We start from the raw sequence: 121,896 nt of genomic DNA, 5'->3' as shown, positions 1-121,896 counted from the left end.
TACAATATAACTTTATTTACGTTACTACCTTGCTTCCATGGAAACGGAAAGGACGCCTGATTTATCCATATTCAGAGATTTCGTTCAAATTTGGTATTTACATAAAATATTTTCAGGGCTCAGCCGAATGGGTTTTCTTACCATCATGGCAATATAACTGCGGTATCTGATAGTTAGTTGTTCGATTTCATTAAAAGGGATAAAAAGATATATTTTTGCACACAAAGCGCATTTTATTACAATACCAACGGAGCTAACCCTATTTAAGACTATTTTACCATACTAATAAGTGCTCTTTATGAAACTAGGTGTGGATGATCAGCCCAACATACAGTAATATAACCTCATTCAGAAATCCAAGATGGTCTCACAGTCGCCATATTGTAACTTACAGATCTCAAACATCTAAATGAGTAAATATCTATTTATGAAGTCCTTTGGAAAACCCTTGTGAATATCATTTTATTAGATTATTCGTTCATTGTACCCCCGCAACGAAGTTAGGGGGTGTAATGGAATCAGCGTGTCCGCCCGTCTGTCGATCTGTCCGCAGAAAATAACTTTCCGAATAATTCCTTCCAAACTAGTCGACTGATTTCAATTAAACTTTGTACACGTGGTCACTTCAACATGTTGTTGGACACACCAATTTGTTTTTTTCATTTGGGCGGAGTTATTGCCTTTTATTACTTCGTCATTTCAATTTGTCTGGACAACTTGTAAACTACTACATCGATTTCTTTCAGATGTGTACGTAGGTGTAGCTACGGACACTGTACGACATGCCTTCATTAATTCCCCATAGGACAGTTCTAGTCAGTTCCATGTTTATCTATACACGCAAGATGTCCGAAAGGCTTATGTGACGTATTGCCATCCGTCTTTGTACGGCGTGCGTTATCCGTCATGCGAAATCTATTCACAATCCAATACGATTTATTCATAAAATATGTCGAAAAATAGCATTTACAGCTCATCTGCTACGAGGTTATGTGGTGAGCTTATGTCTGCTCCCCAAGAACATCGAATGGTCGGTTCCTAACTGACATGAAGTACTCTACAGGCCGTATGCCTAATGTTCTTTTTCGCTATTTTCAATCAACAACTACAAGATATGCTAAACTGCTATAGAAACTTCATGTCCGAAAAATATAACTTGTATGTGGCTATATATGACTCGGCACAGTACTTGGGAAAACCTACGGTTTGTTATTTTAAACAAACACCATTGCATTGGAATTCCTGTTGTTTGTAATAACATTTGATTCTGGTGTATGCTTAACTGTCATATCCGTAATACTGCAACAAAACGTCCATTATTTTATGCCTAAAACTCTGTTAATGGACAACCCACCATCATCTACAACTTGGTCTGATCTGCTTGGGCTGGGTCCTCCTTTCCGTCGTTACGGTATTAGGATAGTAACGAGGTTACCTTGCAGAGTAGCGAAAGATAACCTTTGTAAAACAGTAAGTTTGATAAAAATCGGTTACGAAGCCTGAATATAACAACCAGGTGGTCGTTGTAGAGTAGGAATCGAAAAATGATTAGTCATTTGCTCATCTAGACAAAGAAACGATCAATTAAATCTGCGAAGTTTCATGAAAGTTCGATAAGTATTATTTCATAGTGATAGCCCTTAATGTAAAAAAAATATTATCTACCACTTCAACCCTTAATGTAAAATTTTTTACATAAAGAGTAATTTTTCCTTTAAAGGTTGTAACAGAGCATGCATGTGATAAACATTGATAAATAGATTTAACGTGACAAAAGAAATGTGTTTTCATAATTTGTATTGTGAGATGAAGACAGGCTGATTGATATGTAAATAGAAAATTGATATAAGAAATGTGATATTTTGGTTTTAAATAGATAACAATAGTTTATAAACCCAATCTATCTTGTTTAAATAATAACTCACATGTAGCCTGACTAAATATGTCAGGAAAAAATATTTAAACACAGCTTATGATAATACATGGAAATAACTTGCTTGCATTACGGGATATTAACATGTAACATAACACTGGTATTCTATTGGCTAACTTTATCTGGAGCGTTTTTGTGTGCTATAGAACATATGCGGTCTACTTTGCGGAACCCATGTTCTGATGTGTTCAATAAAATGTATTTCCTTATAATTACGATGTGTGTTTAACATAATAAAGTCAGAAATAGAGATATGAAATCAAACTTTGTTCTTTCACACTTGAGGAGCATGATAACTGTGATTTAACTGCTATTCTTGTAAGGGACATTTACATAAATCAACCGAAATGACCGGACATTTCCACTTGTAAAATAATAAATATATTTTCATAACAATGTCTTTAATTTTATGCTCAAAAAGCAATGCCTCACTCATGTTAAACCCCCGAAGCGCCGGCTCAGTACAATTCGAAAAAAACCCAGTTACATCTTTCTCTTTGTTACTTTTGTCGTACACGTTGCAATCTTAATCGCCTGTAAGTGATGTTTGAAGGAAAAGTGAAGTTTCGTCTGTCATTGTACATACTGAATAAAATTATCGCCCTTCTGAATACTTATTTTGACACACGAGTTATTGCATCTTTCGATTCACACTGACAGCAAAATGCGCATTCCAGTGTATAACAGGCATATTTTAGTTGGACCTCAGGATTAAATGTGCAATATCTTCTGTATAAGATGCCATTTTTTGTTGGAAAAGTACAGCTCTCTGTTCCCTATCAGCTGATGCGACTCACACTGCATGGAGCTATGCTCTTCAAGCCTTGTTTTCGATCCAAGATGGCGAAAGTGTGAAAATGGTCAATAGGCAGTCTGAAACTTATTGCCGCACGCCCTTTGCAATAGTCACTCAAGCGTACGTAAAATATGGCCAGGAAAGGTGAGGTGAAATGGCGTATAACGTCGCGTCAAAAATTATTCCACTTCTATAGCAACGTGCATGCACGTGTGTGGCTGCTTATACTTGTCAGAACCGATGCCGATTTATAGTGCTAGCCCACTGAGATACCATGCCGCAGTTTAACATGAATACCCGAATACTGACTCCGAGCCGACCAATGCTTGTTTTGCCCCTTATTGCCGAGCGCCAGACAAGGTAAAAACAAATACCATGTTTTAACGTCCTCTGGTATGACGCGGTCGATGATCGTACCCCGGACCTTGTGCCCTCCGGGTAGACGCTCTACCACTAGACCACAGAGGCAGTCTGGTCGGGAAAGAAGTCACCTTAACGTAAATATGTTTCCCTCTCATTATTGTAGCGAAACGTATTATTGATATTCTGGAATTCGTGAGAACAAAATTATTATTTTTCCTAAATAAACTCCAAAAATACAACACATTTCACGTTAATCCAAAAGAATGAAAGAAAAACATTGTTAAATGGCAAATATTCGAACATGCGCTCGCAACTTGTTGAGGTCGAAGATTGGACGGCGTAATTTTTGGGAGGGAAGTGTCCAGTGAATTGTTCCCCATAGATGTAGCTGGGCTACGCAGATAAACGCGATGGTCGAATGATCGCATCCAAAAGCGGGGAAGATATGACACTCGGGTCTGGGAGAACTGGTACAGGTAAGTTACGTGAGGATTGTGAGAATATGCGGTACATGCCACCTGCGCATAAAATGGACTTGTCCGACATTGCCGATGTCAGATTCTGTTGAGGAAGCCATCATTATTTAAAAACGGATAAATGTGTTTAAAGCTTGTACATCTTATCTTCATCCAAAAGAGACGATACATCAGGTTGAAATCTCATGTGAGAATTACTAGAAAACAATTCGTGGCGTTGTTAATCGTACAATAAAACAACTGCAGTGTTTTATTATACGATAAACAACTCCCACTCGTCGTTTATTTTTTAATTAAACATAGTTTAGTTTTTGAAAAGCAGAAGTGATACACATTAGGAAAAGAATTTATGGAAACAGTTTGCAGGGTTGGAAACTCAGTGTATGGGGTACAAACGTTAGGTCAAAATCATTGGGACACGCTTACTGTACGTTACCGACGCCAGAAGGTACACCTAAATATAACTTTTGACGGTATATATCGTACAAAGCCAGTGATAAATGTACTCTCACACAAGCACACTGTTCAAACACATGGTAAACACGCTTGTTATTTATCTCATCGATGTCCGTGTTCAATCGAAGGTATTCGTCTTCTTGACGATCTTACATTCCGAACGACACACCATGTCTCCCTGAAACTCTTGAAAACGAAAACATCTCCATGCACGGTATACTTACCCATGTTTCCTACGGGAGGCAGTAGCTGTTTAACAGTCGGGAGCTTTCTCTTTGACTGTTTTCTGATTGACAAATAAGACTTTAAGTTGACCAGTGTGCATTCCTGTCATCCTATCTTTGTTTATACAATATGTCGTACATATTGCAACTTGTTTGAGTGCCGTAAAATGCGGCTATGCTTGTCGCAAGAGGCGACAATCGGGGTCGGGTGGTCAGGCTCGTTGACTTGGTTGATGCATGTCATCGTATCCCGTGGATCGATGCTCATGATGTCAATCACTGGATTGTCTGGTTCAGACTCGATTATTTACAGACCGCCGTCATATAGCTGGAATATTGCTGAGAGCAGCTTTAAACAACAAACAAACAAACACAAAATATTTTAATACTAAAACTGAATAGATTACTTTAACAAAATTGAAAATCCTTTTTGTTAAATATATATGCACACATTTTAGGAGAATTGTCTTGGTTTGGGAAATGTTTTTATGTCACTTGATAAACAGAACGGTGACGTCTCGTGATGCGCCAGGTGCGCGTTAGTCACAAACGACTTACGAATGATTCTTCTCGTTTTGTATTATATAATCAATGGGTTCACCCTTTATAAATTATTGTGATCACAAGATATAATATATAATTATTTCTTATGTTTTCTTTTATACCTTAAGAATACAGTTTCAATATCGATATGTTTGTTGAAATAGTTTGACTCCTCGTTAACAGATCATCACGAAAATATATTGTCCTTATCCACAGCAAATTCTCACCAAGTTACCTGCGATACAATGAACTAATGCTAAGCATAGCAGAGTTATGTCCCCTTTTCTTTGTACGTGCGTTAACTCTCTGTCGTCTTGTGGCGTCATGGAGGGGGAAAAATCAGTTTTCATCATTTGCGACAAGCTATTTTTTGTTTTGAATGTATTCCGTTATACATGAGCATACAAATACATTTGATATATATTTATGTTGTTCAGATATTAGGCAGTATTTTGTTCACTCACAACCTCCGTTGCTAAATAAACAAATCGTCGCACATTACTTGTATCGATGTACAAAGCAGAACAAAATCTCGCACAACACTTAGCAGTGTCTTTTTTCAGACCGGTTTAACATTTTCAGTTAAATTTAAACCATCAGATAGGAAAGGGTACCCATGCATTATACCGGACACCTATCCGCCATGTTTGTTTGATTTTACTAACAATGCTGCACTCTACAGCATATCGAGACATCCGAGGTTCGAGACAACCAAAAATGATGAATAAAGGAATATGCAGGGATCAAACTTTTACTTCGAGACAAACGTAGGTTCGACACAAAGAAACTTGACTGTAGTTGTAACAATAATTATCATTCATCACTTTAACCCACTGGATGCCGATTTTGGTTTTCTGACGCACAGTTTCATAAGTTCTGAAAAGTGAATGTTGTGCGAAAATTGCGCTATTAAATTACGCAGGGATGTAGAATTTCCTATCTGGTGGTGTAAATTTAATTTTAAATATCAAACCGGGTTGAAAAAGGACACTGCTATGTGTTGTCCGAGAATTTATTCTTCTTTGAAAAACAGCAAATTTCGCCGCTTTTTATGGTACATCGATGAAAGTACTGTGCGACGATGTTTTTATTTGGCAGCTTTACTGACACTGTGAGCGAACAAAATACTGACATTAACAACGTTGGAAATTGGCACTTGTCCTGTAGTCCTTGCCAAACTGGCCAATAGTAAAGGTATCATAAGGACTAGTAGAAATTTGCCATTTTTAAAGGGTTTTGCTATAAGTCATCATTATAAGGACTAGCTAGTGGACGAAAATTGTTAGTTTCTATCGCTGCATAAATGTATATCAAATGGGTTTATATGCTTATGTATAACGTACAATACAAAAAATAGCTTGCCTTAAATGTCGAAAACTGATTTCCCTCTATGACGTCAAAAGACGACAGAACGGTTGCACACGTACAATAGAAAAGGGGGTCAGCTCCGCTATGCTTAGCTCTAGTTTATTGTAACTCGGGTCACTTGGTTAGAATGGATAAGACCACCCGATCCCGTAAGTCGCCTCTTGCGACAAGCATATGTAAGCATGAAGATGCATTATAATAAGTTGATTAGTTTAAAACTGCTTTGAAACAGTATGTCATCTGCAATGTACATCACGATGTGATGCGGGTCTCATACGTTTTGTATGCAGACTGTATATTTGTTTTTAGCTACAGCTGCAAAACCAGTCATATTTCAATGAAACAAGATGAGCCTAAATACTTGTCACAAATTGTTTTTGCTTTTTTGTGCGGCTGACAATCTATCTTTTAAAAAAATAATAATGTGTGAAATGTTTAAAATAAGTTAAAATGAAGCTTAAAATAAATAAAGATAAATACTGCATGAAATAGAAGAAATATAGAAGAAATATTTGATAGAAGAATTGATACAAACAACAACTTCTCGAACACCCTGACCTAATCCTGTATGATGATAGGGAATTGTATACCAAAAGGAGGCTACTAATACAACTATCCTGAATAGTATGAAAATATCTTGATCAGATATGAGAACAGATAAAATAACAAAATATGAAAAGGAATGAAATTGTTAATCAAACCAAGATAAAATAAAATGGACAACAAATTATGTTGATGGAATTAGACAAAATACAAAAATAAACTAATCTGCATATTTCAATCACTGTAGAGAGTTTAAAATATGTGATGTGTCATTTATGACATCAAATTGAAAGCCAAATATAAGTTTGCTGTTCCTATTTAGTCATAGCAGGACAATAATTAGTTATTTGTTTGATTTCAGAATGACAATAGAAACCATGTCAGCAGATCAATCACAGAATTAAGGTTGCAATCTTGGCCTGTAGATATAGATTTTGTTACACTTCAGTTCAGAGTGACAAGAATAAATATAACTTGTCTTCTTTCAAACGTTTGTATATATTCTTTCTATGGCACTCATCATGCAACCACTGGCTACCAAACATTCCTACACCAAATCTACTAAACAACATTACACAAGTATCGTGCAACATAAAAAATACATTTGGCAATCTCCAGGATAAGAGTTAGTAAACAGGTTTTCAAATGTACTAGTAAGTGTGTCTGGTCAAAATGATGACGGTCATGCAGATAAATGTATGATTTGATAATACTTGATAAGACCAAACAAAAATATCAAAGTATTCTTTTCAAAAAGTTTCCAAAATGAATATACAAATATATATTTACAGTCTATCTACACTATATCTTTATATCTTGAAATTATGTCATCGCAGTATTATTTCAATTATTAAATCATTGAGATATCTCACAAAAAGTTCAGCATGCTTAAAATATATCCATCATGTTCATGTTGTTTAGTTTTATTTCAGATATTACCAAAATCTGATAATATTGTCTTCCATCAAACATGTGAATGGTGTTTTATGGTACCTATCAACATACTAACCTCACATTGTAACCAAAAAATGCAATGGAATAAAATTTCATCTTGGAGAATTACTTATATTCCCACAGTCTGTTCAGTCGGTAATAAAATGTCAAAGTGGGTCGGGGAAAAAACTATCTGACATAGCATCCCCAAACATTGTTATTTTTTCTATGTTTCCAAAACCTGAAAATACATTTAAGGAATCACTGTTATTCTTATTTGGACAACCTGGAAACCAAATAATTAAAATCAATTCTTATATATAGAACAGGCAAATAGAATGTGTGATGGTTCAATTAAAAAATTCTGAATCTTATAGTTGTTTATAAGGGAGTGCCTGATATGCAGCTATCTAAAATCATCTGGATTACTCATATTTAACCATCTGGATTCCTCATATTTAACAATCTAGATTTCTCATATTTAACAAAGAAAAACAAATATAAATGTTATGTCTTTATTTCTCACAATATAAGGTTGTTTACCGTCGACTTCAGTTAATCAGGCTTTTCAAAACTTAACATGGCCCGGGTGTCTTAATCAGTCAAAAGCACATAATTGAATTTCAGAAGAAAATAATTTTCTTGCTTGTAAACAAATGGTACAATGTGTTTTTTTTAGAATAGTTTTATTCAAACATCACGAGTCTGATAAATATTAGCCATGTTGTTGAGTGAGTGAATAAGGCTTTTCACTTCGTCGTACTATTTATGTGAAATGTAACAGGAAGCACATTTGTCAATTGAGTCAATGTGGTTTTCCACTTCCTCGTCCTATTTATGTGAAATGTGTCAGTAAGCACATTTGTCGATTGAGTCAATGTAGTTTTTCACTTCCTCATCCTATTTATGTGAAATGTGTCAGGAAGCACATTTGTCGATTGAGTCAATAAGGTTTTTCACTTCCTCGTCCTATTTAAGTGAAATGTGTCAGGGAGCGCATTGTAACCATTGGGTTACCATCAGCAGAAAGCTCCTCCAGATATCCATCACCGGACATGGTTTCAGTTTCAGCAGATATCTTCTCCATGAAGGAAGGATATCAACAGAGTGGACTCTGTAGACTGTGTAGATATTCATTGTGTTGACTCTCTGGACAAAGGGGGGATGGGGGAATTCCAGGGTTTAGATCTTGTCGTTCATGCCTTGCGGGTGGAGAGTTTTCAGATAAAAAGTCCATTTAAGTTAAATGGATCGGCGCCTAGCCGTGCTCTGGTCTGACTCGGGTCTGTTTTAAGCTGTAGTATGTCAGATAGTGTAGGTGTCTGGTTGAGTGTCCTACAGTATTAAGTGTTCAGCGACTGGTTTGTCCCTTTGATGGTTGATGTCGGCAAAGTGTTTGCAGAAGTGTCGTTTCGTTTCTCCTACGTATTGTTTATCACATATGGATTAGGATAAAGAATAGATTATGTTTCTACTTTTACAAGTGCGAATGGCATTTATATTTTTTGCCTGTTGTGTGGCTACTGAAGGTGTTGAGTGGCTTCATGTTCACGCAGATTTTACGATTGTTTGTGACGGCTGTCATCTAGGTTGGTCACAGTTCGGCCACTGATTTGTGGTTTGAGTGGTGGATATGTCATTGCTGCTTTCATGCGAATGTCTCTAAGTGGTTGGTTCTTTCTGTATGCCGTGATGTGTGGGACTCGAAAAGAGTCTTTGCAGGTATCTGACCCTATAAAGTAGGTGCCAAGAGTTTTTGGAACTGACCTTGAGTGCAGTGGGGTTGTAATCTGTGATAAAGATCACTGGTGTGGTGTCTTTGAGGGTGTTTGTTTTTGTAATAAGAGGTATGTTCTCTCTTTAGCATTTCCTCTCATTTTATTATCCATTAGGATTTTCTTAGGGTATCCTCTACTAAGATCGCACTTTACTAGATTATTACTTTTGGAACTCACGTTGTGATTGCGAGCTGCATATCTTTTTGAGTTGGAGGAATTGGCTGTATGGTCCTTTGCCTTTAATGTGATGCGGATGACAGGAAGTATATATAGCAGATACAAATGTGTATCCCTGGGTTTACAATATAGTTCAAAGTCCAATTTACTTGTTTTCCGGTTGAAGATGACCCATGTGTCTAAGAAAGCCACTTTTTCCCTAGACAATTCGGCAGTGAATTTAATGGTTAGATTTAATTAATTGATTTCTTTGATGAAAAATTCTAATCTGATGTAACCCAAAGTTCTGGTGAGGAAAATGTCGTCCACAAATCTGACGCGTAGGTTTGGGGTATCAGTGGTTCTTTTGAGAAGGTTTTTTTTTGTTCTAGTTCTCCCATGAATATGTTTGTGTAGGATGGGGCTAGTTTAGTGCCCATAGCTGTTCCTCTTATTTGTACAAAGTGTTCATTGTTAAAAACGAAAATGTTCTTAGTAAAGATAGTAACTATTGGGCTGATAGACCAGTTGTGTTTGAAACGCCTAATTGCCTGGGCTACCGATCGAAGGCCTTCCGTATTTGATATGTTGGTGTAAAGGGATGTGACATCCATAGTGACAAGGCTGATGTTGCTGATTGGTGGGAGGTTGAAGTTACCTGGAGTCTGGATAAAGTGCGGGGTGTCCCTAATGTAGCTAGGATGATTTTTGACGAACTCTTTTATGTGTTCATCAATGAAGCTGCTAATAAGTTCAGTGGCGGTGCCATTTCCGCTTATTATTGGGCGGCCCGGCACTTTGCCAGGTTTTAGGCTTTTGTGAATTTTACGCAGGAGGTAGAACTGACCGGGTTTGGGGTCTTTGGGTTACAGCCCATTCAATATGTCATATGTAACTTCTTCTTTTGTGAAGGTTTTAGTGAGAAGTTGTGGGATTTCGTTAGCAAAATCAATGGTGGGATAATGGTTTATTATTATTTTTTTTATAAAAGTTGAAATGTGGCCTCTGTTATATACTAGTAATCAGTGGTGTTGAGAATAACAACTGCTGATGTTTTGTCAGCTTTCTTAATCACGATTTCAGAGTTGTTTTAAAGACTATTCATGGCTGTTCTTTGTGCATGCGTAAGATTGTTGCGTGAGAAGGTTATGGTGTTCATTTTGAGGAACTGGTGTTTAACTGATTTGATAAATGCATCAAGCGTCGAGCCTGTGCCCGGATTTATGGTCCAGGTACTTCGTGGACCAAATTTCCGATCTAGATCATTGAAATTATCATATGTGTCCGTTTTGTTGGCCTAATAAAAAAGCCTTTAGATCGGTGTATATTTTGCTAAGCTCCTTTTCTAACGGTGGTTGGCTAAAAGTGAGGCCCTTAAAATTACTAAGAACGTTAAGTTCTGTCTCATTAAATTGATTATCAGACAGATTTATAACAAAACCAGTTTGGAAACGTTCAGAATTTTTATTTGAACTGTTATCATTAAGATTCAAATTGGAAAATTCATGGCTAATGTCAGTGTTATTATTGCCACTCACATTGAGAGCATTAGCAAGCTGCCTGAGGACTTTTTCCAGCTGGATGTGTCCCGACTGGTCTGAAGTTGATGTTGAAGCGGTTAAAGGGCGGTGAGTTTCTTGGCTCTTGGCGGCGTGGTCTGTTGCGAGGGGTTTTTGTGGGTTCCATAAACAATTTGGGGTCACATGGGTTCTTTCCATTAAACTCTAGTTTCAGTTCGTTGAAACGTTTTATCCTATTTTGTGTGCCAGTTGATGGATTCCCGAGTTGAAATTGTTTGGCACGCAGCAAAGGTTGTATCCAGGGAAGTCTTGTCAGCATCCCTTTGGAGTTTAGTTTTCTTCATAGTGGCTATAGGTCTCTGAGTTCACATATGTTCAATTGTAGTTGGAAAATATGTGTCCATGAGTTATATGGTGCATGATTTTACAGCTTCATTTCTGGTTCTGGACAACTCTTGATTGTTGTTTGATAATGTTGGATGAATGGTCTAAAAGGCCGTGGGATCAAACTTTTCTCTTTACATGCAATCATATACCCTATTTGCATGTTATTACAAGCAATTTTGCTCGTGCGCTTTCCGTATGTTTTATAGGACCCGACTAGGTTATCAGGTAAATCCACCGCTTTTGCGATATTCTCAGCTGATTTGGACTGAATAGTTCCTAATTCAACTCTCTTCCTTTTGCTCGACGGTTCTACTTGAACCACCGCGGTGATGGAGCGGCTTTCCAGGCTGCTGAAAGAGGAAGACGATTATATATCAGCCATTACACTCAGGTGATAGAGAGGTGTGATAGATCAGTATTGGGTTTGGGCTAAGACTCAAGAGTAATCTCAGGTGACTAGTTTCGAGCTTAGGGGCTCTCATCAGAATGTTTGTGAGCAGGTAGGGGAGCTCCTGATATAAATCACCATAGTAGACGATGACGGGCCATCAGCCATGTTGTTTGTAACGGTGGCGTTGCTGGTGGCTAGTGGTGGCTAGAATGTCCGTGTCGTTTTAGATGGTTTTTGTAGTCATCATGCCGTTTATATGACTTTTGGCATATAGTGCAGATGGGTGAGTGAGTGAGTATGGTTTTACGCCGCTTTTAGCAATATTCCTGGAATATCACGGCGGGGGACACCAGAAATGGTCTTCACACATTGTACCCATGTCAGGAATCGAACCCGGGTCTTCGGCGTGACGAGCGAACGCTTTAACCACTAGGCTACCCGACCGCCCTCTGAAATAGAGACATTTTAGGAAAATTAATCACAGTGAATAACAGTACATGTTACTTTAGAACAATTTTGAAGGTATCAATTCATCTGATATATGTCTAAAGCTCAAACAGCATATTCTGTGTAAACACAACAGATGCATCAATTTAATGACAGAGTGTATACCAAATTTATTAATGTCAATGTCACTCAGAAATTTTAATGAAACAGTTTTTAATATTTGTAGTATGTATTTAATCATGAAATACTTTGTTTAGTCTGGCCATCCTCAAGACATACTTTCGCTAGAGTGAAATTTATAAGATTATTAAAGTCAGGTGAAATATCACGTTTTGTCACACCTACAGTCGGTCATTGACACTATGGTTTTCTGAGTAGGGTCATGAAGATCACTAAGAAAATATAATATGAAAAAGACTTGTATTTTTGTTTTGTCAAATGAAATGTTTATCTCATCTTGTGGTTTACTTAAGTTAATATTTTGACTTGCGGTTGTGCCACGCATGAAAATATTAACTTTTTCAGATCACAAGATGAGATAAATTCATTCTATCATCGTTATTTGACATGAAGAACAAATTTCTTTTATGTATTTATACTTTTTTATATTTCTCGTCTTGTTATGATGTGATAATTTTGATAATTTTATCAATAAAATTATTGCACACTATCATCTAATATATAAATTAATATGATTAATAATCAATAAAACATAACGTGTGGAGCCAATTTCTGGTGTCCCTCGCCGTGATATTGCTGGAATATTCCTAAAAGCGGCATAAAACCATACTCACTCACTCTTAATAAGTTACAATAAGATAAATTATATCAACATATCAATTGAGTTAGTTTCGGACATTTATCTAGATATAGTCAAAAGGTCAATATTGTCTACTCAACTTCAAATACAACTCGCAACTTGACACGATCCCAGTAGGATTTGTATTAAGTCTGGTCAGCTACCATAAACTGCACTGGGGGTTTACCAGGTGGTCATGGATATTTGAAATTGAAATCACAACAGAACGGCCTGACTCACTTGATAAATTTATATCAGTAAGGAGACCAGATAACAGTAGAATATTTTGTCAGTGATAAGAATAAGAATAATGTTCAATACTTACGATAAATGTACCGGGATGGTTAAATTGTCACAGTTTGTCCCGATTGCATGCCTTGTTGACATCTCCATGTGTATCATGTGCTATCCAGCCTTCCCCTTCTGCTCTCCAAGCCTCGCTTTCAAACCGGATGTAGCAAAGTGTGAAAAAGGTCTATACAAACTGATTACGGAAGCCTTTTAGGGCCATTTGATTTAAAAAAAAAAAAAATTAAAAAGAAATCGATACTGTCTTGTAATTTCAAGATACTAAGTTGAAATTTCAAGATACTTGGTTGAAATTTCAAGATACTATCTTGATATTTCAGACCCGTGAAGATCCGGGGTAGAATAGGTCTTCAGCAACCTATGCATGCTTTTCGTAAGAGGCGACTAACGGGATCGTGTGGTCAGACCGCCGTCATATAGCTGGAATACTGCTGAGTGCGGTGTTAACCTACCAACCAACTTGAAATTTCAAGATACTAAGTTGAATTTTCAAGATACTAATTTAGTTGACTTTTCAAGATATTAATTAAGTTGAATTTTCAAGATACTAATTAAGTTGAATTTTCAAGATGATTATCTTGAATGTATCTCAAAAATTCAAGATACTAGGTTGAAACTTCAACTTATTATCTTGCAACTTCAACTTAGTATCTTGAAAATTTCAACCTAACATCTAATTTCAAGAATTTTTTTTATAAAAAACAAGTGGTCCCAAGAGGCTTCCGTATTGATAACATTCACGAGACTTTGTATATCTGGAGATCAGTATTGTCACAAGTGGGATACATTGTGTAAAGTCTTTCCCCTGCTACTGCCATGTCGTGTTCCACCAACCAGCGCAGACATCGGCGAGACGTGTACCACATTGTTGAACCGACCACTCAAAGCGTTTACCGTAGTTTAGGCACAAAGTGATATCTTATGTAGTAGATACCGCCATGGGGCGGGGTTGATAGCTTACTTAATATTCCTCGCTGTGTCAGCTTCGTTTCTGAAGTGGCGCCTCGTCTCCATCTTTCTCATCAGAATCACGCTATTTGGCGCAGTGACGCAGTGATCGCGGATGCACTGTCATGCATGATAATATGCATTCTTGTATGTGATCCTGGCCAGATGAGTTGCATGTATTGCCAACAGATATACGTGCACACACATTACCAATACGGTGCGTATTAATGCAGTACATTGGTCACGTGGTATGCATGCGCGGCCTGTCGGCATAATCGTTTTAAACCCGGGTCAAACTTTGCCTTGATTATAACGCAGATCGTCCATTGTGGTCTTGGTGCTTATCTCAGTGTTATTAATAAAGACATTTCTGCACAGTGTACAGTGTGTAATCAGCTTGACAATGTGGCTCATTATTTACTTAATTGCCAAAAATATGTCAATCAGCATAAGGCACTTGTGGAGTCTCTAACAGTTCTCAATATTGACTAGACTTTTATGTTCTGGAAATATAGTTCCCCATGACGTTCAGAATGTCATTCTTGCTTATATTAAAGCGTGTTGCAGTTTCACTACTCTATGAACTATCTAGGTAATTAGCAAAGATTTGTTATGGGCAAGGTGTAAATGGGCCTAGTTGCCCGAACACCTATAAAACTTTTGAATAATCAGTCAATCAATCAAACGCAGATCGTTCACACCATTCCTAACTGCAGAACTTATTGTTAAAGACATGCATCATTATATTTGTATCACAAATACTCGAAAGATCAAATCAGTCTCTTGGGTGATGTGTTGTCCATGCTTCCCCAGACCAGCCACCTTGCACCTTGAGTTCCACACGAATATGTCCCCACGCGCAATAAAGGCGGTAAATTTAAACATGGAACAATGGCCACAGAATACAAAACTAACTCGCGTACGTCGGAACCTGTCAATCCCGGGGTGGAGATACGGCATGCCGTGTCCATTCCCCCACCGATTCGCAGCCCTGGTCAGCAAAGGTGAGAACACCCTACCCTCCCGAGCCATGCATGTAGAATATTGTCGCTTGGTCGCAAGTCTCACGGAGGATGAAGACTTGCTGGAGATCTCCAGAAGGTACCGTCTGTTTGTGACTCTTTGGCGCCCCCTGGCCAGAGTGAAGGACATAAGGAAAAGCTATTACGGCTTTCACGTGGACATTTGCCGCTTGACCAGATTCAGATCAACACCCGCTCCCAGCTGTGTCCTCATGTCTCAGCCGATGGTGGCGAGAATTGACGACTACATCGGTTACGGATGCTTCGCAACCCAGGATATCATGCAAGGGCAGACTGTGTGCGAGTATATTGGTGAAGTCATCGGTCAAAAGGTCAAGAACGAGAGGTCAGATATGTATACCCAATGTGGGGTAGCCAACAGGGTTATCCATCTGCCGAACGGAATGTATTTGGACGGGAATCGCAACATGGATGGCGAACCAGTAGATGGGCAAAAGAACGTGGCAGTGTTCATCAACCACTCTCCCAGCAGGCCAAACTGTGCCCTGAAGATCATAAAGAATGGCGGTAGGACGCGGTACGCTCTTGTCGCGCGAACTGCCATTTCTAAGGGTGGCCAGTTGAAGATGTTTTACGGAGATACCAGGCCTGGCCTAGAGGGCTGGTACTATGAGCGGACAATGTACAGGGAGGAGGAAGTAGCAGCGAACAGGGAACTCCGCTTAATGGGGAAGATATCAAAAGCTAAGAGCAAACACCCCACTGACGAGACGGTACACGCACAGAACAGCGAATACCCCTCAGGGGAGATGGTACAAGCATGGAACAGCGAGCACCGCACTGTGCATATTGTACAAGCACCGAACAGCGAGCACCGCACTGTGGAGATGGTACAATCACGGAACAGCGAACATACCATGCATTGTGGAAACAGTACAAGCACCGAACAGAGAACAACCCACTTTGGAGACGGTAAAAGCACCAAACAGCAAACAGCAAAGCCCAACTGTGAACACGACACTTTCAGAGAACAGCGAACACAACACTGTGGACAGGGCACCAAACGGGAACAGCGAACATCCACAGCAAACACCTCAGTGGACAGGGCACCAAACGGGAACAGCGAACATCCTCAGTGGACAGGGCACCAAACGGGAACAGCGAACATCCTCAGTGGACAGGGCACCAAACGGGAACAGCGAACATCCTCAGTGGACAGGGCACCAAACGGGAACAGCGAACATCCTCAGTGGACAGGGCACCAACAGAAAACTGAGAACACTCCATTGTGGACAGGGCACCAACAGATGACAGCAAACACCCCATTGTGGACAGAGCACCAACAGAGAACACCCCATTCCGGACAGGGCACCACCAGAGAACAGCGAACATCCTCAGTGGATAGGGCACCATCAGAGAACAGCGAACATCCTCAGTGGATAGGGCACCACCAGATGACCGCAAACACCCCATTGTGGACAGGGCACCAACAGAGATCTGAGAACACCCCATTGTGGACAGGGCACCACCAGAAAACTGAGAACACCCCATTGTGGACAGGGCACCAACAGATGACAGCAAACACCCCATTGTGGACAGGGCACCAACAGAGAACACCCCATTCCGGACAGGGCACCACCAGAGAACAGCGAAAATCCTCAGTGGATAGGGCACCATCAGAGAACAGCGAACATCCTCAGTGGATAGGGCACCACCAGATGACCGCAAACACCCCATTGTGGACAGGGCACCAACAGAGATCTGAGAACACCCCATTGTGGACAGGGCACCACCAGAGAACTGAGAACACCCCATTGTGGACAGGGCACCACCAGAGAACTGAGAACACCCCATTGTGGACAGGGCACCAACAGATGACAGCAAACACCCCATTGTGGACAGGGCACCAACAGAGAACACCCCATTCCGGACAGGGCACCACCAGAGAACAGCGAACATCCTCAGTGGATAGGGCACCATCAGAGAACAGCGAACATCCTCAGTGGATAGGGCACCACCAGATGACCGCAAACACCCCATTGTGGACAGGGCACCAACAGAGATCTGAAAACACCCCATGGTGGACAGGGCACCACCAGAGAACACCCCATTGTGGACAGGGCACCACCAGAGAACTGAGAACACCCCATTGTGGACAGGGCACCACCAGAGAACTGAGGACACCCCATATTGTGGACAGGGCACCAACAGAGATCTGAGAACACCCCATTGTGGACAGGGCACCACCAGAGAACTGAGAACACCCCATTGTGGACAGGGCACCACCAGATGACCGCAAACACCCCATGGTGGACAGGGCACTACCAGAGAACACCCCATTGTGGACAGGGCACCACCAGAGAACTGAGAACACCCCATTGTGGACAGGGCACCACCAGAGAACTGAGAACACCCCATTGTGGACAGGGCACCAACAGAGATCTGAGAACACCCCATTGTGGACAGGGCACCACCAGAGAACTGAGAACACCCCATTGTGGACAGGGCACTAACAGAGAACTGCGAACACCCCATTGTGGACAGGGCACCAACAGAGAACTGCGAACACCCCATTGTGGACAGGGCACCAACAGAGATCTGAGAACACCCCATTGTGGACAGGGCACCAACAGAGAACTGCGAACACCCCATTGTGGACAGGGCACCACCAGATGACCGCAAAAACCCCATTGTGGGCAGGGCACCACCAGATGACCGCAAACACCCCATTGTGGGTATGGCACCACCAGATGATCGCAAACACCCCATTGTGAGTATGGCACCACCAGATGACCGCAAACACCCCATTGTGGGAAGGGCACCACCAGATGACCGCAAACACTCCATTGTGAGCATGGCACCACCAGAAAACCGCAAACAGCCCATTGTGGGCATGGCACCACCAGAGAACCGCGAACACCCCATTTTGGGCATGGCACCACCAGAGAACCGCAAACACCCCATTGTGGGCATGGCACCACCAGAGGACCGCAAACACCCCATTGTGGGCATGGCACCACCAGATGACCGCAAACATCCCATAGTGGGCATGGCACCACCAGTGAGCGCGAAACAGACTAGAGAAGATGAGAACAGCGAAACACTTAACAGAACTGGGATGAAAACTCCAGAAGTTGGCATCTTTTCAGTTTAAAGGGAGTTATTTGTTTCAATCAAAATTATATATTTTCAGAGACAAAGCAATTGTCTTGTGTGCTCCAACACAACCAGGTCACTTCACTGTACAACCAATCAGATGTGTTATTAAACATATTTCATTAGTGAAGTTGTATATATTGTATTATAATCCCCTGGCAAGTCCCAACAGACGGTCAGGGTATACAGGTCTCATTGCACCAGGTGAGAGTGACTTCCACTGCATCAGCAGTATTGCGTCCCTAGGGCGCAAAAAGGATGAAATACTTATCTCCCCCGCCAATACGACATGTCCCTTTGTGTGCCAGACAAGAAATAGTGTACTGCCATTTTCAGTCCAAGTCAAAGTCATTTGCTATGGAATCTTGAAAAAATAATGTTTTTAAAAATACCAAACTATCAAACGGTACCAGTTCACCACTGGAACTATCTATGTGCCAAGTTGGTTAAGATATTGTTTATGGTTTTTGTGTTATGCTCCGAAAACAAAATGTGATGGGTGGGATGGACAGCTCCCATTCCTATATCCCCCTTCCACTTCTTGGCAGGTGATAACTAACACTAACGTTCCAAGTTCACAAATCAGGCCCACACCTCGCGCCGGGATTCCTGGTCAGAACAGGTACCCTGCACCCTGTCCTTGTTCTAAGAGTGAAGTAACATGGGTAGCATGTGGGTCTGTGGCTTGACTGACAAGGGTACAAGGCTTCAATTAAAACTCTCGACAATAAGCTGTATAATAAACTAAAAGCCTTTATATACGTTAGCAACCACCTCCAGGGTGATATGGATTTCGACCTGTGAAAGTCTGGGGTACAATGGGTCTTCAGCAGCCCATGCTTGCCATAAAACAACTATGCTTGTTGGTTTGGTTAGTTTGTTGTTTAACGCCGCACTCAGCAATATTCCAGCTATAAGATGGCGGTATGTAGATAATCGAGTATGGACCAGACAATCTAGCGATCAATATGATGATCGATCCACGCAATCAACATGCATCAACCCAGTCAACGAGCCTGACCACCTGATCCCATTCCCCAAACAACACACTGTCACCAATTAATCACTTGATTACTTTACTAACAAGAGATCGCAAGCAGTGTCCCAACACAGGCCCCAGTTTCACACCATCCACACGACTACACCACACACAAGTTCCACCCGGCGGAGCACAACTCGCAACATGAGATGAAGAATTTATTTCAGGCAGAATGAATTTACAAAATTGTACAAGTTCAAAACTAGTCTCCTCTTAATAGAGAAGTTGTTTCGTGATGACGATAATACCAGGTAATGATTCTACAGACATGATATATACAGTGAGGTGATACTATGTACACAGCACTCGCCACAGGAGCACTCCAGTCAGACAACTCATAAAATACAAATAGTAAAGTTACATTAAAACTGCTTCCTTGAAATCATGACCTTATGATAGTATGCATGAGATTGACAATGTCAGATGAACAATATATGTTCTCTACACCCCAGAGCCAGGGGAGACATGTTCCAAGCTGTTACTTTCCTGCTTCGGCAGTGATTTGAATTTCTTGTCCAAGACGTCCATGAAATGATGGTTGTTTCTCATCAATGACTTGATTAACCAAGAACTATGTTAATTGCTAGTGTTTCAGTCAGTCCCAAGAATCGCCAGTTTTACACAAATGTGAGTCTTGTCCTGGCGTTGTTGACCTGCCATACGTTCAGTTCCTCGTACTCGTCTATGCAGGCGTCGACCCGGTCCGGTTTGAATCCTTTAGACGTACACTGCTCCAGAATGTCGCTCACTTTCACTGACTTCACACCCTTGGCCGGGGCCATTTCACGGATCACAGCAAAGATCTGGTCAGTCACATTTTGTACCCTGCAAATATAATTTATATTTAGCACTCTCAAATAGAAATCTGAAAACTATCTAAGACAAAAATTATGGCCAACTTTGTGTCATTGATCTTTGGCTAGATGGGTGTTTAAAACTTGAATTACGAATCTGACGAATACCTAAAGTTTAAATGTGAAAAATAACCTAAAACAGTATGTTTTTCAATCATGCCAACTACAAATAAAATCTAAAATAAAAAATACTTGCTGTTGCTATCAATATATATAACTTGTCTAAAAAGTTTCAAATACTTTTGAAAATTATCTGAAAATCTACCACCAGCAGTTTATTTTATACATAATCTTTTCCCCAACCAACTTAACATTTTTGCCACAAATACTGAAACAAAACCAGATTTCTTGTTTCCCTGTGCTATTGATTCCTAAATGATATTGAAGCAGGCAGGACAAGTTCAGAAGTGTACTTGAGGCAGTCAGTGGAATAGTACGACCAATACTGACAGATCAGTACCTCATCTTGTAAAACAATTCACCCTCGTTTGTCTTAGTTTGCTAATTATATCATTTGAATAGGTTACCTTTTTTTCAAAATGTCATTTGTGAGAATTTCTGAAACTCAAAACTCGGACTTCCATTTTTGTGGAAGCCTCGGTGGCTGAGTGGGTTAGATCGCTGACTTTGTGTACTGGCGACTAGGTGCCTCACTCTGGCAATGTGGGTTCGATTCCCTGACAGGACTTAACCCCCAAAAGTATGAGAATCTGTACCTTTACTCAGAAAGTGTTTTCCCAAATATGACATTTGACCACTTTCTAAATGGCATTGTGTGTTCAAATCTTCAAGTTTTTAAAAAGTATTTCCCAGTGGTACAAAATGAAGACTGCACCATTATGTCCTTGTGGATACTTAATACACCCTATTGATTCTGAGCTCCGTGGGAGAACCCGAGAAGGCAGAGTTGGTGGTGAAAGAGAAATGAAGCCAAATGCTGTGTCCTGAGTCCTCAAGGCAGGTGTTGTATCAGTGTACAAGATCAGATTGTAATGAGATCAAGCAGCTGGACTGAATCAGACAACATGTCAGACTAGTCGCAGTAAGTCACTCACCTGGTGTGCATGTCGTGGTGCGGGTTGAGCGAGTCTCGGCACATCTCCATCAACCGCATCGCCTCGTTCACATCCTCCTTCTCCACGGTGTCGGCTAGTCGGAGACGGGCCTGTAGAACAAAACAGCATGTCAAACAACACAACCCAGTGATCTGCAGAACTTCTATCTATCTCCAGATATTGCTAATAATATTGTGTAATTTGGATCAATACTATAGGAAGCTATGCAGTATTGTTTCTGTTATGCGTACTGAAGATACACATTCGTTTCATAGCAGCAACTTGAACTATGGACTTAAGAACCCATCTTAGTGTATTCCATCAAGCTGTGGACATTTAACAGAACTACATCAGGGTCTGTTGGGCACCTACACATCAAGGTCCCCTGGTACATGCGAATGACAGTCACCAGGGAATAACGGAGTATGTACTGGGAGTGTCCCAGGAGGGTGTATGTCACTTGTAGCAATATTCCAGCAATATCCCGACGGGGGAGATCAAATATGGACTTCACACATTGTACCCATGTATGGAATCAAACCCTGGCCTTGAGCACAACGAGTGAACGCCACCACTGGGCTGCCTCACAAGAGTTTAGAACGTAGAGCTGTCAACAGTACAATCTGAGGATGTCTCACCAGTGCAGTCGAGAGGCGGAGGATGGCGAGGAGCGTCCTGGCGCTGGTGAAGGTCATGTCCTTGTTGTTACGAGCCTCCTTCCTCATCTCCACGTAGGCGCCGGTGATGAATTCGGCCAAGCCTTCCGGCACAGCTGGGTTCTTTTTCTTGCAGAGAGCTATGTAACGTCTACACAAAACGCCAACATATATTAAATCCCAACAATCAAAGCTTATTGGAATTTTTCCTACCGAAAATTTACCAACAAAACAGATTCAAACAATTCTAACAATAATTGAAGACTTTTTTAGACTCTACTCTTTTTTAAATGTTTAGTAGTCATTCTCCATGTGTCCTTATCAAAGAAAAAACGTACATCTTAATGCACAACAACTTCTGGTTTATTGCATATAGCAAAGTTTGAATGTAGACTATCACACCGTTATCAACCAGAAGTTGTTATCCATAAAGTTGTACTTCTCTGCCAACTTCTTGAATGGCAGTTATTTCCTCATCTATCTGCAATGTTTCAGGACTTACCTCATCAGCTTCATGTCCAGGGGCGTGAACTGACAGGGCGGGTGGATGTTGTGCTGGTGGACGTATGTGATGTGCTGGGCCAGTCTGAAACAGAAACAATATACCTCAATAACCGCTTCCTGTTTCACAAGTGACAACACTCAATACACTAAACATCCAAGACGTGTAAGAAGTCCGCCCAGCTTGCCTCACCTGAGATCGTTCTCTCGGTCAGCCTTGTCCTGGATGAGCCACAGCAGGTCAAACCTGGACAGCAGAGCGGCCGGGAGCTGGATGTTCTGCTCGATGGTCTTCTTGGGGTTGTAGCGGCCGTAGGCGGGGTTGGCTGCGGCCAGGATCGACACACGGGCGTTCAGACTTGTCATGATCCCTGCCTGTAACGAGGAACACAGACATGCAAGTAACAAACTCACGATACACTTCACAACAAGCCTGGAAGCTTCATCAGGAAGTACCCCCTTAGTTTACAGTTCATCTCAACAATCCAAATGTTCATAATACTTATCTTACTGTCAGATAGCAACAAAGTTGACTTGAAGGGACAGGTCTTCTCACATGTCTTCAGTTGGTGCTTATAAAAGTGTCCTAACAAATGTTTGATAAGCACATACTGATCTTTATATTTGAGAAAAAAATCCAAAAACAAAAAAAATAGTAAAATAAAATCATGGCAAAAGCAGTAGTGGTATCACTTCCTGCTGAGTGCAAGGAGAGTGAGTTGGAGTTGAATGCAGCTTTGAAGAGATTTAAAGTTTAATCACAGGCTGTAATCTGGACTGGTGATGTCTTGTGCAAAGTTATGCATGGCTCACATTTACCAGGGAAACCCATGGGCCAGGTATGGTGCTGACAACCCTCGGGAATGATCATAATCAAATGATTCAAATCCATGATGAATGTCATGTACTGATTTATTAGGTGTGTTACCTTGGCGATGGAGATGGTCTGCTGTTCCATGACCTCATGGATGGCCGTTCTGTCGCCGTCCATCATCTTGTCGAACTCGTCAATACAGCACACACCCTGGTCTGCCAGGACAAGTGCCCCGCCCTCCAGCGTCATCTCCCCTGTCAGGGGGTCCTTCATCACCGCCGCCGTCAGACCGACGCCCGACGAGCCCCGCCCCGTCGTGTACTGACCTGAAGCAAACAAACCACTGTAACGACCGCTGCAACGACACTGTAACAACCACAGTAACCACTGTAACAAACCACTATATCTTCTAGCCCTTCATATCATCCTTGTGCTTCCAGTGGACAACGGCAATGTTTGTTCCAATAAACTAGCCACCAGCCAAGTGTGTAGCCCAATACTTCAATGGAGGACAATGGCGCAGTCCTTTAGTTCACCCCATGCAGTAAAATGTCCCAAGTATCTTTGAAACAAATACTTGATGAACTGACAATGGCAGTCCATCAACAAGCACTAGTTTCATGAACGGAGCTCCCCACTAGATCCTGCTGGGATTCAGCTCAACCTGAAACTTCTACCAGCCCGAACAATGATGATATGTATGGACACCCACTAAAAAGCTTGACATTCTACTGGCTCTGAGGACCTCTTTAACATCAGGCCAATCTACTGGTGATGTAGCCAAGTGGCACCCTTAACTGTTGGCAGGGAATGAACAGGTCATCGAGTTCTAAATTCAGTGAGAGTGTATTACATACGCCAAATCAGCATTCACGCAGCTATTTGCGGTGCCACAACTGAGTACTGGTGATGAAGCCCGTTCTGACTTCAGTCATAAAGAAATGGTTACATTTAGTCCTAAACAAGAACACAAACACAGGGTTTGGTGTGGACGTACTTCTGGGTGCGAGTCTGTCGATGTAGGACAGGAGCTGTGACTTGGCCACACCGGGGTCACCCATCAGGCAGATGTTGATGTTCCCTGTAACAGACAGCGGAGTGGTGAGGAGGAGGAGGAGGAGGAGGAGGAGTAACTGAACATCCATCAACGACTTAATCAAGTAGCAAGTCATTGTCAATCTACTACATCGAGAGACCAACAAAGACCCCATCGCATGATTCATGAGGCTTGACTATTAGAATTTGTATAGTTACATTTCCACCAAAACATGATGACACATGCACATTGTTCAACAAATCCATCATTTGCTGGGAATACTGACTAAGCTTGTAAACAAAGAAGACATGGAAATTTCCAAAATATAATTGAATAAATTCAAACTTATGCTGCTGCTGCCATTAATGTTGAAATACTAAATTTCTGTTTCCTTAGAAAGACTCCCACCTTGGTGTCACAACGGTTCCTATGAACAACTCTAGGACAAGAACCTCTGACCCAATGTTTGCCGAATATTTATATGGCACTTTTAGTAGAATGACATAAATATTATGGTTGGCAGACACTGGCATCCCAATTTGTACCAGTGTGGCAATAAAACCCAGTCCTTCAGTGTGACGAGCAAACACTAGCCTACCCAACAACCCCTTTTTGAAGTGATCCCAAGTTCGTAAAAGCAAACCGAGGACTATCTGTAGTTGTGCACAGTAGTCGCAGAAATATTCATTCAAAATTAGGGTGAGGCATTTGGGTACGTTTTGAAGAGTGAGTGAGAGAAGCACCTGTCAGAAACCATCTTATGCCTGCTCCACACTAGCCCTACCTCTGATCTTCATCCCCTTGGGAGACTGGTCCACTCCGCCCACCAGCAGGAGCAACAGCGCCTTCTTCACATCCTCGTGTCCATAGATCTCCGGCGCGATGCTGCTGGCCAACTTGTCGTAGAAGTCGTCCTCTGGAAAAAAACAACAATGTCAGGCAACGGTTGTTATGGACAGGGATGAGAAGGGATGTTTTACTTTGCAGCTGAAACTTCTTTGCAATGGAGCATGGTCCATAATTTGGGGATGTTTGTGGGGCCAGCCATTGTATTTTAACAAATTTGTGGTAATTAAAATTCACAGATCTGCGGAAGAATCATGCCTGCATAACCATTGTGCACTGTGCACTGTGAGTAACAGCTGTATATGACATTGTACCCACCGGATTCTCACAATAATTTATTGACTAGCGCATAATATTTACACTCAGTTGGACATCCGGCAGATTCATGTAGATGGGTTTATTTTATACAACTATGGGATTCGTCGACTGTCTCAAATCCATTCACAGCTGCTTTAATTATTTAATGTAAACATCCTGATTTTCGTTGCTTTATGAGTCTCAAGTTACTATCAGCACATTTCATAATCTGAAAGTCACAAAAGGTCCAATCAGATTCAAGCTTTAACATATTTGCAAATACAGTTGTCGTAGTTCCGACCACAGGTTCTGTTTCGGACGGCGCACCTGACAGTGACCATGGTGACTGACTGAGGAAAGGTAGAAAAAAAATGCAAGTCAGAAATGTTCAACCAGCCAGGCTTTGTGGCTGCAGCAGAACTCAGAAAGGCCGAGTTTGTTTTTACGCTGTTTTAGCAATATTTCAGCAACAACGAACAACAATGGGCTTCACACATTGTACCCATGTAGGGAATCAAACCTGGGCCTTCGGCTGACGAGTGACCGCCTGTACCACTCGGCTAACTATGGCAGAGCACAGATGTGTTGGAGGCATTCTGTTTTATTAAATCCATGTTCAACTACACAAGGATGTGGGCCGTACCTGCGAGCTGCTTCAGCTCCTCCTCGCTCAGCTCCTGTGCGTCCAGCTCATCATCCTCAGTCTTGTTCATCTTGATGATTCGCTGCGAGGACAAACAACAAGTTCACAAAACAAACACATCCGAACTTTCTTGAACAGAATTGCTAAAAACTGAAAGACAATACATGCCCCCAGCCCTGAACGGACATAAGGTCAAAATATCACTAATTGCTTAGTGTCAGTTTGCTTTGTACTGGATGTTTCGCTGCAAAGACAGAAAACATGCTTACCGTTGTTTATGAAATGCAAATGTTTCAACTCTGCCAGATGTATCAGAATACACAAGGTTCATACAGATATGGAACATGAAAATTTAAGGCCTTCAACTATCACATTTAAAGGCCATTTCAGGTAGGTCATTAGCAATAGCATTAATATATCCTAAAATCCAGCATACTGTATTCGTCACCAGACCTAAACAGCAGTACGAACACTGCAAAGTTTACAAGATCTATTCTCGCAACCAACAAATTAAAATATTTAGTTTGTCAAGGATTTTCAACAGTTGTTCAAGAGGGACTTTGAAATGCAAGGCCTGTTAGCAGCTTGATAAGGATCAACAAAACAGTTTCCACAGATCTGGGAACTTCTGAAAATACCCCAAACATTCCATGTGTCGTCCATCAGAACAGCATTACATTAATTGTTATTGTTTCACTCACGTGTCAACATTTTGTGTGCTAGCACTATTTCACTCACGTGTGTCTCCATGTAAGTCTCAGACAGGAGTCCTTGCTGTAATTGTCCAAAGCCGGTCTTCACCATCGGCAGAAATATCTTACAAAGTTAAAGACGGTAACATAACAACAGACTTATCACCCCAAAGCTGAAGCTGTAGATCCGGTGTAACTTGTGGGAAGTATAATCATCATGTCAGGGTCATGTCTTATTCCCCCGGTTGTCTTCACCTCCTTCCAGGTCAGCCTTCGGACTCCCAATAATCAGTCATGACATCGACAAAACTAATTATACATGATAAATATCACCATGCTATTGAATAACCTGCAGATAGGACGAGGATTTATCTAGGATTCGAAACAGTGCCCTTTGTAGGCAAATTGAGAAAACATACAATTTGTTTTAGGATATAATTTTCTAAATAGGGTATTTAACACTGTATTCAGTGCAATTATGTAAATCTAAGCATAAACGCCTTTTACATGTTTCCTGGTCCTGCGATCTGTGATACAAGTTACCGCTACAAGGCCATTACACGGACATGAATTGGGAAACTTGAAATTCCTGTTTATGTTTTTCTGTTGTTTAACACAGCACTAACAATATTCCAGCTATATGACGGCGGTCTGTAAATAATCGAGTCTGGACCTGACAATCCAGTGATTGACATCATGAGCATCAATCTACGCACTTGAGATTTGATGACCTGCATCAACCAAGTCAGTGAGTGAGAACACCCGATCTAGTTAGTCACCTCCTATGACAACCAGTCACCTTTCACCGCAAGCTTGGGTTGCTGTAGACCTATTCTACCCTGGATCTTCACGGGTCTTAAGAATTTGGATCGACATGCTACAGACTGGGGGCAGAATATCAGCCCAAGTGCAGGTCTAGATAAACACCTGTAAGAAATATGGCACAAACTCTTCCCTACGTCCCCTGCACTGATACGAAGAGCGTTTTTAACTCTGCTTTTCTCATCACATTGTGAATGTTGCTACTAAGTGCCAGGCCCGTGGTGACTGTCATCTATGGAAGGATACACCAGTGATGCTGACATGGTCGCCAGGCTGGGCCAGGCGGGTCGTTTCTCCTCGACAGAAGATGGTCATGCTCCTGGGAATGTTGCCCACCGGAACTTGGTCACTCTGAAACAAACAGTCCATGGCAACACTATATACATCAGCTGCAGCATGACACTTGGCACAGACAATGGTGGGATGACATCCGTTACAACCTTTTCAATAGTCTCAACTGAAGCAAGTCCAATTGCTTATGGCGAATTATGGGAAAGTGTATAATGTTTTTATATATTGATAAACTAAGATAAATTAACATGAAATATGTATTAAAGAGTGATAAAGTGATAAATCTAATAAATGAATGATTGTTTGTTGATTGAGTATTGTTTTACGCCACTTCTAGCAATATTCCAGCAATATCATGGCGCGGGGGGACACCAGGAAAGGGCTTCTCACATTGTACCCATGTCGGGAATCGAACCCGGGTCTTCGGCGTGACGAGTGAACGCTTGAACCACTAGACTACCCAACCGCCCAATAAATGAATGAAAATGACAGGTAGGTTCACAACTTTAAGTATTATTTTGACATGACTTCTCTGTAGTTGGTTTACCAGCCTGTCGTGTTGAAAGAGTTGAAATAGGAATACTTCAGATTTACAGGAATGGAAACGCTGAAGCCTCAATCTGAGACTAAAATGTAAGCTTACATGTTCTTGGATCTTAATTTCCTGAAACTTGGCGAACTTGGAGCCCCGAGTCTGCAGGTAGAGCCTCCCCCCGGAGCGGTTGACGGTGCACTCCTGGCTGGGACACATCAACAGCGGCATGAACGACGGGGAGTTGATCTGCAACACAAGTCACCATTAGATGCTCCATCAGTTATACCAGTTCAAAACAGTAACGAAACTGAAGCATCGGTCTGGTATAGAATCATAGCCCTCATATTCCACTGTTCAATGAGGTATACCATGACTGGAGTTAGGTATACCATGACCGGTCTAGGATTCACTTCTACAAGGAACAACTGCCAGTGGTATTCACCGATACTAAAGTTTCTTTCATTTAACATTATTAAAACAAGCCACATCTTGAATTTCCTTGAAGATCTTGACAGATTGACAGATAAAAACAAGAAAGTGTTCAAATATGAGTACTTGTTATTAGCTGCAGAGAGCAACATCACGATGGCGGAGCTGCCGGACAGTACTTCTTCCTTGACCTGGCAGACAGGTGGTCGATAGCAAGAGCAATGATTTGTCGTCATAAGACAGGGAGTCAACAAACAACACACTGTAGTCACTCGACCTTCACAGGTCGGCTCTCATGCAAGCAGACTACAGAGGCCTGGAGTCACCATGGTGACTGCACAACATGACCACTGGGGACTATATGATACTTACAGGCTGGTAGGTTTCATTGCCGCACGTGTCGCAGGTGTAGGTGGCGACGGTCATCATGGGTTTAACCTCCGTCGCTCGGGTCACGATGCCCTTGACACACACCAGCTTGCCAATGTGCTCGGCCTTGACCTCTCGAATAGCGGAATGCTTCTGATCCCCCTGAGCCTTGAAGTACACTTCACTGAAACACCAACACCAACATCACCAGTCGGAACCAATCATCATTTTCAGTACATCTAAGTGTTATAAAATCAACTACTGTTCACTGAGCTTACTTGACCACACAGAATTTTACTTGACTCAGGCTCCAGACCAGTAGACAAGACCCAATGTCATGTTCAGATTTAAGAAAATATCTACATGATGCTTCAAGCAACTGTTTCAGAAACCAAAGAGTTGTCCCCAAGGCTATCTGCTACATGATTGAGTGATAAGGACTTTCTATAACCTTAACATATCACACTGAGTTAGGACCAGTATTCCAGTACTTTCACAAAAGATATTGTGAATGAGAATCCAAGGGAGATAATCCAGGGTGATGTCTCTACATTAATACTGCAAATCTGGAGTTGGTAGCATGGTAAGTGTAGACAGTCATCCACTCACAATCTCCTCATCAGCTCTGGGGGGTATTTGTTCATGGGGTCTCGTGTGACCTCCTGGCCGTCGGGGTGACTCCGTTGTTCCATCAACATCCTGTGTTCGATGTAAACATCTAGCGTGTCCTTGTTCACAAGCTGTAAAACACCACAACTCAATTAGGTGTTCAGTTTTAACAGAGGTCAAGGCCCTGACACAATGCAATGTCAAGCATCAAGATAATCAGATGGTTAAATGCAACAAAATGTTCATAATATTACATATAACATAATCTCACATCATACTCACAGGGATGAGAATGAATAAAAGTAAACTACCACACTGAAAGTTAGCCGTGGGTGATGCATATATTGTTATGGCATGCATAAGAAGTTATCCTTGTCATTATGAAATTTGTAAAATTCAGTGGAAAATTCTCATCCCTGTACTAAAGCCATGGTGGTTAGTCCCCATAACATTGTCAGTATTTGACTAGTTTCAAGATAACTAGTTGCTGCAACATACGTTCTGCTTCAGGAAGATAACATCAGTCAGTGCACAGGATAAAAACATACAGATACTATAGAGAAACTATGTCGTGTCACTTACATCTCTTTCTTTGTACACAGGCAGTAATTCCTGAACCGCATCAGCAAACAAGTTGCCATAGCGACGTGCGTTTTCAACAATGGCATCAGCCAGGTCAGGCTCATACTCTCGGACATGTTCCAGGTCGATCTCAAGACTGACCTGCTCCCTGTGGGCAAGTTTCATCTGCAAACAACAAATCATAATAACAATACTTCCACAGAGACCCGTCTTCACACACTGGTTTTATTCTACCTCCTACCTGAGTGCGATCTACAACCATCAAGGTTGTTAACACAGCTAGCCTGCTATTAATGGTGCTCGATATTTCACCTCTCTGTGCAAGTATCGATCACATTCAGATGTATCAAGTAAAAAGTATTGATTCATATCTAAGTGTATTTGGCCATGCTGTCTATGCGAAAGATAGCTTACTCTGCAGATGAGAGTACATGCAAGTATTGTGATGCATATCGGATTGCACTTTTGGTGTATTATCCCAGCCTAACTGATATTAATATATTAATAACAGTGTAATATAGTGCATGGTGCTGGTGGGACTTCTGCATTTGCCCATGTAGTTTTTAAGAGACATTAGTAATTAGTCAAGTAACACTATATCGCAGCCTCCATATGAATTATTGCAACAATGACAATGTACATTCTGAATAGCAATACACACACCTGCTATATCATGCCAGATCTAATTGGATCAAACTAAATCATCATGTTATATTGTTCATCCTCCACGTCCATGATGGACAGATGTAAAAATGTTTAAAGCATATAATTAGATGTGCAGACGATTGCTTGAAATTTGGCACGAAAATCAAAACATTGTTGAGTCTTAAGTCTTGTATCAGTTTGTATGCCTCAACTTGCTTGAACTGCACATTGGCCAATGGTACTGCAAAATACAGACCTACTACTGATTACATGATTAAGTGTCCATTTGAACAACTGAAATAGTTAACATGGTCAATTTCATTGTCCACTTCCATTGTGGGGGAATATCACAAGTACAGCAGCAGCAGCAGAAACTAGCATCTTTAGTCCACAGCAAAGCCCTTGATAATGGTAAATTTCTACTAGTCTTCATGATACCTTTACTATTGGACACTTCGGCAAGGACTACAGAACCAGTGCCAGTTTCTAACCCTGTACTGACAGAACATAAAATCTGCCCACTATGTTACACTTAGCTGGATAAACAAGTAGGGTCTGTGATACCCTACCAGAGACTACACATTTGAAACTTTTACAAGACATGGCAATAAAAGTCTGCAAATTCAAGGATGTGATTACACACAACATATTTGTTGTTTCAGTAAAAGCAAAACACATACCAACTGCTGTGTATATACAAAATCCTTTCCCCTCTTGTCGCCATCTTGATAGAACTCCTTGAGGAATGTTGATATTTTCTCTGCAATAAAATGGAAGGGTTAGGCGTCAAATTTAAAGTATCCAACTTGGAAAGTTAATTCTCGTTTATAACTCTTTTGCGCAAATCCATACTACATTGTATGTACTAACTACGGTTGACAATAATCATGATAATCACTTAAACCTGTTTTTCATACTTTACGAAACCAGCAGAACTGATCGACGATATTCATGATCTTTGGCGAATATTTAAACGCTGAGACTGTATGCTGAACAGGCCGTACTAGAAAGCCGGTCAGCAAAGTTTTAATTTAATGCAAGATATTCCTTCATTTACATCACACAAGAAATAGACTACGTTAGATCTTTGAACTGAAATTGTTTACATGGCATAATATAAAAATAAACATACCCTTTTCTGCTGCATAATCTCTGGGTGCCATTTCGAAGATCTTGAAACTTTCTCACTATCAACAATGCACTTTCCAAAACGGCGGGAAATGTAGACCACGTGAACGGAAGCGAGCACCTGTCAACAAGCGTTCTAATATTTGATTGGTTGTGTCCTGTTGATCGCCATAATTCACCAACCAGGTTGAAGTTTGTACAATCCGGATCCAAATACAACGCAACCGGTTTATTTAATACATTTAGGGTATTTTGATAATAATTAACACTTATTTAGTAGCTCTGTGTGGAAACCGATCAATACATTTATTACAATAAGGATTTGTATTAAAATAGCAAGTTAGACATTAGATATAACCTCGATGAACCATACACACACAAACTGTATTTAATCTGGATGATCGAGTTGTGACTGGTCCCTAAAATTAGCATGCATCTTGTGCGCATGTATGATCGGAAGTTAGAAAAGGAGTAAGAACATGGTGAGTATTGTCAATTTTTCGGAACATAACTTATCATTTCCTAGGTATTTGATTGATAATTCTTCGTTATAATATATTTTTCAGCATAAGCTCAAAAGTTCTCAAAAGGACAAAGTGAGGCAATTTATTGCCTTCACACAAACCGGAGAAAAAACAGCGATCCAATGTCTGAGCGTTCACGACTGGAAACTGGATGTAGCGGTCGACAATTATTTCCAGAATCCGGACAGATACAACTGTAACAGCGAAGCAAGATTCACAATCGATAGAAAGAAACTTGAAATGCTTTGGCAGAGGTATAAAGGTTAGTACTTGTAACGAATAAAACCACTTTCAATTTTCGGTCTGATCTTTACGTCAAGAGATTACCAGCTGATGACAGCTGATTGTTTGGACAGAGGTGGATTTCCTGGTTCTGTGGGTCTGGTTTGACAGGTCGGAGTTATGCTGATGTGTCTGATGAAGACGACGTGACAGGTGTCACACAGTGACACACATGCTGGGACATCCTTGCTGGCATGACAAGGACATACCCGATAATGTAATGAAGTCTACCCTGTATGATTTGTGTGAATAGTATCTGGGAACTTTATCTTAAAGCCTGGCCCACCATTTTCTTGAGCCATGAACATTCAAACTTCCTCTCCCTCATCTACACCGAAGGAGCGACATGACTGTGTGATGTGTAAATGGGCACTTAGTTGATTGGCTTTTGGTTATCACTGATTGTCAATTACTGTTAATTAATCCTCTGCTACCAGTTAATCCTTGGATATGTGGATTATATACACAAGAACTGTTGGAGGAGTAAGAAAGGAAGCATCACCTGAGAAAGCTCATATTGTCTCAGCTACAGATGTCCCTGGGCTGGTGCTATGTACTTGTTTTGAGAGATTATTGATTCTCTGCACTGTCCTCGGTTATCCAGCGTGTTGTATCTGTATTCTATAATGATGAATACCCTGGACCCATGGACCATGTTAGCCTTGAATGACATGACTGAGTGAGACTCAAACGTTGACAATAAAACACCAGAAGTAATTGTCATGAGATGATTATAGGCCTGAATAGTCATAACTCCCCCATGGCACTAACCCATAACAAGCCTACTACTACTACTACTACTACTACTACTACTACTACTACTACTACTACTACTACTACTACTACTACTACTACTACTACTACTACATTTGGGTGTTTCCAAACATCATAAACTGATATTCCTGATAGTACTGACCATTCTTGTTTATTATTTTCAGTTATATGTTCATTTTGGGTATAACGTTTCAGTCTTAGTTTGTGTATGATATCAATGTCATCAGTCTCGGGCATCTCTTGACTTTGTGGTTTGTGTTGGTTTCAAAGTGGACCAAGCAAGTTTTCATCCATTGTCAGATGTGCTGGGTGTTTATTTGATATTTGTAATCATGGTAACTGTATGTATATCCATAAAGAAATTATTACAAATAATAGGCTCGCGGACTTGGTTGAGGCATGTCATCGATCCCAATTGCGTGGATTGAGGCTCATGATATTTAATATATATATATAGCTAAGTGCGGTGCTGAACAACAAACCAACCAACAATTATTACAAATAATATGAAGCTTTGTATGTGAGACAACTAAGAAGACAATAAAAGCATGCTGTTCCTTGGAAATTTTGTCAAAAACATAGTGCAATTTCAGATGAAAGTTGAATATATGTTATATTATGAACAGAAACATAGCATCTGTATGAGATCTGTTTTATAAAAAGCAATGATAGGAATGGTATATACTTTGATACAAATTATGGATCAAGATTCTGTCAGGTTATACACTCCCGTCTCAGGCTTGGCTGCAGTGATCTAAATGCCCACAAATTTGCTAGATTTATATCCGACAGCCCGAGATGTTGTTGTGGCTATCATACGGAAGATGCACTTACTTTCTTTCTTCGGTGTATTCTATCTTGTCTGAGATGATGGCTTTGCTATTTGATACTGCGATGTTGTGCTGAATGTAAATAATAATGTAACTGTAGTTATGGAAGATAATCCAGTAATTAAACACTTACAGAACAGTACTTATCTTTAATGCCAATTATACAATGTAAGCTATTTCTCATGTCACTTTCAATACATTGCTATTTGTATATGTATCATGTTAGGGAGAGGCATTCAGATAAGCAAAATTTGCTTGTTTGCCAATCCCTCCACTTTATGGAAATAAATACAGTCAAGTCTCGTTAATCCGACACTCGTTAATCCGACAATCGGCTTTATCCGACACTAATGATGGGAACCGATTAAATCAGTGCTATTTAGACCCATTAATCCAACAGTCTCGCACTCCGACTCCGACACACCTAATTTGCAACGAAATACCGAAATCACTCATTAATCAGTCTCGTTAATCCGACACAGTGATCAGCGTACTCCGTGTTCATCTGCCCGCGAGTACACAGCCAGTGTTTTGATGCGAGGCGTGTCGGCTGGTAGCTGCATATTACAAAGCTGCAGCGATAAACTTGCTTAACAATAAGCAATTAATGCTTTAAATAAAGAAAACAGGATAATTCACATGCTTAGATTACCTCAATCTTATTAAAATCAGATACAAGTTCTCGCTATCGACGAGGACATCCCATTACAAGTCACGTCAGAGCAAGCTTTCGCGAACTATGACCTACCAATGAAATGACCAACAGGAAGTCGACGTTAGCCACTTAGAAAGCAGCTTTCTTAAGCTTTGGGTACCAGTTTCAAAGTTGCGACTTCCATTCCAGACTATGCTTTTTAAAGTATTTTGAATCTGTTAAACAGTCCGTAACAGTTGTTTTGTGTTAAACTTTAGAGGTTGAATGATTAGAAAACATATTCCACCAATAATTTAACATAACAATATGAATATATATTTCATATTTTTTATAACGTGTTTGAATCCTTATCTATCGTATAGTTGTCCGATTTTCGATCACGAACGTTGATACTACTAAATTTCGTTTATCCGACATACTCGTTAATCCGACACAATCATATGCAACCATCGATGTCAGATTAACGGGACTTGACTGTATGTTTATATCAGATCTGTGATCTGTCGGACTCTGGTGCAGGGTAATTAGTATTGCCGGTACATGGAATGATATGGGGACATTGTAAGGGTGGGCGTGCCTGCTGCTTGTATACATAAGTAATTACCTGACAACATGCCAGAGTGAATCAGTGTTAATTAAGCTGATTGTTTATATGTCAGCTTTTCCATTTCCACTCAACAAAGTGCCAGTGTATGTTTGTCACTGACTGACTTATACAAGATTAGGGGGTAATCAACATTTCCATTGGGACTGACTTGACAACTACATGCCATAATGACTACACTTAGTTTAAACAACAAAGGCAAATTACCCACTGATGTAGTGGAATAGTCCAGTGGCTGAGAAGGATGCCCCTATGTTAAGTAAAGTTCATTGTTCGAACAAGTAGTTAGTGAGTGAGTATGGTTTTACGCCGTTTTTAGCAATATTCCAGCAACATCACGGCGGGGGACACCAGAAATGGGCTTCACACATTATACCCATGTTGGGAATCGAACCTGGGTCTTCGGCGTGATGCGCGAACGCTTTAACTAATAGGCTACCCGACCGCCCCTGAAACAAGTATATTCCTATGGTAATAACAACTCAATATGATGTTTTTTAGAGTATCTTGACAAAAACTGAAAACATGCGTGACAATGTATGACATATAAGAGGTTAAATGAGGCAGGTTAACTAATTAAGAGTAAGTTAAACAAAGTAAAAATTATATGAAATTATCTATGATATAAATATGCACGATTCCCCTTACCTCTCTTTAAACAAGAATTGTTGTTAAATACGCTGACTTATCCTAGATCTCCTGACACCAAGAGATGCAGTAGCGAAAGCCCAACTAACTGTCGGACATATTAAAACAGAGCATCCACATCAATTTCTAAAAATCAAAATGATCAGTACAAAAACAGAAATCTTATCGATATTGAAAATGCCAATAGATATGTGTACCCTACTCACACACATAAGTTCCAAAGAGGGACAGGTCAGCCGGAAGTCGCTGAGGCAGAAGGTGACCTCTTAAAGCTCTCTATGCTACTGTCCAACCTATACGACAGAATGACGATTAGGATAAGGACTTTACTGACTTAAATAAAGTGTTTAGGCTTGTTTGCCTACTAATACTTTGCAACCTATTTTCAGTTGTCATACTTTCCAAGGTGACATTCCGGGGTAGAATAGGTCTTCAGCAACCCATGCTTGCTGTAAAAGGCGAATGTGCTTGTCATAAGAGGCGACTAACGAGATCGGATGGTCAGGCTCGCAGACTTGGTTGACGCAGGGTTTGAAATAATTGTTGCCTGCCCATCTTCAAAGTTACCTGCCTGCATTCAGACATTATAAATATTGAAAATTCGCGAAATATAAGCGACAAATCACGTTTTGATTCAGTTGAAATAATGCAAACAAGTACTTGAGAATCTACGAGGAGTTACAATAAAACTGATTCGTACATAGTCTTAATATTAAATGCTGGACAGTCACGCAGGTGGAGGAAAATTTCATGCAGCCAGACTGAAAAGTTACCAGCCACGGGCCTGTGGGCAAGCAGTTATTTTGGACAGTGCTTACGGCAAACATGCGTCATGAAGACCAGTTTTAACGCAGGGTATTTATTTGTTTTGAGTATATGTGTCCCATGATGACCAATTATGTCATGCTGACTTTTGTTTTTGCTAAATGAGTACTATCCCCTCCTTGTACACACTGGGGCAATGTACTCCAGGGTCCTTGTACTGATGCTGCATGTTGGCTCGTTGGCAGACCCCAGTGAAGATGAGAAGATGACGGTGGACGGGGTCATGAAGTTCCTCGATGACCTCAACCTGAACGCAGAGTCTCGGACAGTCCTCATCCTGGCCTGGAAGTTCAAGGCCGCCACGCAGTGCGAGTTTTCTAAAGAGGAATTCAGCAATGGCATGTTGGATCTTGGGTAAGTGTGAACTGTGTTCAGCATTAAGGGGGGTGTTTGTGGTTTGCTCCTATAGTGTTCCAGGGACTCCTCACACTTTTAAACTTTTAATATTAGGGTTATGACAAGGACCCCGCGACTTGCCTGATTCTTTTTGAAAACTGTGAGAACATATCAAAACATATTTCCGCTGACATTGTGTATTGCTGTAAATAATATTTTGTCTTTGTTTGTTGTTTAACGGCACACTTAGCAATATTCCAGCAATATATGTATGACGGCGGTCTGTAAATAATTGAGTCTGGACCAGACAATCCAGTGATTAATGTCATGAGCATCGATCCACACAATAGGTATACGTTGACATGCATCAACCAAGTCAGCCAGCCTGACCACCCAAACCCGTTAGTCGCCTCTTGCGACAAGCAAAGTCGCCATTTACGCCAAGCATGGGTTGCGGAAGACCTATTCTACGCCGGATCTTCACGGGTGTGCTGCAAGTTACAAGCTGTACCAGCTGAAGGAAACTTGAGGAGGATGTCTGAAATCATTAGGAATCCGATTTATTCATGGCGTGGATGGTCCAGTCATCTTAGGTAGTGCACTTGGTTGGATGTGCAGAGTTGCCTCCTACCAGGAACCTATGTTTGTGGGTTGCAGCAATCCCAGATCTGCTCCCACCCATGCTTGTGGGTTTCAAGTGGTGTACATCTAAGACCTTTGTCTTGTGCTGCACTTTGTTGTGCAGAGTTGCCTCCCTTAGACATACCAAGAACCCGTGTTTGTGGGTTGCAGCAATCCCAGATTTTCTCCCACCCGTGCTTGTGAGTTTGAAGTGGTGTACATCTAAGACCTTTGTCATGTCTAGCTCTCGTCCCACATGAAGCCGTGGGGATTCAGTGTAGGAATATATATCCTCAGCAACTTCTGCTTGTGGCAAGAGAAAACTATGTGGATTAAGAGTTCAGGCTCAGTGACTTGGTTGATGCATATAATCCTATCCCAGTTGTGTGGATTGATGTTAATGATGTCAATCACTAGATTGTCTGGCCAAGACTCGATTATTTACAGGTGACCATCATGTAAACTTGAAGTTTTGTAACTTACCCTGGACCTCACGCAGCTTCATTTTCTGTCAAAAGAAAGCAGTAAATGCACTAAGGAGTAATGCAAGATAAGTTGTGAGGTTGTGAGGTTGTTCCCGGTATTGGACAGCTTCGCCCAAACAAAACGGTCCCCAACAATAGTGTGCACCTGCACATGGAATCATGTGACACGTGATCTGATTTCCAATGTAATCAGTCTCGTTGTCTCTGTCAAGTAAACGTCCTGTGTTCATACCTCTGTGTTGCATGTCTTTTGGGTCTGAATACCTTCCAATGTAAAACATATTTCAATGTTGCTAATATTGCTGAGTGCAGTGTTAAACAAAAAATTATAGAAACTTTCCGTCCTCATTTAGCTTATGACAAAAACAGTTGTTGTGATGTTTTGTTGTGTCCTGTGTCCCAGTGAGTCGTTGGTGGTTGTGTCCTGTGTCCTGTGTCCCAGTGAGTCGCTGGTGGTTGTGTCCTGTGTCCTGTGTCCTGTGTCCTAGTGAGTCGCTGGTGGTTGTGTCCTGTGTCCTGTGTCCTGTGTCCCAGTGAGTCGCTAGTGGTTGTGTCCTGTGTTCTGTGTCCTGTGTCCCAGTGAGTCGCTGGTGGTTGTGTCCTGTGTTCTGTGTCCTGTGTCCCAGTGAGTCGCTGGTGGTTGTGTCCTGTGTTCTGTGTCCCAGTGAGTCGCTGGTGGTTGTGTCCTGTGTCCTGTGTCCCAGTGAGTCGCTGGTGGTTGTGTCTTGTGTCCTGTGTCCCAGTGACTTGCTGGTGGTTGTGTCCTGTGTCCTGTGTCCCAGTGAGTCGCTGGTGGTTGTGTCCTGTGTCCCAGTGAGTCGCTGGTTGTTTCGTCCTGTGTCCCAGTGAGTCGCTGGTGGTTGTGACCTGTGTCCCCGTGAGTCGCTGGTGGCTGCGTCCTGTGTCCCAGTGAGTCGCTGGTGGTTGTGTCCTGTGTCCCAGTGAGTCGCTGGTGGTTGTGTCCTGTGTCCCAGTGAGTCGCTGGTGGTTGTGTCCTGTGTCCCAGTGAGTTGCTGGTGGGTTGTGTCCTGTGTCCTGTGTCCCAGTGAGTCGCTGGTGGTTGTGTCCTGTGACCTGTGTCCCAGTGAGTCGCTAGTGGTTGCGTCTTGTGTCCTGTGTCCTGTGTCCCCGTGAGTCGCTGGTGGTTGTGTCCTGTGTCCCAGTGAGTTGCTGGTGGGTTGTGTCCTGTGTCCTGTGTCCCAGTGAGTCGCTGGTGGTTGTGTCCTGTGACCTGTGTCCCAGTGAGTCGCTAGTGGTTGCGTCTTGTGTCCTGTGTCCTGTGTCCCCGTGAGTCGCTGGTGGTTGCGTCCCGATGCTGACAGTGTGGTGTTACTTTCAGCTGCGACACCATCGACAAGCTGAAGCTGCGCTGTGCCTGCATGGAGCAGGAGATCCGAGACCCGCAGAGATTCAAAGACTTTTACCAATTTACTTTCAATTATGCCAAAAATCCCGGTCAAAAAGGCTTAGGTGAGTGAATGAGTGCTTAGCGAGTTAAAGTTTCAGGACTGGTCATGTTACTACCGTATATGACCGCGGATAAGCCGACCCCGTAGATAAGCCGAGGTGCTAACTTGACCATTGAAATACGAGAGAAAATGATATGACCCGCAGATAAGCCGAACCAGGAATTGAAAGGCAAATAACACTTCGAAGTCGGACTGCAAGACATGTGCCGGTACTCGCAGATATTCAAAAATATAAGATGAAAAACGTTTTAATTATATTGAAAAAGTCATTATTATTTCTAATAAAGATTTAACAAACCAGTCATCCACTTTCATAATGTGGGAAGCTGTTTCTCGTGGGTTTTTTTAATCTCATAATGATCGTTATATGTTGCCATCAACAACAAGCGCCATTTTGTGAATCGGTGCATATAGAATTACGAACCCGTGAGAAAATATATCAGCTAGAGCGAAGACTCGCAGTTTGAATTCAGCATCGTAAGCATGGCGTTTTCGTTTCCAACTCATGTCAGTCAGTAAAAATATACCAACTTTTATAACCCCCTTTACACCACTATTGTATGTTAATCCAATTGAATTAAATAAACTATCATACTATGAACACATTGAATGACCATCACTTACTCACAGGCTTCTCCAGTTTATTAAACTAATCTCTCGAAAACAAAGGAATTAAGTCCCTACTCCCAACACGATCGCTAAGCACCCACAACTTGAAAATGTTTGTGTAAACAACATGACAATACCAATCGGCCCATTATTATCAATGCTCATTTCCTTGTGTACCGTGTTGCTTTTTAAACAACAGGAAGCAATCACAGTGGTCACCGTTTGTGACGTCACAGGAAACAGCTGATCACATGTTTTTGCAAATGGCGAATGGAATAACTCGCCGATACAGTTGTTTATTTGCCTCTTTCAATAAAGGTAGACACTTGTTCACTATCAATTTATGAACTTTGCAAAACGTACGTAATAGCTATTGGCGATTTCATCTGGGGATTATATATTTTAGCTGTGAATTACATATATTGTTACATGTAAAGATTGTGAAGTTTACGAAGAACGATAAACTTTGAACATTCAATTGAAAACTTATTATCGGAAGTAGTCACATGCATAACATTTTTTTAATAATGACAACATTGGTGTATAATAATAACTTTATTGATAATTTATAACAATAATGGCTCTAGTCGTGGCAACTTCCAAACTTTCGGGAAGTTGTGATCTATCAGACCGTCATTCAGGCGATGTTTCTGACAGATCACGATCTGAAAAATACTATCATGAAAGTGTATCCCGTGGATAAGCCGACCCCTTTCTACAGAATCTTTTTTCTGGTCCTCAAAATTCGGCTTATACGCGGTCATATACGGTATAGGGGGTGTCGCTAAAATTCATCATAGCCTGGTGGTGGGGGGGGGGGACCAACCCATCAGTCCCCACACCCAGTGTTAGTGCTTCTCCCAGGATAAAAAAAGAGCGGGGTGACAGAATTCCAAAAAGGGCACCCGATAACAGATTTCCATGGATAATGTCATGTTATTTGTGCATATAATTATTTAGGATCAAAAGAGCACAGTTATGTCACTAGACTTTGACAAAAATTCCTCAAGTGTTAATATCAATTATTGTGGTCTTTGTATATGTATTAACTCATATTTTTCTGTTCTTTCTGGACAAAAATTAAGACAAACTAATGCAATACATTTTATATTTATATGGAAGCCAAACACAGTCATCTGATGTTGCTGTGATCACGAAATTAGCACATTGCGGCCTACCTCACGAAGTAATCTAGAAGTCCCCGACACTTCCTGGCCTCAGCCCTCCTCGCTTCTTCCCTTTCCCATGTGGTCCTGTGATGGATTGGTATTGTGAAATAACACATAATAATGGCTAGAGTAAGCCATCAGTTTGATTTAAGTTTTGATTTCATAATTGTTATCAAAACAATTTTCCTATTGCAAAAGGAGGCAACTCTACCTTTTTCTTAAGATCTGTACATAACTGCAAATGTCAGAAAAGGCAGGGCAGGCAGGAAACGGGCAGGGTGCCTAAAAAAGAGCAGGGCGCAAAATGCTAAAAATTCCAAGGGGAAATGTTACCCCCAAAAAGTCGTCTTGTATTCTTCAATCTGGTATTGTCATGATGTGTGTTGATGTTTCAGATCTCGACATGGCCTTAGCGTACTGGAACATTGTGCTGGCTGGCAGATTCAAGTTCCTCGACCTCTGGGTCAAGTTTTTACAGGTGGGTCTAGTGTTCCTGCATTTGTGTTGATGGCAGGTGTATTAGGATGACTTGTGGTGGCACGTGGTGCTGTGCACAGCACACAGGTCACAAGTCGGGTGAAGTTAAGCGACATCAGTTGCGGTGAGTCCTTTGATGGGTGATCACGTTTTTGAGAAGCTTGGCTCCTGAGAATTTCAAAGGCTTCGGTGGTCCCCACACTGAATCACATTTGCTGGAAATGTGCCTCTGTCCACCAGGCTGTAAATAGCTACCTGGTAGGAGGAGATGGCAATGTGGATCCTCTGACCGGGGTAAGAATAGCCTTTGAGCATGTATAACACTTCCGTCAGACACTACAGGCATGTTGCTTGTGAAAAATGCCTCAGTCCGGTTCACGCAACTCCCTGGGTCTACTCACCATTTTGCTTGTGCCAAAGAAAGAGACTGATTACAATGGAAATCACGCGTCACAGTCTATGATTCACGTGCAGGCACACACTACTGTTGGGGACTGTTGTGTTTGGGCGAAGCTGTCCAATACCGGGAACAACCTCACAACTTATCTTGCATTACTCTTATGCATTTACTGCTTTCTTTTGTGACAAAATTCAAGTTTACATGATGGTCACCTGTAATTAATCGAGTCTTGGCCAGACAATCTAGTGATTGACATCATTAACATCAATCCACACAACTGGGATAGGATTATATGCATCAACCAAGTCACAGCGCCTGAACAAGCAGAAGTTGCTGGGTATCTATATTCCTACACTGAATCCCCACGGCTTCAATAGTGCTAGACAAGACAAAGGTCTTAGATGAACACCACTTCAAACCCACACGCACGGGTGGGATCAAATCTGGGATTGCTGCAACCCACATGGTACATAACCATGATAACCATGATGTTGCTGGTATGTGTTTAGGTGAATCGTTTTCAGAAGCCGGAAACTTTGTTCAAGAACGTTTCCACATAGGTTCGAAGAAGAAATGCTTAGTGTGAGATATGATAATTACATAAAAATAAAATTTATTGGAAAATTTCCAATTCCTGAATACCCTGTGGTTATCTGTTTGTGCCTGGTACGACTGTCAGTCACAGACACTGTGCAGAGTTATGTCCCTTACTTTCTTAATCTTATATATTCCTTATTACATTGAATGTATCAGTAAATTTTGATGTATCAGTGTTGATGCAAACTTATGTCATTATTAATCTCTATATAGTTGATATGTCGATACTAAAGTTTCAAGTCTTTCCCTTGTTGCACTTGCTTTGTGGGTAGTTGTGTATTTCATTCTCAGAGTTGTGCCCTGTATGTGACCCTTGGTGGGTTTATGTCACGCCTGACCGCCTCCGTGGTCTAGTGGTAGAGCGTCAGCCCGAAGAGCGGAAGGTCAGGGGTTCAATCCCCAGCCACATCATACCAAAAGATGTTGAAAGATGGTACTTGTTGTTACCCTGCCTGGTGCTCAGCATTACGGGGCTAAAACAAGGACTGGTAGGCTCAGAGTCAGTATACTGTGTCTAAGTGGGGTATTCATGTTAAACTGCAGCATGGTATCTCAGTGGGCTAGCACAAAAATTCGGCATTAATCCGCACTAGTACAAGCAGCCACTCACAGACACAAAGTGCAATAAGTGCAATAATCTTGGACGCGACATTAAACCCCATTTCTCCTCACAACCTCCATCAGTGGGCTGAAGTGTCAGTGACACGGGGTTTAACCTCACTCATTCTGTTTCAGGAACATCATAAACGCTCCATCCCCAAAGATACGTGGAATCTACTCCTGGACTTCTGTAACATGATAAACGATGATATGAGCAATTACGATGAAGAAGGTGAGTGTGATGAAGACTAGTGTTCGGGGCAGTGAAAGAAGCAGGAGAGGGTCTTCATCTGATCTTTGTGGGGCGGCGGGGTACACTAGTGGTTAAGTGTTCGCTTGTCACGCTAAAGATCCGGGTAAGATTCCCCACATGGGTAGGAAGCCCATGTCTGGTGTCCTCCGCCATGATATTGCTGGAATATTGATAAAAGCGACGTAAACAATACTCACTCACTCTGAGCTGTGGCAGAACATGGATGGAAATGTCACAGCAGGGGTTTGTGTCTTCAGAGGAATCAGTCAGGTCCTGGGAACCATGGTTGCGATGTAAGACGAAGGGGTAAAGTAAAAACCTTTTAGAATGGCAGCAGTAAGTCAAATCTCTGTGACTAGTCCGACTCTTGTCAACAACCCTGAGTGTGTGCAGAGTTTGGCTTAATGTCATTTAATGTGCTGAAGAACCTGGGTCATTACAGATACAAAATCTGACTTTAAATAACAGTATTTACTCCAGAACACATCTTGAAGAATATTAAAAGGCTTTAGTTCAACATTAATTTTAAGCATTAGACCAATAAATCTGTACAAATATCTGTTGTATTTAGCTCTGACATTTATTCTGTATCTCTGAGTTTTGGGGGAAATAGTCTTTTGTGGAAAGACAGTGTAATGGGTGTCATAAGATTTTGTAGCAGGGGAGGTTACTCTTGTGTTGAATGCACTGGTTGGAGAGTTATCAATATATATTGTCAGGCTACTATTCATGGTAGGACTTACAACTGGGGCAGTTTTCCTATATCTTATTACATGAAGTATATCTTGTATTGAAGATCAAGATTAGAATTGGTCTTCACCAAGCCATGCTTGTCGTGCAGATCCAGATTCGAATTGCTAAGAATCATAATGCCATTGATTGGTCAGCCTTGCTGACTTGCCTGGCATTTGCTCATTATGTCAATCACTGGATTGTATATAGCTGGAATATTGCTGAGTGTGATGTTAAACAACAAACAAACAAACAAAGTTATTACTCACGGTACATGAGTGTGCTTTGTCTAAAGATGTCGGCAGGTTTGCTTTGTAATTAACATGCTTTCTCCGCATCATCATCATCATCATCATCATCATCATCACATTTTAATGTCAATTTGTTTTGTCCCTGTTTAGGTGCCTGGCCAGTCCTGATAGACGACTTTGTAGAATATGCAAGACCTTTAGTCCACGGGCCCCGGAGTACAACAGTATAACCTTCACCTTGTTTACATAGCCAGTGTTTTATTGACTCCTAGAACATTACATAGATGACTGTACCCTCCAGGTCATGTGACAGTCATGTGATCTCGTCATGTGATGTGGGTATGTGACTTACCCATGTGATTCGACATGAAGGGCAATAGGAAGGATGTTAAATGACAAACTGCTTGTGATTGGTCAAATCTGATGACATGAGCTAACCAGGTGTTAAATTTCGTAAGGATGTTGAGTTGATGCAGCTTGACGGTAACTTGCGTTAAGGATTTCTGTAAACATTTGCCGAGACTACGTTCAGGGAGGAACTTGAAGAGGAGAGAGCTGAATGTGTTATAAATATTGGACATAGTGTACAGTTATTGACCACCTTGTTGGAGTTTCTGATGTAATATAACAGTTGTCGTGAGAGACTGGTTCTTGTTATATTACTGATACAACCGTAGGACGCCCGTATGTAAGATATGTAATATATGTACAATGATTCCTCTCCAGATCTCCGTGCTGTCAGCCTTGTGTTGTCCCACTCAGATCGGCTTGTGAACAACATGAGAATAACACCATTCTGTATCTGCAGCTAGAGTGCCGCATACAGGGAAACAATTTGTGTTTGGCTTGCTATTCTGCTGACTTCTGTAGCTGTGTTGTTAGGGGACATAGGTTTTTTTTGTAATGCATTGTGCTGTCTGCTGGGGTGTTAATGGCATGCTACAAAGCTTTTTTGTCAAGACAAACAGCAACATAATTTGTTAGGCTTGGTAGGACTTTAGGTTTATGACAGAACTGACGGTGGGCTGTGTGTATGACATGCATTTGATAGTTGCTTCATTGGACAGTTTGACCATCTACAAAGAACCAACAAGTTGTACAGGTCGAAATAGACCTTGACCACCTACTGAGCATGTTCAGACACTGTGGGTGGTTGTCTTGGTTGGCAAATAAGACAAAAAACGTCCGGACCTCATTTCAGTCCGGGATTTGTCCGGGATTACAAACTAAGGGTGCTTGCCAGGCAAATTGCAGAAAGAAATTGTTTTGTTCATAAAAGGGATTATTTGAAAGTTCTTTTTTTTTCTCAGTTTGGAGTTAAATTTTAACATTACATTCAGTGCGATGATGTTACAAAAGCATTACTGCGTCTTCCTCTAGACTGGTACTGTTATTACTGATACAAAAGTCACTTCTACAAAGCCATACAGTAGTTATAACAATAACAGCAGGAATGCAGACCTCTAAGCAAGTCTAAATAAGTCTGTGGGTGGTTTATGTCAGCAAACTTTGGAGGAAATATTCAGTCCTTCTAGATTCCTTTGCAGACTCGTGCCTGACCCTGTCTGATGGCTGAAATCTTGCAGACTCGTGTCTGACCCTGTCTGATGGCTGACATCGTGCAGACTCGTGTCTGACCCTGTCTGATGGCTGACATCTTGCAGACTTGTGTCTGACCCTGTCTGATGGCTGACATTTTGCAGACTCGTGTCTGACCCTGTGTGACGGCTTACATCTTGCAGACTTGTGTCTGACCCTGTCCGAAGGCTTACATCATGCAGACTTGTGTCTGACGCTGTCTGATGGCTTACATCTTGCAGACTTGTGTCTGACCCTGTCTGATGGCTGACATTGTGCAGACTTGTGTCTGACCCTGTCTGATGGCTTACATCTTGCAGACTTGTGTCTGACCCTGTCTGAAGGCTTACATCTTGCAGACTTGTGTCTGACCCTGTCTGATGGCTTACATCTTGCAGATTTGTGTCTGACCCTGTCTGATGGCTTACATCTTGCAGACTTGTGTCTGACCCTGTCTGATGGCTTACATCTTGCAGACTTGTGTCTGACCCTGTCTGATGGCTTACATCTTGCAGACTTGCGTCTGACCCTGTCTGAAGGCTTACATCGTGCAGACTTGTGTCTGACCCTGTCTGATGGCTTACATCTTGCAGACTTGCGTCTGACCCTGTCTGAAGGCTTACATCTTGCAGACTTGTGTCTGACCCTGTCTGAAGGCTTACATCTTGCAGACTGATGGAGACAGTTTTCTTGCCTTTTAGAGATTCATTTGCTGTGTGGATGTTTCTATTATTGACTATGTTAATTGTTTAGTCTTTGCCTGGATGCTTTAGTGGGTAGTATTGGCCCCGTAGTATTCACATGTGGGTTGACAGCCTTCGTTAACTACAAGTATTTATGTCTAGGTTGACTGCCTTTGTTAACTGCAAGTATTTACATCTAGGTTGACAGCTTTTGGAAACTACTTCAGGGCTCGATTTAAGGAACTTGATTTAACTTGCACCAGGTGCACAATGACATGAACAGCTAGTTGCACCAGGTGCACGTTGACATGAACAACTAGTTGCACCAGGTGCACGTTGACATGAACAGCTAGTTGCACCAGACAAACCCAGACTGCACCCTGGTCCCATCAATTGAAAGTTGAAACAGATGCATAAACTTGTCCAACAAGTAAAATCTCAAATCTTTGATGACTGCGTCTTGAGTCATGAATTCCACATAACACAGCAATCAGTGATGTACTCCGGTACATTAACCCTGGAGGCACTGAGTGTGTTCATTGACCATTGTTGTGTGGACAGGTAAGGGTGAGACTAAAAATTGAGTTTTATTTTCATGTACTTGGTGCATGTAGACATTAGGTTGCACATTTCAATAGGTTGCACTAGTGCATGTTTTATAATAGCTAAATCGAGCCCTTTGCTTGTATTCACGTGGGCTGCCAGCCTGGTTAACTACTTGTATTCACGTGGTCTGCCAGCCTGGGTAACTACTTGTATTCACAGTGAAGACCCTGACAGGTCCCTGAGACTGGAATTACAGCAGGGCCCCACTCACCTTCAGTCTTGTGCTGTTCGGGATAGTACTGGAAAGTCTGTTGTCATGTAAACGTTTGTTCTTCAAGATCACTTTACATTGCACACTTATTTTTGTATCTATTCAAGGCTTTGTTACTGGTTTGTTTGTTATTTATTGTTTGTGATCAACTAATGATCTAAAAAGAATAGATTTATTTGAGAAGGATTCGGTAGATTACTTTACATGGACATTTCTTTCTGATAATTGAATTCCTTGTATAACACTGCAGTGTACCCATGGCAACGGCTTCAGGATGTTGGCTGAGTGTCATCAATTCATTCAATCTCAAATAGTTCGAAATATTTTGTTGACATACTTCAAGTTGACAGTAATTATCTTGTCTGGAACTGATGTATGGTGATAGGTGTCGTACAGGAGAGATGCCTCAGTGATCCAAGACCCACTCAACCTCCTGCTGCTGCTGCTGCTGGTGCTGCTGCTGCTGCTGCTGCTGCTGGTGTTGCAGACTTCACATCCCTGTGTGACTCTCCCTACCATGGTCAAACAAAGAGTTAGCAAACAACTGCAGTTAGCTCCAAGCTTTTGTATGCATTAATTTAGTTATTTCTATGGCAAGGTGTTTTTTTCCATTCTTTATTTCTGTTACTAGTTTCAGATCAATATTGTTACAGAAAGTTATTATTTTGATACAAAACGTGTCCGATGCCTACAAGAGCCTCCTATCACAAGGGTTGTTTTAAATGCACTATAATATATTGTAAATAATGCTTTGCCAATATATATATTAAAATACAAAACATGAATGGCTGTTGTTGTTACTTTTTTTGCAGTGCTTCGCACGACACAGGGTCCACGTCTGAACATCAATTTAGGAATGCAGGACATGCATACTCTTTACGTGAACACCTGGTGTCATCACTGATTTTCAGTGATCCATTCATAAAATTGACCACTGTTTTGCCTTGTATGCCCAATGGAATCTGTTTTAACAGTTATTCTCTTGATTTGATATTTAATGTTGAATCAGTAAATGCCACAACTACTCTACATCAACTATTTGAATTTGAAGTGTCAGTCTAACAGGGTTGCCCTCTTCTACATGGAACAAGGTTGTACCCAGGTGACCAGGTCAGTGGAGAGCAGCTCTGCTGTATGGCTTACATTTGTCAACAATACTGCATAGGGCAGCATTTAGCAGCAAAGGAACATTAGGCAAGGTTACATGATCCACTGACCCACTGTGTGGATGTAACATGATCCACTGACCCACTGTGTGGATGTGACATGATCAACTGACCCACTGTGTGGATGTTACATGATCAACTGACCCACTGTGTGGATGTTACATGATCCACTGTCCTAGTGTGTGGATGTTACATGATCCACTGACCTACTGTGTGGATGTTACATGATCCACTGACCCACTGTGTGGATGTTACATGATCCACTGCCCTACTGTGTGGACGTTACATGATCCACTGACCCACTGTGTGGATGTTACATGATCCACTGACCCACTGTATGGATGTTACATGATCCACTGCCCTCATGTGTGGATGTTACATGATCCACTGACCCACTGTGTGGAAGTTACATGATCCACTGACCTACTGTGTGGATGTTACATGATCCACTGACCTACTGTGTGGATGTTACATGATCCACTGACCCACTGTGGATGTTACATGATCCACTGACCTACTGTGTGGATGTTACATAATCCACTGACCCACTGTGTGGATGTTTCATGATCCACTGACCCCCTTTGTGGATGTTTCATGATCCACTGACCCACTGTGTGGATGTTTCATGATCCACTGACCTACTGTGTGGATGTTACATAATCCACTGACCCGCTGTGTGAATGTTACATGATCCACTGACCTGCTGTGTGGATGTTACATGATCCACTGACCTACTGTGTGGATGTTACATGATCCACTGCCCTAGTGTGTGAATGTTGCATGATCCACTGACCCACTGTGTGGATGTAACATGATCCACTGACCCACTGTGTGGATGTTACATGATCCACTGACCCACTGTGTGGATGTTACATGATCCACTGTGTGGATGTTACATGATCCACGGAGTGGATGTTACATGATCCACTGACCCACTGTGTGAATGTTACATGATCCACTGACCTGCTGTGTGGATGTTACATGATCCACTGACCCACTGTGTGGATGTTACATCATCCACTGTGTGGATGTTACATGATCCACTGACCTACTGTGTGGATGTTACATGATCCACTGACCCACTGTGTGGATCTTACATGATCCACTGACCCACTGTGTGGATGATACATGATCCACTGACCTACTGTGTGGATGTTACATGATCCACTGTGTGGATGTTACATAATCCACTGACCCACTGTGTGGATGTTACATAATCCACTGACCCACTGTGTGGATGTTTCATGATCCACTGACCCACTTTGTGGATGTTACATGATCCACTGCCCTACTGTGTGGATGTAACATAATCCACTGACCCACTGTGTGGATGATACATGATCCATTGACCCACTGTGTGGATGTTACATGATCCACTGCCCTACTGTGTGGATGTAACATGATCCACTGACCCACTGTGTGGATGATACATGATCCACTGACCCACTGTGTGGATGTTACATGATCCACTGACCCACTGTGTGGATGTAACATAATCCACTGACCTACTGTGTGGATGTTACATGATCCACTGTGTGGATGTTACATGATCCACTGACCTACTGTGTGGATGTTACATGATACACTGACCCACTGTGTGGATGTTACATGATCCACTGACCTACTGTGTGGATGTTACATGATCCACTGCCCTACTGTGTGGATGTTACATGATCCACTGTCCTAGTGTGTGAATGTTGCATGATCCACTGACCCACTGTGTGGATGTAACATGATCCACTGACCCACTGTGTGAATGTTACATGATCCACTGACCTGCTGTGTGGATGTTACATGATCCACTGACCCACTGTGTGGATGTTACATGATCCACTGTGTGGATGTTACATGATCCACTGACCCACTGTGTGGATGTTACATGATCCACTGACCCACTATGTGGATGTTACATGATCCACTGACCCACTGTGTGGATGATACATGATCCACTGACCTACTGTGTGGATGTTACATGATCCACTGTGTGGATGTTACATAATCCACTGACCCACTGTGTGGATGTTTCATGATCCACTGACCCACTTTGTGGATGTTTCATGATCCACTGACCCACTGTGTGGATGTTTCATCAAACCACTGACCTACTGTGTGGATGTTACATAATCAACTGACCCACTGTGTGGATGTTACATGATCCACTGACCTGCTGTGTGGATGTTACATGATCCAATGACCTACTGTGTGGACGTTACATGATCCACTGACCCACTGTGTGGATGTTACATGATCCACTCTCCTAGTGTGTGAATGTTGCATGATCCCCTGACCCACTGTGTGTATGTAACATGATCCAGTGACCCACTGTGTGAACGTTGCATGATCCACTGACCCACTGTGTGGATGTAACATGATGCACTGACCCACTGTGTGAATGTTACATGATCCACTGACCTGCTGTGTGGATGTTACATGATCCACTGAGCTACTGTGTGGATGTTACATGATCCACTGACCCACTGTGTGGTTGTTACATGATCCACTGTCCTAATGTGGGAATGTTGCATGATCCACTGACCCACTGTGTGGATGTTACATGATCCAATGCCCTCATGTGTGGATGTTATATGATCCACTGACACACCGTGTGGATGTTACATGATCCACTGACCCACTGTGTGGATGTGACATGATCCACTGCCCTACTGTGTGGATGTTACATGATCCACTGTCCTAGTGTGTGAATGTTGCATGATCCACTGACCCACTGTGTGGATGTAACATGATCCACTGACCCACTGTGTGAATGTTACATGATCCACTGACCCACTGTGTGGATGTTACATGATCCAATGACCTACTGTGTGGATGTTACATGATCCACTGACCCACTGTGTGGATGTTACATGATCCACTCTCCTAGTGTGTGAATGTTGCATGATCCCCTGACCCACTGTGTGTATGTAACATGATCCAGTGACCCACTGTGTGAATGTTGCATGATCCACTGACCCACTGTGTGGATGTAACATGATCCACTGACCCACTGTGTGAATGTTACATGATCCACTGACCTGCTGTGTGGATGTTACATGATCCACTGAGCTACTGTGTGGATGTTACATGATCCACTGACCCACTGTGTGGTTGTTACATGATCCACTGTCCTAATGTGGGAATGTTGCATGATCCACTGACCCACTGTGTGGATGTTACATGATCCAATGCCCTCATGTGTGGATGTTATATGATCCACTGACACACCGTGTGGATGTTACATGATCCACTGACCCACTGTGTGGATGTGACATGATCCACTGCCCTACTGTGTGGATGTTACATGATCCACTGACCCACTGTGTGGATGTTACATGATCAACTGTGTGGATGTTACATGATCCACTGACCTACTGTGTGGATGTTACATGATCCACTGACCCACTGTGTGGATGTTACATGATCCACTGACCCACTGTGTGGATGTTACATGATCCTCTGACCCACTGTGTGGATGTGAGATGATCCACTGACCCACTGTGTGGATGATACATGATCCACTGACCCACTGTGTGGATGTTACATGATCAACTGTGTGGATGTTACATGATCCACTGACATACTGTGTGGATGTTACATGATCCACTGACCTACTGTGTGGATGTTACATGATCCACTGAGTGGATGTTACATGATCCACTGACCCACTGTGTGGATGTTACATGATCCACTGCCCTACTGTGTGGATGTAACATGATCCACTGCCCTACTGTGTGGATGTTACATGATCCACTGCCCTATTGTGTGGATGTTACATCATCCACTGACACACTGTGTGGATGTTACATGATCCACTGACCCACTGTGTGGATGTTACATGATCCACTGACCCACTGTGTGGATGTTACATGATCCACTGACCCACTGTGTGGATGTTACATGATCCACTGACCCACTGTGTGGATGATACATGATCCACTGACCCACTGTGTGGATGTTACATCATCCACTGTGTGGATGTTACATGATCCACTGCCCTACTGTGTGGATGTTACATGATCCACTGACCCACTGTGTGGATGTTACATGATCCACTGACCTACTGTGTGGATGTAACATGATCCACTGACCCACTGTGTGGATGTAACATGATCCACTGACCCACTGTGTGGATGTAACATGATCCACTGACCCACTGTGTGGATGTAACATGATCCACTGACCCACTGTGTGGATGTAACATGATCCACTGACCCACTGTGTGTATGTAACATGATCCACTGACCCACTGTGTGGATGTTACATGATCCACTGACCCACTGTGTGGATGTTACATGATCCACTGCCCTACTGTGTGGATGTAACATGATCCACTGACCCACTGTGTGAATGTTACATGATCCACTGACCTACTGTGTGGATGTTACATGATCCACTGACCTACTGTGTGGATGTAACATGATCCACTGACCCACCGTGTGGATGTTACATGATCCACTGACCCACTGTGTGGATGTTACATGATCCACTGCCCTACTGTGTGGATGTAACATGATCCACTGACCCACTGTGTGGATGTTACATGATCCACTGACCCACTGTGTGGATGTTTCATGATCCACTGACCCACTGTGTGAATGTTACATGATGCACTGACCTACTGTGTGGATGTTACATAATCCACTGACCCACTGTGTGAATGTTACATGATCCACTGACCTACTGTGTGGATGTTACATGATCCACTGACCTACTGTGTGGATGTAACATGATCCACTGACCCACTGTGTGGATGTTACATGATCCACTGACCCACTGTGTGGATGTTACATGATCCACTGCCCTACTGTGTGGATGTAACATGATCCACTGACCCACTGTGTGGATGTTACATGATCCACTGACCCACTGTGTGGATGTTTCATGATCCACTGACCCACTGTGTGGATGTTACATGATCGACTGTGTGGATGTTACATGATCGACTGTGTGGATGTAACATGATCCACTGACCCACTGTGTGGATGATACATGATCCACTGTGTTGATGATACATGATCCACTGACCCACTGTGTTGATGATACATGATCCACTGTGTTGATGTTACATGATCCACTGACCTACTGTGTGGATGTTACATGATCGACTGTGTGGATGTAACATGATCCACTGACCCACTGTGTTGATGATACATGATCCACTGAACCACTGTGTGGATGTTACATGATCGACTGTGTGGATGTATAATGATCCACTGACCCACTGTGTGTATGTTACATGATCCACTGACCCACTGTGTTGATGATACATGATCCACTGTGTGGATGTTACATGATCCACTGACCTACTGTGTGGATGTTACATGATCCACTGGCCTACTGTGTGCATGTTACATGATCCACTGACCCACTGTGTGGATGTTACATGATCCACTGACCCACTGTGTGGATGTTACATGATCCACTGACCCACTGTGTGGATCTTACATGATCCACTGACCCACTGTGTGGATGTTACATGATCCACTGACCTACTGTGTCGATGTTACATGATCCACTGACCTACTGTGTGGATGTTACATGATCCACTGACCCACTGTGTGGATGTTACATGATCCACTGACCTACTGTGTGGATGTTACATGATCCACTGACCCACTGTGTGGATGTTACATGATCCACTGACCCACTGTGTGGATCATACATGATCCACTGACCTGTGTCGGTGTATGGCAGACCATACGATCTCTGATGAAATGACAAGAAGACTCAAACTGTAGTTATTTTATTCAAGTTTTAGCAATGAAGACAAAAGTCAGACATGACAACATCATTGACATTTATATTAAAACGTGTTCGAATTTGAGCAAATAAATATAAATGACGTATGTGTCAGAATGCATCTGGTGCTTTGTAAGACATCAAGTGTTCTCGTAATCATGGTTGTCAATGGCAACCGGCAAGTGCCGAGGAATGTACAGTGAGACCTGCGTCAGGTGGGGGCAGACTGAATCAATTGTTAGATTCAGTTTTGTTCCAATAGAAAAAATACCAAGTAATATCTGAAAGGCAGAAATATATAAATAATACATTTTGTAGTTATCAATAATGTTACACATTCAATTTATGAATATCTTGTGACAAACTAATTTCTTCTAAAACACAGCCAAGAGGTGTACGCAACTGTGAAGCAAATGTATGTTTATAATGGTTTTGTTTCCGATAAAAAAATATCCACATTCAACAGATTATCATTCAAAACTGGCTTCCATTATGATGTCATGCTTAGCCTATAAGCTGACTACTCTCACTAAACATACAAAAGCTACTCGCCTGAATCAATCAGATAACAAACTGTAAAGTCAGTCAAGTCTAATTGCACCTAATATACTGATCAACATAACAAAGTACCGGGGTATACACCATATATTCAAGCATACATCAGCAGATGCAACACCGCCATGACGGACTCAATACATGTCTATCAGTACAAATGCTATTCTGTCAGCAGATGGATTGAACTGGGAATAGTTATTGAGTTCAGACTAACCCAATCAGAGCTGCATGTATACATAGGAATGTTTTGGATTATCTTCATTTGACTTCCGCCTATTCATGTAGGGTATAAAACATCCCAGAACATTTCAAGTAACCAGAGGACCAGGAAAACATCATCAACCTGTCTCCCCATGGAGGTGGTCCGTTAAACAGTTTTAACCTTTCTATCAAAGTCAGACAGACTTTCTCAGCTGGAGTATTCACCTGCCCTCCATGTTTCACTTACTTCATGAGAACTTTATAACGTGACACAAGAAGGTCGGACACTTCACTCCCCCTTGGTGCCAGCATAGCTGCTGTTTCATTGTGTTTGTTCCTGGCGTGGATGTCCTGAACATCCTTCATCTTCTTTTCGAGGACAGACTTTACTATCTCCAGATGTCCTCCCTCACTGGCCAGATGAAGGATGTTGTTACCATCATCATCCACAAACGATGCAGCTTTTTTCTCCACAAGTAATTCAAATATTTCTTTCTCACCCCGCCTTGCTGCCATCATCAAGGGCGTCCTGTTGTATTGTCCAGGTCTGCTTATGTCCACCAAGTCCACGACACGCTTAACAATGTCCTCATATCCCCCTAGACAGGCCACATGGAGGACGTTGTCTCCAGCAGCATCAAGTAGTGTAAGATCAGCTCCTTCCTTCACAAGTAGATCAACCACCTTTTCATTTCCCCGGTATGCAGCGGCCATCAATGGAGTCCTGCCGGCCTGTCCTCTACCATCGATGTCTACAGGTTTATGTGAGATGATATACTTCACAATCTCCTCATTCCCACCCCAACAGGCCAGTAGCAGGATGTTGTTTCCTTCATTGTCCACCTCTGATGGGAAACCCCCTTTACTTACAAGTAACTGAAACAGTTTCATATATCCCTGCCGAGCTACGAACATTGCCGGTGTCCTCCCGTCCAGGCCTGTGTTGTTGATGTCCACCTTGCCCAGTGACAGGACATACTTGACCATTGCAAAATTAGATCCATAGCAGGCCCAGTGAAGGATGTTGTGTCTGTCCTTATCGTGTAGTGACACATCAGCCCTTTTCTTCACAAGCAAGTCCAGCACTTCTCTGTGCCCCCTCCTTGCTGCCCACATCACTGGTGTCATCCCACCGCAGTCTTTCTTGTCGATGTCCTCCGGGCTCTGATCCAGGAGGTCCCTCACACTCTGTAGATTCCCCCCCTTGCAGGCAACGATGAGGTCAGTGTCCGGAGTCTGGAGGTCAGTGTCCGGAGTCTGGAGGTCAGTGTCCGGAGTCTGGAGGTCAGTGTCCGGAGTCTGGAGGTCAGTGTCCGGAGTCTGGAGGTCAGTGTCTGCTGTAACACAAAGGGCGACTGCTGGTCATGTGTTCGACATCTTACAAATAAGGAACATGGTCTTCTACAGGTACATCATGCAATGCAAATAGTTAAAGAATGTCAGTGGCATGAGCACCAAGTGCCAAGAAAGCAATATTCCTGTTATATCAGGGCAGCCTGTGCATGATCAAGTCTCTGACAGGTAACACTCCATGATATCTGAATATGATGCTATGCATGGAGTCGGCTGTTATGACAAACAGGACTCCACTCTGACCTGGAAGACCAACTGGGTCAGAAGATTACAGGAACAGAACCGCATCTTTAACATATACTCTAAACAGCTTTATTTCTGCGTCGTTAAAATATTATGAATACCACACCAAAGACAATACTGCGACGAGATAATTTTGCGAGTTGCCGTGTTGAGATGATCCCTCGATTACCAAACAATAGACAGCTTCTCTCCGGAGCTAGTTAATCTGAGTAGGCCGGAAAGTTGACCGGAAGGGATTGCGACCAATTATCAAATATGATAATTGACTCAACTCAGTGTCATGACTGTGAGTTTGAATGCAAACTATATAAGAAGACACTAATTGGTCTGTTTACACTGTCATTTGTGATGTATTGTGTGACCATTCTGCATTCATTTGTGTTTTTAACTTATTGAGTAACTTGTGGTTCTGGTTGATGATTTCAACATTTGATGATGTGTTGCAATGAATAAAGTATGTATGTATTATTTATACTTATTTTTGCGTTTTTATTTTTTGCGATTGAGTCTCGTTCACAAAACTCGCAATAATAAAACGGTCGCAAAGAATTACCTGTTTACTATGCAAAACAAGTAGGGGATAGTGTGACTCCTCAAGACATATCTCATGATCTGTATGATGATGGCAAATGATCATATCAGCTTAATGTGGGAGGATACCTGAAGTGATGCAGGTCTCAGACGTTTACCACTCCGATGAAACCCACAAGCACGGGTATGGATAATGGTGACCTAGAAACATCATCAGTCAAACAAATTTTAGAGCAAAGCAAGTTAAAACTTATGTTATTTTCATTCAGGCAGGCTAAATTAAAACAACTACTTGCTACTGAGTTCGTACCCCTACCACCTTCAAGCAGTTGTGTCCCCTCCGCATTACTCGAGTCTGAAAATAAGAAAATTAGCAAGGACAAAAGTAATCAGAGAAGACTGAGCACGAGGATGTGGTGTCAGTTTGTTGAAATAGTTACAGTATGAGGTCCGCCAGGTGCTGGTGACCTAACAATTCAGTTCGTTAATGCCCGGTCAAAGCCAAAAGATACATGACATAACAGCTCTACAGGCTGACCAGTGTACACAACATAGCGCTTGTTATGACAGACAACAGTAACTAGGGCTGGCTTAAACAATAGGTAATAGGAATTATCGTTGATGGGAAGAAATATTAATGATTATCGACTTGAAAATTGTGTCATTGATAAAATCATACATGAGTTATTTTGTAATTGTGTATCATGTCAATAGCTGAAGACGGAAAGCAACTGTTTCTGTTATATCATAATTGTCCACTCACCAGTGCAGTGAAATATGTTGAATTCTTTAAGACTTTTTTTTTGCGTATTTGCTCAAAGTTACCTCTCTGATATTTAACGAAACGATATCTATGATCTGTACCGATAGCCAGCTGTAACAGTAACTTGTTTTTGTTGTAGATTGGGTTCTTAAAGTATGCTGCTCTTTCAATTTGTTAAAAAAGTGTATGAGGCAATGATTTAAAGAGTAAGGCATAATTGCTTGGAAATATTTGAATTTGTTTTAGTTGTTTTTTATTTTAAAAAATGCTGTGCACCCATGAGGTACACCTTCAGTCAAATCAAACACCAGTACTCCTTAAACATGCTAAATCTAAAATAAGATAAGAGTTTCACTTACAAGCGTCAACAAATATCACAATATGGGACAAATAATTGATAAATATCAATAAATATATCACAGCTTATCTTGCCTTCAAGTATTCCTTTGTCTGGGGCGTTGCAACTAAAGTAGTCATTAAGTCACAGCAATCTCATTAAAATCAGATCTAAGTTCTCGCTGCCGCTTAACAAATAGCGAGAACTGAGTTCTGATTTTAATGAGACTGTAAGTCACAGTCACCTGCTTGTTGCTTTTATAATATAGCTTTCTCTCTTTCAACCACATTTGTAACAAGGATCTCGTAAGACTTGATGATTCACTGTGCAGAGCCATGTCCCTCAGGCCAGGTTTGTCCTGATTGTTTCTAAATCTGTCAGCACGGTGATACTTACACCTATTTCATGTTGGATTCACGTGTATTGTGTTCCTACTGCCTTGATACTTACCATGCTTACGGCGTCTACTTCTGAAACAGAATAACAAATATCATCAGTAATATGTCAATCAACAATAATGAGCATTTCTGATTAACTGCAATGTTTTTATACTGACCTGACGCTACACAGTGCTTTAGCTTCCTTACCTTATGCAAACAGACAGTACTGGAACGAAGAGACAGTTTAAACAGACCACAGCCCGTGCCTAGCCATCCACGAGTTATCCCACTTGGCCTCCACTCCTCATATTCTTCACTGGATGACATCAGACGTAGAGTACACAGTGGCGCCAACAGTGAGGCGGAGGAGGAGGATGGAGTCCGGTGTGGGCCTATAGGTGTAGCATCAGATAAGTATAAATCATTGCATTAAATCAGAAATGCTCATGTTTTACCTTACCTGACACTACACAGTGCTTTTTTCGACTGACATGAAAGAGGGGCTTACTGTGAGAAGCGCCAGGAACACTGAAGAAGCATAATAAAACCGTCGGGCAGAAAACCCAGCAGGCGACAGCAAGGTAGCAGCTCCCGGGACGACAGGCAAGGGGCTAAGATGCAGCTCAAGCCCTCTCGGAACAGAATGGTGGTCTGAAGGAAGAGAGAACATTGCGTGACAGAGGGTAAAAGCAAGGTATTCCGTGTCCGGCTCAAAAAAAGGGGGAAAAAGTTTTACTAGTTACCGACATAACAGTACCTAGCAACCCAAGAGGAGCAGCAAAAAGGATGGTCCTACCTTGGCAATAGGCGCTTGAGGGACCTGTGTGACCGCAGACAGCCACGCTCCTCAGAATCTGCATGGTCAAAGGCATCTGGGGTTGGTCAGCTGCTGAGCCAGGACAAGTGGACGTCCTCCACCAAAATGTTGTGAAGGTAATGGCTGGCGAAGACAGAAGTAGATGACCAGAAGCACCCCTCCATGATGGATTGGAGAACCGTCAGGGTCTGGATGCGTTTGTGAGGATTGAGCAGCAGATTTGTACACTCCGTGAGACGTAATACGAGTTCTCCTGCGAGCTGAAGGAGCCTGGGAACCCAAATGTGGAACGGCCAGTTAGGCGCAACCAAAAGCAGTTACAAAGGACAGGTCTGTGCAGCCTTCTGAATGACCTGGGGGCGGAAAAGCGTACGCGCTTAGGCCGACCCAGGACAGAGCGAGGCCGTCTACCTCCCAAGCAGCTGGGTCCCGGACAGGAGACACGTACACCGGCAGTTGGTGGTTACACACTGTTGCGAAGGGATCCACGATCGCACAAGCACCGGGTGGAGCATCCACTCTGTGGGGGACGGATGATCGGTTCTTGACAGGGAGTCGGCTAAGACCATCGACCAGATTAAACAGGCGGAAGGTCTGCTACAGTCAACCCTTGCCTGTTGATGTAATACACAACCGTGGAGTTGTCCAAGGCGACCGTGAGACAGCCTCCAACTCCAATTGTTGATGTGCCACTCGCATTCTGAAGGAGTCAAAAGACTGGAAGCGGTTTCCTGGAGAAGATGGGCACTCCATCCTTGAGTGATGTGTCCACGAAGAGATGGTGAGTGGCCTCGAAGCTTGTCATAGAGCAACCACTCAAGATGTTCCATGGGACTGGCCACCACTCCAGGAACAGAAGTAATTCCCTTGGCACAGGGGACCTGACAGGTCTGAGTGCAGAAATGGCAGGAGAAACTGTTGAAGGGGATGCAGTTGAAGACGACCCCTGGACATTAGATCCTGAGCTGAGGTCAACAACCCGAGAGATCGAGAGGTTGAGAGAGGGCTCTCCTGATCCCAGATTGGATCGCTGCGAACCGTTGCGGAGGAACCTGTATCAAGGAGAGTTCTGTCAGAAAGAGAAGCCTATGAAGGTGAGATGGCGAGGAGGAGTCAGATCCGATTTCTCCATGTTGATCAACCAACCCAACCAATTGAGAAGGCAAAGGGTGAAATCGCGCTGAAGAATCAAGGTTTGATTGATGCAGTCGTCAAGAAAAGCTCCGAACCGAATCCCCCTGTGGTGAAGGAACGCAACATCGGATGGGTTATATGGGTGAAAAACCATGGAGCTGTGGAAATGCCAAATGGGAGCAGGTAGGCTTTCCACTGAAAGCGCTGGCCCCGGAAGCTGAAGCTGAGGAAATGACGATGTGCTGCCCGAATGGGAACATGCTGGTAGGCATCCTGGAGATCCATCGGTTGAAGGAGGTGGCGCAGAGACCGGATGGAGATTATCGGGAAATGTGGCGGTGGCGCAAGATAATGAGGGTTGGGAGACTGTGTTCGCTTGGGAGACTGGCGTTGGGGCCGAAATGAAAAAAGAAGATGACTTCTGCTTCAAACTTGGTCTCTTAACAACATATGATTTCAGCTGCTGAGAGAATTGTGAAGAAATGAGACGTTCCATGTTGCTAAGGAGGCGAAACTGTTGTTGATGAGTATCCTAACTCTGGGCCTCCTTAGCAACAGTCGGGATCTGGCCATTGAAGAGAGCCGACCCAGACCAAGGTTGGCGCATCACTTGCGTCTTGAACGACGGATCCCAGGAGGACTGCTTGAGCAAAACGATTGTGATGGGTCCAAGGCAGTATTGTAGATGAGTTGACATGTGTACAAATTGACGCTGTTGCCAATCCACGACAGAGAGGAGCTGGTCATTGGCCTCTGATGGATTCTTGTCCAAGCAGTCCTGTATGGCCGAGTTGACGGAAGCCATCGCCGACTGTGGATAAAGAGAGTGACAGAGCGCGGCGTCCATTCTACCAAGTTGTGAATCTGTCATCTGAATCGAGGTACTGGGCTGAGAAGAGCCTTAGCATCCGTACGTCTTCATCAACAGGAGGAGAGACGTTGGCAAATTCCATGGGGTGGGAATGATAGTGTTCTTTCCGAAATCTAGGAACTTTAATCGATGGGAGGCGATGGCCTGCGAGACGAAAAGCTGGCGATCTGGTGATCTATGGCGATGGCCTGACAATAGCTGATGACGATTTCATGAAATGGGACGACGGTCTGGGGCCGGCTGATGGTGATTGCGAGACACATGATGACAATCAGGGAATAACTGGTGAAACTGTCCCGGCGAAAAAATGTAAACAGCGCATAAGTGTAACGAGCAGAATCAAATATGAAGCAAAACATGTTACTGGACAATATGTGAACACAAGCATAACACTGTGTGAAGTGCGACTGGAAGCAATTAAAAAAAATAATGCGCCTAATTAATGGGAACTATGTCAATAGAAAGCCATAATCAACAAAATAAATGAGAGAATAGTTTCAGAAAACTATAGCAAAAGGTACATTTACAAGCAACCTCGTAACCACGAGATGCATGAAAGATAAACTGGCGACTATGGTGCGACACATGCAAAGTTACACAGCCACGAATATAAATCTAATTACAAGTTTTAAACCACAAACGAGCGGATATATCAAGCATGGAAAGGATATATGGAGGTAACACCACCTGAAGACGAAATTGAAGACAATGATAAGGTAAGTTGAACTCTGTTCCAAATATATGTCTGTCCATAAGGCAGACAGAGAAAAACATAAGGCGTGGAGGGCCAAGGGGGAAAACTCGTGGATGGCTAGGCACGGGCTGCGGTCTGTTTAAACTGTCTCTTCGTTCCAGTACTGTCTGTTTGTATAATGCAGGAAAGCTAAAGCTCTGTGTAGCGTCAGGTAAGGTAAAACATGATTATCTGTAAGTACTTAAGATCTGTTTATGTGAGAACATTGGTTCTGGAAACCCTTGGCTCCGGAGAGTGCCTAAGGCTTCGGTCCTGCCCAACCCTGAAGCACATGTACCACATGTGGTGCTCCTTGGGCAAGTGACTTTGTTCAAAATGTGCCTCTGTTCACCCAGCAGTGAATGGGTACCCGCTAGGATGAGAAGTACACACACTGACCGGGTTAATATTGCACTTTGAGCATTATATGCCTTGATTGTTGTTCAAGTCTTTGAATGGCATTTGGAAGTGATACACTTAAGGAAGAGAATTTATGGATGACAACATACGGAAGTAATATTCATTTATGTAAGACTAGAAGGCACGGAGTGAGTCTCCAGCAGGAGAACAAATTATCATCAAAAGTCAACATCTGTTTGAGTGAAATATAATCCTACTTTCTGAGTTTCATGATGTGTACAATCAAGGCGATGGTGAGGATGACGATGATGATGGCGAACACAAGGACAAGTATAACAACCAGTGGTGTTGTGGCAGATTCTTGCGACGTCTTGCTTTCACTTTGTTCTTGACAACTTTCTGTAAATAATACATCTTCTCATTAGTGCTAGACTATACTCGGTAATGAAAATTTATTTTGAGAAAGTGTCACCACACTTGGAATTGGCCATCTTGAACCTTGTGACCTTGACCTTTTGACCTCATGAACTACCTATGGCCATGACATTCACACTGGGCTTAGTGCCCACATGTACATGATGCTCTACGTTAAAAGCACAGCATGTTTGTTTCCAATGTTTATTTATAATTTTACTGATATGGTTTGAAACAAAGAATGTTATACATGTAGTCGGATGCATATTTCTAATTAGTGTGTGTGTCTTTGTTGTTTAATCTCACACTTAGGCTGTATTCTGATTTTAGTTAGGGTACATTTCTTTATACAAAAACATAGCTGGGGTACATTTCTGTGTACAAAAACATAGCTGGGGTACATTTCTGTGTACAAAAACATAGCTGGGGTACATTTCTGTGTACAAAAACATAGCTGGGGTACATTTCTGTGTACAAAAACATAGCTGGGGTACATTTCTGTGTACAAAAACATAGCTGGGGTACATTTCTGTGTACAAAAACATAGCTGGGGTACATTTCTGTGTACAAAAAACATAGCTGGGGTATATATCTGTATTACCTGTGCTGACAACGACCCCTTCAGCCGCACTAAGCAATATTCCAAATATATGAAGATGGCCTTTACATAATCGAGACTGGTGAACTGCAGACAACATATTTTAGAACTATTGTCTATTCAGACACAATTTATGGATTACAACTTCTTTAATACTGTAAAGGCGACGTTTCGGTATAGATCCTAAAACCGTTGTCAAGCAAGACTGAATAAGGAACATGGTACAGAATATATATAGTAGGTGGGGCATTCACAGTAACAACAATTGTGTACATGAGTAAGTAATGACAACAGAAGGATAATACTGTCACAGCGTGATGGACAGAGAACACATAGGTGGAAGCCAATGGGACATGAAGCCAAAAAAACAGGATACATTTGCTTATTGAGTTCATAGTAGGTGCATGAGATGAAATAGTCTTGATCTCTGTTGATTGATGACTTGTAGCGGTGAATGTGGACTGCTTCTGTTAGTTTTCTTTGAATAAAGTCATGGAGGTTGTTGGAGAAGATCTGGGCGTTTTCCCAGTTGATGTTATGACCTCATGTGTTCACCGCCGCCATGTTCCTCATTCAGTCTTGCTTGACAACGGTATTAGGATCGATACCGAAACATCGCCTTTACAGTAATAAAAGAAGTTGTTATCCATAAATTGTGTCTTCTTTGTCATCCATCAACTTCTAAGTAATGCCTATCAAACAATTTATGGGCTATCTGTCTATCTTCCATGTCCATAGTCTCAGTATTCCGAATGTGATATACTCAGCTTACTTTGACAAAGTGATATCTTGATATCCATACCACAGAGTGAAAACAGCTCGCCTGAACACACCCCTGTCGGTGAAGGTCACCCACAGAGTTACCTGCCCTTTACATATTTTTTACTGTTCTCCTGTTTCTACACGCAGTCGACCTACCTTGGGACTGAGCAATGAATACATTACTAACTTCTCCTTCACGTTAAGCTTAGTTTTCCTGTTAGGTGGAATGGCTTCTGCTTATTCAGAAATGCTTGACTCATAATGTAGATTTTCATACTGGCCCTTATACCAAACAACAGGAAAATACCAACTTCTTGAGGAGAATTTGTCGACATATTGACTTACACCATATTTCTCCCATCAGCACATATGCACAGCAAACGTAATGACGTCATGGGCCAAGCGGGAGGATTACAACTTTTGAGGTATCGAGCAAGCTCTTTCTACAAAGATTTCAAAGCGTGTCATACAATGCTTGTGTAGCGGCCATAAAAAAAGGTAAGGATGTCATCTGTCTGTGGGATGACTCCACGCCCTGATACACATGCTCAAATGTTGTCGCTTTTATTGTACTTTACAGAGATCATGAATCCATTCAGAGCTGTACAAAGTACAATGTAAAAGTTGCAGAGAAGATCTTGAAAGTTCATGGCCGACATGACACCATTTAAGCTGAAATGCGCTAAAAGTAACAACATCCTGCAACCTTGCTGTGCCCATCAATGAATTGACTGACAGTATTTTGACATTTAACTTGCCACAGGACATTGTTATGATCCCTGACCCCCTCTGTACATACCTTTGGAGGTCTCACAGAAATCCCCTGCGTTGTTTCCTGTACAGCTGGTACAATAACCAGTCTGCTGACTACAGATGTGTCCCCCACAGTTCGTGCTGCAGGACAGATGACACTTGTCACCATACTTTCCAGGCACGCAGCCTTCAGAACACTTGCCACTGTGTCTGTCACAGTACACATCCTGTCTGGCATCAGGGAAACAGGAACGGCTGCAGTTCAGTTGACAGTGTTCTCCATATTTCCCGACTGGACAGTCCTGGCCCAAAACACCAAGTACTGAAAGAGAGAAAGGAGTACTCTCGATGCATTGTTTTACTATTTCAGGATGCAATAAAGACCTATGACTACCTGTAGCACAGCTAGGAGGTCATAGTTAGGGCTGTTACAATTCACTCACATGATCAAATCAAACCGTATACCTTCATGAATTCAAATTGTTATTCGTGGTCACTAGAATCGAATATTTACAAAAAAAATTAAAAAGAGTATTTTTACCGCTACTTAAGTTTTCTGTTATGCAAAATGGCATATGTACTACCCATGCAGTAGTCTGTTGTGTCGGTCATCTACAATTCCACCTCAGTTCAACGACTGATTGTCCATAACAGTCAAAGGCAAGCATGCGATCACTGTATTTATTTTTGCAACCATGGTTACACAGTCATGTGCATTTACATACCCTGTACCTAAAGGACTTACTGTATTTATACACAGATTTCTTCAATGACAACACTCTTACATATTCATTTGACAGTAATGTGGTCACTGGTCATTGTCACATTTGAGCAGATACTACCTGGATAAGTGCAGTATATAAATGTATAATATCATAATATGACATAATTCTTATTAAGGTCAAATACCCAAATTCTTTAGAATAATTTACCCACCTGGACTAGATATAACGGAGACCAATGAGATCGCCTCATCTGTTTCATATTTAGATCTATGTATAGATTCAGAGCAACAAAACACTCTCCACAAGACTAGAGGACAAGAGGGATGACTCCCAGTGTTGTCTGTTTTGAGTCGTAGTGGAGACTGTTTGTTAGGGGGAGTTGAATTTATCAACTTTTCCAATCAATTTTCCTGTTATGTTGAGCAATATAACAACAGCTCCAGCCTTTGATGTCTACATGTCACAACTTTATAAGTATAATTGAGCATACTCTTCCTACAAAGATTTCAAAGTGCACCTATGGCTCCTGCTCAAACGTTGCTTGATGAGGGTTACAACATTCCAGGCCTCAGTAAAACTATTAAAATGTTTTTTGACAGACCTGTAGAGGACATTTTCACATTTTGTCAGTGACAAAAATGATGTCCGATGCAGTAATATATTTTGACTTGTACCATATCTTCCCCTGTTTTGTCATAACAGTTGACTTGGCTTTGCATGTGTTTGACATTGCTGGGGCAGGATACTGTCACCTTTTCACGAACACCTGGTATCATCACTATTTGTGTGAGTCCCAAACACATGCTCAAGATATAGTCAGAATCATCATACAACAGACTCTTCTTTAAATAGATATTTCTCATGATTCTGGAAATGTCTTTTCATACCTGTAGAAAGGCTAGGTTTGTTATCACCTGAATTTATATTACATGGCTTTCAAAGCACACACGAAACCGTGAAACTGTTTATATATTTATATATTTTTTCATCGCAACAGGATAATTCTATTTTATTGTCAGTGTTCAGTTAGCCTCAATCACACAACATATACTTACCCACTTGTAGGAACAGCAGACTCCTACTCAACATTATCTTCACATCTGCATCCCCCATTCTGGAGAGGATATAAGACAAAGTAACGTGATGTTGTTCCACTCTTCTCACAGCGACAGCCTATTTGTGGGACTGTGTAGTCTGGATGAGGAGGTTGACGATGGGATGAAATACTCCATACATACAGAGTCCTACAAAACAGGCATGCTTCTTGTGAATTACATCCATTGATTCAATGGGTGCGTTGAACTGTTTGTTTAAAAAATAACATGAAAAAAATGCCTCATGCCCTGTTTACAATACACTGGATCAAAATATAATAATGACTTGACTGTGTTCAATTAAGTTTTCATTTAGATCGCAACTTAAATTTGAAATAATTATCTGCATTGTCTGTTGTTAACTTTGCGCATTTAATGAGCACTTCACTCTTGTCCTCTGTCTGACCAAGTAGCCCTGGTACGCAGATTATGACGTATTAAGTCATTCTTTAACACTCCTTCCTTAACGTCAGCAAGTCATTATCCTGCATTGATCAATGCTCCACTCGTTTGGACCTGTAGTCTAAACATGACCAGAATTACCTTCAGTGGATGTCCCCAGTACTTTTCTTAGATCCCAGAATGTCTGTGTTGATATCGGGTTACTTTCGGTGCCCTGCAGGTGATGCTTGGCGTAGGAGGTGGCCAAATGTCTGTGTTGATATCGGGTTACTTTCGGTGCCCTGCAGGTGATGCTTGGCGTAGGAGGTGGCCAAATGTCTGTGTTGATATCGGGTTACTTTCGGTGCCCTGCAGGTGATGCTTGGCGTAGGAGGTGGCCAAATGTCTGTGTTGATATCGGGTTACTTTCGGTGCCCTGCAGGTGATGCTTGGCGTAGGAGGTGGCCAAATGTCTGTGTTGATATCGGGTTACTTTCGGTGCCCTGCAGGTGATGCTTGGCGTAGGAGGTGGCCAAATGTCTGTGTTGATATCGGGTTACTTTCGGTGCCCTGCAGCCAATGCTGGCCGTAGGAGGTGGCCAAATGGTTGGGTGGTCAGACTCCGTGGTTGATTGCATGGCCACATACCCTGGCTCAAATCATAGATCACTGGATCGTCGGGTCCAGAAACCGGCTGTCATGCAACAGAAATACTGCTGAGAGCAGCATTAAACAACAAACAAATGAAAACATCAATAGTTGTTCGTACCTCTCAGCGCCTGTTTCAGGACTTACTGTTTTATTTGATATTGAGCCATTTTATTTTTAAACATGAATTTGCATATCTTAAATAATCAGTATTATTTAAAGAAATTGATCAATTTAAGCAATTGTCAGGGAGTATGGTTTTGTGCTGCTTTTAGCAATTTCGTCTATAAATTAAATTTAGTCAAATAAAAAAAGAGTTTACAAATATGATTATGTAATTGACCAGAAATCCAAGAAGATCAGTGTTTGACAATTATTTTCATGTGACCTTTGACCATGTTACAGTTCATTGGTTATTGAACTTGACCTATCTTAATCAGAAACTATCTTACATAGAACCTGCCTGCCATGGACCATGGACATTGTCTATATTTAGGGTCCATGCATGGACCATGGACATTGTCTATATTTAGGGTCCATGCATGGACAATGGACATTGTCTATATTTAGGGTCCATGCGTGGACCATGGACATTGTCTATATTTAGGGTCCATGCATGGACAATGGACATTGTCTATATTTAGGGTCCATGCATGGACAATGGACATTGTCGTCTATATTTAGGGTCCATGCATGGACCATGGACATTATCTATATTTAGGGTCCATGCATGGACAATGGACATTGTCGTCTATATTTAGGGTCCATGCATGGACCATGGACATTATCTATATTTAGGGTCCATGCATGGACCATGGACATTATCTATATTTAGGGTCCATGCATGGACAATGGACATTATCTATATTTAGGGTCCATGCATGGACCATGGACATTATCTATATTTAGGGTCCATGCATGGACCATGGACATTATCTATATTTAGGCCCATGCATGGACCAAAACAATAAATAAAAAAAATAGAATATAATATGTAAAATATTATGACCTTTAAGTGGTTTAAACCTAAATAAATAATTTAAGGCATAAGTCATAATTATGTGCGATGGAGATAAGTGATCACCAGCCAGTGCAGATACTTCAGACATTAAAATCAAAAGGAAAACTTGCAAATTGTGCAATGTTGCAGTTCAAGTTGGCTTGATTCGAGTTACCTCCCCTCTTAGTCTTACTCCTTGTTACGAACTGAGATCTCATTTTTCCTGTCTGATAACACCACAGTCTATCACAAACAACACACAATGAATAACATCCATTCCACAGAGCACGTACAGACAGAAAAAGCTGCGCACGTTATTGCATTTAAATTGATAAATTCTCCCCAATAACATAACAAATAATATCAATAATTCGTTTGTGTTCGTGCAGAGACTATATTATCGTATATGGTCTGTGGTATTTATATTTATATCATTTTCCACCTAAAGCGGGCATCATACGTAAAACGGATCGATAATACCTAGTTGGCCACCCGCAACCAATGATCGAGTTACGTCACATGGGTATGCCATTATCATAATTAATGTATGGCCAACAATGACAGCAGGTATTGACACTGTTCGCTTGAGTTGCGCCTCATTCGTGTCTTACCCTGAACGCCCGGAGATAATACACACAACTAGAGACGATCAGTATATATATACAGTCTCTGATACAAGGCTGGTGTCACCGTGTTCTTTCACTTTCACAACACAATAAACAATCTGCTACTGCAAGGAAATAGTGGCTTTGGGGTGTTCCGCCTTTACCGCCCATCAACTGGTCGCTGAAACAGTTTTTCTTCAGGAGGGATTCGTAGTATGTATACATGAGCGACCACTAGATGTCAGACAGAAAGTAAACAGTTCCACGGGCAGGACAGCACGACCACCACACACTGGCCCGTTTGCTTCCTGATCTTAGTATCGTGTGGACAGGCACTGTCGACTGAAGTCAGTGGTGATGAGAAATATGCTAATTATAGTAAACAATCAAATATACTTACGATAGAATGTGTAACGTGTTTGATTTCCCTGCTCGTACTGACATGTTAGAAACAGAACCGATAAAACACATCCTACTTTCGTTCTTGTGAAACAGGGGAGACAACTCAAGTTATTTGCTTCCGTGCAAGAAAGATAGTGCCATTGGACACAACCCAACAAAGCTGTGAAACGAATAGTCAGTCTTTTGGAGTTTAGCAACCACGTCAGATATACAGTTAATATGATAAAATGATAATAACACACAAAGCCATTTAGAAAGTGGTCAAATGTAAGAAAGGTTTACACTTGTCAGAAGGGTACACAAAGCACGTGATCTAGACTACCAGTTGTTGGACATTCATTTCGCGGAAGCCTCGGTGGCTGAGTGGATTAGATCGCTGACTTAGTGTTCTGGCGATGAGGTGCCTCACTCTGACAGTGTAGGTTCGAATCCCGGAATTACGAGAATTTGTACTTTACCCAAATGTAATCTTCGTTCCATTTGACCACTTTCTAAATGGCATTGTATGTTCATATTTATGCTATTTGGATGCAATAACCCTGGGGTGTTGGACTGTAAACCTGATAAAGATTATCAGACGTGAATTTGTTACGTGACATTCCTGTCATCCTTCCATAGATATGAAGGATTGGAACGCTCATAACATGTGACATCAACACACTTGAAGACATTTCAGTTCATTCTAACACTCAGTCAAGATTTGACTGTCTTGTGTGGTCCTTGTCATACCTCTTTCAATATACCAATGACTTGGATAGAGGGTTATGTACGTTTACATTATGCAATGATGTGTAATATTTAGTTTTGTTTCCTGTTCTGTGTTTCAGATCATTTGTGATGTCGAATAAAGATATGTCAAAACAGTATAACACCACTCTTTTAGCATGACATATATGCGATGTTCGTATCACAAGAGGTGAACAGTATACTCGACTTTGACTTATAATTCACTTCGGGACCGCCCCCGTGGTCTAGTGGTAGAGCCTTCGCGCGGAGAGGGGACCGCCTCCGTGGTCTATTGGTAGAGCCTCCGCGCGGAGAGGGGACCGCCTCCGTGGTCTAGTGGTAGAGCCTCCGCGCGGAGAGGGGACCGCCTCCGTGGTCTAGTGGTAGAGCCTCCGCCCGGAGAGGTGACCGCCCCATGGTCTAGTGGTAGAGCCTCCGCGCGGAGAGGGGACCGCCCCCGTGATCTAGTGGTAGACCCTTCGCGCGGAGAGGGGACCGCCTCCGTGGTCTAGTGGTAGAGCCTCCGCGCGGAGAGGCGACCGCCTCCGTGGTCTAGTGGTAGAACTTCCCCCCGGAGAGCGGAATGACCGGGGTTCGATCTTTTAACCCGACCCTACCAAAGCGCAAGGCTTATCTCGCGAAAACACTTGCATTAGCAGGAAGGCGACTTTCACTAGGTACCATGTTGTCACGCCCCATACAAAGTCGCCTTTTTTACAACTAGCATGTGTTTTGTCCATCGTTTCAGCCGGGCTTTTTTGGTAACAACTCCTATGTGCACTATTCGATTTAGATGAGAGGGTAGTAAGCCTTAGCTCAGTCTTCATACATAACGGCTACTGCCACTCCCGGGTGAAATATAATACTTGACACATTCCATCAACACCGTCCTATCACCGTTTGTGTGTCACTTCATTTAATGCCAGAAACGTCTGATCTGGACTGGTTTGCCTTCGTATACTAAGATGAGTGAGTGAGGCGGAAGACAACAGACACACTGTACTGTGGGAAATCGAGCCGGGCCGCTTTAAAGTTTTTAAAGTGGTAGAGCCTCCGCGCGGAGAGGGGACCGCCTCCGTGGTCTAGTGGTAGAGCCTCCGCCCGGAGAGGGGACAGCCCCCGTGGTCTAGTGGTAGAGCCTCCGCGCGGAGAGGGGACCGCCCCCATGGTGACTCGCACCGCTGATGACTCGCAGTAGGCTGGAAACACTGCACCCGAATACACCAGACATCAGTTGTAGATGTCACACAAACATGAGCATCAGTCAGCAGTGTTTATTCAGTGTAATGACGTCATTCCTGTAGGACATTTTAACTCACGTTACTATTCACGGTATACATACAGTACACGACGGTATACATACAGTACACGACGGTATACATACAGTACACGACGGTATACATACAGTACACGACGGTATACATACAGCACACGACGGTATACATACAGCACACGACGGTATACATACAGCACACGACGGTATACATACAGCACACGACGGTATACATACAGCACACGACGGTATACATACAGTACACGACGGTATACATACAGACCACGACGGTATACATACAGTACACGACGGTATACATACAGTACACGACGGTATACATACAGCACACGACGGTATACATACAGTACACGACGGTATACATACAGCACACACTGGTATACATACAGTACACGACGGTATACATACAGTACACGACGGTATACATACAGTACACGACGGTATACATACAGTACACGACGGTATACATACAGCACACGACGGTATACATACAGCACACGACGGTATACATACAGTACACGACGGTATACATACAGACCACGACGGTATACATACAGTACACGACGGTATACATACAGACCACGACGGTATACATACAGTACACGACGGTATAAATACAGTACACGACGGTATACATACAGTACACGACGGTATACATACAGTACACGACGGTATACATACAGACCACGACGGTATACATACAGTACACGACGGTATACATACAGTACACGACGGTATACATACAGACCACGACGGTATACATACAGTACACGACGGTATACATACAGTACACGACGGTATACATACAGTACACGACGGTATACATACAGACCACGACGGTATACATACAGTACACGACGGTATACATACAGTACACGACGGTATACATACAGCACACGACGGTATACATACAGCACACGACGGTATACATACAGCACACGACGGTATACATACAATACACACTGGTATACATACAGTACACGACGGTATACATACAGTACACGACGGTATACATACAGACCACGACGGTATACATACAGTACACGACGGTATACATACAGTACACGACGGTATACATACAGCACACGACGGTATACATACAGCACACGACGGTATACATACAGCACACGACGGTATACATACAGTACACGACGGTATACATACAGACCACGACGGTATACATACAGACCACGACGGTATACATACAGTACACGACGGTATACATACAGTACACGACGGTATACATACAGCACACGACGGTATACATACAGCACACGACGGTATACATACAGCACACGACGGTATACATACAATACACACTGGTATACATACAGTACACGACGGTATACATACAGTACACGACGGTATACATACAGACCACGACGGTATACATACAGTACACGACGGTATACATACAGTACACGACGGTATACATACAGCACACGACGGTATACATACAGCACACGACGGTATACATACAGCACACGACGGTATACATACAGTACACGACGGTATACATACAGACCACGACGGTATACATACAGCACACGACGGTATACATACAGTACACGACGGTATACATACAGTACACGACGGTATACATACAGACCACGACGGTATACATACAGTACACGACGGTATACATACAGCACACACTGGTATACATACAGCACACACTGGTATACATACAGTACACGACGGTATACATACAGTACACGACGGTATACATACAGACCACGACGATATACATACAGTACACGACGGTATACATACAGTACACGACGGTATACATACTGCACACGACGATATACATACAGTACACGACGGTATACATACAGACCACGACGGTATACATACTGCACACGACGGTATACATACAGTACACGACGGTATACATACAATACACGACGGTATACATACAGTACACGACGGTATACATACAGTACACGACGGTATACATACAGTACACGACGGTATACATACAGTACACGACGGTATACATACAGCACACGACGGTATACATACAGTACACGACGGTATACATACAGCACACGACGGTATACATACAGACCACGACGGTATACATACAGTACACGACGGTATACATACAGACCACGACGGTATACATACAGTACACGACGGTATACATACAGACCACGACGGTATACATACAGTACACGACGGTATACATACAGTACACGACGGTATACATACAGTACACGACGGTATACATACAGCACACGACGGTATACATACAGACCACGACGGTATACATACAGTACACGACGGTATACATACAGACCACGACGATATACATACAGTACACGACGGTATACATACAGCACACGACGATATACATACAGTACACGACGGTATACATACAGACCACGACGGTATACATACAGTACACGACGATATACATACAGTACACGACGGTATACATACAGTACACGACGATATACATACAGTACACGACGGTATACATACAGTACACGACGGTATACATACAGTACACGACGGTATACATACAATACACGACGGTAACACTGAGATAGCCCTACAGTAAGCAACAGCTACAAAAACACAGATTCAATATTTAGTAGGTACATAACTGGACAGAGAAGAAAGGTTTTGACTGTTATAATACAATTTTCTCTAATCGTTCATGTTGTGATCATTTATTACAGAAGGGTACATATCTTCAACAGCAGAGACCTGGTCACGGGTGGCACAGTCGCAGAGTTGGAATGATTCGACGGTTGGATTGGAATTGTCGTTCGCTCTTATTTACAGTACTCGGGTTGGGACGAGTCCAAATGTACTACCCGGGTACCCACGCCCCTTTTACCCGACGCTACCCGGGTACCCGCTGTTGGTGTCAAGAGATAGGTACAAAATGTCCGATTGGGAATAGTTGACAGTAGACACGTATAAAACGATGTGGTCATGCATACACTGAAGTTGATTGACGTTTTAGCTTTGTTCAAGCATATATAAGACAGAAGGAACGTGTTCATAGTCATAAAGAAATGCGAACATTAAAGACTTAACATTTTCGTGTAACCATGTAGTTATATAGGGAATTTTTCTCATGAAACAATATATCACGTGACTAACCACGGGTCCGGGTAGTCCTGTGGGTACCCGGGTCCTACTCAGTACCCACCCGACCCGAGTACCCGAGTGCCCTATACGGTACTTAAAGGTACCTGACCCTGTTTGGTGTGGTGTCTGCGATTTTCTCATTGAAACGACCGCCTCTGTGGTCTAGTGGTAGAGCGTCCGCCCGGAGAGCAGAAGGTCAGGGTTCGATCCCTGGTCGCCTCATACTAAAAGACGATAAACGATGGTACTTGTTGTTACACAGACTGGCGCTCGGCATTGAGTGGGGTATTCATGTTAAACTGCGGCATGGTATCTCAGCGTGCCAGCACTATAAATCGGCATCAGTCCGGACTAGTACAAGCAGACACACACACACACACACACGCATGCACGCACGCACGCACGCACACGCACACACACACACACACACACACACATTTTGTGTATGTATGTCGCTATATAAGTGCAATAATCTTGGATTTGGTTTGGTTTGTTTTTTAACGCCGCACTCAGCAATATTGACATCATGAGCATCGATCCACGCAATTGGGATATGATGAAGTGCATCAACAATGTCAGTGAGCCTGACCACCCGATCCCGTTAGTCGCCTCTTACAACAAGCACAGTCGTCTTTTACAGCAAGCATTGGTTGCTGAAGACCTACTCTACCCCGGATCGTCACTGGTTGCAATAATCTTGGACACGACGTTAACCCAATGTCACCTCACCTCATGACAGACCGTTGTCCCTTGGTCCAGCAGAGACACCACCTCAAGGAGGCAGCCCTGCTGCTGCAGAAAGTATCATGAACAGCTATTCCTCTGTAAGTGTAACGTTATTTATCAGGGCATTATCATTTGCAGAAGACCCATGTCTTCTGTTAACTGTCCGTAGGCGAGGAGTTGAACAGACTGGGGGCTTCAACAAATGATAATTGCCTGATAAATACCGTTACCATTGTTATAGCTGAACTGGATAGAATTTGAAAATAATTTCAAACAAAACAACAAACAGTAGCGTAAGTTTTTTGACTGTATTAAACCCTAAAAATGGAGGTAACGAAGTAACTTTAAAAATATGCCTTCACAAACAAGACACGTCACGACAATGCATCAAATTTGCATCCTAAAAAACTAAATACCAAGTGAAATGGTTAAAGCTAAGTCATTGACAAGCAGTATCTTTTTCTGTTAAAGGGTACAGAAAAATCCAATCAGAACTGTTTGTATTCCATAAGAATGTTTCTCGATTCTCTTCTCCGTCCGATACATATAGTTAAAAAACCCATCCCAATACATTTCCAGTGATCAGGCTTTCTAGTTGGTTCATGTAACCATTTTAACAGTTGTAACAAAGAGAGATGATCTCAGCTGGATGATTGACCAGCCCTCCTTTCACTCACTCTGTGAGACAATCACGTGACACAAGAAGCTTAAATACTTCATCTCCATTGGTTGCCAGCATGGCTGCTGCAGCTGTTTTATTGTTTCTGTTCCTGGCGTTGATGTCCACCTTGTCCAGTTGGAGGATAGAAGTCACTATATCCAGATGCCCTCCCTCACAGGCCAGGTGAAGGATGGTGTTACCATCATCATCCTCTGGTGATGCATCAGCTCCTTCGCTCATTAGTAAATCAAATATTTCCTTATGTCCAAGCCTTGCTGCCATCATCAGTGGCGTCCTGCGGTATAGACCTTGTTTGTTTATGTCCACCTTGCCTTGCATGAGGACACGGCTAACAACATCCACATGTCCCCCCTGACAGGCCGAATGAAGGACGTTGTCACCAGCTTCATCAACCAGTGTCACATCGGCTCCTTCCTTCAAAGGTTCGTCAAAGATATTTTCATGTCCTTTGTATGCTGCCACCATCATCGAAGTCCTCCCGGACTGTCCTCTACCATTGGTGCCTACAGTTTTAAGTGAAAGGACATATTTCACAATGTCCACATTCCCACCCGAACAGGCCAGTAGAAGGATGTTGTCTCCATCTTTGTCAAGTTCTGAGTGAGTGAGTGAGTGAGTGAGTGAGTGAGTGAGTGAGTCCACTAGACTATCACAAATGTAGATTTAAAACTAGCATATCATGATAAAATTCATAACAATTCAGAACAATACAAAATAAAAATGGGCTATAGATCACCAGTAGCCAAAGGTAGGTCACCATACTAGGTACCATGGGGACTTACGGTACATCTGCTTCCTGCATGGTACCCCAGCAGGATTTACACCATCCCTACACTGGCGATTTTTAGATATTTTAAGCCAATGTAAAAACAACAAATATTCTACGATTAAAATCCTGGAAAATGAAGCATACTTTGGAGGGAGTGGGACTTACGTACCCAGTTCTGATGGAAGACCCCCTTCACTTAAAAGAATGTTAAACATGTCGAGTTTCCCATTCCGAGCTGCGCACATCAGTGGGGTCCTCCCATCCTGCCCTCTACTGTTGATGTCCACAATGGTGTTTGAGACGACATGTTTCACCATTTCCACATGCCCTCCATAACAGGCCCAGTGAAGGATATTATTACCTACACCATCCACAAGCTCCCGATCAGCTCCTTTTCTCAAAAGCAAGTCCTTCACTTCTGTGTGTCCCCGCCTTGCTGCCCACATAAATGCTGTCAGTCCATCTTCTCCTTTTTAATTGATGTCCTTCAAGTTCTGATTCAGGATGTCTCTGACAATATCTAGTATCCCCCCATTGCAGGCAATAAAGAGGGAGGTCATGAGGGCTGTGGTGTTTCAAACATGAAAACTAGGGTTCTACTCTGAGCTGGAATACCAACAAGGCCAGAATACTACAGCTCACCTATATTAGATTACGGTGATGTTGAGTTATGTGCTAAACTTGCTCTTCAGTAACAAATCTATACTTGTTTTAACACACTTGCAATACTGATTGAACATAATGATTTCAATGCCATATCAGACAGTCGTGTTCGGCCACAGTGAATAAATAAAAGCGACTCAACTCCTCCCAAATGCATAAGAAATCTCTGCTCAAAGCACAGTCGATTGAAACCAGTCTTGATAAAATTTCAGTCAGGTTACTTTAAAAAATAATAGTTGTAACTGTGTTCTCACCCTCATCGGCGTTACCCGTTTCACCACCCAATGCTGAAATGAGGAAAGAAGACAAAGAAACTGGGATAATCTACTTATGGACCGTATTTTGAATGAAGATAAGCAATGATATAGAGCCTTGACATACATCCTGTCTTTTGGTGGATAATATGTTGAAAAATTAGATTGTTCGATAATTTGCAGTCATAAAAGATTTCAAAATTTGTCTTTCCGTCAAATAAACCTACATATCTCTTTGCAGATAAGGTTACCACACTGAGTGCGATGAAATACTATCAACCAAGTCACGGAGCCTGACCACCCGATCAATGTGGTCGCCTCTTGTTGGAAACCTATTCCAACCCTGATGTTACATGATCCACTGGCCTACTGTGTGGATGTTACACGATCCACTGACCCACTGTGTGGATGTTACATTATCCACTGACCCATTGTGTGGATGTTACATGATCCACTGACCCACTGTGTGGATGTTACATGATCCACTGACCCACTGTGTGGATGTAACATTATGATCTACTGACCCACTGTGTCGATGTTACCTGATCCACTGCCTTACTGTGTCGATGTTACATGATCCACTGTCCTACTGTGTTAATATTACACGATCCACTGACCTAGTGTATGGATGTTACATGATCCACTGACCTTGTGTGTGGATGTTACATGATCCACTGACCTTGTGTGTGGATGTTACATGATCCACTGACCCACTGTGTGGATGTTACATGATCTACTGCCCTACTGAATGGATGTTACATGACACACTGCCCTACTGTGTGGATGCTACATGATCCACTGACCCACTGTGGGGATGTTACAAGATCCACTGTGTGAATGTTACACGATCCACTGCCCTACTGTGTAGATGTTACATGATCCACTGACCCACTGTGTGGATGTTACATGATCCACTGACCCACTGTGTGGATGTTACATGATCCACTGACCCACTGTGTGGATGTAACACGATCCACTGACCTACTGTGTGAATGTTACACGATCCACTGCCCTACTGTGTGGATGTTACATGATCCACTGACCTACTGTGTGGATGTTACATGATCCACTGACCCACTGTGTGGATGTTACATGATCTACTGCCCTACTGAATGGATGTTACATGACACACTGACCTACTGTGTGGATGTTACATGATCCACTGACCCACTGTGGGGATGTTACATGATCCACTGTGTGAATGTTACACGATCCACTGCCCTGCTGTGTGGATGTTACATGATCCACTGACCTACTGTGTGGATGTTACATGATCCACTGCCCTACTGAATGGATGTTACATGACACACTGCCCTACTGTGTGGATGTTACATGATCCACTGACCCACTGTGGGGATGTTACATGATCCACTGTGTGAATGTTACACGATCCACTGCCCTACTGTGTAGATGTTACATGATCCACTGACCCACTGTGTGGATGTTACATGATCCACTGACCAACTGTGTGGATGTTACATGATCCACTGACCCACTGTGTGGATGTAACACGATCCACTGACCTACTGTGTGAATGTTACACGATCCACTGCCCTACTGTGTGGATGTTACATGATCTACTGCCCTACTGAATGGATGTTACATGATCCACTGATCTATTGTGTGGAAGTTACATGATCCACTGACCTAATGTGTCGATGTTACATGATCCACTGACCCACTGTGTTAATTTTACATGATCCACTGACCCACTGTGTGGATGTTACATGATCCACAGACTTACTCTGTGGGTGTTACTCGATCCACTGCCCTACTGTGTGGATGTTACGTGATCCACTGACCCACTGTGGGGATGTTACATGATCCACTGTGTGAATGTTACACGATCCACTGCCCTACTGTGTGGATGTTACATGACACACTGCCCTACTGTGTGGATGTTACATGATCCACTGACCCACTGTGGGGATGTTACATGATCCACTGTGTGAATGTTACACGATCCACTGCCCTACTGTGTGGATGTTACATGATCCACTGACCTACTGTGTGGATGTTACATGATCTACTGCCCTACTGAATGGATGTTACATGACACACTGCCCTACTGTGTGGATGTTACATGATCCACTGACCCACTGTGGGGATGTTACATGATCCACTGTGTGAATGTTACACGATCCACTGCCCTACTGTGTAGATGTTACATGATCCACTGACCCACTGTGTGGATGTTACATGATCCACTGACCCACTGTGTGGATGTTACATGATCCACTGACCCACTGTGTGGATGTAACACGATCCACTGACCTACTGTGTGAATGTTACACGATCCACTGCCCTACTGTGTGGATGTTACATGATCTACTGCCCTACTGAATGGATGTTACATGATCCACTGATCTATTGTGTGGATGTTACATGATCCACTGACCTAATGTGTCGATGTTACATGATCCACTGACCCACTGTGTTAATTTTACATGATCCACTGACCCACTGTGTGGATGTTACATGATCCACTGACTTACTCTGTGGATGTTACATGATCCACTGCCCTACTGTGTGGATGTTACGTGATCCACTGACCCACTGTGGGGATGTTACATGATCCACTGCCCTACTGTGTCGATGTTACATGATCCACTGACCCACTGTGTAGATGTTACATGATCTCTGACTTACTGTGTGGATGTTACATAATCCACTGCCCTACTGTGTCGATGTTACATGATCCACTGACCCACTGTGTGGATGTTACATGATCCACTGACCCACTGTGTGGATGTTACATGATCCACTGACTTACTCTGTGGATGTTACATGATCCACTGCCCTACTGTGTGGATGTTACGTGATCCACTGACCCACTGTGGGGATGTTACATGATCCACTGCCCTACTGTGTCGATGTTACATGATCCACTGACCCACTGTGTAGATGTTACATGATCCACTGACTTACTGTGTGGATGTTACATAATCCACTGCCCTACTGTGTCGATGTTACATGATCCACTGACCCACTGTGTAGATGTTACATGATCCACTGACTTACTGTGTGGATGTTACATGATCCACTGCCCTACTGTGTGGATGTTACGTGATCCACTGACCCACTGTGGGGATGTTACATGATCCACTGACCCACTGTGTGGATGTTACATGATCCACTGACCCACTGTGTGGATGTTACATGATCCACTGACTTACTGTGTGGATGTTACATGATCCACTGACCCACTGTGTGGATGTTACATGATCCACTGACCTAGTGTATCGATGTTACATGATCCACTGCCCTACTGAGTCGATGTTACATGATCCACTGACCCACTGTGTGGATGTTACATGATCCACTGACCCACTGTGTGGATGTTACATGATCCACTGACCTACTGTGTGGATGTTACATGATCCACTGACCCACTGTGTCGATGTTACATGATCCACTGACCTACTGTGTGGATGTTACATGATCCACTGACCCTCTGTGTTGATGTTACATGATCCACTGACCTGTGTGGATGAGGTTTTGAGCTATCATTAAAAATACATAGATTATTGTCAGTGATAAAATCTTTAATGATTTGTCCCTTTGAATTTGTGTTGGCACTTCCCCATAGAGGATTATGGCCATGTGTGTGTGCGTAGAGAGGACATACGATTGTGTGAGCTCTGTTGTGGTTGGGTGGTATGTGTGTGTGCGTAAAGAGGACATACGATTGTGTGAGCTCTGTCATGTTTGGGTGGTATGAGTGTGTGTGTCAGTAGAGAGGACATACGATTGTGTCAGCTCTGCCATGTGTGGGTGGTATGTTTGTGTGAGTAGAGGGGACATACGATTGTGTCAGCTCTGTTGTGTTTGGGTGGTATGTGTGTGTGTGATTAGAGAGGACATACGATTGTGTCAGCTCTGTCATGTTTGGGTGGTATGTGTGTGTGATTAGTGAGGACATACGATTGTGTCAGCTCTGTCATGTTTGGGTGGTATGTGTGTGTGAGTAGAGAGGACATACGATTGTGTCAGCCTTGTTGTGTTTGGGTGGTATGTGTGTGTGCGTAGAGAGAACATACGATTGTGTCAGCTCTGTTGTCTTTGGGTGGTATGTGTGTGTGATTAGAGAGGACATACGATTGTGTCAGCTCTGTCATGTTTGGGTGGTATGTGTGTGTGATTAGAGAGGACATACGATTGTGTCAGCTCTGTTGTGTTTGGGTGGTATGTGTGTGTGAGAGGAGATAGGACATACGATTGTGTCAGCTCTGTCAAGTTTGGGTGGTATGTGTGTGTGAGTAGAGAGGACATACGATTGTGTCAACTCTGTCATGTTAGGTGGTATGTGTGTGTGATAAGAGAGGACATACCAGTGTGTCAGCTCTGTCGTGTTTTGGCAGCAGGGAGCCCTGTAGAGATGCACAACTGTAGACATGCGTCGTGCGGAGCTGGAACTTGGTTTGAGCAAACAGCGCGAAACTTGAAGGTCCTGTCAGGGTGTCGATGTCGTCGACTTCGCTGCTGACGATGGAGTCGTCGTCCCTGTCTGTACATCAACATACGTGGAGTTAGCCCGGGAACGCACGGTATCGTGTAAGCAAAGGTTGTCGGAATCTCATGTGTGTTGGATTACAAATAATGTATCCTTCACGTGAGACCAAATCTTTTCTTGAATTGAGTTGAATATAGCTATTCAATTTATCATGTCGGGTTCTAGAACATATGGATCTGACACATTCAGACATGTTGACATGTTTGCAGGAATAGAGGTATAGAGGAACAGAGGTATGACAAGGGAATTAACATTAGTGTTGAGATTGTTCAAATCGTTGCTTGCGGTGCAGGATCTGTATTTATTGGAATGTGTATATTAACAGTGTTGCCGGTATCCCGTGCAAATCACAAAAGTTTGAGTTGGACAACGACGTGACGTGCTCATAATTCAAGGTATTAGCATTACTACGTGGACCGGGAGCATATCCTTATGAAATCAGCACCATCACCCGTGGAAATCCACCATCAGCCGTGGAGATCCACCATCAGCCGTGGAGTACCACCATCACCCGTAGAGTACAACCATCAGCCGTGGAGTACCACCATCAGACGTGGAGATCCACCATCAGCCGTGGAGTACCACCATCAGGCGTGGAGATCCACCATCAGCCGTGGAGTACCACCATCAGACGTGGAGATCCACCATCAGACGTGGAGTTCCACCATCAGACGTGGAGATCCACCATCAGCCGTGGAGATCCACCATCAGGCGTGGAGATCCACCATCAGCCGTGGAGATCCACCATCAGCCGTGGAGTACCACCATCAGGCGTGGAGATCCACCATCAGCCGTGGAGATCCACCATCAGCCGTGGAGTACCACCATCAGCCGTGGAGTCCCACCATCAGACGTGGAGTTCCACCATCAGACGTGGAGATCCACCATCAGCCGTGGAGTACCACCATCAGGCGTGGAGATCCACCATCAGCCGTGGAGTACCACCATCACCCGTGGAGTCCCACCATCAGCCGTGGAGTACCACCATCAGACGTGGAGATCCACCATCAGCCGCGGAGTACCACCATCAGGCGTGGAGATCCACCATCAGCCGTGGAGTACCACCATCAGACGTGGAGATCCACCATCAGACGTGGAGTACCACCATCAGGCGTGGAGATCCACCATCAGCCGTGGAGTACCACCATCAGACGTGGAGTCCCACCATCAGACGTGGAGTACCACCATCAGACGTGGAGATCCACCATCAGCCGTGTAGATCTACCATCAGCCGTGGAGTTGGTTTGAGATATGTCTCTTGTAGACAGAATGCTGACGGCTGAAAGTCCTGTACTGATAATTGTAATTCATTAAAATTGGTCCTTAGACCTCTGCAATTCCACTGTATAAGTGGATGGTAATTGTTCATGTTATCGGTGGTGGAAAGACGGGCGATCCATGTCTTCCAAGATCTGATACTTGTTGAAAACTTGAATTAGATCACGGACACTATTTGCGATTCTGTCAGATTTGTGTGAATAATCAATTTACTTTCTTGCTGGCATTTTTATCAGATGGAGATGGTGATGAATGTTGCGTCTGAGTCTGTGAACCTACAGAAGCAACAAGCTCAGGAACAGGATTAACAGCTTCATGAACAGGATCAGCAACTTCAGGAACAGGAGCAGTGTTCAGAATGGCATATGTATCTGTTTTGACCCAAGTAATATCAGTCTGGGTGGCAACAGATATACTCAACAACAAAAGTTCCTGTGACACCAATATTTTAGTGTTTTCTTCAAACAAGTAAAGTTTGGTTTTCAATATTGTAGTACATGTATGGAATCAAGTCACAAAAACGCAACTACTACAGAAAAGCATGCATCCATGCTAAAAGTTCACTTTAATGCAAGCCCCATGCATTTCACTAACCAAGAATGGGTATAAAAACATGTGCGTTAACGGGATTCCATATGCACTGTTTAGCATCGTGCTGACAACAACCACTCAGAAAAACAACAAAATTACGCAATTATTCAACATTACGAAATGCCACGCCTATCCGAAAATGAGCGTCTGCGAGCCATTGGTATGCTTGAAGCAGGATCAAGTCAACGTGATGTTGCAAGACAATTTAACGTCCACAGAAACACCATTTGGTGTTTATGGCAACGTTGGCAACAGACAAATGCAGTCAGAGACCATCCTCGGAGTGGCAGGCCACGCATAACCAATAATCGACAAGACAACTGGATTCGAACAACACACTTACGAAATCGATTCTAGCCAGCAACAGTGACTGCAAGAAGCATCCCTGGCTTTTGACGAATATCTTCACAAACCGTACGTCGCCGCCTCAGATGTGAAGGGATTGTCGCTAGAAGACCCGCCAGACGTCCCATATTGACAGGAAACCACCGTCAAGTACGTCTACAGTGGTGCAGACAGCGTCTAGGCTGGACGGCCATGCAGTGGAGACAAGGTCTATTCACTGACGTGTCTTCACCTCAGCCACAGCGATGGACAGATTCGAGTGTACTGACATCGGGGTGAATAATACTTCAATCATTGTGTCATGGAAGAAGATCGGTTCGGGGGCAGCATGGTATGGGAAGGGATAACAGCAAGACAGAGGACCCGTTTGATAGTGGTAGAGGGAAATCTCAATGGACAGTGCTACCGCGACGAGATCATCGGCCCTGTTGTTCTACCGTTTTTGCGTCGTCATGGCCCAGGCATTACCTTTCAACATGACAACGCCCGGCCTGATATTGCTCGACTTCTTCGGGAATCTCTTCAACAAAACAATGTGAATGTCATCCCCTGGCCGGCTCGCTCCCCTTAACTCTCACCAATCGAGCACATGTGGGATGAGATGGATCGGCGCTTTCGACGTCAACCACGTGTTCCACAGACACTCCAGGAACTTCGAAACATGCTCCAGCAGATATGGACAGATATCCCACAGGACTTAGTGCGACGCCTGGCCCTCTCCATGAGACGAAGATGCGTTGCTTGCATCGCAACCAGAGGTGCACACACACGCTATTGATTTGTAAATTGACATTTTGGCAAGTTCATGTTTATTTTTTTTAAGAAATAACGCATTTTCTGAAGTCAGTATGGCACATTAAAACATTTGAACACTTTTATCTGTTGCAAACCGAAATTGTTTCTGATTTGGTAAAAAACTTAACCTTGCATTAAATATTATTCAGTGTCACAGGAACTTTAGTTGCCCAGTATGTAACAGATTTGTTTAGTGTTCTTGACACAGCTGTGGAATACTAAAATGGCAGAGTTTGCGGTTGGCTAGCAAGTACTAATTTCTTTGCATCAGGGTAAGAGATTCATTTTTCCAAGTTTCATTTAATGATTTTGTGTTCTGTATGAAAGACAGGGCATACCTTTGAGGAGGTCATAACTGTCATGATCTTGTGTACCACTACGATAGCAAGTTTTCGTTTTTTTACATGATTGAGATCTATGTCCAAATTTTTGGCATGTGTAACAACGGAGAGGATTTGGAATGTATATTTCTATTCCGATGTGACAATACCCTGCGTTGATTGCTTTAGGAAGATTGTGAAGGGCAAATGTAAAGAGATATGTATTGGTGTTGATAATTTCATTGTTCAGTTTCGTGGTAAAGCGTTTGATGTGAGTATTTCCTTGATCTTTCAGCTCTGAAGTTAGTTCTTCTTCGGTCAGGTCAGAGAGGATTCGATCTGTATCTCTCACAATAACTTTACAGCTATTCAGGGTGTTATGTGTGAAACCTTCACCTGGGTAGTGACCAAAGTTTTCAAAGCTTGCAGAGTGATTGATTGTTTTCGAGTTTTGCACTCGATCAAGAGGAAATGAAATCATTTCTAATTTTCCTGACATTTTAACATCACCAGCGATGCCATAGATTGATTTTGCAGTAGCAAACGGATTTAGCCTTAACGGTTCACCATCAATAGATTGAACAACCAAACAATCTGTTCCAACTATCAGGAGATGACAAGGAATATTCTTCTTCATGAGATAAACTATCATCCAATGCACGTTTAGTTTTTTTGGTTGAGCCATGGTTAGTTTGTGTATGGTTCATCACCCCAGCTCCCCACCCACCACGGAGTGTTAAATTCAATTTTGTTCCAATATAAAAATACCAAGTAATATCTGAAAGGCAGAAAAATATAAATAATACATTTTGTAGTTAACAAAAATGTTACACATTCAATTTATTATTTATCTTGTGACAGACAAACTAATTACTCCGAAAACACAACCAAGGGGTGTACGCAACTGTGAAGCAAATGTATGTTTATAATGGTTTTGTTTGCGATAAACAAATATCCACATTAAACACATTATCATTCAAAACTGACTTCCATTATGATGTCATCGTTACTATGACGACACAATCAAATGACTAATCTCTCTGAAGCTGTACATCAAGAAACTGGTTTACTGTTGACAAACAGACAAAGTTGGAAGAATGAAGTACCGTGAAACTTGGGGCTTTGAGAGGCAGGCAGGCAGGCAGGCAGTACAGAAACAAATGATTCAATAACAAAAATAGCAGCAATGGATAATTTAATTCAAATAAATAATAATTTGTGATAGATTTAAAAAAACTAATTTCTTCTCAAAAACAGCCATGGGTTGTAAAACTCGACAAAGAAGAAATCTGTAATGCATTACTTTTTGCAGTCAATGTATTTGTTTTTGTAATGGTTTGTGCGCCAAATCAAACTGTTCTGACACACATATCCACACTAAACACATATCTATCTCATTGGATAAGTATAAGTACACGAAATGATATCAGCTTACAAAATAAATACAGCAATGATGAATGGACCGGAGCTATCTGTTTTAGCCCTGATTCGTACCTGGTTGTACAGGTGAAATCTGTCGTCTTATTTTCAAATATGAAGAAGTAACAGAAAACTTTGTTTTTTTGCCGTAGACGATCCTGATTAAGTCATAGAAATATCTCCCCCAATTTCTGTTCAGTTTGGTTTGTTTGGCAATATTCCAGCTATATGACGGCGGTCTGTAAATAATCGAGTCTGGACCAGACAATCCAGTGACTGATATCATGAGCATCGATCCACACTATTCGGATCAATGACATGCATCAACCAATTCAGTGAGCCTGACCACCCGATCCCGTTAGTCACCTTTTACGGCAAGCATGGGTTGCTGAAGACCTATTCTAACCAGCTGATGTATGTCGCCTCTGTTCGGAGCAGTTCTTTCATGGATGGCAGTTTGAAGATAAGGTATGAAACTACTTTCTTTGCTGGTTTATGGAAGTTTTATTTATTTCATCATGTTAATAGCCCTGAAGGCTGTATGGCTTAAGGGAGATAACTCTTCTATATTATTCACTTTGATATAAGTGGAAATACCATTACTGGTTTGTTTCGTGGTTAATGTTCACAATCACTGTCCCTGGTTTGTCGAGTTATGAGAGAAATATGTTCTATTACAACAAATGCTAGGCTGTCAACAGATGGGACGGACTCAATGCATGTTCTATTACAACAAATGCTAGGCTGTCAACAGATGGGACGGACTCAATGCATGTTCCATTACAACAAATGCTAGGCCGTCAGTAGATGGGATGAAGTTCAGACCAACCCAGTCAGAGCTGCATGTATACATAGGAATGTTTTGGATTATCTTTATTTGACCTCCGCCCTATTCATGTAGGGTATAAAACTTCCCAGAACATTTCAAGTAACCAGAGGACCAGGAAAACATCATCAACCTGTCTCCCCAAGGAGTTGGTCCGTTTAGCAGTTTTAACATTTCTATCAAAGTCAGACAGACAGACGTTTTCAGCTGGAGTATTCACCTGCCCTCAATGTTTCACTTACTTCATGAGAACTTTATAACGTGACACAAGAAGGTCGGACACTTCACTCCCCCTTGGTGCCAGCATGGCTGCTGTTTCATTATGTTTGTTCCTGGCGTTGATATCCGAAATGTCCATCATGTTTTCGAGGATATACTTCACTATCTCCAGATGTCCTCCCTCACTGGCCAGATGAAGGATGTTGTTACCGTCATCATCCACACACGATGCAGCTTCTTTCTTCACAAGTAAATCAAATATTTCTTTCTCACCCCGCCTTGCTGCCATCATCAAGGGCGTCCTGTTGTATTGTCCTGGGCTGCTTATGTCCACCAACTCCACGACACGCTTAACAATGTCCACATGTCCCCCCTGACAGGCCGAATGGAGAACGTTGTCCCCGGCATCACCAACTAGTGTCAGATCAGCTTCTTCTTTCATAAGTAGATCAACCACCTTTTCATTTCCCCGGTATGCAGCGACCATCAGTGGAGTCCTGTTGGACTGTCCTCCACTGTTAATGTCTACAGTTTTATGTGAGATGATATACTTCACAATCTCCACATTCCCACCACAACAGGCCAGTAGCAGGATGTTGTTTCCATCTTTGTCTGCCTTTGGCAGGCCCCCTTTACTTACAAGTAACTCAAACAGTTTCATATATCCCTGCCGAGCTGCGAACATAGCCGGTGTCCTCCCATCCAGGCCTGTGTTGTTGATGTCCACCTTGTTCAGTGACAGGACATACTTCACCATTGCAAAATTACGTCCATAGCAGGCCCAGTGAAGGATGTTGTGACCGACCTTATCCTTTAGTGACACATCAGCACCTTTCTTCACAAGCAAGTCCAGCACTTCTATGTGTCCTCTTCTTGCTGCCCACATCACTGGTGTCATCCCGCCACAGTCTTTCTTGTCGATGTCTTCCGAGCTCTTATCCAGGATGTCTCTCACTCTCTGTAGTTTCCCCTGCTTGCAGGCAACGATGAGGTCAGTGTCCGGAGTCTGGAAGTCGGAGTCTGCTGTAACACAAAAGAAAGGACAACAGCTGGTCAGGTGTTTGACATCTTACAAATAAGGAACATGGTCTTCTACAGGTATATCATGCAATACAAATAATTAAAGAATGGTATATATATATATATATATATATATATATATATATATATATATATAGAGAGAGAGAGAGAGAGAGAGAGAGAGATGAAACGAAATATATATATTTCCAGAGGTGCGAGTGATCGAGTTTAGTTTAGTTTCTCAATGAATGTATACTCTGACATAAATGTGATATGTGATTGTGCCCACAACTATTACGTGAGGATGTCATTTGCCCGTGTTCAATGAGCGAAAACCCCAGGTAGCAGCAAGGGGGAAAATTGACAATACTGTTATTCTGTTAATGGGTACAGAAAAATTCAATCAGAACTGTTTGTTTTCCATAAGAATGTTTTGGATTCCCTTCTCCGTCCGATACATATAGTTACAAAACCCATCCCAAGACATTTCCAGTGATCAGGCTTTCTAGTTGGTTCGTGCTACCATTTTAACAATTGTAACAAAGACAGATGATCTCAGCAGAAGCATTAATCAGTGCTCCTCCTTTCACTCACGTTGTGAGACAACCACGTGACACAAGAAGCTCAAATACTTCATCTCCATTTGTTGCCAGCATGGCTGCTGTTTCGTTGTGTTTGTTCCTGGCGTTGATGTCCGCATTGTCCAGTGGGAGGATAGAATTCGCTATCTCCAGATGCCCTCCCTCACAGGCCAGATGAAGGAAGGTGTTGTCATCATCATCCTCTGGTGAAGCATCAGCTCCTTCAGTCACTAGTAAATCAAATATTTCTTGCCTTGTTATCATAGACCTCGACTGTTTATGTCCACCTTGCCTTGCATGAGGACACGCCTAACAATATCCACATGTCCCCCCCCTGACAGGCCGACTGGAGGACGTTGTCACCAGCTTCATCAACCAGTGTCACATCGGCTCCTTCCTTCAAAAGTTCGTCAAAGATATTTTCATGTCCTTTGTATGCTGCCACCATCAACGGAGTGCTGCCGGACTGTCCTCTACCATTGATGCCTACAGTTTTAAGTGAAAGGACATATTTCACAATGTCCACATTCCCACCCGAACAGGCCAGTAGAAGGATGTTGTTTCCATCTTTGTCAAGTTCTGATGGAAGACCCCATTTACTTAAAAGAAAGTTAAACATATCAAGTTTCCCATGTCGAGCTGCGCACATCAATGAAGTTCTCCAATCCTGCCCTCTGCTGTTGATGTCCACAATGGTGTTTGAGACGTCATGTTTCACCATTTCCACATGCCCTCTATAACTGGCCCAGCAAAGGATATTGTTACCTATGCCATCGTCAAGCTCCAGATCAGCTGCTTGTTTCATAAGCATGTCAATCACTTCTCTGTGTCCCCTCCTTGCTGCCCACTAACTGCTGTCAGTCCATCTTCTCCCTTTTTGTTGATCTCCTCTAATTTCTGATTACAGATGTCTCTGACAATATCTAGTATCTAGTATCCCCTACTTACAGGCAGCACTGGGGGAGGTGTCCACGGCTGTGGTGTTCCGACTATCAATTAGGTTGTCACCTGTAACATGAGGGACTACAACTGGTCATACGAATCGCACATCTTACAAATAAGCAACATGTTATTCAAAAAGTGAACATGCGAGTTGTATATTATCTTTATACAAATAGAAATTGTTAAACAATGTCAAGAACATTATCACCAAGTTCCATAGTGAGTAAGTGAATATAAAGCGTAAACGCCAGAGAATAATTCGTCTTGATTATCTACCGAAACAGATTGGGCATAAAAGGCAAAATAGCGGTGTTTATTATATGAATGGATCACTGAAAAACAGGGATGCCACCGGGTGTTCGCCACAGGGGTAGGAATGTCCGGCCCTACCGGTAGCACCCGCCACTCGCAATTGAAGGTAAACACTACTGCCGTGCGACGGCGGCCGGTAAGCAAATAAAACAATCAAGTGATTTTGTTGCAACAGAGGGGACAACTGTATCACACATCGTACAGCTTAGCAACATGTTATCCCACAGGTATATCATTCAGGTTGTATATTTTGTTTACAAAGACAAACTTATAAACAATGTGTATAACATTTGCCAAGTACCAAGCTGAGTGAGTGAACAGGTGTTATTGTATTTCCAACTTAGCAATGTTTCAGTTATACCAGCGCAGCCTGTATATAAGCAAGTTTTGGACAGATAACAATCCGTGCCATCTGAATATGAAGACAAACATGAAAACTAGGGTTCTACTCTGAGCTGGAATACCAACAAGGCCAGAATACTACAGCTCACCTACATTAGATTACGGTGATGTTGAGTTATGTGCTAAACTTGCTCTTCAGTAACAAATCTATACTTGTTTTAACACACTTGCGATAATGATTGAACATAATGATTTCAAAGTCATATTAGACAGTCGTGTCCGGCTACAGTTAATAGATAAAAGCGACTTAACCCTTTCCAAATGCATAACAAATCTCTGCTCAAAGCACAGTCGATTGAAACCAGTCTTGATAATATTTCAGTCAGGTTAGTTAAAATAATAATAGTTGTAACTGTGTTCTCACCCTCATCGGCGTTACCCGTTTCACCACCCAATGCTGAAATGAGAAACGAAGACAAAGAAACTGGGATGATCTACTTATGGACCTTATTTTGAAGCAATGATATAGAGCCTTGACATAGAGCATACATCCTGTCTTTTGAGGTATTATATCTTGAAATTAGATTGTTCGATAACTTGCAGTCATAAAAGATTTCAAAATTTGTCTTTCCGTCAAATTAACCTACATATCTCTTTGAGGATAAGGTTACCACACTGAGTGCGATGAAATACTATCAACCAAGTCACAGAGCCTGACCACCCAATCCATGTGGTCGCCCCTTGCTGGAAACCTATTCCAACCCCGATGCTTGATCAAATTTTTGTCAGGTTAGTTAAAAAAATAATACTTGCAACTGTGCTCTTACCATCATCAGCGTTAGCTTTGGTAGGACTCGTGGCTGAAAAGAGAAAAAATGTCTTAGAAATTAGGATAATGTATTTTAAGGACCTTATTTTGTATGATGATTCACATCCTGTCTTTTGAACGATAATGTGTAGAAAATTCGATTGTCCGATAACTTGCAGGCTTAAAAGATTTCAAAATTTGGCTTTCAATCAAATTAACCTCCATATCTCTCTGCAGATAAGGATACCACACTGAGGTGCGATGAAATACTATCAACCAAGTCACAGAGCCTGACCCCCCGATCTGTTTGGTCGCCTCTTGCTGGAAACCTATTCCAACCCTGAATCCCCACGAAGGAAAAATAATGTGGGAGAAAAGCCACACTAAGGTATGTGCTCCTCTCAAGTATGGACTTGGCGAGGACAAACTGAAAATTATACTTTTAGGGAAATATGGCATTCAAATACGATAAACATGATAATTCAAACGTATATGGACACTGGCACAACTAAGGGACGCAACTCTGCACATAGGCATCTATGAGTAGAACACTGTTTGCACTGTTGGGTAATCTGTTCCAGCTTCCTGTTAAAAATTTATTCGTTTCCTGATTTAGATTCTCGGTTACCTTAACCTTAATACCTCTGAAAATGGTAAAATAAGGAAAACCCGTGATATGGCACTGATTTGGTTGAACAAAATCAATGCCTTCAACGTGACACTACTGCAAGATACAATATTGTAAACTCCTCAAGTAAATGGTAATAAAGACACGAATTATGCTGCCCTAATTCGGTTCAACAAGTTATATGGAAAAATCAAATACATTGTTTGATATCTGCGATATAAAGGTTAAAAATGTACATTGATGATTGGCACGATTGGTTCAACAAAAGAAATGTCTTCACAATGACATTACTCTAAAAGTAAATGTGGTTCCCATTACCCGTCCGATTAATTGAATTCACACTTCTTTCAGTATTCTTTAAAATAATTTCGGCGAAATCGTGCATGAAGTGATCGGCAAATCGCAACAGCTCACCATAATATTAACAACAACAACGATCAGATTACCGCTATTTTACGCCTTGAAACGAGCCTCAGTTGACGGGAGTGGGCACACGTATCATACTTGACATATATATACAGTAAAAGCTGCAACTAATATAAGACAATATTGGAATATATTATTCCTGATACAGATTCCCTAGGTACAGGTACAGATACAAGTTTGTCTTTTAAAAAAAACATCAACCCATACTACATCCCCCAGAAAGAAAATATGGCGTGCATTTGAATGGATTTATTTTTCATGTACATGATAAAATACAGTGACTTTTCAACGTAAGTTTTCTGATAAAACGTTTGGAATGTGGAGTCATTTGTTTTTGTGTGTTTGATTTTTGTCTTTTACCTCAGCAATATTCCATCTATATGACGGCGAGTCTGGACCAGACAATCTATGTATCACCCGATCCCACTAGTCGCTCTTACAAGCATTTACCACGAAAGGTAATGCCATGAATAGATAGATATGGTAGTTGAAATAATAGTTTTGTTTATATAAAGTTTAATTCATCATGATTTTGTTTAAAATATTTTTTAAAATTCTTATGAATATTAGACAGTAAATATATTGAACAATCAAAGCAGTGCATAGCCTGATAATAATAATGTTTTGACATACCAGTCTCTGTCTGTATTGACAATACCTATTGCATATCGTGTATCGTATATTTGTGTATCGTATATTTGTGTATCGTGTCGTATCGGAAATCGCCCTACAATAACTAGACCTAGTTCGAATGCAAAGCTTCCGCAGACATATTACGTTTTATCGATGTTGATCTATTAGGTGCATGGTCTTTTGTTGTCAACACGTATATATGTCAATATAAGACAATCGCTACGCGATAACAATGAATATCAAAGCATGGTTTATTTCACGATACAACAGTGTTCTAACATGCGCTCGCAACTTGATATTGTCGTATATATGAGGACGTTATTTTTGAGAGAGAAAAGTCTAGTGAGTTGTTCCCTATAGATGTATCTTGGTAATGCAGATGTACGCGATGGCCCAACGATCGCATTCCAAAGCGTGAGAGTTATTGGGAGAAAAGATACAGGTAATCGATGTGAGGATTGTGAAAATATTCGGGAAATACCCACCTGTCCGACATTGCCGAGGTCGGATTCTCTTGAGGGAGTCACCATTATTTAAATAGGGGTAAATATTTTTAAAGCTTGTACATTTTATCATCATTCTTTAACAGGCTGTACATAATGTTGATATCTCATATAAGAAATAAACCACTCGTGGTCGTTGCTTATCATGCCAAGATCATCTACTTTGTCTCTGTTCGCTTCTCTCAAACATTAGTACATTTCTCTTGGTACATTATTCCGGGGTAGAATAAGTCTTCAGCAACCCATGCTTGCTGTAAAAGGTGACTAACCTGTCGTAAAAGGCGACTAACGGGATCGGATGGTCAGGCTCGCTGACCTGGTTGATGCATGTCATCGATCCCAATTGCGTGGATCGATGCTCATGATATAAATCACTGGATTGTCTGGTCCAGACTCGCTTATTTACAGACCGCCGTCATATAGCTGGAATATTGCGCAGTGCGGCGTTAAACAACAAACAAACCAACCAACCTGGTACATCATTCAAAACTAATCGAGTCTGGACCATACAATCCAGTGATTGGCATCATTGCATCCCACGCAATTGGGTCATAAAGTCTTAAAGCATGAAATTTACACAACTGATTGAATACTTCAGGAACAACGTGAAACGCCTAAACTCCATTGGAAAAAGTGATAGCGCGAAAGCTGCTCTGGAACGTTTCATAGGTGTAGGATTATTATTGGTACTGAGTGAGAAGCCTGTGTATTGCTATTTACTAGTCCTAATCCAATTTCAGCATATAATTGGTTTGTTGTTTTAAGTAACCATGTTAATTTATATGAATGGGATGCAATGATGTCAATCACTGAATTGGCTGGTCCAGACTCGATTATTTACAGACCGCCGTCATATAGCTTGAATATTGCTGACTGCGGCGTGAAACAACAAACAAACAAACAAACATGCTCTATCAAATGACCGTGTACTCCCCTGTGTATTTGCCCTTCTACGGTGGCTGGTCAAAAACGGTATTAAAACTTTTAGACATGCTCAAATGGCTGACAGCTTGCCTTTTCCCTTTCTAACGAGGGCTGGTCAAAAAGTTCTGAGCCTGACTAATTTCAACTATGGGCCATAACAAAGTGAACAAGTCAATGCAGTACATTGTTTGAGTAGTTTGTTGCAAGTATATTATGTCTGTTGAGGCCGATTGTATATTAGTGACAGCCAGTTGAACGAGACAGATATCCAAATGGACACAGAAATGGAAAAGAACGAGTACCCAACAGTCATCAAGTTTTTGACTTAGTACACCGCAAGAAATTCACGACCGCATGTCACAAGCGTATGGGGATAGGCGCCTTAGCTATTCCACTGTTAAACGTTGGGCAGCTATGATGAGAACAAGCCTTGATGATGATCCTACATCTGGACGTCCCTCAGCTTCCATCAATGAAGACTGAATGAAGGAGATAGAAAAACTTACACTGCCCGACAGACGTATTAACAGTGCTGAACAGGTCTGAGCCATGAGTCCATTGGACTATTATTCATGAACATTTACAGATGAATAAGATATCTGCGCTCTGCGATGTGTTGGGTGTCAAAGTTTCTAAAGTCTGACGTTAAGGAAAAAAGAACTGACATTGCCCAGAGAAAATCTAGAGCCTATTAAGGACGATTCCGTCAAATTCAGAAATGATTAATGACGGGTGATGAAACATGGGTCTACCACTATGATCCCGAGTCAAAACGTTTCCACCAATCCACTTCTCCGGCACCAACGAAATTCAAGTCTTCAAGATCAGCGAAAAAGAGTGTGATCCTTGTTGATTACTTAGAATGGCAGAAGACGATAACCGGTGCCTACTATGATGATTTACTTCATTGCCTGAGGGATGCTAACAAGGAAAAGAGGCGAGGAATGCCGACTGCTGGAGTTTTACTCCATGACAATGCTTCTTTTCACACGTCTCGACTTGCAAAGCCTGCTGTGCGACAATATGGCTTCGATGAGCTTCCTCACCACTCATACTCTCCAGACCTGGCACCAAGTGATTTCCATCTCTTTCCTAAACTGAAGGAACATCTTCGCGAAAAGCGCTTTGACGACAACGATGACCGCCTGAAGGGTTTTTCAGGGTGGCTTCCAAAAAGTTCTTCCTGACTGGAAATGAAAAGCTTCACTATCTATATGAAAGCGTATTGAAAAGCAGGGAGATACTGTTGAAATATAAAAGTAAAGTCACTGTCACAATTGTTGGTTTTGTTTGTTAGGGTTAGAACTTTTTGACCAGCCCTGGAACCCAACAAGCAACAATCAATTTATGAACGATTCCTTACCGAACACTCTTCTATGAATCACAACTTCAATCCTGAAAACATAGGCGGTCTGTAAATACCTGGACAATCCAGTGATTGACATCATCGATCTAGGCAATTGGGATACGATGGCATGCATCAACCATGTCAGCGAGCCTCACAACCCGATCCCTATAGTCGCCTGTCATTACAGGCATGGATTGCTGAAGAGCAATTACATGCCGGAATCATCACGAGACGCCATGACACAAACCGATGACATTCATCTGTAGTTAATACCTTACATGGTTTAATGTTGGTGTCCGTTATGATGGTTATCTTTTAACAAATTCAGTACTCACCCTGCTTAGATCTGAAACAGAATAGCCAACAGTAATTAGTAAATAGCAGACTGACAGAAAATCTTTAATCAATACTTTAAGTCTATTTATTCTCATATGTGCCTTGATCAGTTCATGGCCTATTAATACCCAGTCGATAATTAAGGATTGTTTTATATATTTGTTTATCAGAGGATAACAGTCATCGATCCACACCATTGGGATGCGATGACATGCATCAACCAACTCAGCGAGCCTGACCACCTGATCCCGTTAGTCGCCTTTTACGACAAACATGGGTTGCTGAAGACCTATTCTACCCCGGATCTTTAAAAAACAAACAAACAAACAAACCATGCCAGACACGTCCTGTAAGCATCACAGTAGTTGAAGATAATGTTTTATGTTTGCCATTTCAACCAGTTAACAAAATACGGAAGTAATATCCACATTGTGCGCATACTCAAAGCCACGGTTTATGGGGAACTAATTATCTTATCCTTGAAAGGCATCTTCTTGGCTAATCATGTTTGAGTGACCTATAGTCATACCTTCGCCATCTGTACACAGTCACAGTGATGATGATGATGATGATGATGAGTATGGCGAACACAAGGACAAGTATCACAGCCAGTGGTGTTGAGGCAGTTTCTTGTTTTGTGCCACTTTCTGTAAAATAATACATCTATCTCAATAATGTTAAATTATGACAGAATACGTTTTTTTCAGAACCAATACGTTTGTCTCAATTTAATGCTAAATTGTGCCAGAATATGTTTTGTGAATGAGTTACCACAGTTAAGTTAGCCTCGTGACATGTGACATTAAACACTGCATGCTAGAGTCTAAAATCATTTACGCAGGGTTAAATCTGCCGGTAACATAACTCTACATGGGCAACACAAAATACAGAATGTTTCACCTGGAATGAACAACATTTACAAAGTTATCAACACTATGTTTGAGCTCAGAAAAGAATTGTGAGATCCGGGGTAGAACAGGTCTTCAGCAACCCATTCTTGCCGTAAAAGGCGATTATGCTTGTCGTAGGAAGTAGCGACTAACGGGATCGGGTGGTCAGCCTCGCTGACTTGGTTGATGCATGTCATCGATCCCGATTACGTGGATCGATGCTCATAATATTAATCACTGGATTGTCTGGTCCACACTCGATTGTATAGCTATAATATTGCTGAGTACGGCGTGAAACAACAAACAAATAAACAAACTATTACAAGCTTCATTACTTTCAATCCCCTGTTTATTGAAACTAATACAATTTACTTACAATAACTGACTTCTTTCGTAACATAATGTAATTATGTTTTTGAAGTGATCTATGATCAATATGATTACATACTAAATGTACTCTCACTTTCCTTATTAAACCTAACGGAGCTCTCACACTTTGCCGAGTTGCGTCCCGAGTATGGACCCGAGCTGACTCGGGGGTACTCGTATGGAACTCGTAGCGAGGTCGTACTAAACTCGGGGTAACTCGGGATACCTCGTACTGATCTACGAGAGTTTTTGAACTGCTCAAAACACTCAGGCCGCCAGCTAACTCTTTACAAACTCGTAACAAACTCGTCCTACTCGTAGTACCCTCGTGGCAACCTCGTGGTGTTCGTACAGAAAAAATGTATTGCCGAGTTGACCGAGTCTAATACGAGCTATGCCATCCTCCATGTTAAATCATGTGACAAATTCCCGCCGAATTATTTAGCAGCTCGTAGCCATCTCGTATCAAAGTCGTAGCAAACTCGTACCAACATCGTATAACTCGTATCGAGGTTGTTGTGCTCGTATGCACTTTTAATAGACTCCTATAAAAATCCTATTGGACTCCTATTGGACTCCTCATGGGGCTCGTAACACACTCGTAGCGTATGATACTCGTATATATGTAGTCTCTTCCCGAGTTCTAGCCGAGTTAGGCTCGGGAGAGCTCGGCAACCACCTAGGCAAAGTGTGAGAGCTGCTTAATTTGCTTACTGAACCACAGAGAAAAATCAAATTAATATTGTCTAGACAGAGTCGGCACGAGATCTCGTCTGGCGCTGTTCGCCAATAGATTCTTTGTATGCTTGTCACAGACTGTGTCAAACATATGCTTACCACATCAGGCAATTAGATATGCTTTTATCCCGAGAATTTTATGATGTTTCGCTGATATAACCCAAAGTGTTAGTTATCTTCTACTATAGTGTTATCCTGATGGGTATTGTAACAAATGTTATATTTGGGATAACACTTTCTGAGTAAAGTACAGATTATCGTATTTTGTTTGGTTGAGTCCCATGCGGGATTCGAACCCACACTGCCACCGAGAGGCACCAAATCGCCAGCACACAAAGTCAGCGATCTAACCCACTCAGACACTCGTTGAGTGGGAACACATTCACCATAAACCATATTACTGGGAGTAACAAGTACCATTAATCAGAATCAGACACTTTTATTACGCTTTCCTAATCTCAGTGCTCGTGATGTGATAGTTCGATTAAAAACCACGACCAAATTTTACTATTAGTTTGACTTCTACTGATGATAACAGGGAGCTTGTTAAAAAACATAGGTCATGCAATGAAAACCATGATTAAAACCAGTGGCAATGAGCTCACGAGTGTGATGACAGTGAAGCTCACTACTGTTATATGGATCTCTGGGGAACAGTGGAGGAACACGAAACCTTACATTATCCAGGTATTGATACTACAAGCACTCGGAATCCAACCAGACTGCTGTAGTGATGATATGATCACAAACGATAAGGCTATAGCTGATGCATCATGTAACCAATTCCACATTTCAATTTTGTTGAGTTACCAGAGTCACATGCCCTTTTACCAGGCATACCAAGGTGACTCAGCATATTCGAGATAATAGGAGGCATTCTACAATTACTAAATATTACTAAATTAGAAGTGGCTGTCGAGAATGTGCTTAATCAGCTTTATCACCATGGTATGCAAGCATTTCCACAGTGGGATGAGGTTTATAAAATACCTTCTATAAAGCATAGTCCGGCTAGTACGGTTCTCCCTATTCCACCAGAAAATCAGCCAAAGCTTCCCAGCTAACACATAACATTTTTAAAACATTTTCAAAAGGTTTCATTGTAGTTTTTCAAAAAACATTTTCGTCAAAACTTTTTATTTACGTTTTAGATTTTTTTACAACTGTTCAAAATGTTATTGAAATGTTTTCAAAATTTTATTCAAGAACATCGTACTATAACATAGGCGAAACTATTTCATAACATGTTATTGCAATGTTTTCAACACATTGCAGAAATGTTATGCCAGAACATATTTCAGTAAAAGTTATCACCGTGTATTAAAGTGAGTACCGATTACGATCCCAACAGCCTGTAGTTGAACGCAAGTTCCCTAACTAGCACACTCCGTTTTCATAATGTTGTTGATTGGCAATGCAGTAATATAACATTTTCACAACAGTTACAGCTTAATCTGTAGACTAAATTTCTATAGAAAATATTGAAGATGAAAGAAAGACAAAACTTCACATGATTTGTTTTTTGCTGATCACACTAGGTGACACCGGCAAATACATTTAGTCGCGCATATTTTGCGGGGGCATGAGAGAGACCATTGAGAAGTGAATAAATATAGATCTATGGTAAGAGACGCATGCTCTCAAATTTAATTATTTATTTATCTAGTTATTAAAATGTCTTAAAATGTTTTTGAAAATTTATCACAAAAATAAATGTTTTTGACATGTTCATTAAACGTTTGTAAAAACTGATATCACACAAACGTCTCGAAAACATTTTTAAAATGTTGTGACAAAATGCCTTGTTGTCTCGTGAAATGACGTCGGAATGACACTATTAGGTCATATTCTGTCCAAATTTACTCTACATCCAAATGACATTGTGCAGCAAGAGCTGGATCGTAGAACTCTGATTCGTCAGGGTAAGTTAATTTCCAAACCCAGTGTCCGCTAATCTATCTGAATGGCATTGTGTAAATATAACATTTGTTGCATTTGACCACTTTCGAAAAGATGTATTCATAGCTTTCAGCCATGGGAACCGTGCCAATTTACTCTTGCCAAAGGGGTACACAAAGTACGTGGTCTAGTCTACCAGTTGTCGGACTTTCATTTTTATGGAAGTGGCGGAGGGGGTTGGACAATAACAATCCTGAAAACCTAACAACTGCACCAGACACCAACCTTCACAATACTGAATCATCAAAGTGAAAGGTTCAATGTGCATATGCGGAAAATATATTGCCTTATGTACTTGAACAATCAAATAATTCACATCAGCAATGAATGACATTTACCCGTGTTGAATGCAGAGCGTGTATTTCTTTAGGGTATTCCATAGGTCAGCTTGAGCCATATCATATTGTTTAGAAATACAGAGGGACACTACTGTTCTCAAGTTGGTGGATACACCCAGGTGTTTCTCACGGCCTGGTAATGTTAATGGCACAGTTTGTTTGATACCAAGTTCCTTTCAAACATGATCTGTCGTTGCAATTCATTGTTAGTAACAGTCGCATTATTAAATGTAGCATTGAAATGAGGTTCACAATGCATAAAGGCCCTGGTCTAAACAACTATGGTAATACATGTAGCTGACTTGCACACCACTTGATATTTGAATACTGTACAGTTGGCTGGTTGGTTTGTTGTTTAACGCCGCACTCAGCAATATTCCAGCTATATGACGGCGGTCTGTAAATAATCGAGTCTGGACCAGACATTCCAGTGATTAATAGCATAAACATCGATCCACGTAATCGGGATCGATGACATGCATCAACCAAGTCAGCAAGCCCGACCACTCGATCCCCTAAGTCGCCTTTTACGACAAGCATAGTCACCTTTTACAGCAAGCATGGGTTGCTGAAGACCTATTCTACCCCGGAATCTTCAGGGTCGAATACTGTACAGAACATTTTTGATGTCTTACCAACTGCACCTGTCACCAACACACACAACAGTTAAAGATTGATATGACGGGACGAAAGAAGAGAATGTGAACGGTAACTTGTAATTAAATTCATATTATCAATGAAGTTGGTTGGTTTTCGTGATATTTATCACTCGATTGTCTGGTCCAAACTCGATTATTTACATATAGCTTGAATATTGCTGAGTGTTGCGTTAAACAACAAACTTAAAAATGTCATTGATGACATGAATTTAATAACGAGTTACCGGTCGTTGTATGTTGCGAAGACCTTCAAACATTCACAAAGGACGTTTGCAAGCAGACAGTTTAGTATTCCAGCCCATGTCAGCCTGTATGTGTATGGGCAGGCCCACATAGTTTAAGTTTTGAGTTTTCGAAACTTTTTTTTTTCATTTTTTCTTCCTTAGTATGTATCCATGAAAACAGCATGTTGAATTTTGGAAATACATTTGACCGAGACTGGCCACAGCATCGAGAGTTTCTGGACAAATGGGTTTCCAGAATTTAAATTGGATGTGGTGAATTATATTGAACTTGGTTTACTTTTCATATATTTGATTCACTCATTTTGACAATGAAAGGATATCAAAGACTGAACAACTCTGGTTACCAGCTGGTTATAATGCTACGAAATTGCTCTCTAGCTATTAACTGTTCCGCGATGACGGCATGATTCGTAGCTAGGTTACAATACGTGTTTAATACATCTATTCCCGTTTGGATTTTGATTTAGAATGTCTCCAGACCCAAATCCATGTTTATCGTAAGGGGTGACAAAATGGCTTGGTTGATTGTGAGTCTTGGTGCCTCGAGTTGATAGGATGTTTCTCACTGTCAGTCACTGGTTTGCCTCGCCCAGGCTCCATTATTTACCGGACCACTTGGAGTTTGATGTGGACAAAATATGTTAGATTATTTCTTAATTATAGTGCATGTTTTATTTTCGGACGTTATTTATGTGGATATATAATGTACACTAACATTTTCCCCCAATAATGTTATGAACCTAATAGATGTGGAAACACAAGACGCGGAAACACAACAAGATGGGGAACACACAACAACCACAAGTAAAGAGAGTGACTAAGAACCCTAAGAAAGTAGCAACAGGTATAAAAAGAGCTCCAGCTAGAAAGTAAAAAACTACAAAAACAATTGAAAACTGTTCACAACCTGAGAGCAGTTCAAAACTGAACACAGTTCAAATACTGAACACATTATACATAGTTTATATACTGAACTGGTTAACAATGGGGCTTCCTATGCACTGCGGGAGTTATAGCAGCCGTACGGTTTCTTAAAACTGACAAACCCAATACTGCAGTGAAAACACCACCTGCAAACACCAGAAGAACTGAGCAGAAACCCAATAAGTGATAAATCCAGTTACAGATCGTAAAATGTTGGTAAATGCAGTGTATCATTCAGCAGTTGTCAGAGGCGCAGCAATAGGCTATACCCAAATAGATACAATGATTGCTAAAGCACCAGTACCCAACCTAGTGTTTGATGATTATGATATTGGTATGTACTTGTGTTAGATGTATGTCTAGCAATGGTAGCAAAAGATATACTAATCAATCAAGGGCTTCTCCCAGAAGAGTGTGTGAGTGAGTATTGTTTTACGCCACTTTTGGCAATAGCCTGAAATGGGCTTCACACAATGTACCCAATTGTTGGAATCGAAACCGGGTCTTCACAGTAACGAGCGAACGCTTTCCACAAAGCTACCCCATCACTCTATCCCAGAAAATATAATGAAGTAACTAAACTTATCTTATAATAATACTGTTGAACACAGTTTTAAACCTGAAAGGTGGAGGCAGAAAGAAAAAGACATAGTATAGCTTTAGAACAGCTTGAAAGTTTGTAAAATGAATATGCCTGGAGAAGAACACAGAGGCTTGATTTTATGAATTAAGAGCTTCGAAGACAAGCCCATTCAATACAAACTTCTAAAGATGTGGATAATGCAATGCAAGAATACAATCTAATGTATGGAAAGCTACTTGACCCAATTTGCTCCACGCAGACGTTATCTCAGTCAGAGGTTAAAAAAGATCGCGAGCTAACATTTATTGTTCTGGGATTAGGTGTAACAAGCTTTATTGCAAACAATTTGAACATAAGCACAATATGAATTATAATCGATGTGGATCATCTTGCAAAGATATGTTATAGTCCGAGTGGTTACTGGAAAGGATTAGCCGTGATTAAGAAGCTTGCTTCAGTGTCAAAGGTAACTGAGAAGGTTACTCGTGATTGGCTTACTAAACAAGCTGTATGGGAAATATACTTGCCAGCCCTATGGTATACATACAACGACCTTAGTTTGATGTTTCCGTGCCTAATGAAGTACATCAGTCTGCTTTATTACTTTTACCTCATGATATGTTGAGAGGGAGGAACAAAAATCAGACAAGGTGAGGCTGGTAACCATAGAGCACAAGGTATTGTAGAGCGATTTAATTGTACACTTGCAGAGTGCTTATTTGGTCATAAGTATGCACAGAAGATGGCTGATAAGAGATCAACTGAGTGGGTGATTAGATTACCAGCAGTTGTAAAGGTATGGAATAATGAAGTGACTTGGTTGATAGATAGATAAGTTGGTTCATAGATAGATAACCTGCTTATACAGTACACAATCCGGTATAAAGAAGGAAAAGTTTCCATATGATATATATATTATCTGTATGAGGCTGGTGAACTCGAAGATGATCGTCGTAGGAAATACTGCAATCAGTACAAGCCTGGTGAACGAGTGTTGTATTATCTAAATAGTGGTCCAGATCGATGGTTTGTACAAGAAGAGTTACTTAAAGTTCCTACAAATACAGTGCAACACTCTATATGCTAAAGCATGCACTTCCTACTTTTCGATTACATTCCATACATGTCAAACGCATATTTCTCTTATGGCGTCCTTTACCTGTTATCTAATCTATCTATACTAGCCACATAAAGAAACTGTGCACGGAGAAAATATATTCTGGATTGAAATACAACACAGCAAGAACAAAATTATGCAGACGCTGTAGCAGCTGAATGATCGGACCATAAGAAAATGTCAACGGGACCTGAACAACATCTGTTACGATGACGTCAGAAGATCAAAATGGAGTAGGGGGTCAAACGACAAAGTCACAAAGTCAATAACGGGTATGACCACCCTGTGCGTGAATCACAGCAGTGCATCGGCGACGCATGGAGTCCACCAAATGGGCATGGAAGGCCTGGGGAATGGCCTGCCATATCCTCCTCAAATCCTGTGCCAAGTCACGGACGTTATCTGGAGGATGTGGAAGACGACGCAGACGGCGCTCCATTTCATCCCACACATGCTCTATTGGGGAGAGATCTGGAGAAATTGCAGGCCATGGCAGTAACATGACATTGTTATGGTGAAGGAAATCCATTGCGACCCATTGAGGACGAGCGTTGTCCTGTTGAAATGTCAATCCCGGGCCATGACGTTGCAGGAAAGGAATGACCACAGGCCTTAGAATCTGATCTCTGTAGCCAACACCGGTGAGATTGCCCTGAACAACCACCAAAGGGGTTCGGTGCCGTGCCGTTATCCCACCCCAAATCATCAAAGAGCCACCTCCAAAACGATTCCTCTCCACAATACAGTTGCGTGCATAACGTTCTCCCAAACGCCGGTAGACACGTTGGCGCCCGTCACTGTGGGAAATGTTGAACCTCGATTCATCTGTAAAGACAACATTTCTCCACCATATTCGAGGTTGGCGAACATGATTTCGACACCATCTTAGACGGTTGACTCGATTACGGTGTGTCAGGATGGGACGTATGGCAGGGCGTCGTGGTCGAATCCCGTACTGACGTAAACGATTCCTGACAGTGTTGGGATGGATACGGCGCAGTCCAGGAATTGTCTGGGATGTCGTTACTGCCGTTTGGAACCTGTGTCGTAGATGTGTTACTCGAATCCATCTGTCCTGTCTTGGCGTCGTTACTCGGGGACGTCCTGAACGTGGCTGGTCGGCAACGTCATTTGTGTTCTTATAACGCCTCACCAATGCCGATATCGTGTTACGATGGCATTGGAAATGTGTTGCCACCTGTTGTTGCCTCATTCCCGCTCGGATCATTCCAATGGCTTCATGACGCTGTGCAGCTGTCAATCTTGGCATGATTTGCTTGTGATATGCTTGTGATATGCTTGTGTCTGCGCCTGAGAAGTTTTGAATTTTTGAATGACCACAGATCATGCTTTCCAAAGTGACAGCGAATTTTGAGTTGCACATGCTGTGTACAGCTGCACAGGATGCACGTGCAGTAACACATTGCACGTCCATAGGCCCCCATCAATGACGTCATATCGCATGGCACGTGCATGAGCGTTTGAATGTCTCCAATAATTGCTGTGTTCAAACCTATCTTTCATATATGGACGGTGTGCCCTTATATCTATATTTTCTCCGTGCACAGTTTCTTTATGTGGCTAGTATACATTAAAACTGCTGTGTATCAGACGGCTGTTAGTTCTGTAACATGTCTATATTACACACAGTGCAGTTGTTACACTGTTTACCTCTTAGTTGAAGGACAAAATCAATATAGAGGCCAAACTTCCTATCTTTTCTATGCTCAGCTGTTGGCTTAAGTATTCTACCCTGGATACAGCAAGATATGGCTGATTAGACCATTGTACGAACTTATTGAGTGTCCATACTCTTAGATCTTTGATAGTTAGAACTTGGGAAGAATGAACGGTCATAGCATATCTGAGATACCAGTCATCGGTTTTAAATTCAGTTTTGTACTTATTAATATGTTTAATAAGGCACTTGTCAATAATAAATTTCATTAATTTCTGATTTATTTTTAAAATCGGCGTTTTGATTTATAAAATGTTTTACGTTTATTTTGACATTCAGTCCCCAAACAGGGTTTGTTATTTTTACTTTTTCTCAGGTTTGGGCAGACTGGACGCCTTTCCCCAAACGTCGCCTGTACTGCATCAGTGAGCAATTGCGCGATCTCTTCAGCAAATTCATTGATAGCATGTGCTGGGTCGTCATGACCTTTTGTTGATTTCAATATGTGGGTCAGTTTGGGGACAGCTTCTGTGTTGATATTATTTGCAGATGCATTTGTTTTATCCTTTTCATAATGTTTTGGTTTTGCATCGTGATCTTTTAGAGGGATGTTTGAAATTATATTTTGCTTACTTGCAGTACTGACTATGGTTGTATTACCACTATGTAAAATGACTGAAAACACAATTGGGGAATCGATATCGGAGTACAGATGAGAAAATTCAGTAACATCAAATTCACTTAAACATGGATGGCATATACATGAAGATAGGACATTATCAACTAAACTGGAATCTTAAAGTTTCTGTATTTGCATTTCTATCAGAAATCTTATTTTTATATACAATATTCGAGGTTGAATCCTTGACAGTGTTCCTAATATCAATGCTATTTATAATATTTACATTAGCTACCTTATCAGGGGCGGGCTGCTCTGGGAAGACACACATAGGGCATTGTTATGAAGAGCAGTACAACCCCTAGTCGTAGAGTTCTCTTCTTCATTTACATGTACAACATTATGTACATCTACAATGTTCAAGTCTACTGACATGTGGGTTTTCTTGTTCTCTCTCCTAGCCTCTCTCAGGAGAGGCATAAGAACATCCTTCCTATAGCTGCTCACCTCCTCTGGGAACTGCTCGAATATCCTATAGTCTTGTCCCTTGAGTTCCCTCCCAACCCTCTTCATAGCATCTCTTTCCACAGTATAGATACACTTGGCTATCATAGGCCTGGTCTAGCTTGGTGTTGAGGTTTCCTGTTGTATCGCCCAAGACGATGGACACGTTAAAACTTGATGTCATCACTGTTAGCCAAGTGTGGCTTGTCTTTGATGAATTGAGGTTTGATGTTCCTTAATTCTTATTGGGAGAGGCCCTGGCGTTTCTCAAACAATCACATAAACTGCACTGGTGGGATCATCTGATGTTGTTGAAGGCCCGCCGTTGGCTTTGAGAATGTTCTGGTTGATTTTTCCTCTCTGGAACACTACATCAAGCTTGGTGTTCGAGAAGTCAGCTGATTTGATGGCTGGCTGTACCTGTTTAGGGCAGACTGATGACGAATGGAGCTGTTTGTTGACATGGGAGTCCTAAGCACTCTATTGAAACAAATATTGAAATCAGAAACCGAACAGACTCATCTTCGGGTTGGGGTTCAGTGATATATGAAAATATCAGGTTGTCCCCTTAAAGACCTACTACTCCTCTGGTGAATCAAAGCCCCGTTCAGCTCGAGTGGGTTAGTGGGGACCTTTCTTTGAGGGAATTTAGCTCCTTCTCAATGGCTCTCTTGTTCTGTTTCATCCCATCATAGTTGTCATCTCATTATCTTCATAATCATCAAGGGTGTCAACTCTTGATTTAAGATTAGCCGTGTTAATTTTCATTTACAAGGTTACCAAGCTTAGATAATCGATTTTCAATGTTGATCACCTTTGAGTCGATGGCAAGAGAGTTGCTGAGTGTGGTCAGGGTTACAGGGTGAGGCTAGTTAGGTGGATTAACATAGGGTACATGTTGATGAGGGCTTGCAAGAGTGAGTATGATATTGTTTCGGACATGGTCCTTTGCCGTTCGATCTGACACACATCCAGTGGACGCGTGTCCGTATGTTTACATTCTTTATATACAAGTGAAAATGGTTAAAGGTTTTGAAAATCAGGAGTTTTAATTAAATTTCGGTTTACTACACTTATTTTTCTTAGGAAACCTAAAAAAGTCCATCTTTTGTTCTTAGTTGGTCAGCATACATACAAAAAGAGGGATAACTGTTTGATTATTTAGTGTTTGATTGGAAAGCACCAAACTGAAAACTATATCATTGGTGTATAATTAGTCATTGTGAGTCATAACCAGGTTGTTTGTACTACTCTCCTCTTCATTCCCTTACTGGGCTGATTAATTACAACAACTGGTTTAACTTAGTGTATGAGTTTGGGTTATGACGTACTTAACCAAGTCAGCGAGCCTGGCCACTCGATCCCGTTAGTCGCCTCGTAAGACAAGCACCGGTTGCTGAAGACAAAGTCTTAACTGGACCGTCGCGGGGGCCATACAATTAGTCATAGCTGTAACAACATGAATTGGAAAATGGTTACTTCTAGTTATGGAATTGTACTGACATATGCTGTCGACTTGGGGCCTGAATACCAGCCACTGATAATTTAATGTGCAGTTAGCTTATGCATACTTGGCTTTGTTTGTTCAGTTGTTGTTCAACGCCGCACTCAGCCATATTCCATCTATACTCACACGCAAAAGAAACGCAAGTGGTTTTAAGCAAATAGGTAACAAACACGGAACCATAATTTGATACGAGTTTTAGCATGTAGTGAAGCCTGATGATGTTATCAATATTTTTGGTTGCATTTTGGAAGCCCCGAGTAAAAACGAAACATAAAAAACGAATCGCCAAACCGCACCATTTCAATGAATATGTGGGTATCATGCACCCATTTCTTGCAAAATCGAAAATGCACGAACTATCACGAACTGTAGTGGGTATAAAAGTGTGGCCGATTCTTGGACCTACCACTCCTTGGTCAACAATGCCATGCCTAACTCAAATTCAGAGAAACCAGGCTATCGGACGTTTGGAAGCTGGAGAGTCTGTCCAAGATGTTGCCCGTCATTTCAACGTTAACATAACCACAATTTACCGTCTCCTGCATCGATACAATACTACACCGACCACAGATCACTTTCCTTGGAGCGGTCGTCCTAGGGTCACCACACTTCGACCAGATCGACAGATTACCCGTTAACACCAGCGACATCCGTTCCTAAGTGAAAGTGCTTGACAGACCATAGGAACACATAATCGACAAATTAGCCGAGACATTGTGATCCGACATCTCCGTTCCAACAACCTCAGATGTCGCCGACCAGCACGTAGTCCTGTTCTCCAACCACGGCATCGACAAGCACGACTTCAGTGGGCACAGGGTCATTACAATTGGCGTCTTCGTGATTGGAGGCGTGTCATCTTCTCTGATGAAAGTCGCTTTTGTGTCTCCCATGCAGACGGAATGGTCAGAATTTGGCGGCGTCGAGGTGATCGTTTCGCTGACATAAACGTTGTGGAAAGGGATCCATGGGGGGTTGGGGGGGGGGGGGGGAGGGGGAGGGACCTAGCGTCATGATATGGGCAGGGATTGGACTTAATCCGAGACTTGGACCCATGTGCTTTCTGAAGGCCGGGAACACGGCATCGCTGCTCAGTGGTATATGTGATCAGACCCCATGTTGTTCCATTTTTTGCACAACATCAACAACACATTTTCCAGCAGGACAACGCTCGTGTTGCCAGAGCTACCATGGCCTTTCTGCAACAACACAACATCCGTGTTCTACCGTGGGCAGCCCTCAGCCCTGATCTGAACCCCATTGAACACTTTTTGGATGAGGTTCAAAGGCGTATGCACAATGTTCGCCCAGTCCCTACAACTGCCGATAATCTACGAACAGCTGCTCTGGATGTGTGCAGGGGGATCCCCAGGGCATTCACAAATCGTCTGATCCACTCAATGTACAGGAGATGTGTGGCAGTGATCAATGCTAAAGGTGGTCACACCAGGTATTGACTGACATTTTGGGTATTGACCCGAAACTGTGTAGGCCCTTAACATTTGATTTTTTTTTATGTCATCTGCCTTTTAATCCATTACACTGTCTTCAGTCAAATTTTTGTCAATCTTGCCCTATTAGTATTTCTTGTCTTTACTGTTGAAAATAAATAACATGTATACTGCATACTCGATTTGCGTTTCTTTTGCGTTTGAGTATACATGACGGCCGTCTGTAAATGATAGATCCACGGAATTGGATACGATGACATGCATGAATCAAGTCAGCGAGCCTGGCCACCCGATCCTGTGATTCATCTCTTATGACAAGCATAGTCGGCTTTTACGGCAAGCATTGGTTCCTGAAGACCTATTTTAACCCGGATCTTCACGGGTAATCATACTTGTCAGTCAGCTTTCAAAGAGTCTGCTTACTGAAATTAAAATCTAGTGTCTATAGGTTACAAAATGCTGCTGCCTGATAGTGAATAGAATTACCTTCGATCATGCTGATACAGCGAAAAGTATGTGTGCTTTTCTTATACAGTAATCACTCCCTGGAGCGTATGGGGTATCATTTGATGGACGGATAATTGTGCATATGTTATCATAAAGATAAAAAACAACAAAAATACCACGTACCTCCTGATGTCTCACAATAATCCCCTGAATAGTTTACTTCGCAGTTTATACAAGTTCCAGTTTGTACGTTACATATGCTGTTGAGACAGTTCTTGCTGCACAGGTCATTACACTGGTCACCATGCCAGCCTCTCTTGCAGCCTTCCGAACACCTTCCAGTCAGTTTGTGACAGTGGACTGACTGGTCAGTAAGAGAAGGCGCACAGTTAGGGCTGCAAACTTCCTCACAAGTTACACCATATTTACCCAAGGGACACTCCTCACCATTTCCTTGTAATACTGAAACAGAGAAATAATCACGTTTATAAACCGTTGAAACATTCGTATAATTAATTGTTCCATTTTCGATTTTCACATCTGAAATGAGTTCACGAGTACAGTTAATGAACTAGCTGTATGTCAGAAATAAAGTGGGTATGTAGTCAACAGTCACTGACAACCCTTCTGAAGTTGTTATCAACATTTCTATTTAGTTATTTGGTTATAAAATACATAGACCCAATATTAAAATTTAATGATTTGAACAAAATATGATGTCATTATAAGGGATACAATAGATAACCTCAGCTTCATGTCTGCAAATTTCTGAATAGAAATAGAAACTAATAACAACTTAATATAATTGTCATAGAGAATCTCACCCGAGTGTCTTTTGATATCAAATATATCAACACGAGTTGATTCAACCAGTTTTGATCTATTTGATATCAAAGACAAGAGGGTGAGAATTTATTTATCATCCAAAATCTTTCTTCCAACTTTCGTTCAGTTTGTAGACAGTAATGAGCAAGTGTAAAAAGTACTGCTAACAGTTTCAATAGCAGAGCTGTTAATGGTATCATTAGATTGTGATGTCATGAGTGAGTGAGTGAGTATGGTTTTACGCCGCTTTTAGCAATATTCCAGCAATATCACGGCGGGGGACACTAGAAGTGACGTCATGATAACAATGACATCACAATAGTCTGCAAAGCGTTGTGATGAAATTTCATTGCAGCGATATCTACAATGTAGATATGATGGTTTTAGAGGAGATTCACAAGTGTAAGATCTATGACAGACATACATGCCATTGGTACATCTTTATATAGCTCACAAAAATTGTAGCGTTCAGGTGAGCTATTAAGTGGTGTATGTGTACAAATATATACTTATGAACAACAAATAGCTTACCAAATATTATGACAAGCAGGATATACTTCGGCATCTCTAAATTCTCCACCGACTCAATCTGAAAAAAAGTAAAAACTTTGTATTTTCTCATTGTTACCATCTTCTTGGTTATTGTAAACTATACTAGTTTCATGAGGAAGTTGTGTGTTATGCTGTAGTTGGTTTTCCAGGCTTGTGTTTACTTCTATGGGGCAGCATAACATGTTTTGCTTCCCTTAAAGATCAAAGGCGCCGCCATTACTTAATCCTTAATTGAGTTACTGCAGACCGATCCAGTCTGTTAATCAAAATTCGCGCATGCGTCACTTTCAGCCAATCAGAAGGCTGCGGATTTTTCAGACATACTCAAACGATGTCCGAGAAGCGAAGTGCCAACGGTTTGTGCTATTGTCATTCGCGGTAGCCATCACATATCGCTGGGATTAGATATATACCCTTACACAAACCCACAGGGTTGGGTGAATTTTTTTTGAGGCTGATCAAGCTGTGCGGTAGGCCTCACCATCAGTTAAATGTCGAAATCTACCATTATTTACATTGAAGTACAATCTGGTGGAAATTGATGTCCTCTCCCTTAGATATTATTTATTTTGTTGCAGATTTTTAGATATGATTTTAGTTGAATACAAAAATCGCAATAAGCCTATATCTGTTAATATTGCAAATTACTCGAGAATAATATAGCAAATTACTCTACCAGTAACAAATCTTTAAGAATAGAAATATCAACATTGTCAATGTCCCCGCAAAATCTTTCTGTTTAATTTCCATTAAATCATGCTTAGAATATTTCAGCATTTCTGTGACGAGACAGGGCCCATGCAGTAATGAATTACCTGATCCTATTCTTGTGAAATGGAATCATCACTCAAGGTTAGAAAGAAGAGGAACGTTTCGTGAGAAGGAAGAGAATTACTGAAATATTTCGACAGATAGAAATTAAAAACAAATTATCTTAGTTATTAATAGAAAATTATTGGTTAAGAATTGTTTACAACATAAGTTATTCATTGGTAGTGGAAGCTTATTGATAAATCTTTTCGTGAAATGTTACATTTATTAAAAACGATTATAAATCATTTTAATTAATTTACTGGACATGATAACAAGATTTTTATGAACTCAGAGGAACATGGTCAAGTAATGATATAAATTATAATCTAATCAAGTAATTATTAATTATTCCAACCAATTATTTAATTGATGCCTTATCAAAGTCAGATTAATATGATTTAATAGCAGGACTAACAAACAAACACTAAATGATTCATGGTATAACATCAACCTGGTATAAACCTGAACTTGTTGGCTCTTTCTATAGGACATTATATTATTTCTTTTTAAATAATATATATTTTAAAAAAGATAGTATTGAAAGTGATTACCAATATCAAAAAGCATAAAACTTATTTCAAGATACAAAGAATTTGTAAAAACTAAGACAATATCTCATCTCTTATCGAAGTCACACCCTGATCAGACATTATCCATAGTGCCTAATCAATTCAGATACAGAATAATTTATATAATTTTTAATTCATTTCATATATTACTGTGATGAATATTTAAATGTGTTTAACCCAAGAAGTAATTCTTTACCATGATTTGAGGAGATTGTCAATATTTGATAACTGAGTGTGAGCTAGTGTTTATTGGTTATAAATAAGTTGAAAATAAGCTTCACATTTACTTGACAATGATTTTGCTGGCTTCAAGACATATTTATCTGGATTTTTAAAATTTCGATAGGACTTTACCAAATTTTAGAACACCTTTATGACATTATGGATGACTATAAGTCAGTATCCAAGAAAAGGAACTCGTCTGAATACCTGTTTGAGTGTATTTATATTATTTAAGGAAAAGTATTTGTGAAGCATACTTGGTATGTATGTTTAAGTATCTAATGAATTGAAGGTGTCCAGCTACCTGATATTTGCATATCAATGTATGAACACAAGGTAGTGTTCCTCATGATAAAGAGGTTAACATACATAAATACTCTTCCTTATGAGATATTTTTTTTATTTAATTTACATATTTAGTTGTTAACAATAATAATTCTTGACAATTCATGACAATTCTTTTGAATTAAAGATCATATATGAATTTTAATCTGTGTTGTATATTTTGTCAATGCAAGTTAATTGATGGGAAGTACTGCAGACCCTCTTTTCTGATAATTCTGCCACCAAAGGTTATAGAATATGGATTCGATTGATTAGCCATAACCATGGCAATTACAGGTGCTCAATGTTTTCCACTGTTGTCACATACATGTACCTAAATACTGGCAGTTCATTATAGTCCAAGATTCTGGAAGTGTGACCAGGGATTTGTATCTAAATTTAGAATTCCAAACTAAGTTACCTTGGTCAACAGATTGGGAAAACACTTACAACGTATAATTTCCGTAAATTCTGCATTACTTCAGGATGTCATGGACATGTTATAACTACTGAAGAGGGAAAGAGTACTGAAATCTAATGCAGATTTGGCCTTTGAGGGGGTCTAGATTCATCCTTGGTGACATCCCCAACCCCATGTTCTATATGCCCAAATAAAATATATGTTATGATTAATTTATTATATAACAAAAACCAATGACACAGTGAGGGGAAATAACGAGCTGCTTTGATTTTATCAACTTTTTTTTATTTCTGTTCAACTCAGGTTATATTAGTTTTACCAAGAGCACCAGATATAAAACGTGGGCGATGTAACTGTTGACAATCTATTCATAGATATCCACATGATTTGCAACCTGTGCTTGGGTTTACCGTTTCCAATACTTTCCATACAATTACGAGGGAAATAAAAACAAAGTTTTGCTACCCCGCCCTCGGAAGAATACTACATTATTGACATGCTATATATTCGCAGGATAATATACTCTGCATGACATGATAGCTTCGAAATAGTGCACGCTTCTAACTTTCAGCCGATACACCATTACATCGGACATATCCTTCATTTTCACTCCCCATATACCATTTGACAACTAAACTATAACCCCAAACAGATGATATATAACCCTCCTCTTTAGATTTTTGTGACTCACGACTGGTACCAAACTATTCTGAGCCCAATTCACCGCCTGTGCAATTATTAGACAGACGTCATCTAACGTATCATGGCCACCATTGTTCTGTCAATTCTCGATCGGTGGAACGGTTATCTCCCAAAACCCCTACATCCCATTTCCCCTACAACCCAGTTCCCCTACAATTAGTTAAAACAACACGTGGCATTTACCTGTCTGGAATTATGAACTCACCTAAAGGAGAGATTAAGGTCTGGAGTAGAGGTAGTAGACATGAAAGGGTTAGAGCTTTTGGGGATCAGGGGACTTAAAAGAAAGTTTTAAAAAAAAGAAAGAATTAATGTAAGTGTAATGAAAGATGCCTGTATGATGAGAAGACAATTTTTAGAAATTACAAAAATAACAATAGGAAGAAACGATTATTACACTGAGAAACTGAGATGAGACGATTTACAGTTGAGATGGCTAGGTTTAGTATATAGATACTTGAAACTGACTAACATGTGAGTATAACAAAAAAATCCTAATACTTACTGACTCCCAAAGTGGACTACAAGCCCTACAAAACAAAAATACCAAAAAACCGACCTAAATTAATAAATCAAATACTTAAAAGCTCCAACGACCTAACTAAGGCAGGCAAACAAATAACCTTCTTGTGGATACCCGCCCACGTAGGAATATACGGTAATGAAAACGCCGATAAAGCAGCTAAACTATCCCTCAAAATCCCAGAAATAAGCTTAAACTTACCCATCTCAAAATCAGAAATTAAAAGTGTAAACAAACAAAAAATCACAAAAAAATGGCATAACCTATATCTAAACTCAAATAGCCAAATCAAAAGAGTGCTCAGCAAACCACTAACCAAACCAAAAATTCTCCATCCATCAAAAGAAATCGACAGAGTAATCACTAAACTCCAAACAGGACACACCAACCTAAATAACCACCTAAAAAAAATTAAAAAACACACTACAGGTAACTGCCCACACTGCAAACAACCAGAAACCCCAGAACACGCACTCATCCACTGCACACACTACCTAACACATCGAACCGCATTACAAACCACCCTCAATCTAAACAAGGCTCTCACTCTAGAAGCAATACTAAACCCACAAAATAAACTAGAAAACTTCAAGGCCTTAGGCGTATTCTTAATCAAAACGGAACTTATAAAACGCATCTAAAACCATAATAACCTACCAAATCAAAATCACATAAACAAACAATCATCCACCATACCCAGCTCCCTTAGTTCTCCTCCCCAACCCCATCAGCATCTATTCCAAATCTCAAAATTCCCAAATTCTATATAAGCAACCCCTAAAGCCCCCTCTTGGGTTGCACAGACCACCCTCGCCCCTTTCGGAAACACATTAAATGGCCTGGTCGGGCCCGTGTGCGAAATACGCATCAGTCGGAAAGCGCACGTTAAATCTCCAAAGTAAGTAAGTAGGTACTAACATGTGAATAACAAACTACCTAAATGAACACCAAATTAAAAATCTTAAACAAAGCTGCAAACAATCAAATATCTTCACCCCTAAACTTAAAATACCCAAAATAGACACAACACTAGCTAGCCAAATAAATAAACAAACCGACCCAAATATAGCTAAAACCACCACTCTAGCATACATACACGGAAACTGGCCAAATTGGTGTCACATTTACACGGATGGATCTTCAGATCCGACCTCCAAACACGCAGGTTTCGGAGTCCATAAACTCACATAAACAAACAAACATCCACCATACCCAGCTCCCTTTGTTCTACTCCCCAACGCCATCGGCATCTATTCCAAATCTCAAAATTCCCAAATTCTATATAAGCAACCCCTTAAGCCCCCTCTTGGGTTGCACACATAACTATATATCGCCCCTTTCGGAAACATTAAATGGCCGGGCCGGGCCCGTGTGCGAAATACGCATCAGTCGGAAAGCGCACGTTAAATCTCCAAAGTAAGTGAGTAACTAACTAACATGACATCAACATGGCTGGTCTTCGCAATGTTGAGTTTGTTATGTCACAGAGATGTCTTAACGTAAGAGTGCAGGCAAATAGGTGGAACAGCCAGTCAGCCATGAACGAGGATTTTCAATTTACAGCACAGCTTATTACAAATCTAATCTTAAACACATCTCTATTTACAAGGTCAGTCCTAAATTCGGCATCATAGAAAAAGTCTTACAGTTTGCTCGACATTCAAAGCAAAAATTAAAGGCATTAAAGCATCTCCCTGTTATTGGTTGTCTTTACATTATAAAGTCAAAACATTACAGGAAATTGTCATTGACATATGCTAAAGACCTGTGGCAGAATATCAGTCTCTGAGCAGGTCTAGATAAATCAATGCCCTGACACTGATACATTAATTCTCCGCACATAATCGCTTATACCTGTTCATATTTAAGAAATCCACTGCAACAAACCGGGTCTCTCGTGTTACTATGTCGTCGTTATCACATTCGAAGTGTGATGCTGTACATATATAATGTGATTATACCACCTGCATGATTACAATTGTACCAACTGAACAGAATATTCAGAAAATCAATGCCTTAACATTACATACTTCTGGAAATAAGTGTGTATTACGCGCGTGTATTGATATCATTTTAAATACTACTTATGGTAAACCTGCCATGATTTGGCATAAAAGGCTTGGTTTGTTTTTGTAAATGGGAACCAAATTAGATCAAGCTTGGTCTTCAGGTCTGATATTTCCCGTTTTAAGTTGTGGATAGCTGAAATGAGGCAATTTGTAACAAGAAAATCCCATTCTTATTTCATTTTTGCTTCTCTTTTTTCCAATGGTGCTTTGATCGTGGAGAGGAGATTCAAATATGTCTTGGAGGTGTCCCTCGTGTTTATACACTGTTGGATAGGTAACACGATGTAATGTTTGTATATACATATTGGAGTTTTATTTGATTAGCTTTTACTGAATTAATTATTCAGTCAAGTAAGTTTAAACATTATATATTTCACACTTCAGCTTTCCAATTTGTCTATTTCAGCTTACTTCATGAGTATTGCAACAGAATCAGAACAAACTAGTTTATTTATTGTATTGGATATACAAGCTTTGAAGGTGATAGGAAACATAATGTATTATGCAGATTCTGACAGGTATCGTGTCCACGAGACAGGATATGTTAACGAATGTACTGGTATAACACAGAGTATCGACACTGAGAACATGTAAACGCCGGCGAATATCTAGTCTCGATTATCAAGCGAAACAGGTTCCATTTGGCGAAAAAGGGCAAAATAGTGGAGAAACCTCAATCAATGGATCACTCAAAATCAGCGATGCCACAAGGTCCTAGGGACAAGGCTAAGCATGCCCTTTCTTACCAGTAGCACAGACCATTCACATAATTTGCATATACACTCGCATATATCATTAAAATCTCCTTTATGTGGAACGAGGAAAACCAAGACTTCCTTCAGATATATAATTCATTAGTTGTTTTTGATACTATTCAACTTGGAGTGATACTGAACTGTACATTTTGTGGTTAAATACAGGAACATTAGTTTTGTGAATAAAGAGTTACAATACAACAATGCAGTATGGAATACAATGTATGTGTTATATGTCTACCTCTATAAAGAAAGGGAACTGATGTTATACAATATCATGGGAAGCGACGAATGATGAATCTATTTAACATGATTGTACTTACAGTGACGATACCAGATGTTTGTGAAACTCGTTGTAATGCAACCTGTCACTATTGCAGTAATGGTTCTTGAGCACGCGTAATCTGTGATCATGTTAATTCTTGTTCAAGGACTACTACTAAATGTATTTATATCTTGTATTCACTGGTGAGCAGAGACGAAATGGTCAGGTGTTGTTTGTTAGACTGAAATTCATTGAACAAATGAAACCACCAGATCAAGGTGGCCTCGCCTCGATCCTTCAGTGAATGCACCTTTTGTGATCTGCATGCGCTGTCGGGTACATAACAGAAAGTTATAAAATGTGTTTCATAAGCGTCTGTCGACAAATACATGAATACATACCACGCCGATAACAACCAACCCGCGACAACAATGTTGTGACTCACTAAAAATAATGTAGTACATTTGTGAATGATGTTGATGTTTTTTTTACAGGTTAAATACGTTTTACTTGATTTTATTGTAGCTACTTGTCGTACTTTTCCCATGATCTTCTTAATTAATATTTTAGTAAGTATCTGCAGTTGATATTTCAAGGATATTCTATTGACATGGGGAAATGGACACTTGCTGTTACAACGTATGATAAGAAAAACAACCCGGTGTCATACTTATACTGTAAGTTTAGCAAGAACTTTAGGCATCACAAGGAAAACCTTTTCTGTATGTCATAGTTTTATTTGCTCATTTAATGAAAAACACATTACATATGTCGAAGTCATTAGGACTGCATACATTTCCCATTCAACGACTTCTGTGTCCGGATTGAGCGCTAATCGTTGAAATGAAGGGGAGGGGATGGGATTTTGAGTTATGTTAATCTCCAGACAAAGTCCCAAACAGAGCCCACCAGAATATCGAATGATCGGACCACTATCACGCTGAACCAGTAATACCTGTAATCTTACGCTGTAATGGGTGACCTCCTGGCCCAGGAATCCCCAGGCTTCATTCATTGGATTAAGAGTTGTTGGTGTAAAGGATTTAGTTATGGGGGACATCTCCTGAACCGTGTTCTTGATATAATGTCACTAGTGTTATTTCCGTAACAAGACATAACTGTGCTCAACCATGTTACTAAGTATTGTGCGGAAATATGTTTTATCACAGAGGGTTTCATGTATCGAATTCGAAAACAATCACACCATCTGGCAGTGTATCAAGGATTGCAAAGCCTCAGCTACAACTGCAAACGGCCTGGTAATAAGAATTGGAGACAAGCACACACATCCGGAATTTCACAAGGACATACAGGTAATTTAACATACATTTTAAATTCACGTTAAAATTATATGGACATTTCATATTGAA

The 121,896-nt window shown here is 41.7% G+C and overlaps 5 protein-coding genes and 1 pseudogene across 6 annotated transcripts; 1 reads left to right on the top strand and 5 right to left on the bottom strand.

The window, feature by feature from the left end:
* Positions 1-19,720: 19,720 nt before the first annotated feature.
* Positions 19,721-32,436, bottom strand: LOC139447208 (DNA replication licensing factor mcm7-like). The gene is made up of 17 exons (XM_071228433.1): positions 32,357-32,436; positions 31,905-31,984; positions 30,580-30,744; positions 29,998-30,128; positions 29,392-29,572; positions 28,699-28,836; positions 28,011-28,115; positions 26,989-27,066; positions 26,251-26,332; positions 25,249-25,380; positions 24,426-24,509; positions 23,543-23,754; positions 22,808-22,989; positions 22,616-22,699; positions 22,096-22,264; positions 21,458-21,567; positions 19,721-20,373 (listed from the first exon to the last, which is right to left on the bottom strand). Exons 1-17 carry the CDS (start codon positions 32,385-32,387, stop codon positions 20,166-20,168), a joined length of 2,172 nt encoding a protein of 723 aa, XP_071084534.1. The 5' UTR covers positions 32,388-32,436; the 3' UTR covers positions 19,721-20,165.
* A 355-nt stretch (positions 32,437-32,791) lies between these two features.
* Positions 32,792-47,327, top strand: LOC139447210 (DCN1-like protein 1). The gene is made up of 7 exons (XM_071228434.1): positions 32,792-32,834; positions 32,919-33,138; positions 37,680-37,848; positions 40,276-40,406; positions 42,579-42,661; positions 44,393-44,489; positions 45,644-47,327. Exons 1-7 carry the CDS (start codon positions 32,832-32,834, stop codon positions 45,721-45,723), a joined length of 783 nt encoding a protein of 260 aa, XP_071084535.1. The 5' UTR covers positions 32,792-32,831; the 3' UTR covers positions 45,724-47,327.
* Positions 47,328-55,499: 8,172 nt separating this feature from the next.
* On the bottom strand, positions 55,500-71,210 carry LOC139447695 (ankyrin repeat domain-containing protein 50-like). The gene is made up of 8 exons (XM_071229133.1): positions 71,132-71,210; positions 68,641-69,194; positions 68,059-68,117; positions 66,325-66,600; positions 64,009-64,150; positions 59,907-59,926; positions 58,656-58,711; positions 55,500-57,486 (listed from the first exon to the last, which is right to left on the bottom strand). Exons 3-8 carry the CDS (start codon positions 68,114-68,116, stop codon positions 56,473-56,475), a joined length of 1,566 nt encoding a protein of 521 aa, XP_071085234.1. The 5' UTR covers position 68,117; positions 68,641-69,194; positions 71,132-71,210; the 3' UTR covers positions 55,500-56,472.
* Positions 71,211-77,317: 6,107 nt separating this feature from the next.
* On the bottom strand, positions 77,318-79,599 carry LOC139447693 (ankyrin repeat domain-containing protein 50-like). Its single transcript, XM_071229132.1, has 2 exons — positions 78,602-79,599; positions 77,318-78,259 (listed from the first exon to the last, which is right to left on the bottom strand). The coding sequence occupies exons 1-2, from the start codon at positions 78,876-78,878 to the stop codon at positions 77,655-77,657; spliced, it is 882 nt and encodes a 293-aa protein (XP_071085233.1). The 5' UTR covers positions 78,879-79,599; the 3' UTR covers positions 77,318-77,654.
* An 8,705-nt stretch (positions 79,600-88,304) lies between these two features.
* LOC139448316 (kinase D-interacting substrate of 220 kDa-like) lies at positions 88,305-120,686 on the bottom strand. 2 transcript variants are annotated; one of them, XM_071229869.1, is made up of 9 exons: positions 120,585-120,686; positions 117,420-117,444; positions 113,843-113,900; positions 112,670-112,948; positions 98,988-99,105; positions 98,458-98,468; positions 93,277-93,309; positions 92,205-92,264; positions 88,305-90,678 (listed from the first exon to the last, which is right to left on the bottom strand). In XM_071229869.1, exons 3-9 carry the CDS (start codon positions 113,874-113,876, stop codon positions 89,675-89,677), a joined length of 1,539 nt encoding a protein of 512 aa, XP_071085970.1. In that variant the 5' UTR covers positions 113,877-113,900; positions 117,420-117,444; positions 120,585-120,686; the 3' UTR covers positions 88,305-89,674. The 2 variants fall into 2 exon arrangements, with proteins under 2 accessions (XP_071085970.1, XP_071085969.1); XM_071229868.1 differs by lacking the exon at positions 117,420-117,444.
* Positions 91,266-92,183, bottom strand: LOC139447781 (ankyrin repeat domain-containing protein 50-like; annotated as a pseudogene).
* Positions 120,687-121,896: the final 1,210 nt, after the last annotated feature.

Source organism: Haliotis cracherodii, unplaced genomic scaffold, assembly GCF_022045235.1.
Source record: "Haliotis cracherodii isolate W230 unplaced genomic scaffold, xgHalCrac1.p SCAF_7, whole genome shotgun sequence".
In the NCBI taxonomy this organism is placed as follows: Eukaryota; Metazoa; Mollusca; class Gastropoda; order Lepetellida; family Haliotidae; genus Haliotis; species Haliotis cracherodii.
This window is presented reverse-complemented; position numbering and strand designations above follow the sequence as displayed.

Bases quoted from the DNA above. Each gene is read 5' to 3' on its own strand.
- LOC139448316 (XM_071229869.1), bottom strand. From the start codon at position 113,876: ATGCCGAAGTATATCCTGCTTGTCATAATATTTG. The intron at 112,949-113,842 runs GTAAGCTATTTG...TCTCTGTTTCAG, and splicing joins CCTGCTTGTCATAATATTTG to TATTACAAGGAAATGGTGAG. The intron at 99,106-112,669 runs GTACGTGGTATT...ATTATTTTACAG, and splicing joins TTATTGTGAGACATCAGGAG to AAAGTGGCACAAAACAAGAA.
- LOC139447695 (XM_071229133.1), bottom strand. From the start codon at position 68,116: ATGGGGGATGCAGATGTGAAGATAATGTTGAGTAGGAGTCTGCTGTTC. The intron at 66,601-68,058 runs GTAAGTATATGT...TCTCTCTTTCAG, and splicing joins TCTGCTGTTCCTACAAGTGG to TACTTGGTGTTTTGGGCCAG. The intron at 64,151-66,324 runs GTATGTACAGAG...TATTATTTACAG, and splicing joins TTTCTGTGAGACCTCCAAAG to AAAGTTGTCAAGAACAAAGT.
- LOC139447693 (XM_071229132.1), bottom strand. From the start codon at position 78,878: ATGTGGGCAGCAAGGCGGGGACACACAGAAGTGAAGGACTTGCTTTTG. The intron at 78,260-78,601 runs GTACGTAAGTCC...TCACTCACTCAG, and splicing joins GGGTCTTCCATCAGAACTGG to AACTTGACAAAGATGGAGAC.
- LOC139447208 (XM_071228433.1), bottom strand. From the start codon at position 32,387: ATGGCACCCAGAGATTATGCAGCAGAAAAGG. The intron at 25,381-26,250 runs GTACGGCCCACA...GTTTTTTTCCAG, and splicing joins GGAGCTGAAGCAGCTCGCAG to AGGACGACTTCTACGACAAG. The intron at 22,265-22,615 runs GTAAGTCCTGAA...CGTTTTGTGTAG, and splicing joins CTGGACATGAAGCTGATGAG to ACGTTACATAGCTCTCTGCA.
- LOC139447210 (XM_071228434.1), top strand. The intron at 37,849-40,275 runs GTAAGTGTGAAC...TGTTACTTTCAG, and splicing joins AATGGCATGTTGGATCTTGG to CTGCGACACCATCGACAAGC. The intron at 40,407-42,578 runs GTGAGTGAATGA...TTGATGTTTCAG, and splicing joins TCCCGGTCAAAAAGGCTTAG to ATCTCGACATGGCCTTAGCG.